Consider the following 142661-nt stretch of genomic DNA (forward strand, 5'->3'; position numbering starts at 1 on the left):
CTGTAGTAAGTAATGAAGAATGGTTGGGCTAAAACAAGAATACTTTGGTTTTTAATACTTCTTCAACACTTATAATATTCAAACATTTGCTTTCAGCAAGGAAATTAAAATACTTATTTTTTTTAATTAAAATAAAGAGTGTTCCACTTTTTAGGTTTTGTTATTTCTGAAATACTGAACAAAAATGTGTTTGAGCAGATCCAAGCTAAGCACTGCGCATGGTGCAGTTCGACGAAGGGAGAGCCGCTAGGTGTGGAGCTCAGGCGAGGTCAGTAAAGTGTTATGGCCAGATGGTATAGTCACTGCTGTGCACGTGTAAATTAGGAAGGGTACTTCAAAACCAACAAATCCATAGTAAGAAGCTTGGTCTTTATTATTTTGAGTCTTTATTATTATTACCCTCTTTTTCTGTTTACTCAGAATATGCTACAAAAAGGGAAAGAGGGATCCCTGCTTGGCATGTGAAACTGAGTTTTATTATGACTTTGTACTGGCCAGCGGTTTCCTTGGTTGATGGATAGATCTGCTGTATCCAAGATCTGCTGGCTGAGGAAGGTTACATTTCATACAGAAACGTTAGAACTTTTAGTGATGAACATACAGCAACGGCCAAAGTAACTGGTTCAACAGAGAAAGGATCCAAGGCCGATTAAACATAGGTCTCCTGTGACATTTTAGGTGCCTGAATCACTCTCCTTATTTAATCACTGCACTTTTAGCCTTGGTAATGTAACTCATGTGACTGACAAGGATGTTTAATTACTAAAGGTAGTTTACTTTAGAGAACTTGGTACACCCCATCTGTACAGTGCTTTAGACCTTCTAGGACTATTAGGTTCTTCTCGGCTGCATTTTGAATTCTGCACGCTAATGCAAGCTGTACATTGCATAAAGCCTGCGGATACCCTGGGACACCCCTTTTGCAAGGGAAAAGGTGTTGGTGGTACTAGGAATTGTGCAGGGCTCAGTAGGTACTTGCTGGTGAATCAGGAGCTGGGGAAGCCATGAGCTGGACCTCGAAAAATACAGCCTGGGTATGTGAATAGCAGCAGAGCAGAAATGTGTCCATGCATCTCCTTGTGCACTTGAAGAGCAGGAGGGAGATGAGAAATACAGGTGTTGTGATGCTCTCTTGGAGAACCAGGTTAAAGCCAGAAATTCTTAGTCTGGCTGAAGTTTCTATGCAGCATCTGGCTAATGTGGGTACTTTTTGCTTATTTTTCATAGCAAAACTATTTTTGTTGTTGTTTTTCAAGAAAATCACTTAGTCTGTGTATCCTTCCTCTTCATTTTCCAGCCTCACTACCTCCAGAATGGAGAAGCTGAGGGAAGACGCTTCCAGCTAGTCTATTCCGTGCTTTAGCACTTGCTCAAGTTTTTGTATAAAAATGAATGTGGTGATATGAAACATATGGCAGTTGTACACTGTGCCTCTGAACCCAGCTGTGCCACATGGACTTTCATTTTCTGTGCTCAAAAAAAAAAAAAGAGAGAGAGATGTGCAATTGTAAGCGTGCTTTCTCAGGCACGCACACGCATGCGCGTGCACGCACACAAACCCACAGCTCGCTGAAGTTTGGCAAAGTCATCAAGGAGCTGAAGGTCCTCATTCGAAAGCACTGGGAATCTTGCAGCTCTGTGCCGTGTCTGCGCTATGTGAGAGCGCGTTCAGTGGTCAGGTTAGTTATAGAGCTAACCTGTATATAAAACAGGGGGACGCAATGCCAAATGCTCTGGGTTTCACACGGCCCGATTTGAAAGATGTGTGGTTGCTGACATTTCCCACTTCTGGGGTCATGGGAGGAAACAGAGTAAGCTTCCCCTCGGCTTTTATCACTTCCTCCTGCCAGCTACGGGGAGATTATTTTCATTCATTTGCTGCTTCTCTTGTCAGCAAGCAAAGCTGGTATTTAGCCAAATAATAAATAATGCTTTTCCTGGGGACGGAGTTCTTCGATGTGGTTGTAATAACACTGTATTTTTTTTTCCCACTCACTCCTTTTCTCTTTTTAGCCTAGTCCTGCAAATTTTTGCTCAGAGATGTGGTTTGTGTATGTGCAGTGTGCAAAGCTTGTTTGCTTTCGTTTACAGTCTGTTTCTGAAGCCTTTAGAAGAAGGTTTTGATGCTGGATGCTTATCTACTGAAATGCCAACGTATTCCATTCATCCTTTTTCATAAGGCTGTTGAAAACCCTGCAGACCAGGCTTGCAGTGGGAGTATATATTTGTGCAAATTGCATTGGCATTACTTAATCTTATTTATAGCCTTTTAATTTGCAAAGGTAGGCTTTGCCAGCGTGCTAAGCTGTGCTCTCTTCGTCGGAGTCCGGGAGGGGGCTCTATACCTGCAGGCATTCACTTGAAAAATACGGATCCTTCTGTAACTGGTGGCAGAGAGGTGTAAATGGGGAATGTGGAGTGATGACTCCCTCCATCTCAGTGGGTTGTATCTGACTGTAAATAGAGGTGGGTCAGCCACGGGTTGGTTTAAGAGCAAAGCCCACCGCTGTTGCTGGTGAAGAGAATGGTGGGTTTCTTGTTGTTAGTCCCGTTTCTCTTGTTTTACACGGTATTCGGGATACTGGAGCTTTAGGCTTTGGCCAGGGCTCTTCAGCGTTGCCACAATATAATGAGTGGTTTGAAGTCAAACTTCAGAACCAGATCAGGCTAAATTCCCCGCTAGCAGGGTTTACACTTCCACGAATGCTGGGTTTGCTTCTCCTAGGCGCTTACTGAGCAAAGGGTGCTGCTTCGTGAACGGGGTGGGAGGTGGAATGAACACCCCGAACCGCTTTCCTGAGAGCGAGGAGGTACGGTTCCTAGTGGGAGTTCAGCTTTGGTCACGTCGTGCTCCTTCAAATACGGTACGACCGGACTAGTGCCCTCAAGGCTCTGCACAGTATGCTGGTTTTTCCCTTGTGTCTGTGCTATTTATTAATAAGTTTTCTCTGTTGCTTTTGCTCCGAGGAGCTTTGCTCGTGGTTATTGGTACACCACAAATGCAAAATCAGAAAAGTTACTTAGCGCAGCCCAATAGTGAGAAACCCTGGTTTAAACGCATGGTTCTCAGAGTAAGAAAAAAGTGCGTAGAAACCCTAGAAGCGAGACAGGATCAATGACCAGATTAAGCAAATGTGACCTCTCATTGCCGCAGTTCTCTTCTCCTATCAAAATTATTGCTTTTGAGGCTTTTTGTTGTTGTTCTTTCTCCTCCCTTGGAAGTCCCCCCTGAAATTTCAGGCGTATAAGGCAGTTTTTTCTAGTGACTTCGATTCTTATATCTGTATGAAAAAAGTTAATGTTGATTTACCAGGGGAGAAAACAGAAAAGGTGAGTGAGCAGGCGACTAATAGCCTGGAATGACAGGACTGTATCAATTTTCAGTTCTCTCAGAGAAATAATATGCTTGTTTCCAGCAAATGGAAAAGTAGACTATGACTAAAACTGTCACTGACCTCCCACAGAATTTAATGGATTCTGGAGCGCGGAGAAGAAAAGGCAGTCATAACTAACTCACTGATTTTAATGCACTTTCCTTGAAAGTCAGCAGTTTTATGAAATGCCGTATGCAGGGAGATAAAAAGTATATATATCTTATATAGCTGTAAAAAATTTATATTCGCTGGCTTACTCTTTGACTATGGATGAATGCATTTCTCAATAAGCTTAAACGATAACGTATTACAGGTTCTAGCTGATTTATATCCTTAACATATGTTGCCAGCATATAAAATGAGCCTTTTAAAAATGATGGACGAAAACCGTAAAGCAAGCTCATTCTTGGCCCAGTCAAGCGGCTTTTCTGTGCAAGCAGTTGCTGAGCGGGTGGGGTATAAAACTGGTCCCTTTTGCAGGCCAAAGGGAGCGTTGTGTCCGTGCTCGCTGATCGGCAGCAGCTAAGGTACGTACCCCTTTTGCTGCAGTGGTAGACAGTGGAAGAAAGGACGCTTTGTTTTGTGGTAAATCCACTTCTATTGAAAATAAATAAATGAATAAGCCAGCTCCTTTAATTTAAGTGTCTCTTTGTTTTTGCCTGAGCCCAGCAAGCGGCTGGTGCCTCGCACAGAGCCGTCTCCTTTGTTCGGCGCTGTAAACGGTCCCGCGGTCGTGCCGAGCCTTCCCTTTGCGCCGGCAGGGCCCCGCACGGGCAGCAAGAGCGTTCTGCGCAAAAACTGATAGCGGTGTTTTCGGTGGGAACCAGAATCCTTGCCTGTTCCCCACCGTAATTGGTAATGCAATGCCATCTAGTGTGCAAAGGTAGGAAGGAGTGTCCCGTACTCTGGAAATTCATGACAGCAATTGATCTTCTCCTTGCATCCAATTATAGACTACTCCGAGCTGTTGCATCTTTTGGAGGAGATGGCTGTAATGCAGATTTAGCGTAGTGAACTTTTAATTTTCCAAAAATTTCATCTTTACAATTTAGAGGAGGATTGTTTGGGGTTTTGGGGGAGTGAGGAGGGGCTAGAGAGCAGAAAGGGGCAAAAGAAACAGTGATCATTCGTCCAGCTGAAGTTAGTTCTTTCTCTGACGTGAGCTGATTTTGTATCGTTTATATGTTTCTTAAACGATGTTAGTGTTGGATAACATTTGATGAAGAAGGTGATATTGAATCTTACTGAGATGTTTGAAAAATGCTGAGAGGTGCCTTTTTATAGAAGTTATGAGGAGATATGCCCAGTACATGTTCTTCCAGCAAGAAGGCCAGTGAATATACTCAGTGGCTGAATACATATTAAAGCTAGCCTAGGATCCAAAAATCATTTCTGGGGTTTAGAGCATGTGCAGTAGGTCTTTGTATCTCGTTTGCTGTTACTGCGCTTCCATGCAGGTAAGAGACTGACTCATGCAGTACAATTGTGAATCCTTGCTGGAGTTCGAATCCCAAACTGTACCAAGTTGGAAGCCATAAGATGTGATTTTGCTGGGTTTTGGACCTGTTGTTGAGTAGATGTGGAGTAGAAGAAGCGTTACTTCATCCCTCATGCTGTCTTTCTTAGTTGGATCTTCTAACTTCTGCACATGGAAAGATGCGTTTTTTCTCACCAGGAAAATAGAGGAGTTGTTACCTCTTTTGTTCCAAAAGTGCTTCGCAGAAGTGTTTTGCTTGTAGGCTCGCTTCCTTACCAACAGCCTTTTTGGTACTGTGGTGTGAATTCCACAGTGTTTAATTCTTAATATTGCCAGGGGGGTGTTTTGCACCAGGAGGTGCTGGTTCTTTTTAGAGTCCCGCAAGAAAGGCAGAAGCACTCGCAAGAAAGGTACTCCCAAGAAGTTACCTGTTTTATTAACATTCCAGAAAAGGTCATAGCGGGTTAAAAACTCCATGTCTCCCCAAGCAATGCATAAACCTCTACATGGGAAAGCGTGTCAGAGAGGATTAACTTCTGAATAATCAAATTTTGGTTTCTATTAATTGCAAAATCAGACACGAATAGGGTGTGAAATGGAAATGGAGAGAGGTAACAGCAAATGCCTTTATTTACCTGTGTTAATCAATACAGACCCTACCCCCCCCAAAAAAAATCAACAGAATCCATTCATACTCTTTGAAATGCTTTGCATTTGGCTATGAAAAATGTACTGCTTTGCAGATAGGTGGAAGGTCAATAGCATTAAAAAAAGAAAGAAAAAAAAAGTACCAAACATGCCAGAATCCTATCAGAACCCTGAAGTTACTGTATTTTAGAAATGCCAAGTGAGGCTGTGGAAACCTATCATTACACTGAATTAGTATTGCTTTGAACAGTAACGTGGAAAATATTTACTTTCCCCTTTTTGAGCATTGCCTGTGGTGTAACGAATAACACACAAGAGTGGGCATGTGTCCTTTGTGTATCAAAGTGCCTATTTCCAAATGGCTGGTATTATATTCACCAGGGTCAATTAACTAGTGACTAAAGGTGGTTTCCTTTGGAGGCAGACTGGGTTTTTCTTCTTGGCTGCAAGTTCATAGATGGTAGACATCACAATTTTATTGGAATTTGTGTCGGAAGCAGAGTTAGGTTTGCAGCCAAGAAGATTTTTTAGTTAACTGTTTAATTCAGTTGCGGGGGGTTGGGAGAAGGAAAAGAAACTACACCTGATTTCCACTGCACTGTAGATAGGAGTGAGAGAGGATTTCTTGTGGAACAGCTTGTGTCGTTTCCGGCTAAGCCGTTGCGTTGTCCAACAGAGTGATTTGATACGTGTTCCCGGGAAGCCCGCGGATTCTGGTGGTGTTTGGGGATTGGCTTTGTTGGAATGAGGAAGGTGATTTCCCTAGGAAAGAGCTGAGGCAGGTTCAAGGGAATTTCTGTACTGTTCCTCCAGAGAACTTTGTAGTGGGGAGGTGAACGTGGTGGATGCTGCTGCTCCCTGAGGCCCTAGGGGACATAGCTCAGGGTGTGAGGTGTGCGGTACGGGGGAAAAGCGCCATTCCCGCCTGCCGTAACGCCTGCTGACCCGTCTTTGAAGCACTGCTTGTGAAAACAGGCACACGGTGCGCACTGCTCGCAGGCGTGGGAGCAGGAGATCTACCCGTTCGCTCCATGAGTGGTTTCCCACATCTCCCAGGCTGATCTAGCTGTGGCCCCTGCTTATCTCTCATTAACTGTATTCCAGTAAAATCCACATTCCAAAGGGATGGAAGGGAACAGAGTGCACTTAATACCTGCACTTGATGCTATCTGAAGTTAGGGTCTTTTTTCTTTTCATTTGCTTGTTTTTGTTTTTAACCTGGTGATATGGACGGGGAGTGGGGGGGAAGCTGCTCCGTGCCGGGGCTGCCGTAGGGGTGGGCCTGTGCTCTTGATTGCACATTTTGTCTGGAGTTCGTTGACGGGCCTGCCTGGGTAGTTGGAGTTTTTTTAAGGTTCAACAAACTCTTCATTCATTTCAGTGTTGCTTTCTTTTGTACTAGAGTCTTCCTTTGCTGATAAATGTAATTTAATGAAGTGCTAATAATAACCTGTTTTCTTTGCAGCATGGTTTGTTTGGTTTTAATTTTTCATGCTGTGCATTAGTAGGGAGTGTGTGTCCTGGGCGCTTTCTCAGCGTTGCTGCTCCTTGGGCTCTGGTCTGTCATGTCGCGGTGCAGGACGTTTCACGCAGCAGAGCTCCCGGGCTCCGGCATACTGATCTGTTCAGAGCAGGACGAGGAGAGGTCTGGCTGTGTAGCGTGGGGCTCTGTGCGTGCTGTTGGGTGCACGTGGCTCCATGCACCAGCGTGTGAAGAATGGATTTTCAGAGCCCCTCTAGAGATGTGCTTAAACCTAAGATACAGTTGGGTTTGTTTCAGTTCAGTATTCTCCATCAAAAACAGAGATTTGCTACAGTATGCAAAATCCTGATGTTGTATCTTAAAGCAGAAAATTACTTTAGGTTTTGAGATACAGCCAGGCTTTCTCTTATCTCCATATATTGCTTGCAGAAATGAGAACTGGATGTTGTTGTTTGTAAGGATGTGAGCAATGATTTTATTAAATCAAGTCAATTTAATTTAGGGGATAGTCAAAGTTGTAGCTGATTATAACAAGCTTTGTCAGTTGAGGAGGAAAAGATTTTTTTGGGGGGGGGGGAGGGGACTATTTGCTGGTTTTCCTTTTTCTAATTCTCCAGTAGGAGTAATGGGAGCAATTTGCATACTAGTTTAAAAAGGGAGCAAAATTTATAATCAGGCTGGTACTGTGTAATAGTAAGATCCTTCTCAGCTCCATGTAGCTCTGAATAATATATGCTATTAATTAGAGAAATACTGGGAAATCAGCGATATGGTCCAGCGTTTTGATGTTTCTCTCGCATTTTACAGGTCATTTCAGGACACTGTGTGCCTTAGCAAAGACGTTTCCACCCTCAGAAGAGATTTTCTTCTTTGTCACTTTCTATAATCTCTCTGTGCCAGTAACAGGCCAGTCTGTGCATCATCAGATGCACCAGTTCTGTGTGAGGAGCTGCTTTCTAATTTTATCCGAGAAGCCCAGGTGCAATACAGAATTGAGAATCGCGTTCAGATGGGCGAAGGGGCGGCAGAGAGAGAGCAGGAGCTGGCAGGCCACCACTTACTGATTACAACTGGTTTCCTTGCACAAAGTAAGACTGCCAGTGAAGCGACCTGGGCGTATAGTTTAAAGGCACCAACTTCCATCATTCCCCAGGTTGTATTTCCTTGATGCCACGATACCAGCCCGTAGTCTCTTTTACCCAGGTAGCTGAGAAGCAAGCTTATAAATTCTGCCGATTCGTCATGCTTGAAAACATGCTAACTAGTAGCATCTTCTGGTAGGTTTTCCACTGTACTGGTTTAGAAGAAACTTATAATGGAAAGGGATTTTCCAAGGTTTGGCAGAAGGTAGTGTATTGGGGAAGGAGGGAGGGAGCCTGGAAAGAAACAGCATTTCTTTCTCACAGTGCTAATTTTCACTTCTGCTACGGCTTGTGTTGAGCATTACAGCGATAGGAATTCTCTGGGGTATTTTGATGGCCAATAAAACACAGAGAAACTTTTAAGGGAGAAAATCAGCTAATAGAGAAGGTTTTCTAAATTTATTTTTTTATACTGTAATACAGTGTACATGCTTGCGAAACGAAAACTGATGAGTTTTCTTCACAGTCGTGTTACGTTCTTGTTTCCCACCCAAGAGTTAGTGTTAGTGGTAACTGCTTGGGTATTTGAGAGGACATGGAACAAAACCAGCTTCAGAGTAGGTTGTAAATACGCAGAGCTACTGCTCCTCCTTTGGTCATGGAGAATAACAGGACATTTGAGATTACAAAGTCAGATTTAACGTATCACATCTGATTTGTTGCATTAATAAGAGTAGGAGGAACAATGCTGAAGGGGAATCCAGTGTTCTTAAAACAACAGGATTTTGATGGTAGATGTGATTAAACAGTTGTCAGATGGGAGAAAAGATGTGCCACTGAGTTCTGTCTTAATTTTGAGGTAATTTGTGTGACTGAGGTTACGAAGGAGGGAAAAAAGAGCCCCAAACAGTGATAAACGTAAGTAAAGGCCTAAGGTCATAGTAGCTGGGCCTTTTTAAAGCGACTGAAGTTTGTTGCAGTGCAGGCTAGATGCAGGGGAAATTGCCCCTAGAGGACCAGGTGTCAGGACCAGGTGTAGCTCTAGAGCATCTTCCTGCATCACAGACTCCACTTACTAAAGAACTGGGTTTGTTTAAAGCCTGTACTCTGCAGAGTTAGCCTTAAAATGTGAACTTATGGGAAATTCCTAGTGAGTGATGTTAGTGGAACAAGCCACTGTGTTAATGCTGCTAGATGCTTATGTGACAGTTTGCTGTCACTTTTTTGTGCCAGTCAGCCTGTCTCTGGCATTGCAAGCAATGCAGGAACTTCAAACAGGGCACCATCAAGAGTAAAATACATTTCATTACCTCTTTATTTATTTATTTAAGACAGTCTTCTGACATATTCAGGGTAAGCTCTTCATGCTCCTGAAGGTTCATGGAGGCACATGCAGCAACCTGGCAACTTCAGAGAACTGATTAACCCTTCCTCGGTGTTGTACAGCCTCACTGAATTAGGCTGCAAAGCTAAAGCAGAGTTTGGCCGGGCTCTTTGGCCAAGCTTCGTAATAGAGGAATGAGGTTGTGCCAAGAAACCCGCAGGTGTTATGATTTCCCTTTTGATCTGCGTGTTCAAAAGCATAGACGTGGGCAGAGTGACTGCTCGGGTTCCCTGCCTTGCGTGAAGAAATAGTGCCAGGCAGGGACAGACTGGCTAAGGTGAGCACCACTTACACGGGCAAGAGTTTGCCGAACGCCCCTTCCCGAAGGGAAGCAGCCGGACCGTGGCAGTCCCGGCCGGCAGCGGCGCGGCGCGGTGGTCAGCAGAGCTGCTCGGAGTGCCGGCATGGCCACGCCGGCTTAAAATCGCGGCCAGACTGCTGGGCTAGGAGGAGGAGATCTCCTTGGTAGTGGGTGTCTGTGCTCAGGTGCTGAATGATAAAATCCTGTCAGTGAATAGCGATCTGCAATAATTGGATTTTGCAAATGCTGCAGTCATGGTACAGACCTCTTGGACAAGCTAACGGGTTTAGGCTGTTAACTGAACAGGGAAGAGTTTGACAGCAAACTTTTCATCATCGGAATACTTGTTTTCTTTAGGGAATATGTTCAGTGAACAGAGGACTGTTGTACTGTAGGCATATGGGGACACATCCTGCACTGATTTGCAGTTGCACAGCACCAGGGACCTGAGTGGAATTTCACAGAGCTTTAGCTTGGAGCAGTTTGATACCAGCGGAAAAGCAGGAGCGATGAGGAATCGGCTTGCCTTAAACTGTGCTGTGTTTCAGGCATGTGATGGCAGTTTGCTGTCACTTTTTTTTTTTTTTTTTTTTTTTCCTTTGAGCTGTAGCAGCAGCCTTCTGTGCCGAGCCCGAACACGAGCCCTGCATGCATTCCCTCGCGCTCTGTTTCTTTTGGCTCTTGTTAAACTCCACGGCTTGTCTTGTGGGACCTTTCCAATGCGAGAGCGAGCGGGAGAGAAAGGAACACCACTGATTTCTCTGCAGTGCAAATTGAGCATGAAATGGGCAGTGTGGAGACGGCGAGCAGGGCTATGGAGGCAGGTCTTAAACGCTATTCCTAGGCACGTTCGTGTGAAGAAGCAGCAGCACCGGGAGGAAAGGCGAGTGAGCGAACTGACTGTGGGGAATTTAATTTGATTTTGCTAGTCCGGAGTTCTGGCATTTTGGAGCTGATGCCTGGAAGGTTTTTTCAGCTAGCTGCTGGGAAACGGAGGAGAGACCTGGAGCTGCTAGGCCTTGGCTAGGCATCCCACTCATGGGAAGAAGAGATCGGTGCAGCAGGGGTGAGTAGTACACAGCCTTTCCGAGAGCCGCGCCGCTGGATCTAGGCTCCTTCCCCCCCCCCCCTTCCCTACTGGCACAATATTATACACATTCTGAAGTAAAACAGCTGGAAGGATGCCTTAAGGGTGACACCGAAGTAAATGAATCAGGTAACAATTTATCAGGCGCTGTTTCCTTCACAGGCTTCTCAGAGGTGTTTTAATTTAAAGGGGGGGGGGGGGATTTCCTGTATTTTTGTGCAGACGCTCTTAGCTCGCAGCTTCTAACACTGCAGTATAATGTGATCAGCGGTGCCCTTCCAGGGAGAAACCTGTGGCCTTCGGGAAGGTCTTTGCGAGGAGGAAGCGGGCCCGGAAGCCGCGCTGCCGCTGGGCAGGGAGGTGTCGGCGAGGGGCCGGGGCGCACCGGCGGCGGTCCCCGCCTCGGCGGCGCTGCGCGGCTGCTTGGGATTTTCGCTTTGCAACTTTTTGTGAATCTCTCACTCGTTACAGAGGGGAGATGCTGCTGACAAAATTTGCTGCGTGTTTTTTTTTTCTTTTAACTAGTAAATACGTTCCAAACTGTTGCTAATAATACCTAGAACATTACCTTTGTTATGAGACTAGGTTTACCAGCAATCTTTTTTTTAAGATAAAATATTATAATTCATTTCCTTTTCATTAATCTTGTCTGTATATGTCTTCAAAAATAGCCCCTGGAATATAAAGCAATATTTATTACTAAAGAAGCTATATAGTAAATTTTATCTGCATAAAGAATTTTATAAACCTTTATTTATGTTTTCCTTTTCAATGCAGATATTTATATAAACCATAGAGTCAGCCGTATCCTTAATTGAGCACAGGGACATCTGATTCGTGTCTTAGATGCCATGCCATGCTGTAGAAAAGTCTATGATAGACAGCTAAGCTGTTTCTAGATTACATGGCATTTTTTCATTCATAGCCAGTAAATAATTAACTTGACATAACTGACCTTTCCTTTCTGGACTTTCTAGGAGTGACTTTGTCCATGTGCCAGCTTCTGAAATTCCTATTACATAGCTCCAGGCTATTTTAGGCTCTAAATAGGGGGCGCAAATAGGTACAGAGTATAGACAAGACCCCTGCGATATAATTATGAGAATTTCCCTTGCAGCTTTTTTGGACCTAGGACCTCACTGTGAGCTTTTAGGATACGTAGTAACCTCTCTCTTGCGCTGGCTCAGCTCTCCTGCCTTTTGTGAAGGAGAGTTGGACTTAAATCAGTTCCTATTTCCTGCCTGTCTTTGCTCATTGCCTTTCCCGTGGCCCGGTACGCCTTTTATCGCTTGCACCCGGATCTGCGTGGGTGAGCAAGGGGGGGGCCCTCTGCCTGCCTGCGTCAGGCTGAGCGACACCCGTCATTTGAGTTGCTGGTTAGAGTGTGACAGGAGGCGTAAGAGCTGCTGATATAACGCCTGCAGTGCTACGGGATCGGAGCTTAGTATGTGCCAGAAGTCCAGGAAACTCAGAAAGGTTTCTTCGGGTTTTGTTTACGTGTTTCTGTTTGGCTGAGCGGTGAGAGCGGAACAGCCAGGCTGGTTTGGACTAGCTGCTCTCAAAATACTGTGTTGCACGGCAGGGTTTCTCAAACCCCAAACTTGGTGACTGAGAGATTTAAATTAATAATTTGGAGACTTTTTATTTGACTTCTGTTTTTATCTCGTGTCGATTCCTTACAGTGCACTTCAGTGAGTAAGTGGGTTTGGTTCTGCCATTTTTATCTTGCGGATTTTAAAAGCTATGAATTCGTAGATAACAGCTTGATAGGACAACCCCCTAACAAGTACTCTGCTACTAACACTGAAATCCGAGGAGTTAGAAACACAGAATGAGGAATTTTAAATCCTGCTCCTGCCCCATGTATGCTGTCCAAAAGGCACTTTCCATAAAGACACTCAAAGATGCCTTCATGCTTCATACACCAAAATCAACCCAACCCGCTGTGCTCGGGGCCTGGTTTATTGTCCCTGCAGGTATCTGTGCCAGGAGTTGCTGCAATGTTTGTGATTATCTTTTGTCAGCAGTGTAATATTAATGAGAGTCTATACCTGTGAGCACGTAACACCTCCTTGCAAATGCTTCTGTTAAGGAAATGTGTCATTTATGTGATGCGCTGTTTTATGGAAAACGAACTTGAAAGAGATGGCTTGTGTACCTCAAGATTGTTTTCATTTCCTTTTGGCTGCTCTGCACTTAGTGCTTTCCGTGCTTTCTGTGCGAGCCCTGAGGTCTGTACAGCAGGCCACGTGGGAGCTCTGGGCCCCGTGCTGATCCCTGCTTTCCTCTAGGAAGCTTGGCTGGGTGCGCCTGGACGGGGTGGCAGAGCTTCACGGCGTTCAGTGAAAATCCCGGGGCTGTGGAGTAAGACATCCGTGCTCCTCGGTGCTGTAGGGGGGGGACTGCTCTGGTTTTGCTGAACAGCAGAACAGTCGTTCAGTCCGCAGCTTGCCTTTGTACTCAGTGGAACCAGATGCCTCTGCTCTCGTGCCTCTGAGGCTGCGTTTACCCTGTAAGCTTTCTTTGCAATAGCTGTGTTTATGATCTGCATCATAAGTGCCCTAGCAAAACTGTTTTTTTTCCCATGGATTTTATTCCACAGTGTGTGTATTGGTGGTCAGAAGGAGCAGGTGGAATCAGTAACAGATTCTTCTCGTTTACCTTCTAGTGCTTAATCCTTGGAGCACCTGCCTAAGCAGAAGAGCCCCTGTGTGTTTGCTCCCGTGCTTCAGGGCTGCGGTAGCCCTGGAGTCGGGCTAGCAGGGTACTGAGCATGGCCTGATAAACTCTCTTGAGGATGAGTTTGCAGGAGTAACACGTGGCTGCCTGCGCCTGTCCATGCAACAAACTCTCAGAGAGGCTCCTGCAACGATTCCCCAAGTGGGGCCGCAAATGCGGAGTGCGGGGCCTGTGCGTGTGCTACCACGGGTAACTTTATACCCCGTTGCGTGTCTGGCTAAGGTGCAGCCGCCCTGTGTCCGTGGCCAGCATCTGACTGCGAGCCGCTGCTTAGCGTCGTGTTTCCTTGTTCTCTTCTGAAACCCCAGAGACTGGAAATAGTTCCCACCACGAGAAGAGGAGAAAATGAGGTAATCCTGGAAGCAAAAAACCAAGTATACACGGAGAGAAAGAAATCTGTCAGGCAAATCTGGTAGTAGTTCTGTATTTCTTCCACGTTTTCCCCCAATTTCTTTACAGGTGTGAGAGATTTTACTTCATACTAAGGAGTCAGAAAATCCACGTTTCAGCTAAGGTGAAAAGCAGGTTTTAGCCTAGTGACCTTAATATGGAAAGTTCTTGTCTCTGTCGTAAGGAGAATGTTTTGGCCATTATTTCTATAGCCTGGTATGCGTGGAGTGAGGAAGTTTCTTAACAATCAGATCACATAGGGCTTTAAAGATGAAAAACAAAAGCAATAAATTCCAACCAGAAAACCCATAGGTGGCAAATTCAGCTTATGGAGCATTCCTGGATGTTATGTACTCTTCATCAATCACCGAATGCTGGAGGCACTGCTCTGCATGCAACCGCATGGAGGGGGTTATTCGTTAGTTTGTTTTTATTAACATCAGATATTTTAACTTCATGAAAACATTCTGCTTCCAAACCTTAAGAAGTTGTTTTTGCCTAATGGAGTCCCTAACGGCTGCATCTCAGAAGTTTTTATGAATGTTTCATTGCTTATGAAGAATGACCTTCTTACACCTTTAGACAAAATGAATCGTAGAATCATAGAATCGGTAAGGTTGGAAGGGGTATCAGAAAACACTTGCAACTTAATACAGGAAAATCTGGAAAATTTGTCTCTGATACAACTCTGTGAGATTTTATGTCTCCACAAGCTTAAGGATCAAATATATTTGGCTGGAGAATAAAACAAACAAACTCCAGCAGTATGTACATAGGCTGCCTGCGTTGTCAGCTCATCCTGGGATAAGGGCTTGGAAGTGAGCTTTTCCCAAGTCAGGAGTTGCTGCCTGCAGTAAAGAACCAAGTTCTGTCCTAGGTCACTCCTTATTTCTTCTTCAGGCTAGATCCTGCTGTGCTTTGTGGTTTTGTGCTTTTGAGCAACATTGCAACAGCAATCTAGCCTTGCCGAAAAACCTGAATTCCCATCCTCAGCCGGAGCAATGTAATGGAAATCGCCGCTCGTCAGACTGACTCCGGTAATTGTGGTCAGAGCTGACAGCAGTAGTTCAATTTCAGTCCTAAGCTGCTACCCTTGCACGTAGGTGCCATGTATTTTTCTGTGCACCGTCTGTTTGGGATATTCCCCCACGCTTCTCTGCTGCAGTTTACCAGCCACCTGTGAGGGAGTTCGGGTTGGTAGGTGTGAGTCGAAACAGCTAATTCCCCCTGCAGGAACTCTGTTTTTCATATGCTCTAGTCAGCGTGGATCCCCAGCATACTGCCTTTCTCTGTCTTTAAAGTTATCTGCTGCGATAGTTTTGATTTGGGGAGGAACTCGAGGAGAGTCCCAGCTGTTCTAGTCTCTCTCAAAAGTACAGATGCACAGTGTGCATGCATGATCTCATTGGAAACTTATATTAAAGACAAAAAAACAAGTTAACACCAGAAGAGACCTGATCTTGTGCATATGAGGCATGCATGGAACTATTATGGCATCCAGCATGATTAAAGCCCTTCAAGGACCCTGCTGTGGGGTATCTGCTCTAGCTGTGCATATTTATAAGCAATGGTAGGTGAAGCTTAGCTGAAAAGATGCTGACTATTGAATAATTGTGCTTCCATAGGAAAACTTTTCTCATTTAATTTGCAAGCTTAAAATAGTTCTGAAAGTAACTACAGGCCAAATGCACTTCCCACAAACGTTTAAATTTACTTAGTTCTTGTCCTTGCATTAATTTAGGCTTTCCGAGTACAGTTCCCGTTCCAGTCTTGTTTCCTATAGTACTACACCCAAGCCGTGAACGCTTTGCCTTTTCACTGCAGAGCAGCATTTCAGTTGAATTTCAGCGTGCAAATAAAAAGTTAAGTTACTCAGTCCACCTCAATTCTGGTATCAGCAAACTTACGTGGCCAGAGTTAATCTCTGATGCTTGAGTGGGGCAGCCCCCGCTGTTGCACTGATCCTGTGGAGGTAGCGTGTTTCGTGCACTGTGCTCTGTGCTGTTCAGACGAGCACGGCTGCCAGCTTGGAGCAATCTCTGCACAGCTACGGGAAATTGGATCTTTTCTTTGTCTTTATTTAATTTTTGTTTTTCTTGAGTGCCTCTTTTGAGGTTTCAAGGGGATGTTTTCAAATCGCAGTAAATAAATGGAGTTCCAGGCATAAAAATATTCTTTAAACATTTCTTTTCTGCCTTTACTTTCATCATTACCTCAAAATAGTTGTGCTTGAGTGAAGAAGCCGCTGTGTCACAAAATGTTCTTTCCCTGCTCTGACGCCTCAGGTTCATCACGAAGAGGAGAAGGCAGGAGAGGATGGGGAGCAGCGTGGGAGTAAAATCAGTATATTTGCAAGATAAATTCTGGAGCTGGTGGGGGGAAAGGACAGACAAATACATTTATGTTGTCAGCGTAATTAGTTGGAAAATGCTTCCCTGTACAAAAAAGATTTGCCCGTCTAAAACTTTGAATATAATAAAATAATCATTTCAAAAGTATCCCAAAACAGGTTTTGAAGGTGGCCCGTTACAAGAAAGACTGATACAGGTAATGGATTGAACTGAATGAAGGTAAATGGTGTTTGAATCACGAGGCTAATTTAGGAGATAGTAGAAGTATTGCCTGTTACTTGAGAAGCTAGAGCTGAGAGAGGTAAACTTTTTTTCTTCCAGTGAGTCTACATGTCTGAGTTTGATCAATGTTAAGGCTTTTAACTTCTTCAGGATCTGTCCCAAGGATATTTGGGCCCTAGAATTTTTTTTTATATATATATAAAGCAGGAAAATATTTAACAGGGAAAATTAGCCTCATATTTCTTGCTCTTAGCCATCAGACATACTTTTCACCCAATACATACATTCCAAAGTGATGCATAAAGGTGGCATTTTGTCCTGTGGTTTTTCACTCGTCTGATTTGCTAAATTGGACAAACATTGTAAATTAATGAGAGGACAGACATCAAGGAGGCATTAAAAATGTGGTGGTTTAGAAAGAAAAAAGTATTTCTAATATTGTCAGAAAAATTATCAGATGTAATAGTGGTTTGGAAACTTAATGAGCTTTTGCTATGGCTGAGCTTGAGCAGCAGCAAGCTCGGTTGCATGTGTCTGGCTGCTTTTGCCAGGGAGTAAACCTTAAATTCCATCTTGGAAAAATGTAAAAAGATTACCAGGTTTCCCTGGAACAATGACACAGTCTCTGCCAGGAAAAACATCAGCCTTTCCACAGACTTGTAACTCCTGGCAAAGGACAGTTCTTCAGCGTTCTTGCCATCTCTTTTCTCCTTGACATTTCTGCAGGCGAGCCCTGCGCTCGAGATGAAACCTGCTGAGGTCTGTGCTTGCCTGCGAGGCTGATTCGCTGCTGCCCACAGCATCGCGCGGGGCGTGGGGGCTGGCGCCGCTCACGGGGCTTCGCTCATCGCAGCCCGAGAGGCGAGGGGCGTCCTCGACTGTGCGGCTGCGAATGCGGCTCCCTGTGAGTGAGGTTATCCCTTTAGAAAGGCAGCTTTACGGTAGGGCGTAGCCGTGCCTTAATATCGCCGCTTCCTTCGGGTCTGCGTGCTCGGGTCTCCGCGCGTGCTTCCACGGCATACGCCTTTTGCCCCGAAGAGTCTCGCCTCGCTTATGCTTTACGGCAAACCTCTAATAAATATGTGTGGGTGTTACAACGATTTTCATTTACAAAGCCTTGCTGTTTCTTTTACTTTGCAGAGAACAATTCTGTTCATTTGACATTCCTGTCCGTTTTCACGGGCCGTGGAGCACGTGTTTGGCGTGAGGAGATCGTGGCTTTTCGTTGTGTTCTCCGAGGGTAGGGATCGCTTGGGCGTTGCTGGCGATGCTCGCAGCGGCTTTTATGGCACGGGCCGCACTGCGTCCGCGCGGCTCCGGACACGTCGGAGGCCGGACCGTGCGTTCAGGGATGTGCCGGGGGTGCACATGCTGCTCAGGGGCAGGGACCGGGTGCGTTTCGGTCAGCCCCGTGGTCGGAGGTGCCAGAAACGTGCCTGTCGGCTCGTGCGTGGTAGCGCACGCATGGGCTTGTGCTTAACGTTTTGCTGAAAAAGCTGCTATGACTGCGCCCTGCGGCCTAAAACCGCGTCGATTAGGTGTCGATAGCGTCGCTAAAACTTCTCGCAGGAGCCAGTCGCCAGGACGCGAGCGCGGTAACGCGTGCGCTGTCGGCTCTGCGGCTTCCCGCGGGCTCGTGCTCGGCGCGTGGCGCCGGCGGGTGTTTGGAGGAGAGCTCGAGGGCTCTCCCGTGGCATCCTGACACCGGTCCCGGGAGCTGTGCCGCGGGGTTGTGCTGTTGCCTAGCGTTGTCTTTCCATTCGGGGTCAGAATCGCGGCTCTGCTGTGAGGAGGTTCCCAAGGGGCCTGGTTTTCGGAGGGGCAGACCGGCTGCAGCTCGGGCGAGTGATTCGGAAACGGATAGGGAGACGATTGGGGGGAATCAAGCGTATTTTCCTAGCCCACAATTTTTCATTCCCAAATTATTCTTACTGCTAACAAATTATTTAATGTCAACAGCATGCTTTTTTCCCCATCCTGTTTCTAGCCATAACCCTGTGTCTGTGTGATTTTATTTTGTTTTGTGTTTTTCAGTTTCAAGTAAAAATCTGAGCTTTAGATAGCAACAGTACATAGAAAGATTTATGGTATTGGAAGCAAGGCAAGCTCATGGTCTTAGTTATCAAACGCATAGGCTAGTTCTGCCAAAGCTCTTTGTAACCTTCTCTTTAAGTGTGCGCCGTTCCGCGCGCCGGCTGTCTGCCAGCGGCTCTGCGTTATTCACTTGCTAAGACACATGTGTGTGTGCGAGATCAAGAGCAAGCGTTCATGGCTTTATGAAGTAAAAGTTGAAATAAGTTTCACAGACGGATCCAGTCTTTAGCTTTCCAAGCTGTGCACAGAGTATTTCATGAGGAACTGGGTGGTAGTCAACATCATTTGGCAAACTGGGAAACGAGGAAAGTGAGGCCAAAGCTATCTGCGCGAGATGGCTTTGACGTCTGGGGGTCCGCGGCACAGCTAGGAGGAGCAGGCACAGCCCCGTTCACCCTGGAAAGGAAAGCCGTGTCTCACCTGGCGAGGGTCTGGCTCTTTAGTTCAGTAGCCAACAGTTCTAGTCAGCAGATTTTTGCAGTAGTTTTTCTTTGAAATGATTTTAGAAGTGTTTTGTAGTTTGAGAGGAGCACGCAAGAATGTGACTGTGTGTAAAGCATGGAAAGGAGTGTGTTGCATGCTTCTCAGAAGTTGTATTTTTGTTCCATTTCTGTCTGTGGTCGCCTTGACAAGGGACATGTGCTCGTGAAACAGCCACTTAGACGCCTCTGTTCTCACTGAAGTCCTCCCTGGAGTAGCCAGCCCTTGCTTTTGGGTAGCTGAGTGTGGGATGTGGCAGGTCCCCCATGCTGTCCAGACAGCAAGCTTCGCAGTAGGTCTGTAATTGCGAAGCTCCAGACAAACAAATGAGACTCTAAAACGCCTGCTGTTTTGCTCCAAACGCAGATCTGCCAGGGTATGATGTGAGGATTATTCTTGGAGCGATAGCAGAAGGGAGCTTCCAAAGCCACTTTGGAGAGGGCGCATGAGAGCGTTTGTGTTTTGTTCTGGTTAACCCCTGTTCTAGAAGATCAACAAAATAGGCACATGGAGAGCTGTACACTCTAGAACTATGAGCTTTTCCATCAGACTTTTGAATGTGCTGTATCTTAATGTAGTCTCCTATTTGTTGTTTATCTCTGCAAGAGGAGTAACAAATAAAATCCCCTCTGCAGGAGACCCTGATAATCACTATTTATCTGCTAGCTTACCATTGATGAGCTGCTTTTTCTCAGACGGAGAGGAGACCAAGTGAACTTGAAGTATTTGTAAGCTAGTCCTGTCTTTATATACGATTAATAAAATCTTGGCTAGCCACCATTGCTCTTTTAGAATATACATGTGTATATATAAATGAGATATATAGTTTAGTTTTGTCTTTCAAGTGACCAGGATGAAACTTGCTGTTAAAGTGGATTGATACAGTGAGATCACGATCATTTCTTTGGCCAGGCTCCTGCTCTTGGAAATCTTTGCTGCTATTTGGTCTATCTCAGTGAGAGGTTATTCGGCAACTCACTGCATTAGAACTACAGCCGCACAAGGTGATGTAGTGTGAATTTGCAGGTAGAAGAGAAAGGACGTGCCCACTCCGGCATTCAACGCAGTCCCCAGTTCTTTGTTGGTACGTGCAGAAAGGCAGCGTGGAGATTCACAAGCTTGACTTTAGCTGTGGAAAGGCCAAGCCCTTTTTTCCTAGCTCAGCTGTAGTATCTGAAGTTCAGTACGTGCCAACTGTGTTCTGCATTCGATCTGCAAAAGCTTTGGTTGCTGTTGCTGTACTAGTGTAAACGTTTTTCCTGCTGTTTACCTGCAACTCTACCCTTGCTCTTTTGCGACCTCATAATCTCAGCATGTTGTTGTGAAGTGCTGCCGTTGAAAAGATTAGGATGCTGCAAACTTGATTTATGAAATCAGCTGTATCTACCAATGTTAGCTAAGCATACATATTCCAATAATCAATGAATCTAGCATAAACCTAGTGCTTCGTAACTGTTTATCTTGTTCAGGAAGTTTGACAACCACTCTGAAGGCGAAAAATGAACATTCCAAATAAAATATCAAGCCGTATATGTTGAGTATGTTGCTTAACACTTTGGTTGACTACCCCAAATGCTATTTACAGCTTATTTCAGCTATCTCAGATTATACAGATTGAGGCTCTTAGAAGCGGTATCCTTGAGACCCAGCTGTCTTTGGTCTCTCCTGTAAGGAGATGAAAACAAGTTTCCCAATTTGGAGTCAACCAGATTCTGCCTACTGAGCCATGTTTGAAGCCTGCCAAGGTCAAGAGAGGCCTTTGCTTTGTGTTCCCTGGATTTTGCGTCAGGCGTGGACACACCTTGCCTTTCTAGGATGTTTTGTTCATGACAGACACTGCAGGAGGAAAAGCTTTTAAACAGGGTGACATGAATGATTTTTGTAACAACATTTCTCTGTTAATAGAGCAAAACAAAATTACAGCATGTGAGAAAGGGAGCACAAATACCTTCTGGGGTATTTTGCTGCAGGGATAGTTACATTACTTCGGTTAAAAGATAAAAATAGTAAGTTTTCCTGCGTATGCAGTTTTACCTTCTCCTTCTATCAAGGGGCATGAGATTAGCTGAAGGAAGAGGGACAGTCATTCAGTCTGCTTTTACAACTTTACTCTAAAATAGAGTTGCATGTATTTTGGGCAATACAATGGATTTAGAGCAGCATGTCTTACTACAGACACACATTAGAGACAGGAGTTGCTAAGGAATGACCCACCAAGTCACACCAACGTTTAGGAACAAAAATACCATCCTGGTTGCTAATACTACACAGCTTACAGTTTTACAAGATATGTAAAAACGCTCAGGAGTTTGTTTTGAGACACATGTCCTGGGATGTCATTTAAATGGCTCCAGGGAGTGACTTGCTCTCCTTGGAATTCCAGTAGCTACAGTCATCGGAGCAGCCGCACAGCGGTTGGGCCTGTTGGAGCAGCTTTCCGCCCTGACAGAGCTGTCTGCAGGATCAAGGTCACATAGGACAGAAGCCCCCGGTGCCCGGGAGGGCTTCGTTGCAGGAGGGCCCCGAGGAAGCTGCAGACTAGTGGGGAACCCTTCTTGTTGGCACGATGGATCACTGCAGCACGCCACTGCTCTTGGATCATCCCCTGGTTATTTACTGCTAGATGCTGCAGCACCCTCAAAACGGACGAGAAGAGGGTTTCAGAAAACAGCTACCGTGCTGATGGGGCCTCTAAAAGATGAACCATAGTCTCATTTAGCACATGTAACACGGGGTGCTTGTCTGAATGGAGACATTTGGAAGCATTAAAGTGAAAACTGCGTACGTGGGTGTAAAGTCAATGAGTGCAGGTGAGCAGGTTATTCCCCGGTTAGGTATGCTCTTTCAAATGAAAAGTGGCCTTACGCCCACGGACCCCGGGCTTTCACATTATTCACCTCCTATTTTCGGAGAGTTCATGGATAGATGTGGCTTGACGCAAGTCCAACCAGGTGTAAATTAAAACATCAGTAAGAGGAAGGTGATGCAATTCAACCTTTGCTGAAAACTTAGGTAATAAAGACTTTTGTCTGTCCCATTTTTTCCCCATCACATTCAAATATTTTTGTGTAATTCTGTTAGCCTATCTGATGTTAGCCTATCTTGGGAGCAGAAGTTCAGGTAGTCAAATTGTCACATTGTAATCCTAATTCGTACTGAGCTGTGAAATGTTGGTTTTTTTGTGTGTGTGTGTATATATATATAAGGTTCATAAAAATATTTAACCTTGCAAATCCTGTTTAGGTGTGCAGAAACTGAATGATACCAAGGCAAACAGGGGATTTTATGCTCTGTTGGCACATGAATCCATATATTTCATGAGGTTAAAGTCCAAACTTTTATCCCAAAGTTTAAAGTTAAAACAATACAGAAACAGCAACAAGCACACACACAATGTTTTGCTGACAGGGCTGTGCTGGTTAGAGGTATGATGGCCTCTTGGCCTGGTTATTTTGACAAAAGCCCAGATCTTTTTGCTAATACACCTCTTTCATTTGAGCGGTAAGGTTGTCTTTCCCTCTCCCTTCTTTCTTCCCACAAATATAAACTGTTTGGGAGGCAGGAGGTTTTTCTAATGAGTTTTTAGTACAGAGAAGGCCTGAGATTAGGTCTTCCCTGGCACTCATTACATGCACAGGAATGATACGGTTAAATCTCTCCTCACTGCTCTGAAAAAAGCACATCTTGATGTTGTGTTTAGTGGCTCTTTGTATTGGATGAATGGTGCCATAAAGCGCTCTGTTGTGGTAAATTGCTTGACAACATTGAAATTGGGAGATGCATTTTATTATCTAATGTCTGCCTCAACATATAAATTAACGAAACAAATAAAATTGGGAGGAAAAATCACTATTATCTGATACATGAGTATATATGGCAATATTTTCAGCGAACAGTTAATTTTACAGACTTCTAAAGTGCATGTTTAATCCCTGGCTTGAGCAGTGTGCCTTGCTATGATTGTTGGATTTCTGAAACATATTTTTATTTTCAAACTCTCAGGTGAGATGCCAAAATCCAGCAGGATTTTAGGTCTCTGTAAACACTGAACGCTGACTATTTTCTGTTTGACAACTCCAGACAGACAAGCACTTTGCTCGTTCCCTGATACTCAGCATGTCTTGGAGCAAGTTGATGTGAATGTTCATGCGTTATTCCATGCCTGGCTTAGCCCTGCTCACTGACCTGCTCTTTCTCTCTCCCTCTTCCCACCCTCCTCCCCGCTCCCTTGGTGTAGCTTTCGCTCCCGGAGGAACAGAATGAAGTAACAAGGAACGGCTGTGAATCCAAGGAGCTGGTCTACCTTGTGCAGATCTCTTGTCAGGTAAATACCACGGGGCCCCTCTCCTCTAGTGTGGCAGACCATACTGCGGTGTGTTTAGTAACACAGCCTCATCGTATTTTGATGTGTCCCTTTATTTTGGTGCGTGCGGTTTTTTCCTGCTTCTTTCCTAGTTCCATCAGAAGGAGCCAGCTAATTTTTAAGGAAAAAAAAGGAGCCTTAAGGGGAGAAAAGTGCATTTGCTCCGTTCGTAATGCTGGCTAGAGGATTATACGTGCAGAGCTGCGCGCGATCAGCCTGGAGCCGCGCGCGTGCGTGCTGAGGCTCCGAGCGTGCGCGCCTGTGCGCTGGGGGCCCGCGCTGCCGCGCAGGCTGCGTGGCCAGGGAAGGGGCGCGCGAGAGTGCCGGCCAGCGGGCTTCTCTCCGTGCTGGCGTGCTGCTCGCAGCCCGCGCGTGGGGAGTCCGGATCTGCTCCCAGTTACGGCCCTGGAGACCCTTCCCCTGCCTCCGCTACTGCGGTCTCAAAATGCTTCGGGCAAGGAAATTTGCCACTTCGCACCACAGATTCCCGTCTGTTACTATGGGAAAAGTGACTTTGTGAAATGCTTTCCTTACATACGAGGTTATCTTATTTTAACATGTTGAATGAAATTGCTTTTTGTGGGAGACCTATTGCACTGACAAATTCCAATGAAAGATTATGCCTGCGTTTGGTCATTTTGGGGCTCTTAGCAAAGGAGTATTTTTCTCTCATGATTCATCTCAGCACTCCTTGAGCACCCATCTTACCAAATTACGTAGAGCATTAATAAGATTCACTGTGGTGTCTACCTCTCTGTTTAAAGCTCTGTATATGGTTCTGCGGACAGTTTTTCCGAGACTGAAAGGAGGTGCGTGGAGCAGGCGTGCCCACGCCGCCCGCGGTTTGTCCGATTAGCCCGTGGGAGGGCCGTGCGAGCGTGGCGGCGTCAGCGCGCGCGGAGGCAGGCTGTGAATTTGCAGTGACCGCGCTCCTCCTCGCCGGCGTGGCAGACCGGCGCCCGCGAGGTGCTCAGGGGAGGCGAGGAGCAAGGCGTCTTGCTCTGTTTTGAAAGCGGAGCTTGGCCCAAGCTGAGCCACAGCGCTGTAGTTAGTGAGGGAAACCTCCAGAATAATTCTTTCTTTCTTTTTTTTAATTATGTCTTTCGATGGAAGCATACATGTGCATGTATATGTGTGTACATGTCTATACACATAGTGCTGTTGGGAGTGGGAAGAGAAGCTGAAAATCAACAAGAACCTCCTAAAATTGCCTGGGTTTGGGCATTTTGCTGAGACTGTGATGACCCCATCGTAGCCAGTTCCAAGCTGAATGATGATTTTTCAGAAAAGCAATCCAAGGTGACAAGCAGTGCTACAAAACTCAACGGCAGGCACAGCAGCACTGCAATGATTTAGAGGGTGATTCTCCAAAGGATTCAAGGAAATTGGAATTACGGTATGGTTTAGGTCCTCGTGTGTTCAGAGCGGCATTCAGAGTGCCTCATAGAGAGGTAAACCTTACATCTTTTCCTGACTGACTCTTTCAGATAGGCTTCTAGAAGAGTTTTCCTCTAATCCTGAAGCATACAGCTTCCAGTCTTTCTAATCACAGTACCCTCCAGTATAACTGGGTTTTTCAGCCCTGCCTGATACCTAAGTGCAGGCAAGTCCCGGCAGTGGCAAATAGCCAGCGAAGAGCACACAGGTCCCAATGACGTCGTGATCAAAGCAAGGCCAGTTTGTCCAGCAGGTCGTATAGCGCTTCCATCAGACTCTCGGATGCTTCCCGAGGGTGTTTCCAAGGTCTGGACAACGTGGGGAATTCTGCGCCACGGCTTTTCGGCTGGGCTTAATCGAGCCGCGGTCTAATGGATCCAGAGGCTGTGAATGGCGCCCAGCTGCTGCGAGGAGCTCTTACCGTCCTCTGTTCAGTGTGTTACTAACCTAAAATTAAGGCACTGGGACTTGGCCTCATCGCATTAAAGGCTGGGCATAGAAATAGTTGCCCCCTCTTTTTCTTTTTCTTTTTTTTTTTTTTTCCAGTAAGCCTCTTGACTAGCCAGAATTTCTCCCTGCCCCACGTTTGTAGTTCACCTCTCGTGTTAGTCTGCGTCCGTCTCTCAGATACTTGCAAAGCGGAGCAGCTTGTGGCATCTGGATTCAATGAAAGGCATGGAGGGAGCTGCACAGCTGAGTATCATTTCTACCGTGGAGATACTTCACCCTTGACATCTCCAGGCCTCTCCTAATGTCCGGGGAAAGATTCCATTCTGTCACGCATCGGATACCAGAGGTGTCTGGATGGATTTGGCTCCACATGAGAATTAAATGGGAGGTGTGAAATAGCTCATGGAATGATAGTGCAGTGGGGAGAGATTTTGGCAGGACACATCTGTATCAGGCCAAAAATATTGAAAGAAGGAGAAAAAAAAAACTTTTTAAAACAAATTTCACTTTGATTGCTGTTTGGATATGCCACTAGCGCTGGTGTTCAGCCTATTACAGCAGGGTGCAAAAATCTTAATTTCTCAGATCAGCTCAAAGAAAACGAATTCTGTTGGTTAAGAGTGAATCTATATAAATTGAAAAGCTTGAAGATTCTGTGACTTGTTGCAAAAACAAGTAGTATGGTGAAAAGCAAGGGTGGCCATCCTGGCAATTTCAGATTACAGCTCAGTGCAAAAAGCTAGCTCTGGGGTTGAATGCTCTATACTGTTGTGCCTTGCCCAGTTTGGACTATGTGCAGATACAATCTGTGTGTTGTGTGGTCCATAAAAAGACATTTCTTTTGTCATCTCACTGTGTAGCAGACAATGAAACCAAAGCTTTTGAACATTAGACTTTTAAAATATACAGCTCAGTCAGCTGTGTTTGGCAGACTACAATTAAGCCTTTACGGTAAGGAAATTCTATCTCATTCTTTCCCATCTGTAAGTATAATTTTAGCGGTGTAAAGAGAATTATTGTTTGGTGACTGTTTTGCAAAACCTTCCCAGATAAGGCTTGAAAAAAATTTTTTTTGAGCTGTGTTTGTGACACATTTCTGCAGCAAGTCAGCTTGTGAAATACAAGCTTTGTGTGAGGTTCAGAGGTTTGTTTAAGCCTCTATTCAACTTTTTTTTTTTTAATTTAGAAGTCTCAAAAAATTAATCCACCTTAGTAACCTTGAAGAAGAAATGAGAGTAGATATAGAGCTGTTCCAAGCGTTTTTGAAAAGTGGAAAGATAGAATTCTTTTGATTTCTTGAAGTAAACTTAAACATGACCTATGTAGCAAATGACAAAATGAGGGTTTATTTTGTTTTAAAGATCTGTTGATAGGGTTATTTTTTAGAGCAAGGAAGGTGGATTTTCCTTTTTTCAAGCAAGGTTGCACCGTTTAACTTTCACTCATTTCTAAACCATTGCTTTCAGGACATCCATAGTTATTGCTGAAGGAAGATTGCTATTATTAAAATACATATAAACAAAAGCTCTATAATAAAAGAAGGGTTGGATGGATGGATGGAAAGAAGACTTTTAAACAATCCACAAATGCTCAAAATCTGAGGAAAGATTTCTGGGAAAAGAAATGCTGTTTTGGGTTTGCTGCTTTCCCAAAATGCAAACAGTATGCCACATGCATTTTTGCTGGGGAGCAAAATACCTCTGAAGAATGTTAACAGAGATTGTTTCTTGTGCAAGAAACAGAGATGCATAAAATCCTGGGCTGGGTGGTGTGAGGGGTGTACCTGCGAACCTCCTCAGCTCCGCAGACCGTAATTGCAAGCGTTAATAATAACAGCAGTCGTTAAAGGAGCACGGGGAATGTCTGAGGCCTTTATGGGTTTGTGCTGTACCTGTCGGCTGTGCAGGGCCATTGACAGCGTTTGCAATCCTTCCCGAGTTCCACCGGGATAAGCAAAGAATTTACAAGGTCTGCAGCACATTTAAATGGGGTTTCTGTGTGTGTTAAGAATAAAGCAACAAAAGAAAGAGCCCCCAAAAAGGTTGAAATAGGCTCGTCCATCCATCGTGTTTTGTTGAGTTGTAAAGCAGGCTGGAAAACTATCTTTTCAATGTTTTTGGATTTGTTTGTATGATATTACAGCAACTTCTAAATTACTAGCATACGTATTTAAGTATTGTATCATAAGAATGGCTAATCTAAGCTTTATTCTGAAAAGTTAAAGGAAAAAAAATGTTCTACTAATTAGAGATCAGAAAAAGGGTTGGATTTGCAATATTCCAACAGTATAAATGTCATTTTTGTGACATTTCGGGTGGCAAGCAGAGAACAAAGTTTTCAGTTGTGAAAATGTTGCAAGATCTTAGGGAGAACTTAAACTCTGGATCTGTCTTGCATTTTTTTATTGTCCGTTTCCATTATCGCAGATGGATTGTTGAAATGGCAATGGCAGGCACTAGGAACCAGAAATGACACGTCCTGCAAACCTAGGTGATGCCTTAAAAAAAAAACAAACCTAGGTGATGCCTAAAAAAAAAAAAAAAAAAAAAAGTCTTAGGGCTGGATCTTGCGTTAATCCCTTGCACACAGGTTTACTGTTGTGATCTCAGAACAACGCTGCACAGCACTCTCCATTTCCAGCATTGCTGCAGGGCGCTTTTCATGGGATAAGGCCAGCTTCCCACAAAAGAAGCGGAACGTTTTCATGGTGCAGGCAAGGGTTTTCTCCGTTTGTCTGCTCACATTTGCAGACCTCACACTGGCAGTAAGTTGAGCACGTGGCTTTGTTGTGTTCGATCCACAGTACTTTGCCCTGTTCCTGTGGTTTGTTCGAGGCAGCCATTGCTCTCTGTGCTGGGTTCGTTTTGATTGATAGAATAAGGTCTCTGATGTACTAGATGAAGGCATTTCTGCAAAAGCATGCCACTCGTGCCTCCCAGCTCTACCTTGCAGGAGACTCAAGCTCAGTATCTTCTGTTTGAAGAACAGCATCTGCAAAACTCTGGAGGGAACCCTATCCGGCACTTCATGGCTGGAAGGTGGTTGCAGTAATAAGTGCTTCAAGGGTAGTGTAGAGAATGCCAGGAAAAAATGGGATCCAAGTGGGAAGGACAGACAGGACTCCCCATCCTGGGTGGTTTGTGGGGTAGAAGAGTGGAATGTATTTTCACAGAAGCAAATGTTTTGGACTACTAATGTCAAAAGCATTGTTTTGTTGGTTCTGTTTGCCTGTGATAGTCCATACGAAAACCCACAAATTGCTTTCAGGAGGATTTTTGAGTTAAACACTTGAAATCTTTTGCACAATTGTTTTTGCCTTAAAGGCCTGTTCTTTAATGTATTAATAGCTTGTGTGATTGACCTTCAAACACCCAGAGAACAGTTACTGAGTAAATACTACATAGGCTCCTGTGAAAGGCTACAAATCTTTAAGCAGATGGACTCTAGGAACCAAATTCTAAAGCGCACACATATAAATATATGTGTCTATATATGAAAATTGATCTCATCTGCATTAATGACATGTATCTATGTGATGCCTCTGAGCTTGGATATGTTACTTGTGAAATCCCTACCCACTGCAAAATCTGTTCTTCAGAGTATGTAATCTGCTTCTCCTTTCTCAATACAGAATTTTCTGCCTTTAATTTTTGAAGAAGATTTTACTACACAAAGCCAGTTACTGTGTCCTTTTATTGCATGGTAAATTCAGATAAAATTTCACATTATTCCTACTGCAATGTGGCTGTGCTGTGTTGCTGATAGGAATTTCTTTCCATCTCTGCCCTACTCAAGCATACTCTCCCTCTCTTCCACATGAGATCTAGTGACCATGTAGCTGCTGGATGAGTCCTGCCAAAGACCAAAACCAAACCTACCCCAGACTTGAGAAGGAGTACTTCCAGTGGTGATGCAACTGGACTGAGGAAGGTGTAAAATGAACCTGCACTGAAATACAAGGGTAATGCTCTGATTCCATAGGACGTTAGCTGCTTTGTACAAACTGTGTATAGGGACCCTCAGTATGTGCTAATGCTTTTCCTGTTGAGGGAGGCTCTTGGAAGTTACTCTAGTTTAAGGTAGATTAAAGAAACCCTCAGTCAGAAATAAAATTTCACTGTGCTGGTCATCCTCAGGGCCTTTTCACGTGGCTTTGCTTTTTGTGCATCTTTTCAGACAGTTGGTACCACTTGTCCCAAGATGACAGCAGCAAAATACCTGGAGAAATCTAACCTCCACTGAGAAGTTTGCCTGTGAGAGTTAGGTACCTGACTTGGCTTGCACACGTTTGAAAATCCCTCTTGTGATCCTGACTCTGGGCATTTATTTGCCTATAATAAATAAAAAAACTCCCAGAACTGTTTAAAACCTGACCATGGGCATTTTTGGATCAAATATTTCTAACCTGTCCTTTTAGATGCTCTCAAATGTTGAAATGTCTGTCCTAACCATTTCTGCAGTGAGATGTGCTATTCTACATTAGTCAAAACAAAGCAACCAAGATCTTTGCTTGGTTGCAAATCCACAGTGCTAATCCATCGCTTGGTGTTCTGTGCCTGAATGGTTGATCTTAGGCCGTATTCTGCATGCCTTCTGCTCTCAACAGCAATAAATAAAAATGAAGTGACAATAGTAATTTGGATTAATAAAGAATTTATGAAGCTGGCAAGCAGCCTGAAAAGGGCTGTTTGGCTATGTTCGGAGTTCAGATGATGCCAAACACCAGCAAGGTAGCATCTCTGAAAAATTTGGGTTTGTTCCAGGCTTTTTAAAAGTAAAATACCATTTGTAGGGAGGAGAGTAAATGGTATTGAATTGTATTACAGCTTGTATAGAAACCTTTAAGAGCTGCATAATTAACATCTATTACTCTGTAACTTTTAGTAATGCTGAAGAAAATTAACATCTATTGCTCTGTAACTGCTTTAGTAATGCTGAAGAATTCATTAATTAGGATAATGTTCATTAAGGACCAGGATATAACTGACTGTTCTTTGGAGTTTTGCTGTGGCACACTGATTGGAGTAAGGCAGCACTTGCAGCAAACAGGATTAACACTGTGGTATGCTGAGTCTTTTTGCCCGTTTTCCCCCATACAAAGACACGTAGTGCACCTTACCCTCTCTGCAGTCACGGGATCTGGACATAGCTCTGCCCTGGATAATTTACCATAGCAATCTAGACACGTATAGCAACGCAAGCAGCAGTTTGGAGGCAAAGAGGACTTTTCTCCCATTGCCCTGTGCTGCCTTTAAAGTCCCCAGTCGGGCGGTCAGCAGGATGGCTGCAGGGTGAGCCAGGAGGTGCCGTTTGCCTGCTTTTGCCATGTCCAGTACTTGTGGGCTCCTAGGGTCAACGGAGCAGAAATGCCGGTTAGCGGTTGCCTTTTGCGGTCGCCGTGGGGAATACGGACTCCAGCGGCAGCGTTGCGCTGACCTGCAGCAGGATCTCTGTCACCGAGCGCGGGGTTTCACTGTCCGGCTGCGGGCGCTCGGGCCTTCGCTCCGTTCCCAGCCGCAGAGCAGGTTCACTACTCTTGTATGTAAATTTATCCACTGATAACAAGAGGTGAAAAACTGTTCTGATTCTTAAACTTGAGTATTTCCCTTTTGCACTCATGACTTTCTTTGATTGTTTCTCCATTTAAATACAGATTATGAGGGAAGTGGAGTCAGCGTGGTGCTTTTCTGTTCTTGACTCTGCAAGCTTCAGATATAATCATGAGGTTTTAGCTGTGCATGGATTTTGAGTTGAGTGATTTATTTACTGAGTGACATTGGAGAGAAAAATACTGCCATGGCACTCTACGTGTGCTGAGACAAATTCTTTCATCAAGTGCAAATTCAGGTGCATTTCTTAAGTTGTCCCTTCAGTTTACCAAAGGTATGGGCTTGCTGTGCTCTGTGTTTGTGGTTTCAGCTCCAAGCTCCAGTAGAGAAACTGCCTGGTGTATTTATTTGTTGGTAATTGTTTACTGGGGAAGAGGTTATCAGAAACCAGCAGATAACAACCTCCCAGTTCATCAGTTGTTTGTGAAAGGGAAGTGGTGAGCAATACATGGCAACAACTGCTTTAACGTGTACTTCACATGCTGTTCTGTGATGGAAACCTACCAGCTGAGGAGGATGTTCAGTGCGACCCTGGTCTCGAAGGGGAGGATGAGCAAGAGGAAAAATTATTTCTCAGCATAAAATGCAAAATCACATGGATATTCTGCCATGAAAGGTTTTTTTTTTTTTTTTTTTTTTTTTTTTTTTTTTTGAAGCAGTCAAGGCTTTTAAAATTATGTGGTAGTTTGTTCGTGTCGTGTCCTTTGGGCATTTTGCCTTCAGAAAGCAAGCTCTGAATTAGAGAGATCAGTCTTCCTGTATCCAAGTGTATTCTATTTAGCTCTGAAGCAAAAGTGAAGATCACTGTTGAAATCTAAGAGGACAGCCTAGCAATTATGGTTTCTTTTTGTGAGTGATGCATTTTGGCAGGGCTTCTGATAGTCATGTGGTGCTTTGTAGACAAGGCTGGGCCTAGCCACAAATTGAAGAGAACAGTTGGCTTCAAGTTTTCTAAAGAGACATTGATTTCTGCCCCATAACTAAGCAAGTGTAAATGCATTGAAGAGGAGCGGTTTATCTACAATTTTACTTGTTTTACAACTTCTCCAAGAGCTGGGTTTGGTGCAAGTCCAAAATAAGGGGAGGATTGTGATAGATCTGCCTGTTTTGCTGAGCTGCCTTAATGTTTATTCTTTAGAGAGAATTTCAACATGCATGCATTTATAATAGCAATATTGCAGTGCCTGTTCCCTTGCAAGAGTTGATAGCCGTTCAGGACAGATAGTCCAAAGCACATCCATCCAGGATCATCCTCTGCAGGCTGCAAAGTTACTTTGACCAGTAAGTAATGCAATGAAGTGGATTGAAATGTGGTCAGTTCACCCCCACGTTCCCTTTGACTTTGCAAAGGAGTTTTTTGACTCATTGCGTTCAAAAATCAAGAAGGACTGTTTGCCTTAGCAGCTGCCCCAACCAAGAAGCATTTCAGCATTTTAAAGAGGAGATGGTATACTTGGCAGCTTGCTCTTTCCTTTTTTTTCCCCTGGCTGTCAGGTCAGCAGGAGCCTTTAACAGCGTAACCAGTTTTCTCTTAAGGAAATGTCAATATTTGTACTTCAAGGAGAAGTTTTTCAGCTAGCCTTGAAGCACAATTACTGTAATGACTGTGTATACAGTGTAATGAAGAAATTCCCTTTGGATGCCACAGTTCAAATTTGAGACCTTGCAATGAAATTATTATGGATTTAGCAGCTTTACAAATGTCATCAGTCAGGAGAGAAGCCCTTGAGAAAGGAAAGGGAAGGCAACAACTGTTGTTGCTGTTAGGAATGACCCCTTTTAAGAAAGGCACAGAGAGACTGAGGACATTTGCACATCCTCGTGATACAGCTGCCCTGCAGTAAATGAGCTGGAAGAGGGACGGTAGAGGCGGGACTGAATCTGGTGTTGGCGCAGGAGCATCTCTTGATCTTTCTCACCATAAATCATCTCAAGCCTAAAACATTTGTGTTGCAGATAAACTTCCTAGCCTCATTACACTTCCAAACAGCAGATTCATTAGATGTAAAATGTGAGACAAGCAGGAGAGTAAAAAATAAAGGGAAAAATCACCCTCAAGTCACAGAGAAAATAAAGCCACATCAAAATCAATTGTATGTGTGTAAAGATGCTTTATGGTAAATCAGAGGTGCATTACTTTCATCATTTGTAACAAGTATTTAGCATCACTGAACAAAAGGGCAAAAACTCTCAGTCTGGAAGGTTTTTGAAAGCTCTGTCCAACCTTCAGCAGTTGCACTGAGGGCACCTTCACTGACATTGCGAAGGAAGTTTGCGACTCGCCTGTTACGGCAGTAAGGACCATTCAATAACTAGAGATGCTCTGCCCAACTTCATTTATTTTTGATTGACTCTCTATTACTTAAAATAAATTTAGTTTAAAACAATTGGTTTTCCCTTTGAATAACATAAAGCCTTTTTGATTGCATCTGTTTCATTCTAGCTTGGTCAAATGTGACAAAATTGATAAAAAGCAAATTTACAAAGAAGACAGTTAAGAAAGTGTTTATTTTTTGATTGTGATGAGTACTGTGCTGTCACATAACATATGTGGGTCCTTGTGGATTAAACTTTTGTCTTTACCATAAGATAGTAAGTTGTCATGGATGCTAAATGACCTTTGAGGCAGGACTTCTGCGCTGCTTATTACATCTTCCAAAGTTCTGTACCAAAAAATAAATAGATTTTTATAGTGAGGAAGATATTTAAAATTACTTCAGTCCTGTGTAGGGAAGTCAGTGACAGAATTCTCAGAGGAAACGTGATTGAGCTCCTTCCTTAAATCTGTGTATTTGTTAGGGGTTTCTCATCGTTACAGTGAGGGTTTGTGCCCCAACTTTGTTAAAACCATGTAGCAGGTATTGCATGTCCCTGTGTTGTGTAACCCATAATAAACTGACCTAGTTCAGCAAGCACCGAGAGTTCCCAGCTCACTGAGCAAGGTTTACACGTGGAAGTGCAAAACAAGGAAGACTCAGTTCATCTTGGAGGGGCTGTGAGTTCCCGAGCTCTCCCCCTCCCTGGCAGGAGCTGAGAGCTTTCCGAGCTTTAAAAGCTGCGAACGTGCAGACAGGCTGTGGGGTGCCGGAATTAAGCAGGATTGCAAACTAATATACTAAGATACTGTGGAGCGAGTTTGCAATGAAGGGCCTAGGCTTTGACAAATAAGAAAGAAGGAACTGATTTTTAATGATGCATTTTTTTACCTGATTTGTGGTTTTGGAAATACTGTATTTATTTTAAATTTTGATTTACATTTGTAAAAGACCTCATTAAGGGTATTCGGTATTAAAGATCACCTGCCTTGAACGTTTCATCTCTTAGATCTTGGCACCACTCTTCAATGTTCCTTTTTAAAACTTGTGCATGCAGCTGCCAAAAAAGCAGCTATTTTTCCATTTTGGCTACAGCTCCAGTTCTGTTACAAAACTCCTCTAAAGTTTCCTGTGTTTTTTGTGCTTTCTAAATAATGTTCCACACTTCTGCCCTCCTTCTTTGAGTTGAGGTTATCTACATCCTCAAAACACCTGCCTGCTAGTGAGGCTCTCTGACCTATTTAATAACCTCCACCCTGAGTTTTACAGCACCTTCTCAGAAGCAGCTGGGTGCTTTGCTGCACCCGTATTTCTGTTTGTTATGCCTTCGAAATGTGTTAGGCACAATACAGAATACCAGGAATAACCAGGTTTCGTCCTGAGGAGCCTACCTACCGATCCCAGAGTAGCTGCACCTACGCTGCGCTCTGCAGAAGAGGAGCCGCTGCTCCTGGAGGAGCCGCTGCTCTCCCGTGGGACGGCTCCTGCAGCGGTTCGCGGCGGGGGGACCCTGTGCCGCCCCCAGTGACAGAGCCGACTGCGGGAAAGGGCCTGCAGGAGAGCTCGCGCGCCGTGCTCCCTCCCAAGGGAGCATCCGCTGCCGCCGCTGTCCGGGGCAGCGCCGGGCCACCGGCCTGGCCCAGCCGGGCAGCGCTTAGGACGTCAGTGGTATTTTTCAAATATTTTTTTTTTTCTGCTTTTTTTCTGTGGTGCCAAAATAAATGGGTTTCTAATGGAAGCAGTGTTAGATACACCATGTTTTCAATTATTTCCGGGCTTCTAAGTTTTTGTTTTTGTAAATGATGTGGTAGACATGTATGCTGTTAGTGCTTAGCAGCCATAATTGCCTTTTTTTTTTTGTTTCCTCCCCCCTGCCAAGTTTCTTGGGTTTGAAGCTACAAAATCTTTTCTCCAAGGCAATTAGTTTCAGCAAAAACATGCTTCTGTGCTTTGATCACTTAAAAAAATACCCCAAAATCTATAAAAAAAATCCTGCTGAAAAAAAAACTCAAGAAAATTGAATTCTATATCTGTCTAAGCTACTGTCTCTATAGCTGACCTCAGGCAAGTCATTTTCAAAGGTTTTTTTGTTTGTTTTGCTTTGTTTTAAAGGATAGCCCTGCTTGCTTACTTTCATGAAACATTGTTTTTCCTCTGTGGTTAAATGCTGAGTAGATTATAGCACATTTGGGGCGCAGACTGGGAAAAGCCATTACTGCATTTAAATCAGTGCAATGATAGTATCCGTGCGCAATGATAGTGTCCATATGATGTTCTGGAAAATACACAGGAATTTAGTCATTGTCTTGCTGCCTGTCGGGTGGCAGAAGTCGAGTTCCCGTTCCTTCGCAGTGGGTCTCGGTAGCGGCTTTGAAGTATTTCCTTTGCGGCTCTAAGCTCGTGTTGGGTTATGACTTCGATTTAGTGAAGTGTAGAGAAGCGGCCCCCACCTCTCCCGGCGACCCGCCGCTCTGACTCCGTAATTTTACTGAAGAGATGATTGATACGGAATTGTTTAAATCACGACGTGCAGAGGGAGAAGGGAATTTCAATCAGATGTTGAGAGATGAAACTCCAAGAGCCCTGCTCAGAAACAGGCTTGCTTGGGCTGGGAGCACCGGTTGGTACGATTTTCGATGCTGTATGCGTAGTGTGTTTGTGTTAGGTCCTCTTAGCGTGCTCTTATTTCTCTGTACCTGTACAAAAAGAATTGCCACCACCAAAGCCTGAGCCAAATTTTTGGCTGCCGTCTGGATGTTTGTGGCAAAGCTTCTCGTTTGGGGTGATGGAGAAGCCACCAGAAAGTCGTGGCTCAGTTCGGCTTAGCACCCAGAAATCCGCATCTCTCTGGTCGTGGTGCGTTCGCAGAAGCGGCTGGGAGTGACGCTGGTGTCGTGGTGGCCGAGGCTGGGGCTGCCTTGGGTGGGGTCGGGGAGAGCGAGGAGGTCCGATTTTTAGGGCAGAAAAGAGAAACTGCAGTGATTTCCATCGAAATCTTTCTTTTCCTGCTGATTGCAATTAATTGATAATAAACTGCTACTTAATATGAAAAGAGCTGTTTCTCCTATGGAAAAAGGCTGTTGAGGATTCACCTCAGAAATACTCCAACTTTCTCCGGTGCCTTCTGCCTCTCGCAGCCTGGCCCGGTGCACGTTCCCTCACGAGGCCGTTTCCTGTGACTCCAGGTGGAGGCCTGAAGTTTTAGTGCTGCCATCATTCTCACCTTATTTAAAGCTCCCTCCTCCCCGTGTGTATTTTTCTTCCTCCTCAACATAAGTATGTGCAGCTGCCTGACAGCGGAATGGGAATCGAGCTACAGGCTGCTCACAGTATCTTCGAAGCCAAGTCAGCTCCAGAAGCGAACACGCATCATCTTCTCGATCTAGCTGGGCTGGCTCTGGCTGTTACTGCCCCCGGCGCTCAGCGCTGCCCAGCTCTGCCCGTGACCCCCACCTGCCTTCAGCAGTGCAGTTAAGCTAAGGTGGTTGTCTTCTAGCTTCAGGAAGAGCCCTACTGCAAGCGTCGCCTTCCTGTGGCGGGGGGAAGGAGGCAGCGAACTCCTGTCCAGGGGTGGTGCTGGGAGCGATGAAAGTGAGTCCATGCCCTCAGGGTGTGAGCTGGAAGCGTGCTAGCCAAAACGCCTTAAACTGCTGAGTGAATACTTTCATTCAGAGGTAAAGTAGCCTTATTTTGCTTTAATGCAAACTCCCTTCAAGTTTCAGAGTTTTATAATTTCCCTAAAGTCGTAATAATACACTAGAAGGCGTGAAATCATCCGAGACATTTTGGTAAACAGACTTAAGCCTAGATAAATCCACCTACAGCACCAGCTAAAAACACTTCCTGGGTAAGCTGTAAGTGGTGGATTTTATCAAGCCTGTTCTCTGTTTTGACTAAATTTCTAAGCCATTTTCCAGTGTGATTTGTAATAAAAAAGGGCTGAAGGGTCAGGCTAGAATAACATACAGAACCTAAGACCCAGACAGCTGTAAAAGTCACCCACATGGCAGAGTTAAACTCTCCTGGTGGATGCTGGCGTTTTTCCAGCTATTTAATACTCAGTGTTTTCTTACTATCGGGTCAAACTGAAGTGACTTTTGCTATATACTTTCATCTCATTTTCTGGTCTCGATCTCCATGTGGACTGGTAAGGTTCATGAGAGCATCCATCTGATTTCTCTCAGGCACTGAGCTTTTGAACCAGAAAAGAAAGGTCTATCCCTGTCTTAAAATAAATAAATCATAGATGCTACAGAGAAAACAAGCTCAGACCGTGGGACAGGAAAGTTGTGCGTGATGGAACTCAGTAGCACCCTGACAGCCTTGAAGATGCATTGACGGACAGCAGAGGAGTCCTCTCTGGACAGCTTTCGACACATTTAGCTGGAAACTTAATATTTGACTTTTCCTTACATAATAGGGAGAGGAGATTTGTAAATCTATTTATACGACTTGAGCGTATCTGTTTTCTTAATTGATCATATTGCAGTTAGCGATAACAGCCAAACCTGCGCTAGCTGGGCGCCTGAGCAGGCCGGTGGCTGCTCGCGCCGGGGAAGCGCTGCCGCTTGCCAGATCCCAAGCGAGGACGATTAAGTCCGTGCAAAACTATTCCCGTACGTAATTGGCCTTGAGCTTATAGGAGCCCCGCTTGGAAATGAGTAAGCTTTTTGTAGTGGTCAGTTGCGTGGTTTGAGAAATGATGGAGCAGAGGTGCTTTTTTTAACTATGGGAATGAAAACGGAGAGGATGTTTGCAGAAGCCTTCCTCTTCAATTTGCTTTTCCCAGTGCGACAGTAACCAAACAGTACTGCAATAAGTAACGTCGTTCCGTCAGCAGTGAAACAAGCCGTCGCTAAGCTGCAGCTCTCGTGCTGTGTGTTCGGGGCTTGGGAAGAAGGGGAAGGGGGCGAGAAGCTGCCGCGCAGCGGAAGCACCGCGGGGCGGGCTGGCGGTAAGGGGATGTGTCAGCTTCTCCTGGCTGCGGCTCCGTGTCGTCCTCCCCAGGCCTTTGGAGCAGCCGAGCTCAAAATATTGGCCGCGGAGCTGCGGTTCTGAGTCTGTCTCCTGTGATGTGCAGCTTTTTTATGATCTGTGATCGCAGTGTGGTGGTTTTACTAATGGAAGGTTCGAATCTCGGGCTCGGTGGAAATTAAATCATCAGTTCAGTAATTGCTAATCATTTTTTTAGCATGACATTTCTTCTTGCTTTGATAGTGCAATGTGCTGAAATCTCACCCATCTTTCCTGCAATGTTCAGGCCCACGCAGCTTGCTAAAGTGAGGGAAAATGGAAGATGAGATTGTAATAAGAGTGGGAACAAATCTAGTTTTCCTGTTTTTTGAGAAATTCCATAACTGTCATGATGCTTGTCATTCAGAACACTTCTGATAAATGAAATTCCAAAACATATTTTGACTTTTGTTCGAGAGGTTTTGGTGGTTTTTTTCTTTATTTATTTTTTTAAAGATGATTTAACTCTATATTGTGACATAATTGAAATCTTCATGTGAGACTTAAGTTTTTTTTATCTATATGAAATTTGTCATTCTTGAGTTTGTAATTGAAGGTCTGAATTCAGGAAATCATTTGATCATGTGCTTAACTTTACCTGTATCCGTATGTGCCGTTGAAACTGATGGGACTTTAGCGTGTGCTTGTTTAAATCGGGAGCATCAATTATTAAAGCAAGGAAATGCGATAGTGAGATCTGGCAACGGGAATGCTGGAGGCTGATCACAAACTGATATTGAGCAGCAGTTCGTAGAATTTGTTAAAAACGCGAAGATGATGTTTTTGCTTTATGGATATTACGTGTGTGAGGCACTCATAATGTTTAGCTTTGCTGTAAAACACACAGTTGCAAACATGAACTTGACAAAATGATGTTGACTTAGTTGCAACTTTCTTGCTTTTGCTACTTTATTAACTCTCTAAAAAAAATTAAAAGCTTTTGCAAAACCCTTCTGGCACTTTAGAATTCTACAGGAAACGGGAATAAAATGTCTGATTTTTATATTGCTATAGTGAAACAGTGTAATAGGTTTGATATTGTATGAGGTCGTTGTTGCTTACACTACTTTTGCCACACAACTCTGGAAAACTGGCTGAGAGAAGTTAGAATTTACTTTGTTGTGATTTGGAGTGGAGATTTGACTGGAGGCACTAAGTGTCATCCGATTCCTTCCTCGACAGCTGCAATAATTCCTTCTAGTGAAGGTAATTGCATGCTGTGTAAATGTGGCTGTCTTACCTTTTGCTTAAAACTTTATCACCTAAGCTCCAGTTCTGCAAAAACTTAGCTTAACACTGTTAAAACAACCAAAAGTTTGCATGCTTCCTTTTTGTTATTTATTCCACCCTTAAAACGGGAGAGTACGAGGAAATATTTGCATTTAGGCTATCGGTAAAATCTGTGTTACCGTGCTTTGAGACTGCGTTTGGTGTTCGCACGTGCCGTTTGCACGGCACGCAGCCCCATTTGCACAAGCGGGTCCCCGGTGACGGCGGGCCGGGGGCGCCTCTGGCCCAAGCGGCACCCCAGCACGCGAGGCCGCCGCTTCCGCCGCGGCGGCTCAGCAGCTGCAGAACCGCGGCCGTTCCGGTGGCTCGGGGACGGCTCGGGTTGACGCGCGGCGCAGCGAGGGCCTCCGCGAGGAGCAGGGGCTGCTCTCGCCGGGTAGGCTGGCCCTGCTCCTCAGTCGAGTTCCCTCGCGACTCCCGGTAGCCGAGTTGCTGTGTTCGTGTAGGAACAATTTCAGCGAAAGCAAGTAAAACGCTGTTTAAATAACCTGGGCTTTCCACGGCTCTTCGTGCCATGCGGAGCAGGGGTTCGCCGACCCCAACTCTGGCTGTCTTGTGAACGTCTCCCTTACTGTCTTGATTTATACTGGAGAGAGGCCGCATATCTGTAACTATCCAGCGTTTAAGGTCAGGACAGCGTGGAAGAATTGACATTAATGACAGGGTTGTGATGATTTCACAGAGATTTGTTCTTCGCTGGGTAGCGTACGAGACTCTGTTGCAATGGCCCGTTAAATGCAGCAGGTAGAAGCAAATAAAACAGTGCAGTGATTTCTCAGTCCGCTGTTTCTTATGGTGTTGACTGAATCTTACTCAGCTGAAGGTCACGGTAGCAACTTAACAAGACAGCAAGAGCAGCTTGATTGCAAAAGATCATGAAACAGGAAAAGCTTTTCTCTTTTAGAAGGTAAATAGATTGGTACTCCTCCTCTTGTTCTTCTCCTGCAAAAATAAGATGGCATAACTGGTGGATATTGCAGAGCATGTGTGTCCTAAGTGAAGCTAATAGGAAATCTCTTTAGGCTCGTGAAGTATAGATGGTTTCTTGTGATATGAAGGCAGAGTCTATGGACACAGTGCACAGCCTGGAGTTGTCTTAAATTAATTTGACAGAATATAGCTAGTACTAGTTTGTAGCTAAGTAGCTCAATACCTAGTAGCTTATGGGATTTGCTTTTACAATTGTCGTGGAAGCTTTAGATATTCATATAAAAGTGGTACTTAAAACCTTTCTGGTAAATAAAGCAGAGCAGACCGTGGCAGAAGGTGCCTGGGAAGCCGGGGCTGGCGGCACGTTCGTGCACCCGGCGGGGAGGGCGTCAAGGCCAGCGCTCCCCGAGCCGCGCGTGGCGGATCCCAAACGCGTCCTGCAGATAATCAGTTTTTGCAGGGAAAGCTGAAGTCGGGCCGTGCTGCCCCTTGCACCGCGTGCCTCGCTGGTGCCTGCGCCGGCTGCCCGCCGCCCTCGCTTGCCGGTTCTAGCCCTTGGCCCAGCTTTGAGTCGCTGCGTAAGCCGGGGCAGTTCGGCGCCCGCCCCGGCCTCCTGCGGCCCCGCTCGCGCCTCTCGCGTGCTCTGCTGCCGTTCTCAGCAGATCCCTTGGGAGAGAGCCGCGTGGGGAGCGCGAAGCAGAGCGTGTACTGCCGATAGCGGCACGCTTTTTTCTTTAACGCAGCCGTGCCGCTGTTTTGAGGAGAGAAAGATTGGAGAAGCGCTTTGCACTTGAAGCAGAGGATGAGGAAGCTTTGCGGAGGTCCGTGGTCACTGCTAAGTATCATCGTAGGGACTGCGTGAGAGCGTTGAGAAGATGAATAACTGTTCATCCAGTGCTTTGACTGGGAGCTGCTGCATGTTACGGCGGTTTTTATTGATTGTAATAGGCCATGAAGCATTTAGAAGAAGTCATTAGATATTAAAGGCTTCGCAGTGTAAATGATGCTGGGCTGCCATGGTCTCTTCCCGTCCCCCGAAGCAGTATGTGTCTTGTCAATATTTTTAATCGGGCAAGTGATAAGCACTCTGGAGTAAATTTTCAGCCAGTGTTATTCATCATAGGGTTTTGTGCTTCCCCCCTCCCCTTCAGCTGAAGATTTGCCTGGAGTGCATGATAGGAATATTGCAAGCTCCAATCCTGCCTGCAGATCCCTTGTTGGTGTATTGTTGTATCTATGTAGAAGCTAACTTCAAGCTATTTATACAACCATTTTATGATTTATATTTGTGCACAGACATGTTGTGAATGAAAATGCTACCAGATCTTTGTTAGGCAGGTGGAAGTTTGGGACAGTTCTCCTCTTCAGCTGCCGGGCCTCATCTAGACCTGGTGTTACATGATTGAAGCAAGAGCATAACAGCTGGGTGGAACATGAATAGCTGTCTACAAATTAAAACATGAAAATATTATTGAGGCATTTTCATCACTCTTACGTGTTTTGCCAGATCTCTATGTTACTTCTGCAAGAATTGTCATTTTCCTCAGCTAAACAGAATTGGTGAAAAGTGTGATAAAAATGTGATGGTGTTTTCTGTTTATGCAGGGGAGGAGCTGGATTGTGAAGCGGAGTTATGAAGATTTCAGAGTACTTGATAAACATCTTCACCTATGTATTTATGACCGACGTTTCTCCCAGCTGTCAGAGCTACCCCGCTCCGATGCCCTGAAGGACAGTCCAGAGGTAAATTATTAGCTCAATAAGCAGTTAAAGCACAGAGTCACCAGCAAGTGAATGGGAGATATTTTCTGAGGATGTACAAAGTAGTTTTACTGTGTCCTGGGTTAGATTTGGAAAGGGATTAGAAATAATAAAATCAGTAAGTGTTTTCTACTCTTAATTTCAGTGGTTTAAACAGAAATGCCCTGCCAGGTCATATCAATTGATGTGTTACTGAATTTGAGATGATTAGAGAGAGTATCAAGAAATAAGCTCTGTTGTCAATACCTTAAATAAGAATTTTGTTAACGTCATTGGAAACTTTTTTGATGGTGTGGATATTTGCTGAGTTGTTTTTAGCAACTTAACATTCCTAGGAAATCGATGTGTTCAGGGACTGCAGCACTGCAAGAGGAAAAACCATTTGGAATATTTATAAACCAAAAGTTCCTGAAGCTTGTTTCAGAAAGCATTTGCATTAGTGTGATCTTTAAAAGGTCTTTAAAAGAATTAAAGAGTCTTTTTCCTCAATGTGTGCAAGGTCCCAGTCATTTCTTGACAAACCGTCTTCACTGGGAGTGTGGTAAGGTAGACTTCTTGAAGCTTCTTTGCTGTTGATGATTTGGAGGATGTCCAAAATGATCTTCAGGGAAGTAGCAGGTGCATCTTCACTGCATCATTTTGGAAGACAGGGAGAGGGAAGCGGTGTAACGAGAGGCTGCGGAAGGTTATTTGAGCCGGTAGGGCATAACAAAACAGCCTCTGTTAGACCTCGGTCTGTCAGTGAGAAGAGCATGTGTCACAGTGATGGACAGTGCCCGTTGCTTCGTTTCACAGGTCACTTATCTCTGGGCCCTGTAGTTGCGTATTTGCCCCCTACTATCAGGCACAAACATAGAAAAATCTTCACCTGCTGTGATGAAAGGCCAATGTTGCCAGCCCACGAGATGTGTAGTTGAAAAGGGGAATCTGAAAATTGAGGCCATTCGAGGCACTCAAAGCAGAATCCATCCAGGATCTATAAATTAGGATCTGTGCTCAGTGCCAGCTGGGTGAGGATTGATTCCTTGGAACAGCACACAGAGGCTGAAATCGGTGCCCCACTGAAGTCTGCAGAGCTTTTGCCATTGGACAGAGTCGATACTGCTGTCTCATAGCTCATCAGAGAATCTGATTTATTAGTTGCTTTGTGTCAGTGCAGGTTATTTCTGAAGGGAATTTAAAGTTGTTAGTTGCTTAAGTTAGACAAAATCCAGGATAATTAGTTCCTCAGATTTTTTTTGTTGTTGTTATTTGCTTTATTTTAGGCATTTCTGCCTCTTAAATCTGCATTTGCACAGCTGATCAAATACATTTAGTATGTATTTTATTGCATAAGGCTGAATACTTGTATTATATCTGAAAACAGAGAAGATGCAGAGATCTTAAACATATCTACTGCTCTGTGGAATCTAATTCTGCAGCTGTGTGGTGTCTCATATGCTATAATTTCTTGTTTTGAATTGGCCAAATTTGAACAAATGTTTGAGGAAAACAGTGTTTCAAACAGTCCTGCAGAGTCTGGGCTGCAATATTGCTTTGTAATGTTGTCGGTAAGGCTTTGGAAAGACCTCAATAGGTTCCCTTCTGTTAAAGCAAGCTTGCTCTTGTAGAAGGAACGTTGCTATTCTTCTGTTATTTGAAAGATTGCTCTTTTGCCTAGGGGCCAGTCTGAGTTGCCACATTCTGAAGTGTTTACAAGTGGATGAAATTGGCAGCCTGTGTTTTGTTTCAGTAAATGGTTCTCAGATGTTTTTGATGGTCATAATATGAATGATTTGTTTGTATGGGAAATTCATGATGAGAGGAAGGCTTCAGATTTAAGGTCCCTTGACAAGGAAAATTACTAAAAATCTACATATCTTATAAGAATGACATTATTACCTTCACAGGGAACTGCTTCTTTACACATTCTTTTGCATAATTATTGCAATACTGTATGTGGTTCGCCCTCCTCCATATTCTGTGCAAAAGGAAATATATTTCTGTAACTATACCAACAGATAATCTGTGGTAGTTTTGAAGAAGCATCTCCAAACTACGACATGTCATCTGAAAAATGCTTTGTCTGCTCTCTTTTCTGTTCCAGCTTGTCACCCAGATGCTGATGGCTTACCTGTCACGCCTCTCAGCCATCGCGGGCAACAAGATAAACTGTGGGCCAGCCCTCACATGGATGGAGGTACAGTTTGGAGCTCAGATTGTTCTGTTTCCTGACCCTTGCCAGCAGAGCAAGGTGCACATGTGCTCCTTCTTCTGCCTTTGCAGAGAGAGGTCTAATCCTTCTAGATGTATTGTTGCCACTGAAATCCTGCCCTGAAAGCTTTATTTCCCTGTTGCAGACATGTAGATGGGCACAAAAGGTACAGAATAAACAGACTCAGATCCCATGTTCACAATATGGGAGCTTTTTTTTTCCTCGTGTTTGGATTTTGTCACTGCAAAATGCCGTTTTTCTGATGTTCATGAAGAAGAAAAAGATGGCAAGTCTAGTGAAGCAGTGATTGGCTTGATGGACACCTGGACAAACCTAGTCCATGGCGAAGGTCTCTAAGTAAGAGGTTGAAGGAAATGCACACATTTATATGCCCTTTTTTGGCAGGGGAATATTGCAAGCGTGGCAAGATTCTAAAACCGGTGGAGCTGACTCCCTTATGGTGTTAGTCTGTCCTGGTTTTTTTTATTTTTTCTTGTAATTGCTGCATAGAAACAAGAAATATTATCTGCTCCCATTTGCCATCGCTGTCAAACTGTTCAACAGAGCTCGTGCTGTGCTTGCAGTGGTACTATTTGTATATTGTGAATTGCAGCTGTAGCTTTGGTTACTCTGTTAATGGTCTCGAACCATCTTAAACATTAGACCTTGTTGGGAAAAGAGTGGAGGAAGAATGGGGCTAAGTGATGAAGGCCACCTGTGCAGCTACTGGTCGGTCTGGGTATAAATGTGTGCATCTTCCCAATGCCTGATGACATTGGTGCATTACACCAGGAATAGACCAAACTGTTACTAGACTGTTGCAAAGCTTCTTTAAATGCTCTTGATAAGGATTGAGTGCCTTTTCCTGCCATTTTCACCACTCGTGCTCCCCACCCTAAAATCCTTTGGACTGAGACATATCTTGGAAACCTTCTCAGCAAAAAGGTGGAAAGGAATTTTATAGAGGCAAATGAAAATGCAGAATTTACAGCAGCACAGTGGAAGTACAGCAGAGCAATTGCACATGCCAGTGAAATTGCTGCAGTACAATTTGAATTCTCCAGATTAACATTTTTACATTAAGTGAGTATCTTACAAAATTTCATGTGAACGCAAAAATCCGGGATTTTTGAAAGCAGGCTGATGACTGCAGCAAATGGTGAAAAAAGTGTTCTCTTAAAAAAAAAAAAAAAAAAAAAAGTGGGAGAAAGGTGAAAGTGATGTGATGCTCGTTTTCAGTTTGACATCATCATCTTGTTACCTCAGTACTTCAGTGAGCCTCTTTGAATGTTAATTCCTCTGTGTAGAGAGGTTTTTTATAGTTATTTTTATATTGTCATTTTAAGTGAAAGAAAGAAGAAAAACAATACAGCTTTAAAGGGAGGTGTAAACGTTCACTGTCGCGTTACTGTTTGTACACAAAGATGCACAAATACAGCATTTTTCTTATCAGTTAAGTGGATGGGGACATATGACCTTCTGAAATACGCCTTGAGATGTCCTTCTCTTCATTTCTATGTATGCTGTGCTATACAGTGTTTCTGCATGCTGTTCTCTTCAGGGCGCCCCCAGGCTGTGCTGTCTCTGTGAATCAGCTTGAAATCTCTGCTGTGTATGAGCACCAATAAAGTGCATCCTCAGAGCCACTTGTCCTCAGCTGCCTCACCATCTCCCATGTTCTTTGTTTCAGATTGATAACAAGGGGAATCACCTGCTAGTCCATGAGGAATCATCCATTAATGTCCCTGCTATCGCTGCTGCCCACGTTATTAAGAGATATATTGCTCAGGCAGCAGATGAACTGTCTTTTGAGGTAAATAATCAAACATTTCTTGTTGTCATATGTAGAGGAGTGTAGTATGTGTGTGTGCATCAGAAATATATTCAGGCACTTTCAGAATGCTTTGCGTGATTAAGCTTAGAAGAGTCAAATAAATACACTTGCACTGGGTTGGATAGAGGAGTTCAGTCATCTTTAAAATACAGCTTTACTTGGCATTAGTATCTTCTGATTAAACCGATACTGCCAAGTATTCTAGCCTGGTCTCTGAGCAGCAGCAAATGCTGCATAGCTCATATTGTACAGTGTACTAAATGTGTGTTAAATCTGTTCAGGAAGACATTCTACATATGTGGGTATGTGGACATGCCAATTTAATTATTCATTGGTCAGTTTTACACAACCTGTGCTCCTGTAAGCAGGTGCATGTCTAAAACCAATTTGAAGCTCTTCTGCTCCCAGAAAGAGTAAAGAACCAGATTATCAAAGAATGTAGTGCTGAAAGGGTAGGTGATGATTCAAAGCTGTTGTGAATATCTTACTTGATGCAGAATTGGAGCTGCTGTGAAGCAAAGTCACTGAAGATCAGGCGCTGGAATCTCTTGAGTATCTGACTCTCTTGTCTGTCCTACACAGAAAGCAATGTTTTATGCTCTGATTGTTTGCTTACGTGCAATGTTAGCATAAAAATGTTAGCATAAATAGAGTATTGATAGTATTATACAAAAAAAGTATAAATGAAAACAGTCAGTGCCCCAAGGAGTGTTCGTGATCCTAGTCTTAGCATGCAGAATGGGAAGTAAAAAGTGAGTCTAATGCTACCAATTCAAAGTTGAGACGATTATTAGTGTACACAAAAGAAGGGAGCTAATCAGAAAGATATGTGGATACGTCATCTTCCAAATTAAAAAGCCCACAGTACAGGATACAGGCTGTTAGTCAGTATCTTAATATTAATAAAAGCACTAAGATGGCACTCCCCATTTATAAATCTCACAAGTCTGTGCCAGCAGGCTGACTTGGCCTTGCAACACTCAGGTAGTCAGGCAAGTTGCTATTAGGCATAGCATGCAAGTGGGGAAACAAGGGCACGTGCTGCCTTCCAAGTTTGTGTGCTGAGAAACCTCAGCAGAGCAGAAGTGGAATACGATCAGTTATTTCATAGTATTGTGTTCTATTCCCTAATCCACACTGTCTTTTTATATTTTAGCTATTGTTATTTTCTAGTAAACAGTTGTGAAAGTAGCTGACCGTAGTGTTTGCTTCTCAGTGCTCAGGAGAAGCACGCTGCTCTGTGCAGTGTGGTGACAGCATGGTTTCATAGATGGAAATTTTCTCCACCACTGGTTTGTTACTGTTCCCTTGAGCAAATCATTTCACACACCTGGGTCTCAGTTATCCCTGTCTACAAGATGGGGGTGTATTATCTTCTTTATGAAGCACTTTGAGATCCATTAGGGCAAAACATCAGGTAAAAATAAGGCGTCACTGTTAATAATTTTCACCGTACGTAGCTGCACTCTTAGGTTAGGTTCTGCCCGTTTGTTCTGGCCTATCTCATTTTCCTTTGTACAGTCCACACAGACCTTGATTCCCATCAAACCAATTTTAGTATTGAATATGCTGATGTCCTTTTGAACTATTTCAGTATTATGTTTTGATTGGAATGAGTAAAGCTTCAGAAAACCTGCTTTGTCTTCCTTAATACTGATCTTTTTCCTTCCTGCTGCTGTAACATCACACCGCCTCTCCACTGTTCGTTTTCTAATAAAGAGGAGTCTTTGTCAGCTTGTGAACGTTAAAGAGAGCTCTTAACTTTTTGCCATGAAAGGCAACAAGCAGACATATGTAGGAGCATACATACAGATACATATATATATATATACACATATATATATTTATGGCACGAAGTAAAAATGACTTCAGCTACTTGAAAATATCTTCCAAAGTGTTTTGTGCTATCGCTGCAGTTTAGTCAGAACACTTCCATAGCCTTTGGCAGAGAGCCTGCTGCTTTTGAGAATCATTTCCCTATGAATAGATACAACAGCTGTATCCTGTAGGTTGTGTAATACAGTAAGTCTTCTACCTCGCAGTTTGATTCTGCAAGGGCAGATGTCTCAAGCATCTGCATTGGTGCTGTTGCTCACAAGCTTTGTGATTTCATGCAGCACAGAAGAATGCTTTCATTTGAGTTATGCTTTCTTTCTACCCACATTGCAAGCTGTAACTGATGTTGCTATTCTTTTTCAGGTGGGAGACATTGTATCTGTTATTGATATGCCTCCAAAGGAACTGACCACATGGTGGAGAGGCAAACATGGATTTCAGGTAGGCACAAGCATCTGATTTGATAGTGCAGCTTGAATAAGGGCATGTAAGCTCAGGAATACTGTTTATAGAACTGCTGTGCCTGCCCATGATTACTCGCGAATATAAACAGTGTCCCTACATTGGAGTAAGAGGACTTTCACTTTCTCTCTGAACTTGAGCTGGAGAGGGTGTTCATAGGAAGCTATCTCCTTACCTACTCAAGGCAGGAGGGAGTAGTCATAATCCTTCGACCCTGATCGACAGCTGGCGTGATGTTAGGAGAAGCTTATGTTGCACTCCCTTCAAGACAACTGACACTGCTATCCAAATCATCCTGTTCCTTCCACTATCTAAAAATTAGATCAAGCAGAACAAAGAGGATTCAGAGAAAACCAGTTGATAAGGCTCTGCAGTTGACTTGGACAAGCCACCCAGCCAAGCTATGCTTTCACGTTGACATTTATTAGAGGGTGTTAATATTACTGGTCTCTGTAAAAACTGTAGCAGAGGCTTGGACTGAATTTTCAAAAGATCCTTAACACGCCTGAGAACTAGACACAAAATCTTTTGAGTGGAAATGGCCTTTTCCTTGTCTTTGGCTTATTCTCCAGCTTGGATTTGCTCTTTAGGAAATAAAAAAGGAGGTCTTTATTTACAAAAGCAAAAAAGCCAAAAGCTACTGAAAGATGGGGGAACTGACTTTCTAACTCTTTGCACTGTGGTGTCTCGCTGTTGCAGTTCGTTTCACATAGAGGGATTTTCATGTGGCGATCTCTCTGTGAGTAGGTGGAATTTTGAGTTTGCTCTGGAGCAAACTCAGAAGTGACCTGACATATGTATATTTTTGCCTGGGAAGTCTTCTCAAAGTACCGCAGATTTTCCCTGACAGACCTTTCTGTGCCAGACCCAGGTGGGGTTCTGCTCTCGCTAATACCAGATCTGTGTGCTGCCAGATCTCTGAACAGGACAAATCCCATCTGGATTGAGTGTTAGTTATATGATTACATTTCTGTCTGATTAGCCAGAGCACATGCAATAGTTTTTGTTGGCTTTATAGCAGATGTGGGAGTTCAGATAATGTCTCATTTGATGTAAAATTAGAGTAGCGTGAACACATGATGCCTGATATGAAATTAAGTTTGTTTGTAGAGTTAACACATTGTTATTTCTTGAACAAACTTGACTGTTTTTAGGCTTGTTTTGAACAGTGTTTTATCTTTGCAGGATTTTTGTTCTGATTTAGAAGCTCTAAAGCTGTATTAGTTGTACTGTCAAAAAATAGCAAAACGTTTTAGTGTGATCGGGCTATGTCAGGTTTAACTTTTGAGGGGATCACCGAAACAAAGCAGAACTGCCTTGTGGCCTGTGCATGGGGTGCAGGCACTTTGCACAGAGCTGGTTCTCTGTAAGCATGCTGTATGTAGGGTGTGTGTTACGTTACATTACGTTACGTTATTCTCCGAAAGCTCCTGCTTGCTGTTAGACTGGTTGAAGTAGTGACTAGATGTGAAGAGAGTCACTGGTGATTAAAGACACCAAGAAGTGAAGGAACTCTTTTACAGTTGTCACTGCCTTCTGTCCCTCTAGTCTAATCGGAGTAATCTTACTTTGTTTTCCCTGTACAAAGACACAGTGATGAGCAAACCACTTGAAAAGGGTTTTGTCTGTATCCTTGCAGTCAGTCTACTGACACAACAGATCCCAACAGCTGCAGAAATAGAGGGCTTTATTTTTGCTTAACAGAAAATTAGGGTTGTAATACTCTTACATCTTAATTTATAAGCCAGAGCCCTTCACAAAGCGACAAAAAAAATATAGCACTGATGATATATGTTTCAGTAGCTCTCCCGATGTTTTTGCACAACTGCAGAAAATGAAGTTAGTGTGTTTTAAAAGTTTCTGCTTGTCAGCTGAGATATGGTAACAGGCCATCTGTAGGCTTTCTGCTGGTGCTGACTGCGGCATAAAGCCAGTTAGAACGGAGGTGGGTTCAGCAGCTGTATCTCAGTTGACAGGCAGTAATTTCATAAGCTGTGCTAACTCCGTTATTACTCCATAAACATCTCTCTTCACATAAGCGTGCATCTGATTTGCAGGGGTGCATTTTTCCTTTGGGCTGACAGTTTTTGTCACTTCTGTGAAGTGTACGCATCAGAGCTTTCCATTGCCTGAAACACCATTGGCCAGCAGGAGATGCAAATTTCAGTTGGTGCAAAGACGGGGGAGGGTTTTGTAGCTTGTGCTTCAAGTTTAAGGACCATTGCTGTGAGTGTACAGAGAAGACCCATTTCTAGATTTAATGCACATTTTTGACAGTACTAGCTACTGCATTTGAAAAGAGATTTGGAGAAAGGGGGTTTATGTCTGCTGTTGATACACCAGACGTACAGATCTGGTACAGTTCAGTAAAGAAGCGTGGTTGCTGAATACTTGAAAAGACAATATAGGTGAAGAACATAGTGATAGTAATATCTATGGGAACTGATAAAGCTGTGCAACGTTTAGGGCATTTATTGCAGGCAAATGCTTCTGTTTCTGTTCAAGACCAATCAGTTTTAGAACTGATGGCAATCTGTTGACCTCATCGTTGAAACTAGCACAGTAAATTAACGAAAGACCGTCTTGCCAGGTTGCTGTGATTCTGAGATCAACTGTCAACATGTCCTTCGCTGAGTCACGATCCATCGTACAGCATCTCTCCAGTTCTCCAGTTCTACCCCCAGAAGGGTCGTAGATCCTTCCTGTGATTTTTCTTTTCTGTATTAGGTTGTGTATAAGGTTATGTTCTTGTTCAGTTTCCTCTGCCTTCCCTGAACTGTTCAAGTGGTCTGTTTCCAGTGACAGTTCTGTCCTTCCCTATAGAACAGCAGGCTATGTACATACTGTAATTATAATGCCATTCTTCCTACTACTACCGATTATTCGTCTTAGCACAAAATGAGGTGTTTAAGCAAATGTGTTGAAGTGTGTTCGAGGGTTTCCAGGAGAAAGAAAGATTTGTATTAAGAAGGTCAAGAGCATTCAGGAACTATGGGACTGTCAGAATCACTTAAGTTGGGAAGGGAATCCAGAAGAACTGCAAAATAAGTAGCTAGAGGGAAAAGAACTCAAATCAGGTGATAGATAGAGAGCGATGTTGAGGAAAGGAAGTAGAGTAACAGGAAGTTTTGGAAGAAATCTAGGAAATTGAAAGAAAAAAAATCTTTTTGCAAAGCTTGAGCGTTCATTCCTCCCAGCTGCCTCTCTCAGGCCTAGGAATGTGACAGAAAGCAGCTTGACTTTCATGTGCAAGATACCCTGCATCCTGTGATTAGCAGTCATCTTTGGAAGTCCTAATGGAAAATCCACATCTACAGTACGTGAATCTGTGTACAGATAATGTCTGTAGAGTTACCTCATACCTAGGAGAAGCACCTACAGTCACAGGGTGAAGATACCATGAATAAAATCACAGCTAATAGGAAGTAATTTCAGGAGCACTGGAGCTGATTTCAAAGGCTTCCCCTCACCCAGCATATTATTAGGCCAGTGTCAAGGTTTTATTGCTTCACTTGAGGGGGTTAATCCCTCCCTGCTGCTTAGTCCTCATCTAGAAAGTTTAAACGATAGATGAATTTTCGTGTTTGACAGGAAATGTCTTGTTCCATTAGTGCCAGATCTTTCCCCAGAGTGATGGATTGGTGGCAACAGAGAACATCACGCAACTTGCAGAAGGTCCAAAGACTAAATGTTTGGATTATTTGTTTGGTTCGTGCTTGGAATGGAGCACAGTTTTACTGAATGGACCATAATTTATTTTGCATGTGGTGTTGTGATAGCACACAGAACAAGGCTTCACCAAATGAGAGAAAAAATGACTTCTTGACTTATAAGAGTATATCTGCATTCATGCATGGAGTGTAAATAGATTTTTTTAAAAATATATATATATTTCTTCTGACCGAGGGAGATTTGTAAGTTAAAGGTATTGCTTTCATATATGTGTTTATTATTTATTTAAATAGCCTTTGCTCTGAATTTTCTGCTGTCCTATTACCAGGAAGTGACTGTGTATTTACGTGAAGGTACAGCCTTCAAGCAGAAGTGCATTCATTCCACCCAAACACCCCTGTCTATTAGGATAAATAAAGGGTTTCTCCGTGTTGTGCGAGTGAACATGAAGCAGTTCTACAAGTGTCCAGAGAAAAGCAAATCCGATAGGTTTCAAGTATGTTGGGTTTGAACTAACGGCAGCTTGGATTCAGTAAGGAAATGAATTTGTTCTTTGCCAGCCAGAGCTTTCCTTCAGGAACGCGTCACCCTTTTTGTTAATCCTTCGAATGTCTCTGTCTGGCTGCAGCTGCCTTTCTCCCAGTAGCTGATCCAGTGCCTGTACTGCAAGACTCTTAATCCTGTGCAGAACAAAACAACCAGGCTTCTTATCGTTCTTTATCAAAGTGAAATGATTTTAGAGACATTTTTGCTTGATTTGAATGTTCTTAGTAACTCACTGCTATTACTGTAAGATTGTTACCTAAATTACAGCCACCTCCACATTAGCAACCTTCCAGCTCTCTTTGTTCCTGTCTTCTTTTTCTTCATCCTTTATCTTTTCAATATTTAACTGTTTCAGACAACTGAATCACCAAGGACAGGTATTCTCTTTGCCCCCTTTTCAGTGCACTTCTCCCTTCTGATGCTCTTAGTAATTCTTGTAAGGGCTCTTTAGGAATTTAGGACCTCCAGTTTTGGGGTGCAGTTTCATTTGTTGCACTAGTGCGCAACAAGAAGTTAGACAACTGCTAGAGGTGACACAAAACAACACACAGGCGTGTGTAACTGGGGGTGGAGGGTGGGACTGGACTTTCTGGCATCAGCCAGTGCTTTTGTCAGCACCAGCAGTTTGTGAAGGTGCAAGCCCATCCTTTCAAATCATATCCCGTGCTGGACCTGAATGTGGGATTTATGACTGAATATAGATTTCTTCAAATAGACACACACTGTCTTGGCTATTAGGAGTGAAATAGGCTGTGAGTGGAGAGCCTTTGTTTGTTGGTATTCCTCTTGTGCATGATTTCATAATACAGAAATTTTGTAACAAATAAAGTATGTGTGACATGGACATAGGGTACCAATTAGTAAAAGTGGCCTGGGAAGGCCGAGCACATTTATGTGGCTAATACCACTTTGGAAACACCGGCTCCTAAAATAAGACATGTAAAGCCAAAGTTTGAATTCTGGTTCATGTGCCTTGGGAACTCAGTGCCTCAGGCAGTGCTCTGTCTGGAGAGTGATACCACCTGCAAAACAGGCAGTGTGAGAGAGCCCAGTGGACGTGTCAGCAGGGCGTCCTTTCTCAGCCAGACGGCCGCTTGCATCTGTAGGATGGTGCCAAATGCAGTAACAGATTGGGCCAAATGAGGCCTGACTGCGTTTGCCATGAGAAAGTGTTTCCTGGCCTGCACACGTGCACCCTGCTGGAGGGAGCTGGGGGTGCCCATTTCAGGGAGGAACGCAGCAGAAGTCGGCGTGGCGTAGGCACTTGTGCACGTGGGCTGGCATCTCCCGTGTCCTCCCAAGCCACTGAGCACGGCAGCAGGGAATGCTTTTCTCCAGCTGAGCAGCAGAGGCTCCTCTCGCCCCGCTGCAGGAGCACGTGCGACCTTTGCCGTGCAGGTGCCTGGCAGCTCAGGCGCTCTGGGAGGTGCGAATGTTAAGGGAAGACTGCCTTTGACCAGCCTCACCTCGTCTCCCAAGCTACAGCGTACCAGGCAAGTTCCTCACCCGTTCTAGAGGGGCACCGGGTAGAAGAGGAACAGGACTGTTAGTATCCTCCTCCTCCTCCCTTGCGTGTTTGTGTTCACGCAAGGCTGAGCACTGTCTTGCCCAAAGAACACACTGCATTGATGAGGCACATTTTAGGCTGCATCTCTGAGTTTCTCTGCCCCTATCTGAGTTTTCTGCATGGTCAGGTAATGAAAAGAGCAAGTGCTCAGGCTGGTGTGTGTAATTCAGATTAAGAACTCTAGCCATTTTATCAGACTTGAGGCAGAAAGTGGAATGTTTGTGTACTTACAAAGTTGTGTTTTCAAAAGATTCTTGAAATTCTGTCTAAGCTTAGGAAATCCTAAACTCTGGTAAAGGAGAGCTGAATATCTTGGACACAAAACTCTGCTATTTCCTCTTATTCACAAAGAGACTGTCCACGTGGGATTGTGCATGTAAAATAGCTGTTCTGAAAGAAGAGAAGCAGGTCCTGAACGAAACACGGACTTTTGATATATTGCTCTTGAGATGCAACCAAAGCCCTGCAGTAGTCCGTTAGTTCATGGATTTAGCCTGGCATTGTTTCTTTCACAAAAATTTGTGCCTGGAATATCATGTTACATAGGAAGGCTTTTCCGGAATTCTACTCTAATTCTCCTCTGTATCCAAGGCCGGAGTGCTGGAGACTGCTTTTCACTTGCAGTCGTTACCTGCATCATCAGCATCCTCGTCTGTACAAGCGTGAAGGGCTCAGTATTGTGGCTGGGTGCTGGACACGTAGCTGATGGAAGGCAACTGCATTCAGTGAATGCTTAAAGTGCTTTTGACGCTGCCAGGAAGCAGGGGGCAGAATTTGGTAGGTTGTCAGGCCCTGAAATCTCTGGCACAATGTGAAGGATCATCTGTCCCTTTCATTCAGGTTCCTGGAAGGAGGGCTCACGTGGATTTATCTGTGGCATAAATGGGTGAAAAGAATAATAAAATAAAAAACGGTGAGGGGAAACTGTGCTGAAGAACAGAAGGAGGTTGAGAGAGATGGACAGAACTTGTACTTTCTTATTTAGGATTGAGAAATGAATAAAATGCTCGTGTGTGCGGCTCGGAGCCTTCCTTGCCTGCACAAGCGTCTCTGTTTTTGCTGCCCTGGTCACTAATACAGTTGCCTGGCAAGTGGCGCTTGTGAAAATCCTGCTCGTGAAAGCCAAAACGGCAATGAAAATTTGATTTCTCAGTCTTGGGATTTGCTAGCCTATCATGGTTTTAAACTAAAAGAGATGGAATCTTTTGCATGAAATGTAACCCGTACTCTAGCTTATGTTAAAACCAAAAAGCAGCCAAATATCTCAAACAAATGATATTTCCTGTGTCATTTATGTGGCGGCTGCTTTCTCATTTGCTTGGATTCCCTCCTTGTACACTAAAAATGATTGCTGTTCTTTTGACTCTTCCCTGTAACGCCTTGTATATCTTTCACTTCTAGCAGAGTCTAACATAAAATCAAACAAAGATACAATCATAGCTGTTGTAGAAATGTTTGTCTACAGCAGCCTGTGCTTTCCTCTTTGGTTAAGGTGTGTAGTGATTTTTTAGCCTTCAGATGACCTTGTATTTATCTAAATATATATTACCTCGCTATTAATTTCAATATGTTGCCAAATCCTTTAATCCTGGATCAAGCTCTAAGAGTGCCTTGCTACATCTGTTGAGATTAACTCTGGGACCAAAATCATTTATTTATGCAAAATCGTAGAAAACTTTCCATGGAAGGAAAAGCAGCAGCTTTTAAGTGGGTGGGAATGAGGCACAAGTTAGGGGCTATACCCTGAAGATGATCTCTTGAGGATCTTGGAAGAAAAGCTAAATCATTCAGAAAATGTAAACCATCAGAACAATTACCAGCAAGTTAATATCAGAGAGCTTGTCAAGACCAGCACAAGGGAAAAATGTTTTTCCCATAAAAGTCCACTCTGATTATTGATTGTGAACATGGCAAAAAGTGTTTTTTCAGAGCAGATACCACGTTTTATTCGGGAAACCTTCTGAGATATTGAGAAGCAGTGACAGAATTGTCGTGGGGCTTGTTTCGTTTTTAAATTCGCAGTTAGTATTATGGATTGCATCTGGTAATAGAAGAAATATGTTAACAATCAAAGGCAAATGAGCTTTTGATTGCTGTGTAGGCTTTTTGGTTGAATTTAGCTCCACCATTTTTCGTTATGATTAATAGAAGATTCATATCCAAGTATTTCAGATTTCTTTACAAATCTCATGCATAGACTTTGTAAGTTTTTATCATGCTGTTGGAACCAAAAAAAAGTTCTTAGAGCATTGAGAATGAAAGGAATTAATTTGTTTCAACTGTGGAGTGTTCCAGATGTATCACTTGTGCAATGGTGCTGAGACTTTAGCTGGATGTGTACATTTTTCCTAAGGTAAAAATTGCCTCCTACATCTTCTGCACAGGGAATGTCCAAGAGAGACTCTTAGCTATAGTAGAGTATTTAAAAATCGCATAATGTGTCTGTTTAAATGCCAGTACTTTTTGTATATATGCTAGTTGGACTGTTTCTCAACATCTCCTGGCAAAGCAGCAGCTTTGTGCTGTGAGCCATATGATGAAGGGCTTTGTATGTCATGCTCGGATTCATGCTGTTTTCCTTGTGCTAATCAGTGTATTTCTATCTATGAACAGCACAAAAATCACCACTGCATTATATAAGTATAATGAGTATTATCAGTATGTATAAGGCATCTGCCTTGACTTTCATACTGGACAAGCGTAGGGAGGAGGACACCGGGCAGTGGACCTCATTATCCGAGAGCAGATTGGGATGCCATGAAATCTAAACCGCCTATCTGTGGAAGGACTTAGCCTAAGAATGATGCATTGGTCGGATCTTAGGCTGAGTCCTCAGATAGAGAAAGGCGGATAATTTAGATTCTTCCCAGATAGGGGCACTTTTGAGTGGCATGTGAATTTCTGAACGTATGTCCTATCTAAAGAGCAGATCAAGATCTAGCACATGATCTAGTTTTTAACCATTACGCTGATTTAGCTAGTCTTTTCAGCTTTTCTGACCTAAAGAGGGTGCAGGAGAAAAATACAGTGTTAAAAGGTCAGTCCGGGAATGCTACGAATTAGCATTTGAAAGTAAGCACTTGCACGACTTTGCTATAAGTAGATGTCTCCATTGCCGATGATGCTGACAGCAGAGAAGTTGCAATCTGTGCTTGTCAGAACTTTTTGCATAGCACTGCTATATGGTAGCCCAGGGAGGATCATTGCTTTTGAAGGATCTGTAAATATTGGCTAAGGAGTTGTTTGCCTCTGAGATTTGTTTCTGGAGTATTGTTACTGTTTTGGCATGATTAGCCAGTACAAAGATAAATAGTAATACGACAGTTAAACAACTTGTGCAGTATGTTTGTCAGCTGCTCTTTCAAATGATTTTTCAGTAATGAGGATGGTGCTATGCGCCCTTATCCTTTGCTGATAGGGGAGGTAGGTTGCAATGGTTGCTTTGGGTTGTCCATGTTCAGAAACGGATGTAAGAGTATGCGCCGGGAGTCCTGGCTCTCATTAGAGATTTTTTCGCTACATCTTGCTCTTTCTTCTGAAAATATTTGTGTTTATTTCTAGTCAAATTACTGGGTTCTTGGTTATAAATTAAGGTCTCGTTTTACACTGTGTATTTTATTAAAGCTATTCTCAGTTCTAAGACTGAGTTGAATTCACTTTAACCAAAAACACATAGAACTTTTTTAGCAAGATCCTTGAGCATGTTTAATTTGAATGCTACAGGAGTGTCCCTGATTTCCCATGTTCAACAGGTGAGGCACATAGTGCGGCTAGCACACAGTACAGAGCTTCGCGCGTTCAGTGTCTCCTCTTAGCGATCATGGGAGAACATGTGTTTTTCTGTAATGAGACCGTACAGATACGCACATATATTGATCCATATTTAATGCAGGAAATCTGTCTTTCTGTCTCTTCAGTTTCACATGCAGTTTAAGAGTGTCTAGCATACTTGTCCTTTCCCCTCTCAATACACACAGTTGCAAGTTGCTATCTCTAGCCTTAGAAAACAGACCTATAATATAGTATTTTACAGAACTAATAACTTGGTATATAGGCATTTTTTGACTGCATCATTTTGAAAAATTATTATTGTTAAGCCAGGTCATTTTAGGTTGGATAATGTTATGGAGTGTCAGGCAAAGCAGAGTTAGAGGAAAAGGCTACACGTAGCTTCTTAACAGGTGTAGTTATACCCAAGTGTAACAAATCTGATCTAAAAACACAGCATTCAATGTTCTTTGTCTCTTTCTCTTTTTATTACAGGTTGGATTTTTTCCCAGTGAATGTGTTGAACTGATTAATGACAAAGTTCCTCAATCTGTGACCAACTCTGTGCCAAAACCAGGTATGCGTATTTAGTTTTAAGGTGCAGTGAAATAAAATGGAGCCGTCTTTTCAGTGTTCCATACTTAATATCTGCTTTATACATATCATGTTATCCCTCTGTGTGTGTTATCACCCTTTATACGTAGCATGTTATCCTCTGTGTGTGTTGATCATCCACATTACCTGTCTCTGAATAGTTGCCATTACTGAGTGTCTTTCGTGTGCAGTGTTATGTAAGCTAATATCAATGTTTGTCTCCTGCATGTTTTGAAGGATTTTAGGCTTATAAGAATTTGAGATTCCTTCAGCAATCAGTAACTAATGATTCTATGCAACATCCCAGATCTTGATGTTTTGAGAGCATTGTACGTAAGTTCTTTCTCATGCAGACCATGCAAGTGATCCAAAAAATGTTTATGCTGACTTAGATGGAACAGGTAAATTAGGTGCTAGAAGCTACTTTATGTTTGGGGATTGATGGAGGAAGTTAGGTATAACAGAACTTGGAATCCTAATTGCTTCCGTTCTGGGTATGTAACTCCATCCACTTCCTGCTGTCCTTCTGGACAGTTATGTATTTTGTGAAGTACAGGCCAATTAATATCAGGCTCTGCTGATCAAAGGAAAATTAAATAGAAGGTAAGATCTTGGATCTGATTGTAATGGCATCTTTACTAGCATACACTGGAAGTGATTGCTGGTGTATGTACTGGCAAAGCTGAGGCCTCTGTAAAATTTACTGATGCTGAAGCTTTCAGTTTATTCTTAAAAAAGAAAACACACACACACACACACTTTAAGATCACCCTAACAGCAGTTTGTGTATCAAGAGAAACATTTTGAAGTTCCTGATCTTTTTCGAAAGGTTATGCAGCAGGCATAAGCTGATAGTTGGTTAACTGGTGAACTAGTTTACATCTACTTTCTCTATTTTAATGCTGTTTCTTATCTTAGAAGAGTGGTTTGATATGTTGAGCATATTCCAAAGCTTGATATTTTACCAAGGGAAATGCATTTCATTAGATACTATGTTAGGGCTCAGGGCTTTTGGCTCAGTAGTTAAAAAGTCATGAGCAGCCAAAGCAGTCAGTGCAGTGCAACAATCTGCAAGCTTCACAGAGCTGGCAGTTTAGGAAAATACACCATTAGTATCTCCAGTCTTTGTTATTCCTGGGAAAGTTCAAATATATTTCTTAGAATCGGTGTCTCACAGATCACTGGCAATTCAAGGCACTGTAGCAGGTGATCATTCCTAAATGCTCTGTCTGCCTCTTGTTGTTTGAAGCTGATCTCTAAATGCTGTGATCAGTCACTACCCTGTAATCTATCAGCTAAGGCTTGCAGACAAGGGCAGCTTTAAACCTGAATACAGGCTAGGCTGATAGAGACGATCATAAGCAAGTGCTTATCATTAAACACGACTCAGGCAATTAAATGTCGTGCATTGATGATGAATGGTTTCCTTGCTATGCTTTAATGAGAGATAATGAAGCAGCATAGATTAGCAGATTCTGTTTGATTTTTAACACACTAGGGGGTGGATTTCCTCTTCCAGTCATGGGAAATGCTTGATATAATTGATGTAAAAAACCCAAGTCCTCTTAAAAGTAGTATGTTGAAAGATATTGCCATGTCACGAGACCATCACTGATGACCTCCCCTGATAGTTGTTCCATACATGCAGTAAAAGGCAAAAAAAAAAAAAAAAACTACTCCAGAAGAACCCCGATAAAGTTTCAAATTCCTGTATCACTAGAGCTAATGTTGCAGCTGCTTCTGTAATCCTTCCCTGCCCTCCTTTTGCACGCAGAATTTATGATACCATTTCACTGTAGCATTATGCTTTCTGTTTTTTCCACCTTGGGATGTTACTGTACTTGTATAGTGGAGGCAGATGTCTGTAAGGCTCTTCCTCAGCTACAGAAGTTGTGGCATGGAGGAAGCAGGAAGGACTTGGGGAGGAGGTTCAGGCATGTTGACTGTTATGCTGGAGAACTCAAACTCATCTGTCTGGAGAAAACTAGAATGTGCAAAATACAGGAGGGGTGAGAAGATGAGGGGGAAGGCAGCAGCTTCAGTTTCCTGCCCGGGGTTACCCGAGCTGGCTTGCATTGACAGCACGGCACGAGAGCGTGGCACCGGCGCGGAAGTGAGCCGCTGCAGCAGAGCGGCTTGAGTCGTGCTGCTCTGAAATGTGGGACTGGATCCTTCCAAGCGGTTCCTCCAGAGCCTGGCTGAGAGTTACGTTGGTGGGCTAATGCAGAAGAGTTCGCATTTTCCTTACCCGTGTTCTGTGCTTTTAGTTTGTTCTCATCTACAGCTCAGGCTTCTAGGATGTTTCCCATAAACTTTAAAATCCCCATGACATAAATCCCCCCCCCCTTTACCTAAATTTTAAATGTTAGATAGGCTTTTTGTAAGGAATAGAAATAGACTTTTCTAAACAGAACCACTTGGAGATTTTGTCCTTACTTGACATTAGCAGGGTATTTCATCCAGAACGAATGTGGAGTTTTAGATTTGGGCTTGATAAGGCATATTTATCAACATGCAACCTTTTTAATCAAAACATTGTAGAGCATCTAGGACATTTTACAGCAGAAAGAAAGCTCTTTGCCACAAAGGAATTTACAGACATAGAACCGCTTGTGTTGTTTAATTATTAGATTTGGCGGAATTGAGTAATATAATGAAAAGCAGATGGAAAGAAAAGAACTTCCTGCCCTGCATTTTTATTATTATTTATAATTAGAGGTTTTGATTTGCAGAAGTGATGAGGACAACATTTTAATAGAACCATAAAATATTGTATTGATTTTAAATGCAGTACAAATAATGACTGAAGTTCAAATGTAAATGAACTGCAGGCAGTCAGAAAGGAAGGGTGGGTTTAAATGCAAACTCTGCTTTTACAAACAATATTTTCTTTGACTGTGGAAGCTCATGCTCATACCAGTGATATTGCAGCCAGTATCTGAGATGAACAGAAGGAAAACTAACCTTGCAGGAAAACTGTGTCCATTTTATTCAATTCTGAAAATTCAAAGTAGTAAGAAAGAAGGTTTTTGTTTGTTTGTTTGTTTTTGCCTTTAATCATCACTGAAATATATTTGACAAAGAAGTTTGGGTTGAAAAAACTATCCCAAAGTACTGCTAGTGATCTTAGCAACATGGTAATGGAGACTGATAACTCACTTTCAATATGAAGTAGATACAGTTGCAGATATTTGTGTGCGCATGTGTGTGCACATACACGCACACACTATGATCTGATACTAAAGCAGGTTCCACTATTGCTTAGTGAAATTGCTTAGAGTTTTCCTTTTTCAAACTTTGATGTCATTGACAAGTGTTAAATTTAGAGAAGCCACACTTAATTTCCAGTACATTTCAGAATTTATTCTATGAGCAAGCTACCTCGGTACTTGTAGACTCGATTTGTACGCATGAGAAAAGCATACCAGGAAAACTGTAAGGTGCTTAGGAGTTCCTGGAAGTTACTTGCTGAGTAGCATTGTCCCTTCATTTTCCTGCTAAGCTGGTGCCCCAAATTTTCTCGTGTTCAGTGCTATAAGAAGATCTTTTTTCCAGGCAAAATGCAAACTGATGTCCTGTTTCTATCTGCTTAAAAAAACACTGCACAGATCCACGAGAGTAGTGTGGGCTCAACAAATCCCAGTTTGCTGAGTGCTTGTTGTTTTTTCATTTCTAAATTCTTCCTGACTTCTCACTCAGATACAGTATTCTCATGTTTACTTCTTGATCTAAGTTATTATATTGAATAGGTATCCAATATTTTATAGCTAATACTATAAAACTGAGAATTTAACTGAATTTTAGTATTACTGCAGATGGAATCAGGTCTTATGTAGAAAGGTTTTTGAAGAGATAGGGGATGAAAGATTGCATTTGAAGTGCAGATAGTCGTCTTGGTGAGAAGTAAATCCTTCAAATATTCGTTGTGCTGCTTAGGAGAAATAAAGAATAGCTGCTTTGGTTTTTCCCTCTAAGCGAACATTTGGGAAGAGCTTGTAGATTGAGGCTGTGTTTACTCTTCTCGTTCAGTTGTGTCCACCTGTGGTCGGTCTTTTCCGGGAACAGGGCGAGTGTGTGTGTGCATTTGTTCCCGTTGTCCCTCCTCACCGGTGTTGCCTAGCTCACCGCCGCAGGCAGCATCTCTCGGGTAGCTGTTTCATTCCATTCTGCCTCGTATTTGTTGCAGTAGCTTAACTGTATTTCAAGTCTCCTATCATGTCTCAGCTCATACGTGCAATTTGTTTCATGTCTTTTGCTAACAAGTAGTGTGTTGCTGTGTCCCCCCCGCTGCCCACGTGTGCTTACCGAACCTGTGCTCCGGTGTGCCTCAGCATGCCGACTTACTTGAAGGTTTCTGAACGCTGCTGCTTTTCGGGGGGCTTTTAGTCGCAATGGGGAAACAAAAAGTTGCAGTTTGCAGTGTGAGAGCTTGACTTTAGTGAAGAAATGGGGGAGAAGGTAACGTTTCCCTTTCCTTTTTTCAAAACTCTGAACGTTTTAAAAATTCAGGGGTCATTCTCATCAGTTCCTCAGTCTTGTTTAAGACAAAAGATTGAATAACCCAAGAAGCTCTAGCCAACTTTATAGAAGATTTTTCAAATTACTGTCTCACTATTCATTTAATTTAGACTTATCAGGTAAATATATAACTTTATTATAAACAATTAATGAAGTTTTAAAATATGCTTGCTAGTATTGCAAGCTGTTGTCAATGAATAAACTTTTTAAATGTAAATAAAAGGTTAATTGGAGTCAGTACTCCCAATGCAAATAATCCACTGAACTTCAAGATATTTGAAATTTAAGCATGGATTAGTCAACAGACTGCTGGGGGACTTGTACAGCTATCTGTTCTGACTTCCAGAAGACCCTGGTACAGCCCTGAAATAATTTTAACTGCAAATCAAGTTACATTCATTGTTCAAGAGCTGTTGCAATCATGACAGACTCTTGAGATGTAATGCCTGCTTTGAAACAGGCTAGCTACTGATCCCTAGACAAAAAAAAATGGTGATTTATTTAAAAGATCAGGAAGAATAAGGTGCAAACAGAATTTACGTGTAGTTCTGCAGAAGCCCTGGTTGAACAGCCGTTTTAACACTGCTGAGTGTACACTGTCTTAATTAGTGTTTCTATAAGCAAAATATGGAAAGGTAAAATATTTGTAATTAGTACCATTCTTGCTAATCATACATAAACAAAGCAATTGTTCTGTTTAACATGAAACTGCCTCATTAAATCTAAATTAAATGAAAATTTTATTGTACCAGGCAGGTAGGTATTTTCAGTGTGGAAGTAGACAGGGAATAAACATACTAACACACCCAGGGTTGCCAGATCCAGTTCTTGATGCAGTGAAGTGAAAATTTGCTCTCAGCATTGACAGACCTAAGGACCAATCCTTCAAGAAATCATGTTCTCTCGGCTCCCATGCTGCTCAGATGGAGCTGAGAGTGGAGAAAGATTTCAGGCTGAAAGATCAGCAATGCGAGCGTAAAAACATTTTATTTAGGTAATTTACACACAACTCCACCATTCTGAAGGCCATCACGAGGCAGTCTGGTAGCCTGTGTGCTTAAAAGATTTTAGCAGGACAATGTCTACTTGCTCAAACCCTAGATTTGATCTGGTCTAATCTGTGGAGAAGTTATTTCTGGATTTCTGCTGGCTTTAGATTTTTTTTTTAATTTAATTCCTTTTGAACAAATAAAAGGCCAACAGTTGAGGCTGAGGCGTCAACAGCAAAGCCTCTGCCCTCTCTGCAATGAGTTAATGGAGGAACCCTGTTGTCAAGATGAAAATGTTGATCTGACAGCTTTGCTTTCCTTCTTACACACAATGAAAAGTAGGTTAAAGCTGCCCGCTTTAGCGCTAGAAATGGAGTAAAGCTAGATTCATAATAAACCCAATTATGCAAAATGTCAGTGTTTTCTTTTCTAAGTGGTTGGCATTGTCCATGTATATAGAGAAATGTTACATCTTCCAGTCCTGGGTCTGACTCAACAAAGTACTTAAATGTATGCTTAACCATAAACACACGCTTAGCAGACATTGCGAGTAGTGCAAACAAATCGTACGTTCCACTGTGGTGTTCAGCAGGGGTGGGCCTTGGGCTAAAAGTTCAAACATGATAAATGCTTTTTCAGAACAAGGACATACTGGGTGGGAAGTTCCAAGATCCTAATGAATTTCCAGCTTGAAGGATTGGGTCTGTGGTGGTATACTGCACTGTGTATAACTGAGCTTTACATGAATTTAACCCATTTTGAATGGGTGCATGTTTTAACCAACTTTTTTGTTTGTTTTTTCTTTTTTTTTTAATTATACCTTCCCAGTCTCCCCTGCCCATGGAGCCCGTCCAGCATCTTGGAGCTACTTCCCCCCTTGTACGTTTCCACTGATTCCTTTTTTCTTCTTTCTCTTTGTCTCTGTCTCTCTTCTTTTGTTTTTAATTCTATACGTGCAAGTCAGTAGCACTGATGCTTTGGAGGATATTCAGGGAAACCAAAGCAAAGCTTTAGTCTAATATGTGCCTTTTTAAAGCTCTTTGGACATAAAACAAATATAGCAGGGAAAATAAAAAAAAACAGGAATTCTAACACTTCTCTGCTAGAACTGATATGATCATTTTGTATCAATGAAACCATAAATGTAAGAAATTGCCCTCTTAAGTGCTGAGCAAACCAAATAAGAATGCCAATTTGAAAGAAAGAGAAATTAAAAATTGGGTGATGGAAAGGAAGTAAATATGGGTCTGACAATTTTTTATTACTTGAGTGTCTTCAGAAGCAAAGATGCTTTTTTAATCAAAAAATGGTATTCATATTTAGCATTCCACAAATCCCAAAATGAAACTTGTCAGGTTATGTGGTAGCTTGCTTAGAGTCCTACTTCTTCCTGCCATGATCTTGTTCAGGTCCTGTTAGAGCTAATCTAAACCTCCTAACAATAACCTGTTGGTAAAATGGGAGACTCTGCCCTGGGATACTGTTTGGATTTCATAAATCAAACTTAAAGGATGTGCAAATATAGATAAATGTGCATGTATATATATATATATGGTTTGCACACACATATGCTTCAAGCCTGTTGGCATGGAGACTGTGCTCTGATATGCTTGCAGTGGGGGAAAGAGGCACGTGGTTCCTCCTCGTGGTACTTTCTCCAGCAGAAGTGTCAGTTCACAGCACGCTTGTGCAAAGACTTAACTTACTGACCACCGTGCTGAGTACATGCCAGGATTATCAAACATCTCCTAGCCAGAGAGGTGGAGACTGCAAAGAGGAAGGCCCAGCTGTGGAGAACGGGGTTTGTGTTTCCAGTGTGATCGTGCAGCGTGGCTGTGTGGTGGGGGTGCTCCTACTGCATACGTCCAAACCAACAAGAAGAGCCAGGGGATATTTAAACTGCGGTAGATTTTGAGGGCAAAATTAATTGCTGTGTCTGAGTGCACCCAATTGTATATAACATGCCAGAAAGTTTGGGGGGGATCAGAATAGTGGATGCTGGTAAGATCTCAGGAGTTTCCTTTGGACATAGAGTTAGGCAGAAAAGATTTTTCTTAATCTCTTCCTCTTTTATACTCGAGTGCTTTGAACCTATGAGCCCTTCCAAAATGCCATTTCAGCTAAGGTTCAATAGCAGTTAACTTGGGATATTAAGGGCAGGGTTGGGGTTTTTTGCCCTTTCTAACATGAAAACAAAGGATGGCTACGTTCTCCCTTGTTACCTAGCGTAACCTGATAGGTGAGCATTCAGAATCGCTCTCCTTCCTAGCCGGTTGTGTAGAGGGAAGAGTTCAACACTAGAGCAGCTATAATATTGCTGCTCGAAGGTATAAGGCTAATTAGTGGTTTTCCTTGTTTTTCATGTGAAATTAATTTCTTTTGGCAGCCACATCCCTTTGTAAATCATGTAATTGCAACAGAGATTAGAAACTTGGCTATCACTCCCCGCAGAACACCACTAGAGAGATCATGCGTCCCTTCCCTCCCGTGCCTGGGTGCTCCTCTGTGGTCTGCGTTGGTGGTTCCTGTTTGTAATAGTTCTGTGCATCAAAGATCATGGTTGCGTTATCTTTTGTTTCTAATAATATAGGAAGATATTTTATGTATTTTTTAGGTACAGAAGTTTTTAGGTCCTTTTCAGAGTTTGCTGGAGTTAGGGGGAGGTTACTGTCTGTGCTCATGAAACAGTTTGTAGATGCTAAAGTTCCTTTTAGGCTCCTAACTTCCCCAGCTAAAGCAATGGGAAGCTGAGACCTAAATAGGGAAGCAAGAGCTGAAATATGTTTTTGAAATTGGGACACTGTTCCTCTGAAAATGAGCTCTAAATCTTGCACTCTTTTTTTTGCACAAAGACATTACTAGTTAAGAATACAAGAGGTCTAGAACATGTCAGAGAAGCAAAATCCTAGAATGCATAACACCGAAATCTAGGTTTCTGTAGTGCTGTTTCTTGAATTACTGTCTCTGCAAATTGTGAGTCTCCTGCAGTCTGCTCCAGCAGATATGTTAATTTGTTTGTCCTTTCTCTTGCCTTCTGTCTGTCCCTCTGCCCTCTTCCCGCCTGACCTTGATTACGTGCAGATTTGGAGATGGATAGTGTAAAGCCAGGTTCTGCATATGTTACAGAGGCTCTGAACCAGTCCCAGCTGAGCTCAGGTAGAGCCCGTTACGTACAATTAGTCTCTCAGTGTCCTAACCAAGTCTAACACTGTATGTTGTGATAGCAATAACTATTTACTAACACCCTAGGTTTGATTACAGCAGCTAGACATAGTTGAAGTAGATTATATTAATCTCCTTTTTAAATATCTGATGGCTAAAAAAGTCAATGCTAGATTTTACAAATCCTCCTTCTTGCAAGCAGATTTTACACAAGTGATTTAACTCAAGTCGGTGGGTTAAATCTTAAGAGTGTGGGTTTACAAGGCTGAGTCTTGCAGTGTAAATGCTCTGTTTTATCAGTGGCTAAGTGACTATTAGTCTGTATCATAAATTAGGGTGTTTTATTTCTTGTGGCTGCAAAATTTCTAAATATAAAGTGCTTCCTTCCTTAGTGCTTTCAATTTGTACCTCTGAAAGATATATCCAAAGAGTGTGCCAAACCCTCTTTGACCATGTTCTGGAGGAAAGAACTTGCTTGAATAAGAAAGAAAAGAAATATGGTTAAATACCATAGTTTTATGGCAGCATAAATGACCCCAATGTGTACCCAGTTGCACAGTGATAGCAGAAAACAACGGTGTTGTGTTGTTGTTGTCATGACAACGTTGCTATAGCTTTTCAGAGCTAATATTAGGTAAAATTAGAGTGTTCCCGTGAAACTAAGGAGCTGAGATTTGTCTCCGGTAGATTTTATATATATAATTAAATAATCACCAGTTATTGAGAGATACTTGGTAACAGATTTCTTTTTGTTTGTTTGTTTTGATAAATTGTATCTGAGATTATTTTCTCCTGGATCTGCTAAGTGCATTGGAGAAAAGCATGAATGGAGTTTCAGTAAAGACTGAGCAAGCGTGTAACTTTTGGTTTCCAGCAGGCTGGAAAGATCAACAGCTTTACAGTAAGGGTGGGTAACGGGTCATACTGCTTGCAAAGTACCGCGGCGTTCAAACGACACGTTGTCCCCTCGTGTCTCTCCGTTTCATCTAGTTCCTTTGTACCGAGGTTGAAATGAGTCTGCATCGCAACTGTACGTTTCATAGAGAGTGTCCCAATGTATTCTTTGGGCATAATACATAGGTTAATGGCTATTTGATACTGCAGTGATGAATGAACATAGCCAGGCAGAGCTCACTTGGGTCCTGCTCTCCACAACTCTGGTACTATGTTTCTTTCCTTCCAGCAGATGACAGCTTATTAAGGAGGCTAATGTTTGTGCAATTCAGTGATTTTAAGTGCTTGGCATTATTTCTGATTGTGTTTCAACTGACTGCAAATCTTCTTTGTTGCTGCTTATGTGTAAAGGTGCCTCAGCTTTCCCTCTGCTGAAATCCTTGTCTGTGCTTCCACTGTGACGCTTTAAAGTCACCAAAGGAAGATTTAGTTTTTAACGATGTTTTAATTCTTCTTTTTTCTTTTCTTTTTTCTTTTCTTTTTTCTTTTCTTTTTTCTTTTCTTTTTTCTTTTCTTTTTTCTTTTCTTTTTTCTTTTCTTTTTTCTTTTTTCTTTTCTTTTTTCTTTTCTTTTTTCTTTTCTTTTTTCTTTTCTTTTTTCTTTTCTTTTTTCTTTTCTGTTCTTTTCTAATAAGTAGGTCTTTTCATGCTTGCTTTAAAAAGCCTTTTTTTAGCAGTATTATTTTGCTGGTAGCTTGCATCTTGGAAATGTTAGGTATATCAGACTTAGTCTTCCATAATTATGTTGAATTGCTTGCTTTCAGTGCAGTGAATTCTGATATAGTACTTAGTACTCTGAATTGTTCTAGTGATTACCTATCTTTAGGAAATGGGGATTTATTGCCATCACCGCTCAGGACTGTACACAGCTGTGACACAGGCGACAGCAGTGGTTTGTCTTTCTAGCTCTTCAGATTCATGTGCAGAATTGAAGTACAAACCAGAGCTGCAGCAGATTTTTCAGGAGTCTTCCTTTCTCTTTGCTCTCCCTCCTGTATTCAAAGTGATTCTTTCTCCTTCTTCTTTCCTTCCCTTTTTTTTTGGCAGAAATAGAAAGGGACCAGAGCTGTAGGCTGATCTGTGGAAATGTTGCTATATTCAGGATTCATCTGCTCTCCTATGAAGGTTGCACCGTAAAAATCCGTGATTTCACTGGAAAATATGAGTTTGAGAGGACAGCTTCCTAGAACTTGTATTTCAGGCACAGATATTAAAAGAAAGCAAACTTTAAATTGCAGATTCTCTGTCTATTGGAAAAATAAGCAGCATTATATAGTCTGAGTTTGATTTTGGCCTCGAATAAAAAGCGCTCTGATTCAGGACTAGATACAGCTTTTCAAGCTGTTGTTATAAAGTGCATATTTTGTCACGTTTTCCTTTAGAAGACTACTGCAAAGGAGTTAAGTATTTAATTACCATTAAATATAGGGTGACTCCTGTGAAAGTCCTGTGCAGGCTGCTAGCCCATGAGGTCAATATACGATCCAGTAACTTCCTCTGGAGGCTTGGCATTAGGCGTGGGTTGAGCAGACACTCGCCAAATGTGGCAAAGAGCCACAGAAACGATCCTCTGTGGGCATCATCCCAGGGGTTCCCGGCCCCAAGTTGCCTTTCCGTCTTCCCCCAGCTGGTACAGAAGCCGGGAGCATCCCGATAGCAGCAACATGCTGTCGTGCACTGGATACCAAAGACTCTCCTCAGCCCTGGCCGGAGCGGGGTGAGTTTTGCTTACGTGGGCCGAGAAGCATCAAGCTGTGCATTTCTTTTGCTTCCTCGGCGTTAGTTCAGAGAGGGACCGGGCGGCCCTCTGCAGCCGAGGCCCCTGCTCCGGTGCTCTGGAGCCTCTTGTCTTTTCCCCAGATCGCTCCCCAGGGCAAAGGCGGGAGCGCAGGAACCCCCGTGGCTTTGCCGAGGGGCAGCCGCCGACGCGCGGAGCTTCCCGTGCAGCTCGTGTAGCTGGGGCGGTCTCCTAAACGCCCCATTTTCCTTTGCAAGAGGGCAAGTTTTTAATACCTTTTCCTTTCTAGCTGCATGAAAAGCCACCTGGGGATTACCAAGGTTGCTCCGTAATTTATCTTTTTAGGAAGCTGCAGGGATCAAGAGAGCTGGAGGTACGCATGCGTTCAGGTGTCTGTGAATGCCAGTTTAGACAGCCTGTTACCAAACTGAGGCAAGCGGTGGATTTTCTTGGGGCTTAAAAGACTTTCAAAGTTATAAAGTATCAAATGTACTTTGTGCATGCAGCTATGAACCTGTGGCTATGAGAGCATATTTTTAGATGTAACTTGATTTTGAATTCAGTGTATACTGGCAGATCTGAAATATTTTTTCTGTCCATGTTAATAAAATCTGTAAATGCTGGCTAGTTCATTGAGTGAGGGACGAGCAGAAATTTCAAGTGTTTCAGATAAATTCCCAAGACTACACAGCATTAGGAGGTCAGTGTATTTTTTTTCTTCTTTCCTAATCCCTTAATCCTTTAATAGGGCAGATGTTTTCTGGCAGTAGTACTAAGAAGAAAGCATACATTTTGGCAGTGGTTTTTATGCACCTATGGTTGTTTTTCTTGCTCGGAGACTCCATGGAGTCTTAGGTGATGTTTGTGATTGATGCAATATTTGTAACTTGAACAAATTGATACTTTCATAGCACTGCCTAGGTGCTGTGGAAACATGTTTAGGAGGTTATCAGATATTTGTGTGTAAACTGGTTACAGCTTGCTTTAGAAAAGTAAACATTTTTGTTTACCCAGTATTAACCAGATCCAGTAACGAATGTCCTGGAAGTGGAAATCTGCTAGTTGTCTTCTGGCCTGTACAAGACTACAAAACCATTTTCAAATGTTCCTGTAGCAAAGTAGTTATGGAGGATTCATCTCCTGTTTCTGCTCTTCAACGTTCATACACGTGCACACTTGGAGATCTTCTTACCCACTTCAGAGTTGCCTGCTTTGGTTTAGCCTGAAACCGTTTGCAAATGGCATGAAGGAATTTGATAAGGATATGTTTGTGCCTAAATAAAAAGGTCAACAGAAAGAGTTACACTGGTATAGCTACCTAAGTTTAAATCTGCTCTGGAACATTTTGGGGGATCTCAGTGTGTGCAGTGTAGGATACGTCCTTATGTCTCCTCGCAAACTGCTACTGTATCAGGCCAGGTTTTGCCTTTCTTCGGAGAGGGCTCGATTTGAACGAATGGGTTTTCCCTGCAGCGGACCAGAGATTTGGGTGTTACCACTGTGCCTGATCGATCAGGAGAAGTCGGGCCAAAGGCAGGAACCTTGGCTGGGCAGGAGACTTCGCGGTTTGGGGGAAGAGCTGTGAGGAGAGGAGGAGAAGTCTGAACTAAACCCCAAAAGACGTCTGAAAGTTCTGGGGACCTGGGATGAAGAGATGGAGGACGGTGTGTTTTGTTGTCTCATTTAGATCTTCTTTTCTTGTTCTAGCTGAAGTAAAAAGAGGGGTTTCTAACCAGTTGTAAAGCCCGCCCATCTTTTCCCTCCTTACCCCAAGCTTTTCTGACTGCGGAAGCAGAGGCTGCGTGGGCCAAGCAGCAGCGTACAGGGATGAGTTATCTCACGCGAGCGCTGCCTTGTACCCTGCGTAATCATTCGCGCCAGGGCGAAGCGAGTGGAGAAGGTGACTGCTGTGCTGCCCGTCTGCCGCTTCGTGCAGGAGCGGTCACAGCGCAGGTGCAGGGCGTCTACAAACGAGGCCTCTGTCTCCAGCCCGCAGCCAGGTTTGCACTGATACCATTCCTGGCACAGCTGAGTCCTCTGTGAGTATGAAAAAGGTCATATCCCGAGCTGACAGAGCTGATCTGGCAGCAAAACATAAAATAAAATTATAACCCGCCCCAAATGGCCAGCTCGAGCGTAGGCACAGGTGTCGTGGCAGAGGAGCCCTCCTGCCTCGCTGAGGTTAGGTCAAGGAAGTGGCAGTGCTCGGTCAGTTGGAAAGGTCTGCTATGGGCATGTGCTGCAGCCTCCACCGGGAGGCACTACCGGTGCAGTTACCGCGCTGGAAGGAAGCGCCGAGTCTCCTGAAGTCGCGAGGAAACGCTCGTAACAGGTAGAGAGAAGAGCGAGGTCCGTTGCGGCGTTCCCTTCCTTGTGGGGGTCACTCGGAGCCTCTCTGAAGAAGTTGAACCCACGGACGGTAGCTTCAGGCTTTCCCAAGTTTGACGGAGGATTTTGTGGCAAGCCTTGGCCACATTCCCTGGGGAATTGTGATTGGAGAAGACGACAAGTGTGGTGTCTTAGTCTGTGCCCAGTCCGTACGCTCCAGTGTGGAAACGATTATGTAGAGCCGTGCGTTCCGCAGGTAAGAATGAGGCGCGTTGGTGCTCCTGACGTTGAAATATCCGTGCACGTGGGGATGGCATGCTTAAAATTTTTTGAGGGGTTGAATCTACCAAAATAGGATGACTACTTGGGAAGTAAAGCGGTAAAACTCATCTGAATGCAGGAGTGTTGGAGGCACCAGTGTGCTATTAATAAGGCCAGCTTGCTTTTCACACGTTCTGTGCTTGTTTCTCACTCTGCCTGCTCTCCACTTATTCAGGTTGGGGGGTTGTTATTTTTAAACTGGATTTCTTTTTTTCCTTCGCTCACAAGCTCTGTCAAAGTGGGACTTAACTCTAACAATAGTGGGCTTGAGCAAAACTCCATGGTTATTTGAAACAGCTCTGAAAGCACTCCGGCAAAAAGGTATTTTGCTCCGTGCTTTTCCTGTTCTTTTTTTCTGAGTAACTCTGTGCCTCTGTAAATTAGTGTGGGAGCCAAGCTGTTAATCAGAAATACTTTCAGGGAGCTTTGACCTTAGGTGATAGCAGGTAGCTCTGATCTCTTCTTGCGTTGGCATATGGATTTATGAGGGGTCGTGCTGGTGCATGCCTCCCATCTCCAGTGAGAGCTGTGGCTGAGCAGCTGCGCTGGTGCCTCCTGTCTGACTGATGCTTGGGCTCTGGCTGCATCTGGCTCTTAGATATCAGTGATGTTGCTCCATCTACAAGAAGATGCATGTTTGAAACTATATAAATTAATGCTAAAAGTGAGTGGAGCTGGAAAATACACACTGGCAAATCCATACTCTGTCTGTCTGTCTTAGGAAGAGGGTAACCATTTGGGCATGGCTGTTGGGTGTGTTTGGGAAGAATCCTTAAGCGAGCGCGTAGAAAGGCGCATCTCCTGCTGCTTGTACGAGATCTGTGAGATGTCTGATTATTTCCACCAGAAATCTTAGACCAGCAACCGAGGCAAGACTGCTACTCTCTCTGTCCCTGTCCCCCATCTCTCACTCTTCTCCCTGCTCCTCTTCTCTTCCCTGGTAAATTGAAACTGCTGCAAAGATCATAACATTACTGTGGCCTTTAGGACTTGCTTCACTAGCTCATGAATCAGCTTGCCTGTGACTAATTCAGAAAGACTTTGCTGTTTTGAAGTTTCATTTGCAGGATTTCATTTAAGAACCAGTTTCAGTGGTGTGCTCATTCTTCTTTAGCATTTAATCTTATAACTGCAATGTGAAGCTTGTATCTAATTTTTGACTTGTTCTCATGGGAATTACCTTTTGCTGAAGAAACGGCAAATGGAAGTCTTCTGCTGTCCACATGGCTATGTGTCATTCCTGTCTGCTTTTTACCTTTGTGATTGAAATATTTGGAGCATTTATTTATTGCAAACCTGGGCATCCACAGCAGACCATGCCTCCGTCCGCAAAGTATATATATAAAAAAAAAAGTCACCATATTAGTGTCCAGATGGGACAGGAGACATCTGTGTGGCAAAAGGAGTTTCTGAGAGCTCAGTGAATCGAAGTTTTGAGGTTATCCCATGCCAGTCTATTACATGGTGTGCTGCTTTATTAGGCGTTTTTTTTTAACCCCGCTCAGCCTGCCTTCAACCCTTCAACTATATTAACTTAGTTTCTCCCCAAATCCTGTAAACAGGGCGGGGGAGGAAGGTGTTGTTGGAGGAGGTGTTCATTTTAGGAGCACTTAACTGCAGGATAAGTGTAGCTGAGTAAGAAACGGCACTGAAAAATGTTGGCTACCTAACTTCTAATAACGGCTGAAAAACGCCTTTCAGTGGTTGAATCTGCAAAACCAGAAAATGGAAAAAGCTGCAGAGTATATTAATAACATTTCCTAGGTTTCACTGCCTCCCCAGTACTTCTATATGAAGCAATTTTCAGAGGATAGGTTAAGCTTTTTCAGAAAACTGCAAGGCTTGAATTTGTGAAGAGCGTGGAGATGGAGCTTTTTTGTCTATGTTTTCAAATCCTTGTTTTCGTTAACCATGTTGAAAAGGCATAGCTGCATATACATTTATTATCTACCTCTCCTGCTCATTACAAGTTGATGAACATGTAAGTAGTGGAGAATGCATCTCGCTCACTTGTTTTTGTTCCTTAAAATTATCCAGCCTAATAAATTAGGAACAGAAAATGAGATCCATATGTGAAGAGTATTTTGTTATTATCAATCAAGAGAAAGAGGGTATCCCAGTCCTGTTCGTACAGGTGAAGGCAAAGATTCCCAGTGCAGGGCAGAGCCAGTAAGCTCCAGAACCAGAGGAAGAAAAGTCCTGCCTGTGTGCTGTTGTGAACAAGACGTTTAGCCGCGGTGCCGTGTTGTACAAAGAGTAGTCTTGCTGCTTCCAGGTACAGAAGAGCCATACCCCTAGTTGCTCAGCTTGCATTCCTGCAAGAAAGGCATTTTGTAACGTGTATTAGGCTTTTTTTTTTTTTTTTTTAATGCAACGAACTGCAGCTGGGGGAAGAAGTGTACCATCTGGAAGACATGAGGGGAAAATTAAAACTGTGCATCATCATGGGGATGTTTAAATATTATTATAAAAATATGAAGTGTTACAGTGGCTAAGTCAGACTTGTAGAAATTAGTCTCTCTGCCAGTATAAACTCTGTTGTAAGATTCCTTTCAGCATTGTGCGCAGAACGTATACAAATGCTTACCAGTTGATAATGTTTCCTCAAAGCAGATGGATCTCACTTTAAAATGCGTTTTAAGTCATGTAGTGAAGTATCTCCTGCAGCACTGCTGATGGCCTAAACACACATTTGCAGCTGAGAATAGTAGAGGGAACCCTTCATTATTTGCAGTGCAGGTGTTAAATTCCTGCTCTGATTAGCAGGAACAGAGTAGTGGGACCTGTAGTCTTAGTCCGAAGGCGCTCTGCGCACCAGCAAACTGTGCAAACTGGGACAGTTTGTCCCCACGTGGTTAATCAGCCTTGTAGGATTCTGCCTGCCCAAGCCCTGCACACAGTAAAAAGCAAAGGAACAAGCAGATTTACAGACCGTACAACACATTTTCCTGACAGTTCTGAGTAGTGGATATTATTTCTGTTCTGCAGTTCTGTATACTCTTTTCTGCTGTTTTGAATGTTGTATATGCATTTTACATGTGAATTTTTAATAGCGTTGTTTCTGTGGTATTCGTTCCTCATTTATGCTGGGATTTTACTAATTGTTGTCAAACTGACCTGGTGGGGAGAACATTCCTGGAATGGCCAGTTGGTACCAGGAAGAACATTTTGGATTTGAAATTGTAACTATGCATATGTAGAACTGTATTTTAGGAGTTGTGCTTGGCTGCTAAGAGGAAAAGTTATCTGATATTATGATCGTTGTCTAAGCAAAACAATTCCAATGATAAATACCAAATATAGTAAGTAGCTGGAGAAGAAGCACTATTTGGAGATACAACTCAGCAAATAATTTTGAAAAAAAAATCTCGATGAGAAACTGTGAACACCGAAAGAAATGAGTTTTGTGGGCCTGATGAACAGGATGTCTGCATAAGTAGAAGCAGATTCCTCTTTAATCCTTCTGACCCTGAGGTTGCCCAATTTATCTAGTGATGCTGCGTTTTAGAAGTGTGTGACAGCAGCTCCTGAGACTGATAAACTCCATTGCAGCCTTGGCTGAGCTGGAGGAGCTTGGGGTCAGCGTGGCTGGAGAGCAGTCCTGGCGTTTATTCCTCCCGCGCGCGGTAAACGCGGGTAAACCGTCCCTGCTGCTGGGTGCTAGCCCTGGCGCCGTGGAGAAGGGTGCCGTGTCCGGAGGTAAAGCCGAGGTTCGGTGGGTGCCTCCTGCTCTGCACTGCGGTGTGCTGATGCGGTTGTTGGTGGAGCTGGGCTCTAGTCCAGGTCACTGTGAAATGACCCACATCTCTTTGTTTTTAAATAACAAAGCTGGGGAATTTTTAATTTAGATTATTTCAGTGATCTGATCAATGTGGCCACAAGCGGTGCCGGTTACCTCCCTCTCAGAGGTGGGCACAACTCCTTCAGCGTTGTAACGGGATTAACAGAGCGTGCGCCCCAGGTGCAAAGTGTCCGTGCTGTCCGGAGGGTGCTGGGCCCAGCCCCGTCCAGCCGGCAGGTTTGGGCGCGCTTGGGAGCTCCATGGCTCGGGCGCGCTCGGGAGCTCCGTGGTTCGGGCCCGCTGAGGAGCTCGTGGCTCGGGCGCTCTCCTTTCCCTGCGGTCGTGCCGAGACGGCCGTGCCGTTCGGCGTGGGGGCGAGGATTTGCAGCGACTGCGGCCTGCACGGCAGCGACGGCGCGGGGCCTGCAGGTGCGTCTCGGCTCGGCTCCGTGGACGGATCTGACCCGCGCTTTCACCGTGGTTTGCTTTCCCGGAGGTCCTCGGAAGCCGGGACGGCAGAGCTAGCCCGGGGCCAGTCTGCTAACAGGGGGTCGGGGCTGGGTTAAGAGAAACCGGGAGCCGCTGCTGCCCGGGTGCCGCTCCGCCTCCCTCCCTCCCTCTCCCCCTCCCGCACTCCTCGTCCCCCGAGGCGCCGCGCCGGGAGCCCCCGGGCCGGAGCAGAGGCAGCTCGGGCCCGGCGCCGAGCTGCGGCGGGCGGCGGCACCTGCGGGAGGTGGAGCCCGGCCGGCGGGGCCGGTGCTCCGGGGAGGGGCCTGGCGGCGCCGCGCAGCGAGCCGCGCACCGCGCAGCGAGCCGCGCACCGCGCCGCCTGCAGCCCCGCGGGCCTCGGGCCGCCGCCGCCCCGGGGCTCGGCCGGACCGTGCGGCGGGAGCGATCCTCGGGCCTGCGGCGAGCGGCCAAGGTGAGAGCGGGCTCGGCTGCCCCCCGCGGCGCTCGCGCTACCCTTACGTAAGGCTTGCAGAGTGTTTTTAGGCTTCTGCGCCCACTTGTTGCTTGGTAACTTGCCGGCTGTTTAATTTGCTGCCTGGGGAGGAAGATTTTTCTCTTCTTGCAGTGTAGCATCAGGGCAGAGGCCGCTTGGCACGTATGCAGGGTGACCCTCTCTCCCCTGGTCGGGCACAGTGGCCCCGTCGGTGCCAGGCGGTGCTGTAGGGTCTCCTGGGCATGGGACACCGTGCCAGGAGCAGGAATCGGTCTCGGAAAGGGGTAACAGGCTCTCTAATGACTTCTGCCGTTGCGCTGCGCTCGCACTTTTAGCCCGACGAGTGTACCTGCTGCTCGGGGCGCTCGTCCGGCACCGTGGCGTGTGGGTGCTGCCGTGGGAGCGGATCCCCCGGGGTCCGTGCCCTTGGGCAGGTTGCTGCCTTTTGTGCCTGCCTAAGGCTGTTGGAGCACGCCTGCCTCTTTCCTCCCCCTGCCCCCAAATAATTGTTTTTCTCCTGTCCCCCTTTCCCTAATCTCTATCTTCAGATTTCTGCTGAGCCTTTCTACTTAATAGGTCCGAAGTCATAAAGTGTTTTATTGTGCATAAACCAGGATTTCAGAGCTGTAGCAAACCAGAGGTGTTTGAGGGAGTCCGTTTCATGTGCGTGTTAGTTTGTATTGTGTTTTGGCTCCCACCAAAATCACAGGGGAGAAGGAATTTGAGAAATTGGAGCTCCCAGGCCCCCCTCTCGCATGTCCAACTATGCTGCACCCATCCTTTGGGTTGCAGAGATCTGAGGGAGATCTGTGCTTCCTACTCAGGTTTCTACCTAGCTCCAGAAGAGGCAGCTGATGGATAGGAATGCCTAGGATCTGAATTTCAATAGATTTTTGCATATTGCTTTGTCCTTTTGTTTTCCCTCCCTCCCTCCCTCCCTAAGCTGGAACTCCAGCCCGTCGGATGCATTCCTAAGCATTAGTATCACTGGTGCTGTTGCTCAGAAGAAGGGGGCTTCCCGTTTAAAAATGCCAGTCCGTCATCCGCTGGAGCCCCGGGGCAGCGCGTCTGTGCTCTGCAAGGGAAGTTCCCATGGAGGCTAGTTACTGTGATCAGAGTAGGTGCCTTACAAATAGCCATAGTTTGTCTGTTCGTATTTGTTCAGAATACCTCCTAGAAGCTATCGTCCATTTTAAGGACTAAATTCCCTGCAGGCTCTTATTATTTATGACGGAGGAGACAGCAGGCCCTCCTCTTTCCTCCCTTCCCCAGACTTCTTTTGTTTGGGACACCCACAGGCATGATAAAGAATCTCATTTAAAATCAAAGCTCTGCACTGGTAAGATGAAGGAGAAGAGTAAAACCTGCATAACAATTCCGTATCTGCATTCCTAAGTCTTAAAAAATAGATTTAGCTTGCTGCAAAACCTGAATGTATTGGTCCCAATTTTCATTTTCAGTAAAGCCTTTTTGCACTTTGAGGACTGTGTGAGGTGTGCAAAGATGTAATTTTCAGCCTCTTTGGAGCTGTTGTATTCTGCCAGTGATTGTAATGCAAATGAGGCTCAGGGCTGTTATATTCAATATTGTTCCCACTCTAGGTGAGTGGGAATTTTGCTTCCAGAGCCAGAATCATCTGCAGGCTTAATCGAGGGGCTAATGGTTAAAGTAGATACAGTTGAGAAAGTCAGAGCTGTAAATAGAAGAAGAACAACGGTATCAGTATTGAAACAGAAGGACACGGTAATTTGGATGTAGCTAGTCGGGATGGTAAACAACTGCCCTCCAGCTAATTAAAATAGAGATGTGAATCTTTTGTGAAGGGATTGGGAGCGTAGCAATACTGTTACTTGTCCTACTGGGAGTAACGCATACTTCAGAAGAGTTTCTAAGATGAGGATCGAATTAATGCCTGTGCCATGTGGTTTAAGAGAAGGGAGGTATTGCGCTTTGACCTCCGCCGCCTCCTTTCTCCAGATGGATTGCTCATATCCCTTCCTGATGGAATTACAGGGTTCTTTTCTCAGTGTCTTCCCAAGGCCTCTGATAAGAGCAAACACCCTTTCAAATCCATCACGGGGCTCCTTTGTACAGCTGCCAAACTCCTAATTAATCATCTTTTGTTGTGTGCTGGTTTGTGTCGGATCTTTTTTCATCACTTGTCTCCTCCCATCACCAAAGCCAAGCGTGCTGTTGCCCTGCAAAACTGGAGTAACTTGACTGCAGTCACTCCGGTTATCCTGGTTTAACTGATGTCAGGATTGGGTTGGACTATGTTTGAATGGGCAGTGGAAGCTCTGAGCTGCCTGTTACTCCGGATCGATTGTGGGTACTGTCAAATTTTTGGAATCTTCTGCAGCATTACCATCTTTATTGGAAGTAGAAATAGTGTGGATGAGGCTCAAGAAGTCACACTGTAACTTCATTTAGACCTATTTTGAAGCCTTTTCATCGAGGAAGGATCCTGCATGGAATATGACTGGTGTTTTACAGGCAGTAAGAATAAGGGAGAGCAAAGGCAGTTTATGATGAGTCTTCCAGTAAGTATGAGATTGAGAACAGCTGATTCTCTCCTGCTCTGAAGCAATGTGTGCTATAGATGGGGTTTGGTTTAGGTTGTATTAAAGGGAGGTTGAGGTCAGCCATAAGCATACTCTGTCTGCAAGGACAAGTTAACTGCTAAAGTGATGACCTCCAGGAATGTGATGGTTTCATCACTGCAGACTGCTGAGTTGGATAAACTTCTGGCAGAGTTGGCTGAGGTAGAGTTGAAACTGCATTGGTGTAGAGAGATGACTTAGGTGACATCCTGGCTCTCGACTATCCCTTCTGACATACTTATTTGCAAGTATCTGAAGAGTATTTAATATACAATTGTCTGGTTGGTGCTGGTGCTCTCTGTAATGCTACTGCACCACTTGAGATTCAAGGTAAGAAGCTGCCAACCTTAGGGGTTGTTCTAAAATGGGATGTCTTCTCAAACTGTATGAGCTGTGCAAGTATTAAAGAATGTGAACTGTAATTTCTCTTTAGAGCAAATTTAGTGTTTCACTAAGGCTTCAGCACCTTTTAATTTCAAGGACTCACATGTATATGAGTTTAGTGTGTGCTTGGGCATGCCCAGTCAAATGACCGTGATAACTGAACACAGGTGAAAGACCAACACTGTCTCCCTGCTGGACAGATCAGATGCTTAGCTGTGCTAGTAATACAGTTGCCTGAGTCAGAACTTAATTTTCAAAAGGATCATTAATCCCCAAGGTGAGAGAGATAAGCAAAAGAACTGCATTAATCTCTACTGCAATGTGCAGAGGTTTAGCAAAGCATGCTATGAATGAGAAGGGCAGAAACAAGATATTGCAGGTATCTCTTTGCTTTTTTTCTCCAAGCTCTGCATTTTCTAGTTTTCTCCACTTGTCTCCTATTCCTGCTATTGGCCTTGTAACCTCTTTCATGTCACCCCAGCTGCTGATGCTACTGCCTTGTGCACTGAATACCCTCATCTCTATCACTTTGCTTGCAGCTCCCCCTCTTTTTCCAGTTTTGGCCTCTGGTAACTCTTTGTCCTTTGAACTGCAGCCGCATCTATTACTATTTCCTTGCTCCAGTCGCAAGCCCTTGAGGATCTTGTGTTACCTCGTTGAAGCCCCTCCCCGCTGCGTTGTCAACAGTCTGTATCAATCAGCACTGTTTTTTTTTCAAATACAATCCAAACCTGTTAATAGAATTAATAGACTGACCTTGTCAACCCTGGTACCTCTGAAGTCTCTCACCTTTCTCAGTTAGCCCTCAGCTGTGATTTAGAAGTCCTTCCCATGCACTGTTTCCCTCGGGGTAGGTATGCTCTACTTCAGAGAATTAATTCAGAGATGTCCTATGGTCTGTTTGATCAGAAGGTCAGGTCATTAATTTAATGCTCCCTCCTGGCCTTAGAGTCTATGAAAAGATCAGATGTCTTTTTAGCGTGGAAGATAATACAGATTTCCTGGTACCAAACTTGCCTATCTGTGTAGGTGACTGACTTCTACAGCTAGCCAGCCTTGCAGATAAGAGTCTCATCCCGCTATACATAGTCAGTTTGGCAGCATTGTTATAAATGGAGTGCGTAGGGAGAGTTTGTGTTGTTGTTAATAGCAGTGATCATGGCTCTTCTACATGTTTTCTCATTGAGATAATAGAAGCTTTCTCCAAACAGTTCAAGCTGTAGATGATCCTCATGCATATCATCACAGATATGTATATTCATATCAAATAAATCATGTTGAAAGCAGTCAGTGCTGCTGATCAGATACAACATTTGCTTTTGAATTTGCTATCTCCTCTCTCTGGTAAAGGACTGATTAGACACAAATGCAGCAGAAACTGGCAGAGATGGTTGTAAAATCTGGGACTGAAAATGCACCAAGTTAGTTGCCAAGCTGCAGTCGGTCGCTGATGCCAGATGTTCCTGTGCTAACCAAGGTAACAGTCAGTACTCAAACTCCAGCCAAAGGCTGGTGTCAGCAGGCACAAAGAAGAGCTGCTCTAGTTTTGTTGTAGCTTAGAGATACTGCCCAAAGGATGGCTACAGCACCTTGGGCAGAAGCAGGAATGGGTGCCCCTTCCCTCTTACTAGATATGGTAAATAAGAGCAGCAACATCGCATACCAGTTTTAACGACCTACTTTATCACTGCTATTACGGTGCGCTCACAAGAGCAGGAAATAATGTGCTTATTCCAGGCTGGGTCTTGTGATAATAGGTTTTTTTAATCTAATGATACAGAAGTTAATCACTTTTAACATACTTTGTGACTTACTGTAACCTGGACTCCCCCCCCCCCCTTTTTTTTTAAGGACATTCCCACACCTTTTTCCGTCTTTGATTTTGTGACCGGCTATTGCAGCTTGTTTGTATATTTTAACCTCTGCAGCTGCACATGTTCTTGCTTTGGACCTTAGCACCGCGGTGCCTCCTCGGCGGGGGCCGGCTGTGTTCCGTGGTGGGTAAAGTCTCCGCTAATAGCGGGAGAAAGGAACACGCTGGCCGTGCGCTGAGAACGCGGGTCAGTACACGTGCGCTAAGATTTGCTCGCAGACACAAAGTTTGCTAATCCTGTGCTAGAAGAGATAAGCATCAACAGTCCTGCGAGGAGGATTTTGCCTAGGCCTGAGTTCCAACCCCAAATATCGGCGATAGCAACAAGAAATAAGACAGGGGCGCTTCTTGCTTTGGTTTGGGTGGGTTTCCCCTGGCGTGGGTGCAGTGAGTCGCCAGGGCACGGGCGGTGGGTTGGAGGGGATGTCCTTCGGCGTGGGTCCCCGCTTCGAAGCGTGGTGGTGGGGCCCGGGTGGCCGCGAGCCAGCGCCTGCCTCCTTCGCACGCGTAAAGAAGTGTGCACGGGTTGAGTTCAAATCTGCTGGATGTTTCTTTTTCCTTGGTCGCAAGAGCCATGGGGCTGCTGTTCTTCTCCCTTCTTTTACCTTTGTGACCAACAGCTTGGGCAACTGTTAGAATTAAATACTACGTTTTAGAAATTTAGCTGCCACGAAACTGCTTGGAATCAGCTCGTGGCGGCCACGTTTCTCCAGTAACTAACTGCACAGAGCAGATGCTGAAGTGCCTCTTCAGTCTGCTGCGTTAGGCTCAACGAGCACTGCTTTTAATGAAGTAATCGTTGTTTAATAGTTTTTATCAACGTGAGGGGAAATTGAGGCCTCGGTTACACGGCAAAGCTTGGTGGTATGGCAACAGTGGCATAGATTGATCGATAAACCTTCCCTGGGGAGTTACAATGTGTGGCAGTTTCCCAAAAACACAATAAACTGCTTGGCAGAAGGTTTTTTTTTTTTTCCTTTTCTTCCCTCCCTTCCCACCACATGAAGGCTTTGGCCAGCACAGCTATGTCAACTAAGGGTGTGATATTTTTTCACACTCCTAATTGACAGATTCATGCCAGCAAAACTTCTAAAAGTAGTCCAGCCTCAGGTTGTGGGTGTTTTGGGCTTTTTTTGTTGTTTTCTTTTCCCCAGCCAGATGGAGAATTTGCCTTTGCTTGTGCGGGCCAGGATCCTTGGCCAAACCTGCCGTCTGAGGAAGATCGATTCCCGCTCCTTCTAGGAAACCCTCAGTTTCTTAGTAAACGATTTGTTTTGTAGTGATTGAATGTGAGGTTGAGAGTAATATGCATAAATATTAGGGGTTTTGTGTAATCTTGTTTAGCTTTCCTTTTCCCAGTTGTTAATTGAGCACCATCTCTCTGACTGTAGCAGTCCTGTAAAATTGGGGGAATTGTCTCCTAGTAATAATACTTTATTGGCTGGATTTATTTCTGTGATGCCTGTCATAGTGTTTTAGAGCAGAAGACATTTATTCTGCAGGATTCTTGGTAGCAACCTTGGCATTAGTGTTTAAACAGAAACTGGGGCTGCTGTAGTAACTTAGTATAAGCACAAATGACACAGAAAATGAAATCTCTTAGGATGCATTGCTGATTTGAGGGTCAAATGATGCCAGAGGACTTGGAAGCAGGATTGAAATATTTCCCTTTATTGCTTTTGGCACAAAAAGGCATACCTGACGGCCTCCTGTACTCTTGTACATAATCATTATCGAACACCTCCTGGTTTTTTATAACCTGTCAGCAGAGATGGCTGCTTGGGTTTTCTTACTGTTTTGTTTATTCTTCCACCTAGAGGAAGTCTAACTTGGCTTATCAGGGAATCGTTCTCGCGTATGCATAAATCTCTGAAGCTGATTTAGCCTGCGAATTGCTCGCAGAGAGTAGGCAGGGATTCAGAGGGGACCGGTAAGGGAAAGTGGTGATCCGAGGAACCATGCAGGTGTTTGTGCAGGCTGCTCGGGCATTGCCCCGATGGGGCCGTGGATAGTCAACACCGTTACAGGACGGGAGTGTGTTTGTAGGAGGCTACTTAAGGATGCAGAAAACAGAGCTATTACTTTAACCTGCACTCTGTGGCTTAAAAGCAGAAGACGCTTACTCTGATTTGAAAACTCAGCTCTCCTTTCTGGTAACTGAATTAAACATATAAATACAAGACAGTACATCCTTGCACCACGGAACTGTATCCCTTGGACCTTTTCTTTTTTTTTATTGCCTAAGGTGAAACCCAGAAGTCACTTGCTGACCTGGTTGCCAGCTGTGGCAGGATTTCTGCTTGGATTGGATGCATTTTCTCCATGTTTAAATCCATTACCTGATGGGTTTGTTTTTCATTAAGCTTGTCAGGCAAGGCACTTTGTGAAGAATCATACGCAGTCTCTGTGAAATGATTCAGACAAATACATATGTATTAGAAATTGCTTTATTTGGCAGAGTATTGTACGAGTGTCTGTCAGCTGTCCTAGAGATACCGAAGGAGCCTAGGGGTGTTAACCCTTTGAAATTCCAGGCAGGTCAGGATTCGGCTGTGCCTCCGTTTATTTTTGAGCAGTGCTGATAGGAGATGATAAATGAGCCCTGTTATTTTACTATTATGATGGATACCATTGAAATCTACCCTGACTTTGCTCAGTGTATCAGCAGTATCTGTTCATTTATTGTATGTAACTAAAAAAAAAAAAGCCCCTATGAAACCAAAAGCTTTCTTTTAATTAACTTCCCCCCCCCCCAGTTGCAGCTTGTCATGCTCAGTGCGTCTGCATTTTGTTCAATGGTTTGGTTTTGACTGTTGAGAACGAAGACGTGGGGTTTGCTGGAGCTTTGGGAAGTGAGGTATTCGGTGCGTTTGCCTGCTGCCGGTCGGCATGGAGCCGTGCTGCTAAGAGCTTGCGCCACAGTAAGTTGCACGGCGCCTTCTGTTGTTTCTCCTGCCCTGCTACGGATCAGAGGTGACCCAGCCCGAAGGCAAAATCGGCAGTAAGTGAACCAGGAAGCAATATGCTGTTGCAAGCTTTCTTGGCTCTCGCCAGGAGCAGCTTCAATGTACTCTAGGAAGCAAGACCAGCTAGAAGTGAGAGTCAGTATGAGACCATACTACAGACTGTGTTTAAATAGGTGCTTCCCCATGCACCAAACTTGAACTCCAGTTGAAAAAGGCAGTGAAATAGTTTATTTGTAGTCTCCAATTGTCGTGGTTTCCCAATATCATTTTCCTTACTGATTATTTTCTATGGTTGCTGGACGTGTTTGTGTTAGGGGGGGCAGGAAGAGAGTAGTTGAGACGGGCCCGCGGTCTGCTCTGTAACCCCAAGGAGATTCCTGCATCTACACTCAGTGCCGATTGCTTTGCCGGCCGAACAGCGGAGCAGGCGATTCAGATTATCAAATGCGCCAGCAGAGCGGATTCGCCGTACGACTGAACTGGCCTCGAGGGTAGCTGACAGCAGGCACCGTCCCACAGCCTTCCCTGAGGTTATGCCGGCACTTACTGGAGCTCGCGTCTCAGAGGCCACCACGGCAGAGGCAGAGACGTGCCGCCAGGGCCGGGTGAGGGAAGAGGTCTTCTCCGCTTAGCTTGCACTTAGATCGTCTTAACAACACTGAAACCTCTGTCCTCTAAATAACCAACCTGGGGGAAAAGTAGAAAGAGCTGCGTGTGGATGAGAGGGGTGTTACGTGTTTTCCTCCGGTTTATGTCAAATATCCGCAGTCATACGTGGTGTCAGATAGGGAAAGACTTAAAAATATCAGGCAGATATATGATTTTTTTTCATTGGTGACACATGGTGATGCCTAAGGAATGCAAAATGAGAAGAAAGAGGGACATTATCCAAAAGTAGAACTCTACCCTCTTCCTATAAATGGAAATATTTTAAGGGCTTTTGGATTAGGCTTATTATAAATAGAAAGACTACATCAATACCTGGTGAAATAGAGGGATTAAAATAGCATGAAGTATAGCGTGATACAACCTTGTTCTTGGGACAAGGTTTTTCATGTCGTTTGGCTGAAAAACGTCCTGCCTGCCTGTACGAAGCGTTGCTGCACGGGTCTCTTCTGCCGAGTGCCGAGTTCCAAAGCTGCTCGCAGAACTTCCAGGTAGCTCCTACGACCGAGCGGTAGCGACACTGGCGAAACGCGCCGCTGTCCCCAGGGTCCGTCAGTGCTTTGTCCTTTGTTTGGAATAGTGTTGCTCTGCCGGAATTTGATTACAGGACTTGGCGTTTTAATGCCGGTGAAATACACAGTTGTCTTTCCTCTCTGGTAGCTGGGCAGGAGCGCGGGCAGGCTGACTGCTCACATAGCCTTGCAGAGCTTCCTGGAGCTGTAAAAGCCTCCTCACAAAGCAGGTCCTTTTATACCTGGCGATTTGTTCTTTTTAATAGAGCTCTTCTGTTGAAGCTAAATTGCCTTTAAATCATGTATACAATGGCACTTTTGTTGGGGGAAGCCAGAGCCCTTTTGTGTCACCCTGCTGCTTTCAGAGGGAGCCTCCTGAAGAAAAGTTGACATTCAAGGGCGGTTTTGCTTCTGATTCAAGCCTCTGCCCGGCTTATCCGCCCGTTTGCCTGCGATTTATCTGTGGTGCTCCCTTCCCTCCCACAGAAGGGCACTTGCCTGTGCTGGTCCCCATTTGGCTTGAGTATGGATTATGCTCCTTAATGGGACTGGATGGTTTTAACACAGTGACTTTACTAGTGTAACGCAGAGATCAAGCAGCATCATTTAGAGAAACAGGGAAGAAGGTTTGGAGAGAAGACTCCTGATTGACTTTGCCCTCTCTTTGTAGACTGTTCGTAGGTTTTCTGCAAGGGGTAAATTGCATCTCTTCCAATCAGCAGTGCTTTACTACATAAAAGACAGCAGTTATTTCATCTTGCAGTATCTTGAAAAGACTCTGGGAGTTAGTAATGCTCTGGAGTTGACTGTACCGCCACGGTTACCGTGAGGCTCGTTACAGTTGCCGTTGTGTTGGAAGGCCAATCTGTAGCTCCTAGAGCTCGACATCCTCTTAAGTTTTATCAGTTCACTAGAGCTGGTAACAAAACATTTAGTTCTTCTTATAGGCTGTGCACCGTGTTTGCCACTATATGAGAGATTAAGATTTTTGTTAGCTTAGCCTTTTTCCTTTTGCCAGAGATGACAGTTTGTAGCTTTGAGGTGCTGCCCATCAGCCAGCGTACTGTGGCAATGCTCTCCATGTACTCCCACCTGAAACTGCTTTGCAGATAAACGGATCTGTGTGTTAAATTCTTCCGTTACAGCTGTCTTCTGTTATTTCTGCACTAACCAAAAATTAGAAGAGCCAAGTCTCTGCTTAGTATTGGACCTGGGGAAAACTACTAAGGACTGTAGTAACAGTAAATATTGCTATGGCCCTTACATTTTCTGTAGAATGTGTTATGCTTGGCCTTGCCCAACTGAGCCAAATCTAAAATGAAGCGGTTGCTTTATTTTGTTTTGCAGTGTCAAAAAAACACGGCAAGCTTATCACCTTCCTTCGTACATTCATGAAGTCGCGCCCAACGAAACAGAAGCTGAAGCAGCGGGGGATCCTGAAGGAAAGGGTGTTCGGGTGTGATTTGGGAGAGCATCTTCTCAACTCCGGCCACGATGGTAAGAAACAACCTGTGCTTGAGCTCTTCCTCTTGGGGGATTTTATTTCAGGCTGATGCTGTCTAGTGAGGTGCTTGTTGGTACTAGTAGAGAAATACGTAACAAGAATTGATGGCTGAAAGATAAACTGAGGGTAACCCTAATAAGAAGCAAGCATCGTGTTTTGAAGTCAGCGCACTGAGGATGGACAGAACTACCAAAGATGGGTTCTCAACCTCTTGAAGCCTTCAAGTAAGTAAAAAATATTTTTTGGAATGGAAATAAACTTGGTATGTGATCTGTGTCAATGAAGAAGTAGTAACTGGTATGTTAAGTCTGTACATCTGTGTCTCAGTCACTTAACTTTGTATGATTGTAGTACAGTCTGCAGCATAGGTCCTCCATCTGCCTCACGCTCAGCTTCCCAATATTTACAGGAATTAACTGGGTATTTTGTTTCATCAGAATATTTTCTCTCAGTCTGTAACACTGACTTTTCTGTTCTGTTTTCTGTTCTCTGTCCCTTTCACCTCCCCATCAGCAATTTGGGGAAGCAGTGGAGAAGGTGTCCATTCCAAGAAAAAAAATGTTATTACTTTTCCTTGGATGAACTTTGTTTCATGTGGAATCAGGGAGGTACCTGCATTGCTGAGTAGCAAACAGAGGACTCAAAATTCTTTCACAGTTCACTAGCTGTCAGAGGTCATTCGCACAAATGGCCCATGCTGAGGGTTATTTAGGAAGGCAGCATGGAGCAGTGCTGGGCTGTAGCCAGCTTACCCAGAGTTAAAGCCATCAGAAAATGAGAGATGAGTACAGCATTACTGTCGGGCTATGTCATTTTGTTGTTCTGTTTTGTATTTTTGCTCTTTGCCTAATGCACCAGATTTTGGGGGTGTTTTGTTGGTAACAGCAGTGTGTACACCCTTGTCTGATATGAAGTAATTTACCACCAGCTGGTGAATAATATGAGCTTGTTCTTACGGAATCAGGACTGTGGCAAGGCTCATAGGTTTGTTAATTGGAACCAGTAGAGATAATTATTGCTGGGGCTTGAAAGGCATCAGAGAGCCAGAAACTGGATAGTTTGGAGACAGAAGCTGAGACTGTAACCCCCATAAGAACAAGATCAGGAATAGGTAATTACACCACCAGGTAGCTATAGAGCTGGTTTTATATTCATTCTGGTGGAGCAGTCTTAGGGGGCAGGAGACATACCTGCAGAGTGAGCTCATTAATGGGAAGGAGGATTCTTTTCCCTTGTCCTGTCCATTTTAGTTGGATGTAATAATTAAAACTCCTCCCTGCTCTGTGTGCTGACTTCTTCCTCTAGCTTTAGGAAGTGAACATTTTACTTAGCAATACAGGACGAATCCTGAGCTGACTAAAATATTCTAACTCTCCTGGTGGCTCCTGTATGACAGTGTCTAGTTAGTAGCTCACTTCTTGTCCTGGTCACTCCCCATCCCATCACATGTATCTGGGTGACTATGACTGAGCTGTATTAAAGAGGTCTCTTCATCTAAGGAGTTACCAGTTGCTTTCAACCTTGATTTAATAACTCTTTCCTAACTCCCTGGAGTGCAGCAGATCCAATTTGAATGTTGCTAACAGGGGCATGTCTCCGTTTCGCACAGCAGGATTGTTTTTTTCTGTATGATTCAGCTCTCTGACCTGTATTCCAAGTGATGTAATCCCCGAGATTGGTTTTGTGGAGACGTTCCTGAGTGCCAGTGAATCAAGTTCTGTGCATGCACAGCATTTTAAGATTCCCTAATTCTCTAGTGTTGAGGTTCCTCAGCCTTGGAGCCAACTGTAATGCTGATCTGTTGAAAGAGGATTGAGATGTCACAGGAGAACCTAAGCTGAATTACACACAGAGCAAAGTTAATTGACTGTTCCTTCACCTCATAACCAGAATATAAACAAAGTTTTTTATAGGAGCACAGAATACTTCAGCTCAAGTCTATGCATGATCTCTTCTGGCAATGCTTTGGGATTACACCCATAAAACATCTCAGTTCAGGAAAAACAAAGAGGATCCAGTTGGATTACATTCATAGATTATTTAGATCAGTGTTGATTCTGGTGTGCTGCTGCTCAATATGCAAAAGATGCAGCCACACTGAAGGCGAAAATAACACCATGAAACAAGAGCAGTTTCAGTCTTGCAATCTGAACATCTGCAAACTGCCTTTTATATGTTATGTGACAAGAATTGTGCTAGATAGCTGAGGTTAGGTTTTATTGTTTCTGCAATAATTTGATTGTGAATGAGTTAGCTGTCTAAGCAGTTCCACTGTATTAAGTGAGCTGGTTTAATATCACAGAACTGTTGAGGTTGGAAGGTCCCACTGGAGGTCTCTAGTCCAAATCCCCTGCTCAAGGCCCCTACTCAAGGCCTTGTCCATGAATTTGAGTATCTCCAAAGACGGAGACTCCACAACCTCTCTGGGCAACCCGTTCCAGTGTCTGATCACCCTCACAGTAAAAAGGTGTTTTCTTCTGTTAAGTTGTATTTCCTGAGGAAGCAAGAATAACTTTGCAAGAACTGGGCTTTTGTTTTTGATACAAAATGGTGAGAGATAGGAACAGACCAAGAGAATAAAAGGAATAAGGGAGGGCAAAAGATGAAGCAAAATTAACATTTATTTTAATGAACACTGGCTGAAGCAGCTGGCTCAGATTGCTTAGCTAGGAGAAGAGCATGGAATTCGTAGCATGTCTCTATACTCGCTGGGGAGCTTACAAACAGTCAATGTTTTACCTACTGCAGTATGCATGCGCTTTTTCTTCTCCTGCTGTCTTTCTCCAGGCTAAGGAAGTATCACTGGCGTTCTGCTTCAGTTGTGCCTCTTTTAGAAAGAGATGTAAATTGGCATGAGATGTACAGGCGGGAGGTGACACAGAAGTGTGACCTGTCTTACTGCTGTGGAACAAGAGTCCAGGTGATACTGTCCTGCAAAGCTCCGTATGCGTGCTTCACCTCCCATACGCGCTGCTTTCCAGTCCAGCAAAGCATTTATCTTCGTTTACCTCACATATTGAGATGAGTGAAGATGCTTCTGCTGATAGTCTTACACCGAGGCAGAGTGTTCTCTTTTCTGAAGGATTCTTCTTGGCTTGGCATGACAGAACTTGCATCTGCTAACCTTCAGGGCATAGCAGGTCTGTTTACTTGAGTTCCTCCTTAGGGGAGGGTGTCTAGGTATGATAGGATGAGTGGAGCAAACAGTCTTGTTGCTACTGCCTTTTCATTTTTGATGAGGATGCAGTTTGTCATTTTTTTAATTGTCATGTTTGAACCTGAGATACAAGACTGTAAACAAGCCACATGGAGGGAGGGAGGTCTAGATTTTAACAAATGTTTACAGTAACAGCAGTAGGGATGAGTACTGCACCTTAAATTTTTATGTGTGACTGTGATGATTCATGCTGGGGATTGCAATGATTATTGGGCTGACAACTGTGGCAGCTAGTGTCTGGGGTGGGAGGGGTTGTTCTTTCTTTCTGGTTTCTAATAAACGAATGCCTTGAGCCCTCAAAACAGTGATGGGGCCCTTTCGTAGAAGGAGTTATACCTCCCTGAGCTGTGAAACAGTCCTTCCCCAAAGGCCCCTGTAGACAAGAGAGCAGAATGAGAGGAAGGAAGCATCAGTGCAGTGTTTTTTAAAGATGAGGATCTGTCTCACAGGAAGATGTGAGGATAATATTTTCAAAATTATGTGTTTTCTAAGCTACTTTTGAAAATGGACATTAGGAACCACAATACATTATGCTGAAAGGTGACAGGATTTAGGTCCTAATTACTTTACCAAGAGTCAACCAGGAAGGCTGTGCAAGATCTGAGATTAGGACTCCATCCGTCATCTTGACAGGTTGGGGTGTGATTATCCAGGACAGTCTGGAAATGGCCGGTGCAGCTCAGGTACTAGTAGCTGTGTAAACGGAGTTCAGAACCGAGCTCTCCAGCCTGAGCCCACTCTTCTGGTTGCTGGAGCTTAGGCAACCTTGGCCTTTTCTGAGTCAGGGAGTTAAGCAATTTGTCTGAGGTTATACAGAGAGTGGACAAAGGATTCAGAGCTGGAATCCAGCCCTGACTGCTGCACCAGGCCGTCAGACACTGGCATGTTGCTTCCAGAGAAAGTAACAGCAGTCTGTCCTTCGTGTTTCTCTTTCATGTCACCTGCAAATAGTGAATTCTGGGCCAGCACTTGCAGGAGTAAAATCAATTTTGAGATGATGGCTTTCTGAGTTATTTTTACTCTAAATCTAGTAAAGGCTGTGATGATATTGCCTTTGAGTATGTTGGTTTATACAGTGCCCGTCCAGTCAGCCGCAGTCACGCAGTGGAGCCGATGGAGCCTGTCCTAAGAGGCCTGTCTCCATTTAATTTTGGTGTGTTATTCATTTGTTGGCTCCTTCTAGGTTTTGAATACTTTCCCTGCCAATGAAGCGTCATTTGGAAGCAGACCAAGCTTGGTAGGGAGTAGCTGTTTCTTCATCGCCTTGAGAGATGTTCCCGGTTGGTTCAGCCTTGCTGACACCTGCCATGCCAGTGTGCTTTAAGGAGCTGCAAGATGCAGCAAATTCAGGGTAATTCCTGAGTAGTGAAAAGCCTTCGTTCCCTTTGTAGGTAGAGATGGATAAGCTTTTCTTCCTCTAAATTCTTCTCTAAAAGGAAACCAATTTGAACTTAAATTTAGCTTGACCCCAATTAGAGAGAAGGTTGTGTTTGCTTAGTGTGGGAGTTGGTAAATGCTGCACTGCTGCCTCTGTACCACAGCCTCCTTTGTACCTCAGAGTACTTCAGAATGGAGCTCTCCACAGCTTGCGAGTTAGTGCCAATCGCAGGAATCTGCAGTGATGTGGTTAGTATAAACTTTGCGCGTGGATGCGCAGAGAGGCCGGCCGATTAGACAACTGGGTTAGCTCTTGACTGTGACTGAAAGAGCTTGTGACCAAGGTTATGACATTTAACTCTTGTTTTTCCTCACTTTTCCCTGTTTTGAAATGTATGGGTAGGAAGTTTATGTGTAAATGGATGATAAAAATCAAGTCCAACCATCTCTTTTTACATGACTGTATTGTAGAGTAGCTGCAGTCCGAAAGCAGAGCGGTTCATCTGGAATCTTCTGTTCATCGTTCTCTCTCTGGTGCTGCAACCTCTCACGTGGACTAATGGTGATGGGAAATTTGGGTTGAGGCTCCCAAGGTACAACCGATACATCCACCGTCCTGTGCCGGTGCTCTGCCAGCCTCGTACGTCCGTTCAAGTGATGGATGCACGGGACTGAGGGGGGCTGGGTTCAGCTGCCCAGCTCCTCCGCTCCCCAGCGGACGGGATGGGAGTGGGTGAGCGCGCCGCTCCGCTGGGTCTGGCACAGGGTCGGCGAGCCAGAGAAAAGCCACGTTGTTCTTCTGGGAGCAGGAGAGGTGCGAGCGGCACAAGAGGGGTTTCTTCACAACGTCCTTTATGTACAGAGGCGCAAAGGCTGCTGGGGAAAATGTGCTGGAATTGTCTGGCCTACAGGGGAACGAGGTAGAAAATACTGGTAGTTCTTCTATGCTGAAGCTATTCTTGTTGCATTTAAGACACCTGGATAAATGATCATCTCTCTCGTGGTGATTAGAGGGGAGTACATGCTAACCCTAGCATACTCTAAAATAGAGCGATCAGGTGCTTCGTCTCATGATGTAATCTGTGCAGTGAAATCAGCTGTATTCAGAGTGGATTTAGTGGACTAAAAGCAACTGGCTTTGTTGTTGTTTTTAAACCTCTTTATGCATTTGTTGTGAGCAACTTCCATAACTGGAGAAATGGATTTAGAAATGGCACTAGGCTTTAATCCAGAAGTTTCCCCTATCTCAAAGGCTTGACAGCTCCTTTTCAAATCTGTGAGAATGCCTTTGGAAGACACCAGCAATGTGCAATCGGCAGGAAGAGGAATTGGCTTTTGGTTGAAAAATCAAATGCTTGGAAAGACAAAACTTCCTAACACACCTGATTCTCCCTCTCTGCCCTTCCTCTTCATCCCCAGCTCCCCGAATTCATTGCCAGGTATTTTGGACAAGTTGGGTAAGATTAAAGAAAAAGTCCAAGGAAGGCAGAGTTTCTTCAGAACTGCCTAAGAGATCAAATTACAGCAGATACATGATCTTGCAGCAGGACCCCGCAACAGTCATTCACAGGGGATGGTTTTATTCTCTCATGCTGTTAATTGTGCTCTTCAGATAAGCTTCTTAAAAGCACCTTGGGAATCCAGGTGACACCACAGCATGTTCTGGGCTCTCTGGAGTTATCTTTCCCTTCCAGTGATCCCCTGGCTAGGTGATTTTGGTTGCTTTTGATGATAACTTACTACAGATTTGAGTATAAGAAGAATATTGTTACCAGAACAGAGTAGCACAAGGAATGAGATCTTGGGCAACGTCTTGGCAGGGTGCTATCTGTAAAAATCTGGTTCCCCTTAGCTCAAGGATAAGCTTTGTAATCTATATGTCGTCTCTTTCGTTCCCAAATTTGAGGAGTCCCTTTAATTAGCTAATTATTTTAATATCTAAATGGCTGGCTTTGGATCTTTGCCATCTTTGAAGACAGCCCTGATTTGGAATTCAGGAAAACTATTATTTTTTTTTATTTCAGTTTTTCTTGATGTTTCGGCTCTTAGAGGGTGAATTAGCACAGTTTCCACTCCTCCTCCTCCTTGTCTGAGAATGAAGTTGCAAAGAAGAAGTAAAACAAACTTCACTGAGAAGTTAGTAGAAAACTATAAATGTTTATAAATAATTGTTACTTTTTTCCTTCCTCTCTTTAAATTCCTTCTTTCTTTTAAATGTAAACACTGACAGCCCCAGAAATCCAAGAACTTCCAATTCATGCGAGTTGTGATGGCCATGGTGGACTCCCTGCTCAGGCTGACCTTAATAGCCAGCTGCTTTGATCCAAGATTTTTGCTTCAGAGAAATTTTTTACATTTACGGACCTTCTGTCAGAAATGGATCCTCAAACTTGACTTGGGCCCACTGTAATTCAAATAACAAATAATCATCACATTGAAGTGTAGTAATCCTGGAGTTTAGTTCCCAAAGTATTTGTGGAACTGTTACGACTTGAATGCTGGCAACACATCAGTAGATTTGTTTAAGCAATAACTTCTTGTTCTTATACAAAGGTTTATTGAATTGCTACACAGCAAAGGTAGATGGTGTGTGCGTGTTAAGGATTTCACTTGGATCAGAACTATGAAATTGGCCATGGCCATTACAACGGCTGAGATGAAGGCGGGCTGTGGATGAGGCTAAAGCTCTGTGTTAGATACTTAGGACCTTTGGGTGTTGTCATACTTTAATAGGTATTTTCTATGTATCCTAGCTGAAAAGTTTGAATGTGAACTGAAAAGTTTCAAACCTCCAAATAGGTTCAAATCTGGTATCCTGTTTTTAGTTTTGTCTCTCTCTTAAGGCACGTATATACCGAAAGGAGCTGACGAGTAGGAGGTATTTCTGAAATGATCTGTTTCCGTTTCCCTTTTCTGTTAAGATGCTTCTTGTGGGACTTTGGGTAAGTCCCTTGCAGTGGGATTCATCTTCTTTAATCTTTAATAGTTAGTTGTGTAAGTCTAAAGTCAATTAACTTCGCTCCGTAGTCCATTAAAGGACATTGGTGTGTCTGAAGGGCGATTCACCCTGTCTCCCCTAAATTGGATGTAAAAACCAGCGGATCCTAACTTCCCCATTGGCACAGCAGGAAAAATAGTGCATGCTTACTTATCCCATAAATTTTATTTTATTTCCCCAGATATTTGGGGAAAGAGAACTGCAAATAAAACATATGGCAGTTGCAGGATTTCTGTACAGAGCTACAGCTTGCAAATTGCAGGTTTATTTTGTATTTCCTGATAACCCTATTTAATGCAGCTATTGGTGATCTAGGAAGTCGTCTTGTTCTGCCTCCTTTAAGAGTGTTTTTCCCTGTGGTATGGTCCTGTTGAGAAATACAGAACTAATTTGTAGTAAACGGCACTTACTGTAAAAGGGCACTGGAACATTTTGTTTACTTAATGTGAAGTTGTAACTGGACTCGGTTATAACCGAGTTCTCAAAGCAGCAGTTTTATAGCTAGGGAGGATATGGTTTAACATCAGTACATTTTTTTCCACTACCTGAAACTTTTTAAGTTCATTATATGCTTCATGCCAGAGAGATATATTTCTCTTTTCTTCTCCTCCTGAGGTGATTTGTTTTGTGCTTGAAAAATCATTAGTAAAAGTAAGGATCTGACACATACTGGTGATTCACCTTGTGCATTCCAGCCATACTTAATCATATCTGTTTCTTAGGATTCCTTATCATTTCTTGCTGGTTTTACTGTAAGCAGTGAAGAAATACTGTCCTATCTCAACACTTTTACTTTGTTGAGCAATTTACAATTTATTACGATTTACATGTTGCAGCCAGTTTGCTGGGAGCTGGGCAGTCTTGAGCTCAAACCCCATCTCTCACGCAACTTTTGTGGCCTCAAGGAACTGGCTTGACACCTCTGCATCCATCTCCACATTTGTAAATTTGGATTAATAGTCCATATTTGCCTCCAGGGTGGTATGAGAGTGTATTTCTAACGTTGGCAGAGTTCTTGGAGGGTTAAGAACATAATATAAAACATTGGCTAGTAGTTATTCAAGTATTAATACAGGTTGGCATGCTAGATCCGAGTAGCCTTGTAAATAGTTGTCCTTATGAAAACTGTAAATCTGTGTGCATCTCCTACATTTATTTTGTTCCTTAGCTGTGTTTGCATAATTTCACAAACCTAAGTATGCCAGACGTTTGGAAACTAAAAGGTGCTTTAATTCACTCGCGAAGTTCTGTAAATCATGAAGTCTGTGGGATTTGGGTGCCTTTAACATCAAAGATGAACCCGGCAACAGTTTAAACACGAAACAGCAATGTCTAGAGCTGACGCGAAATTCGGATAACTAGAGAATATTCTGCCTTCTGCAGATGAGTTCACTGGTACGCAAACTCGTGGAAAACGTGAGTCAATGCTTGAAAAGGCCAACAGTTTTGAGCTGTTTGGGGCAAATTTCCAAACTTAACAGGCACTTTTATTGCTTCACCATCTGCCCTCTGGATTGCTGGAACCCGAGATTATTGGGTATGGGTTAGCATTACAAAGAGGTACGTGGCATCCCAGGGGAGAATTACTTGTCTGGGGGGAAGCAGTTGCAGAACGGGAGAACTGAAAAGGCAACACAAGCTCTTACAGTAAAGAAAGAGATTTCTCTCTCCCCTCCTTTTTACGCTGTCTACAGCTGGGAGAAGAGAAATTCCTTATGCCTGAGTGACCTGGAAAACGGCAGGGAGTTGATCATTAATTTGCATTTCGAAACACTGCAGCTGTAGGAAGAGCAAACATGAGAAGAAACATTGCAGGCTGCACAGGAATTGCTTGCGCTCTTGCCCCTGACCCCACTCTTAATGTGGGTATTTTTTTTCTCCCCTCTCATTTTATTGTAGTGAATTTAATGCTCTGAACAGATAACACCGATATACACTCTACACGTGGAGGGAATTACTAGTATATTTTTTTCCAGTCATGGATATATTTATTTGTTTTTCCTTAAAAGCGAAAAAGCAGACTCCAGAAAGTGAGGTGGATACAGTATCGCAGATGGACGCCCTGTAAAGGCTGCAAACTTTGTTTGAACTGCAGTAAAAATGAGCACGGTACACACAGCGCTCGCATGCCTCGAGTGCTCTAGCGTCCTAGGATAGACGTATCAGCAGCATCGAGAATGTTGCTGATGTTACGGAGGCTCAAGACACGTGGTTAACTACCTTTCTAGCTTGATGCAATGCAGTGGGATTTATGTTTCTGAAACGTGGACCCTGCCCTTTGGTTTTACCCCGTTTCTGGCTAAGCTACCGTAAATAGAAAACACACTCCAGTCTTGAAAAGCAGAGTCCAGCGCCGGAGGCGGATTCCATAAATGGGCACCGCATGGTATCTGTGTTTGTAGTTGACTCATGTTTTATGACCTCCTTTCCCATTATCTTGAATTTTACGGTACAAAAGTCACACTTTGAAATAAAAATGTTGCATGGTGCCAGGAAATAGTGCAGCTAGATTGGACTTCAGCTCCTCAACAACATAAGTAATTTTAATGTGGGTCACTTCTTGAAAACTGGGAAGAGAGCATCTTGAAGGAAGGTCAGTTTTGCTTGGTGTTGTATATCTCTCTTACTCGCGGTGGTTCAAACTTTAGGACATAGATTTAGGAGTGAATCTGAGGCAAGAGTTTCCTTAAGTCATTTTTTTCTGAATATGCAGGGACAGTGGGGGCTGTGTGCTTATAAAATGTCATGTGCAGGCTACTTCCTGCGTGGCGCGGAGGGTGCCCCTTACAGGATGGGGCAATAAAAAGGAAGTCATTAACCTCCTAGTCTCGTGCTGATTTACAAGAACTTCTTGTCTGTCTTGTGCTGTAAGGTGGAGGGAGGAGCCTCAGAGATCGGTAGTTTGAAGTAAGGGAGGCCCAACCCAACCAGCTGAGAAGCAAAGATGAATTAAAAAGAAAAAAAAAGCCGTGGTAATGTGAGATTTGGGCTTGTGTTTTCTAATTTCAAGGTTTGTAGAAAAATCTATAGTGTAAAATATTACTACAGTTTTTTATGGTTTTTAGCAAAAAAAATTGTACATTTCTTTGCAAAACTGAGCTAAAAGTAGGAGGCAGAATGACTGGGTTTGAAGAACAGCAGCATCGCTTCTGGTGAAGATACTCGTCGTTCAGTTTTTACATAATCATTTGTTAATACAGAGCAGGAGATGGGATTTATTTGGCCAACTTTAGATGTCTAAAACTTGGTTGTCGAAGCCTCAGCTAGCCAGGGAGCACCTCCGCGGGGCAGATCGTACCGTTTTGCTGGCGTGTTGTCAGGGCACCTTGTGCTCTGCACGCGCCTGTCTGCCCTTGCTCTGTATCAAGGCAGCCTGGGCAAATCGGAGTGAGCTGCCTCTTCTCGTGGCTTACTGTTTGGATTTGTACTCCTGTGGCTCAAAACATATAAACAGATCCACTAACCTCTGTTAAGTTAGAGTGCTTCATGCAGGGGGTTGCTGGATGTTTTTTTTTTTTTTTTTTTTTTTTTTTCCATATTCCTCCTAAGTGGCATTAGACCAGCCCGGGTTGCTACCTTGGCTTAGGTCGTTCAGGGTAGCGCACAGGGCACTTTATTTCACATTCCTTGTTCCTGTTGGGCTGGTGCTTTAGCTTTCTGCGTTTGTTTGCTATGTTTGGAATTCAGCTGAGCAGCTGCATTTCAATGTGATATGGCCCATTAACCAGCCAAAAGGCCTGGCTTGCCTGGCGGGTCACCTTACTGCTGTAATACTGTGGAAACGAACCGCTGGAGGGGAGCTTGATGGGAGGCCTCATTCCCCAGGCTGAACAAATAACTCTGATTCCAATAATGTGCTAAAAAAATAAAAACAAAAATCTTCCCCAAACCCAGGGTGGGAATGTTACAGAAGATTAAAAAAGGGGGGGAAAAAAATAAAGGCATGGTTATAGGAGAGGAAAAGTGCCTGATTTAAAGATGAGTCTAAATGTTATTAAGAATGAAAACCATAAAACTTCTGCTTCCCATTAATGGGAAAGAATTAACCAGTTCATTCAGTGAGCTAAAGTCTACAGATGAGCCCTAGGAGATGCAATAAACCTTTCAACCTAGCTGAGAGATGCTCAGGAATGAACTGAAGAAACTCATTTTGCTACAACGGTGATCAGAGATGCGAGTTTTCCTTGGTAGTGCAACCACATTTCCAGCTTTTGCACTTTGATTCCCACAGCTACCGGTTATTAGATGCAGAGAAGGTAGAGAACGAGGGATGGAAGAAGGTGACTGATTTTGGAACAGAAGATGTGCACAGCACTCAGATCTCATTGAGAGGGAGGTGATTAAATGTAGCAGCTGTCAGTGGATTTTAGCAGCCTGCAGCTGACTCAGCAACTTCACTGCAGAGAGATTATCTGGAGCCAGTGGTTCGATACAAGATTGTTCAGAAAAAGAATAAAAGCAGCTCGTATTAATTACGTTATTTGCCTGGGAACATGGAACTGGAAAGGGCTGCGTATAGGGTTAATTATACACGGAGCCACCACTTCTGGGCAAAGGAAGCTTCCTGAGCAGGGGGTCGCGGGGGTGGAAGAGTGTTCTGCGCAGGTGTCGCTGTATCCTCGTCCTCTTCTCGTGTCTCTTCCGAAGCAGCCTGCTCACGGCCGCTGTCAGCAACAGGAGTCTGATCTAGATGCATCTTTGGTCTGAGCCTTTCTGGCTGTTATTTCAAACCGCATAGGTCACCAGGTCTGGTCCTTACCATTGCAGCAAACCGTAATAACTGACTAATATTAATAGGACTTTTAGTGTAAATGGTGAAGTATACGAGAAGAAATCGCCAGCAGTTTCCCTCTGTGATGCAGCAACCTGGGAATCTAGAGGCCACAGAAAAGATACCTTTCTGTTTCAAATCTGGTAACTGGTTTTGGATCCAGTATTCAGAGCCTGAACACTGAGAAGTTCACCTATAGGGCAGGAGACAGGTTTATGTAATAGACATAGGTTCTAATAGACATAGGTTCCTCAAAAAGTCACGAGATGATGTCTTGGCACACCTCACATGAGCAAAATTCAGTTTTAGTCTGTATTGTCATCCTCCCATTTCATTTAGATGGTAATAGATACTGCTCCTACACACACACACACACACACACATACACGTACATGTACGCATGCACGGGCACCTATATGGGTGGAGGGTTTGGGATTCAAAGAGAAGAGGGGAATTAAATGCACATGTAATCATTAAGTTTCATGTTTGTTCAAAAATCGGAAAAATCAAATGATCCTTCCAGGCCACAAGTATGATTGTGGCTCTTCTTGCAACTTAGTCACTTCTCCAGCCATGCAGAATTCCTCCAAAACATCTGTACTGCTGGAATAATGTACAGAAGATTCCATTATTAATGGAATAAGCTTAAAGAGGAGATATCCTAGTAAGCAGATTAGAAAACAAAACATGTAGAATAAGCGTGCTAAAGTTGTTTCAGTGCATGTTAATTCTTTGAGCTATGCCTGGGATCGTCAATGGCAAATAAGCCAGTTTGGGAAGCGTGCCGTTGTTGCTACATCCCATCCCTTCTCCCTTGACCTGATTCACATTTGCACAACAGGTTGCTCTTCAGATGAACGTGACATAAATGCGACTGTTCTTACCACGCTGTTTGTTTGCACAGCCAGATAAACCCCAGACGCGTAACGCCTTGCAAAGGCGCGGAGTTTGTTCCCTGCGGCATGGTCCCTCCGTTAGGAAGCGGAGGCAGGTGTCTAGCTGCATCCATGGTACGCAGAGAAAGAGGAGAGCTGGCTCTGTAGGCTGCCACCGTCCTCAGATGCCGTCAGCCTCCCCTAGAGGAGCACGGTAAGAACTAGGCAGGCAGGGAATGAGCTGTTACTTGTTTGCTTTCTTTCAATGGGCGCTACTGATTTCAGCGTGTCAGCGTTAAAACCTTGTCGTTTGTCTTCGCTGCGATAGATGGTGCCGTTCGCCCCTCTCCAGGCTCTGTTTGCCCAGCAGTCTGCACCTTGCTACGGAAAACGTAAATGCTAGTAGCACGCGACTGGTGTCTAGCTGACTATGTTTTGACCCTCCCTCGGTTTCTTGGGGCATCCTGTATCTCAGGTCCAAGGCCTAATCTAATACTGCTGGACCTACGTGATCGATATGCCACACACATTTACAGGTTTGGTTCTGTGCAGTTCTCTAGTGCAGAGCAGATGCACCCTTAACCCAAGATGCATCCGCTGATTCCCAAGGAGCCATTTAAAATGAGTCTTTTCTCTAGCTCTAGCTAGTGTATTTGACTGTTTGCTGTAAGCCAGGCGGGGAGGGGTGGAAGCAAAGCAGTGAAGTTCCTGGGGAAGGGAAAGCGTAGAGCATCTCAGCTCAGGGGCGCTTAGAGGGGCAGACTGGCAGATGGCATTTGCTGCTTGATAGAAGAGGATTTGCCACATGACCTATTCAGCATCTATGTTGCGTGGCAAAGGGATAAGATCTGGCATCTAATGTAGTAATAAATCTAGATCATCACAGGAGCTGTGGCAAAAAGGTGGTTTCCAGAGGAATCCACAAAGATGTGAGCATTTCCATGGAGATTTGGTGATGCACAGAAGAGCTCAATCCTGATCTTCTCTCTGCATTCACAGCAGTTTTATCTCCCTCTTACAAATAAAGTGATTTGCTCCTCCTTAGACCTGTGAGGATGGACAGATAGCTCAGGCGGTGGATGTGCCATGAGCCTGAAAAGTCAACTGTAAGGAATTAGTTGGTGAAGTGGCTTGAATATTAACTTGACACCTAAATATATTCTCTGGGCTTATTTTTTTCCTTTCTGTCATACCCGGGTATTCCTGCAGTTTCTGAGAGTGTGGTATGTTGTGTAGCTATCTAAATCCAGTCATGCTCTAATAGACACTGGGGATCAAATTAGCAGTTACAAAAACTCAGCTGACCCTGGGGCAGAAAGTAGCATCTCTTTAACACTTACATTCACTTAAACCAAGCAGCGTAGGTGAAGGAAGTCTTTTGGCCAACGAGAACGTATTTACTCAGTTTTTTAGCTCTCCTGGATACTGGATTCAGCGGCACAGCTCTTGTGGGAGTAGCGATGGCTGTACGCTGTCTCTGCCTGATCAGAACAGAGTTTTTCCAGAGTGATCCGCTCTTCTCCATTGCACCCTATCTTGGCATTTCTTTAAGGCAGAGAGCACCTCCGACCGGTTTTCACCACCAGCTCCTGCAGTTCTATCATCTCCTACGCACTTTCTCCTCTAAGGGGGAACTAAAACAGTGACACAGTTGGGCTTAGTTTATGGGACCTGACAAGACTACAGCCTGGGCGAGGACTTAGCAACACGCTGAACTAACTAATGACTCTTTTTCTTTAGTCCCCCAGGTCCTCAAGAGCTGCACTGAATTCATCGAGAAGCATGGCATTGTGGATGGAATATATCGTCTGTCCGGGATCGCATCCAACATCCAGAAACTACGGTAAGGGCGCTGCCTTTGACGAACGCGCTTGTACGGGCCGAAGGAGGCGCGTGCGAGGTCTTGACGCCGTGCTTTCAGCAGCTCACACTGCGGCAGCTGGGAGGCAGCCGTTCCAGCGTGCGTGCCGTATGTACCTACAGGAAGGGTCTGTTGGGACTGTTACTGTTGTGGAGGCGTCTTTTAGAGGAACACAGAGCTGTTCACTAGACTTCATTTGGCAGGAAGTTTTCCTTCAGGATAGAGTAGCAGAAGGTTCTAGGATCTTTGCTGTGAAATTTCATCCCTGTTTTCACTTGCTCTTGGAGCTTTTAGCAGCTGGTACTTCTTGTTGCTTTGGACTCCTGGCGTATTAAGAATTAACTCGTAACGCGTGGAGAAGCGCTTGCGTAGTTCTTGGTGGGCGGCGTTGGCAGGCTGCACGACTGTGCAGAGGCAGGCCAGGTGCGCGAGGAGCCAGTCTCATCAAAGTAAAGAGTCTCCATCCTTCTGTGAAGCTGTTTTTCCTCCCCTCATTTAGTGTGCATTTTTCTGTCGTGAAGAGACCCAGCAGGATGTTCCCCCCCCCAGTCTCTCGGAGTCAGCAAAGGGGCAGTTTCCATACAAAGCGTAGCCGCCTTCTACCAGGTATTCCCAAGTTAAACTGACCGCCCTGAACTGGGACGGTCACTCTAGGAACCCGCGTGCGGATGTGCTTACTAGCTTTCCTAGCACAGCAAGTAACATCTTGAATCTGCTCCTCAGGCTGTGAGGTGCAGACCCTGGAGACTAACTGTAGCCGTCCCAGAGGCCGTTGGCCACAGCCGAGTCTGCAGAATAAAACATTAGTCCATACTCCAGTTACATGACTTTACTTCTCCATTTTGACTTTTGCTGGACTATCCTTTCTAATCTCTCCTCTAGTCCTTTTTTTGCCTGGGTGTTGCCAAGACCATTTTTCTCTTTTGATGTTCTCCCAAGGTGCTTTAAAAATGGTTTTCTAAAACTTTCATTGCATAATGCCCTGGTATAGTACAGAGAATGGAGTGACAGCCTATTTTTAATTTTCCGAGATGTTACAGAGACGAAAGGAACGGTACACAGTGTAAGTTGTAGTCACTGTTCCTGTTGTTCATTTAAACTGCTATAGATTTTCCTAAGTGTTTGGTTAACAGATCTTTAAGCCCATTTCAAAGCTAGATCTGCAGTAGCCTTATAAATCAGCAACTGTTCTGAATTTTCAAATTGGAGAAGAACCGAATCTCCTGGATTTAGAGGGTTTTTGTAGGACACCAAGTTAGGTATTCCACGTGGGAGAACTACTCCAAGGCAAAGGTTGGCTCTTCAGTAGTGCAGTAGCTGCCTTTATTTGGCTGTCGGGCGAGTGAGTGAGTGTTGAATTTGGTCTGTTTAATCCTGTATTCTAGATCTGGCTTTTCTAGAGATACTGTGAACTTGAATTCTGCTACTAACAAAGTCTTCTTCTGGGGATCAGAAGAAATAACATACAGTTCTTGACAATCCGCATAGATGCACAGAGAAAAGACCGGACATAGGGCACCCTTTCTCCCCCCTTCGCCTCCTGCTACAAGGCTAGATCTAGCTAATATGGCTTGGGATTTGTTCCCAGGAAAAAAAAATGTACTGGAGCAAGGCAGGATATGGCCAGAAAATTTCAGTCAAGGCTTAGTTTATTTGCGTGGGGAGGATAATGTCAAAAGTGGGGTTTGGTGCCTTTCCCTGATCTCCCTTCTGCATTCCCTCTTCTTCTGTGGAGCCAAGTGCAGGAAATTAAGTAAATTTCTCTTCCAAATACGAGTGAGTGAGTAAGTGATGAGTCAGAAGATGCCTGTGGGAGCAGTATATACTGAGCACTGAGGTCTGTGGCTGCAGGGAATCCATCCGTTTGGGAAAACAAAAACCTTTATTTCCTCCTTATGTGCTGCCTTTGGGACGAGGAACTGGGACTGTTCACTTGTCTGCCTCCGTGCAGAGGTTCTTAGGAGACCTCTTCTGCCTCCTCCTGTCTGCAGTAGTACAAACAGCTTGCCCAGGAAAGACAGCCGCCTTGCCCAGGGCAGGAAGGGAGCCCCTCTCGGCCCTTGTAAGAAGGGATGCGCGCTTGGCTGCAGAGGTTGCAAAGCACGGTTTATCTTCAGCGTCACAAACTGGGGGCGTGCTTGGGGCACCGTCCCTGCGCTCTTCCCGTGTCCCAGCCAGGCAGTGTTGTGGGTGTAGTGGAGACAGGGTGAGTCCCTGCAACGACAGTCAGCAGCTTGGTTTACAGCTCAAAGACGGTTGTAGGGAAACCGAGCTTCGGCTAGAGCAGCCGTGTTCGCGCAGCTCCCTGCGGCCTGACTCACCACGCTAGCCCCTCCAAGCTTTCCTGTTAATTTGGAACAGCAATTTCCATGCGCCTGTTCCAGCAGTGAGCCAGCTTTGGCTTTCTGAGCTCAGCTTTTATTTCTTAAATGTGATTTTGGTTTTTCTCGCTCTTTCTGAAAACCACGGGAATGCTCAGGGACTTTCTTCATGTGGTTCCTGGCTCTCTCCGTCCTGGGGAAGAGGCCTGCCCAGCTCCCCAGCTTGTACCCAAGCAATATCCTGCACACAGTCGTGTCCACGTGCAGCAGCTGGTCGCGGGCGCTGGTGTTCAGCGCTGCTTTAGCATTTCTGTTTCCAGGCCTTCGATGTGCAAAGGGGCAGCAGCTTTCATTCCGACCGGTGGGGACTCTTCCTGCAGGCAGCTCCCAGTCAGCACTCTGGGGAGCTGAATGTTCAGATTGCCTCTGCAGTCTTAGAAAACAATCTCTGAAGACTTTGTGAAGTGTCTGCCCTGTTCCAGGAACAGTGATGTGCAGACTAGCCAATCAATCAGATGTAAAAACTAACTGAAAAAATGCCTCCCCCCCCCAAAAAAAAAATGAATAGCAGCTCTGCAAACATGACTCGTGTGGCTTTGGCTACTAAATATTTTTTTTCCTGTAAACCAGGCACTTGCTTTTTCTGACTGTAATTTGTTGTGGTGGGTTTATTTTTTTCTTCCTTCCTTTCAAACCCCCCACCGCCCATCTTTCTGTTCTCATCTGCAGCCACGAGTTTGATTCTGAGCAGATTCCCGACTTAACGAAGGATATTTACATCCAAGATATCCACTGCGTGGGCTCCCTCTGCAAGCTGTACTTCCGGGAACTGCCAAACCCTCTGCTTACGTATCAGCTCTATGAAAAGTTCTCGGTAAGTACGAGGCAATGATGCCTTTTGCTTGCTACTTCCTGGGGGCTCTCGGCATGGCCTGTGCGTCATCTACGCGTGCCACGTGGAGATAGACCGAGCAGGATCCAGCAGCCCGCCAGACCCGTCTTCCGTACACCTTTCTTTGGCTACGTTTTGTTTAAGTAAGTAAGTAAGTTGGGGTTTTTATAGAAACCCAAAACGCACCTCTCCAGGATTACCAGTTTAACACCAGTCCAGCTCGGGCTGCGCGCATGCCAGGTTCCCGATCATTGTTAGCATCCTGCCATTTCGAAACGGGGAGTTCGGTGCCGCGGTGCAGTCTCCGAAGAAAGACGTTTCTTGGACGGTAGAGAGGTCAACGAACCATCTCAGTATGGCAGAGCTGTACACTGTCCATACAGTTCAATATGCTGTGGTGGGTTTCCAGCCTTATTTGCTTCTAAAGCATTTACTGCATTGTTCCAGGATGCTGTTTCTGCTGCTACGGATGAAGAGCGTTTGGTTAAAATTCACGATGTCATTCAGCAGCTGCCCCCTCCTCACTACAGGTTAGTACAGGCTTTATTCTGTTAATTGTTAATTAATTAAATGTTAATTGTATGGCATTGTATGCCCATAACTGCAAGGCTGAACTGATGCCGTTCCAGTTTTTCAGATAGCTGGATTTTGAGACTGCATGATTCCTGTGTATTTTAGAATGGTTTATAGCTGTATGAAGTTGATTTATATTTTAATTAGATCATACCAAGACACAAATACCATAAACCTCATATACATCTTATTTGACTTCCTCTAGAAAGTATGCTGTAAAGAGGCAAGTACAAGCTCGTTATGTCAATAGGGTCTGATATCACTAAGTAAATATTTTTATTCGGGAGGAGGAGGGGGACAGAACAATATCCTCTGCAGGGTGTAATAGCATTACAGAAAAACATATCCAAAAAATGTATTTCAGGACTTTGGCTTAAGTTGTTTAACTGCATCTTGGCAATAACCCCCTTTGCTTTGTTTCACTCTGCATGACAGAACTGAGTGTGTCGATGCACAAATAGCAGCAGCGGCTTGAAAGCCCTTCTCTTGCCTTGGGTACGTTAAGTACAGGCAGGACAGTGTAGATGCTTCACTGGATCGTGCTGTATCCTGGACTTGGTGCTTGCAGGACGGAGGAGGCAGCCCTTAATAAAGTTGTAGCTATTAACTTTCTTCATAATGGCGATAATAGTAATACCACTAAATAGCCAGTGGTAACAATTATCTATTAACTGCTCACTAATTACCTATAATTGTTAATTAATAGCAACTGTGTATTAATTAGCAATTATCTATTAAGGACTAATTGTAATGGTCTACTGCTGTTAATGAAGGGGGAAAGGGACTTGAGAAGCGCCTTTTCAGAAATAAACTATCTCCTGCGTCCGATTTTCTCTGGTGCAGTCCATGCTTTTTTCCAAAAGGGCACTAGGCTGGGACTTGGGGAGCACCGTACATCTGGAAAGGTGCTCCCCAAGTCCCAGCCAAGAGTTATTCCGGGAAAAGCATGGACTGCACTAGAGAAAATCGGACGCAGGAGATAGTTTATTTCTGAAAAGGCGCTTCTCAAGTCCCTTTCCATCTCCTGCGTCCGATTTTCTCTAGTGCAGTCCATGCTTTTTCCAAAAGGGCACTAGGCTGGGGAGCACCGTATATCTGGAAAGGTGCTCCCCAGCCTAGTGCCCTTTTGGAAAAAGCATGGACTGCACCAGAGAAAATCGGACGCAGGAGATAGTTTATTTCTGAAAAGGCGCTCCTGCGTCCGATTTTCTCTGGTGCAGTCCATGCTTTTCCTGGAATAACTCTTATCCTCATGAGGGCTTCCAACCTGGCCTAACTTGTTTAACTTAAGCAAAAGCATCTTGCTTTTCTGGCTCTATCTTAGACCAGTGAGGGGGGGCTTGAAAACTGATGCTGGTGTCTCACTTTGGAGTGGGTTTGTTTTGAAAAGAAACTTTATTGTTCTGGTACTCCTCCCTGAGAGTTTCTGTGCTTGGCTGGGTGGTGGTGCTGGTTGCGGGGGCAGCTGTCCATTTTGCTCCCAAGCAGAAGTGCAGAAATCTCCCAGCCTCTGCTCCCTTCCCCGCCGGGTGCCCACAGAGGCACAAGGCAGCGCTGCTGCTGCTAAGCAACACACCGGAGGAGGGTGCATCAGCATTTTCATTACTGTCTTGCGCTGTGCGGCTGGAACGAAGAGCGCTGGTCCCCTTTGCCTGCCTCCTGGTGCTTGTCCTCACTGTTGTTTAACATAAAAAGAAAAGCTTTATTTAATGTGAACACAAGCCTGTGACGTTTAACCTTCTATCAGTCTGTAATATAGCTGCCTACAGCTATTTCATAAGCTAGAATTCACAGAGGAAGCCTGACCTGATCTTAGTGCTTTCTGAGAGGATTTGCTGGTTTTCTAAGTCCTGGGGGGTGGTTGCGTATGTAAAAATATCCTCCACTTCACAATAGCGTAACGTTCGAAGTCCTTCCCTCCAGCCCTGTGACAAGCATTGCAGCCATCACCTTCAGCACAGCGATGTACTTCTCTTGCACAGCGATGTACTTCTCTTGCACAACAGCAGAGCAAAGCAGCCAAATAATGAATTTTCAGCATTCACTGTTTCTAAATCCTGCTGCTCATTTATGATATTCCTGTCCACCTCATGGTTATTGGATCCTGTCATTTGATTAAGAGCAGGTGTTCTAGCAGTCATCTTTAGCCTGGAGGAATCAGGAGAAACTTCCCTCACCCCACCCCCCATTTAATTATTTGCTAAAGGCAACTTCATCATTGTTCTTAGGAGAAAAAAAAATGCTGAACTATGTACTCTCTGATCTCTCAAACCAAATAAATAAATAAGTAAAGAACTGTGGGTTTGTTTTGCAAACTGCAGCATGGCATGCTAACTGGTGCTGAACGTTTGCCTCTCTCTCCTTTTCCAGGACACTAGAGTTCCTAATGAGACACTTAGCTCGTCTAGCTGATTACTGCTCCATCACAAATATGCACACCAAGAATTTAGCAATTGTCTGGGCTCCAAACCTCCTGAGGTATTCCTTTTTGTTTCTTTTTTTTTTTTTTCTTCCACATTTGGTTAAAAGGCTTAACTAAAACTGGGGTTTACACATATAGAACTAGCCAGACATGCTCTCCAGAAAAAGCAGCCACCCATCAAAAGAATCTTTTTCCATCCACTGTGCTCATCTGTAAAATTTCTAAGAGAATGTTATTCTGAGCAAGGGTTTGAGACAGACTGGTAAGCTCCTGCCCTGACGATGCAGGTACCCGGCTGTTGTCGCTGGAACCGCATTAATACAACCCCAGAGAGTGCTTTAGCGTTGTGCCTTCTCACCACAGTGCAGTTCCATAGACAGCAGTTCAGTGGTGCCAAGGAGGAAGCCTGGTCGATTTTCCTTCCCTGTGTAAATGATAATTAACCAGGAGAAAGAAAAAGTAAGACTAGAAGTGTCCTTGGTCATCTAGGAAAACCTGTTCTGCAACATGGCCCTTTTCCCAATGCCTCAGTCTTTAGAGTCTCACATGACAGCTTCTGACTGCACAATTTGACTCTTACAGGAATGAGCTCAGATAAATTTGTCCCCTAAAATTTCTGCTTGGGCTATGTCTAATAAGATGGTCCAAAATTCATGCTGTAATTTAAAATTTTTGCTTAAGAATAACAATCACTCTAGCCTCTATTGCATTGATTTCTGGACTCCTTCGTTGCCAACCTGAGAAATCTGAGTTAGTTTTCCCTGTGTGCAGTTAATGAGCTATTTTCTCCACCCACAAGCAATAAAATGATCTCATTTGAGTCTCATTTGAATCTGCTTTTGTGAGTACTGGGGTACTTGCTGAGCAGAACCAGGTGGAGATGTTCCTCCCTGGAGAGAGAAAACCACGTATAAAGCTCACCATGGCATTGTACAAAACCACTGCTTTAAACTGCTGGCTTTCAGTGCATCTGGAAAGAAGCTAAACTAAACTTTGTGCGTGCAGTGCACTTACCTCAGTCTGGACCTGCCACATGCGCTGCTTTTCCTTCTAGAGCCTTGTGCTCCTCTTTCTTATTTCAGTAGGAATCCAGTCTGAAACCAAAACTTGGATATAGTTCACCACAGCCCGTATGATCATTTGTATAATGCTTTGATGAGATTTAATCCCTTAACTCCTCCTAAAGTCTTGTCTGCCTGAGCAGCCAGGCACAATAGCTCCACAGATGCCGAATGCTTACCCAAAGCGAGCTCATCTTTCCACCTTCTCCTAGCTGTTTGCATTTTATTTAATCTGCCTTTTCTTTAGATCAAAGCAGATAGAGTCAGCCTGCTTCAGCGGAACAGCTGCCTTCATGGAAGTGAGAATCCAGTCGGTAGTTGTGGAATTCATCTTGAATCATGTAGACGTCCTCTTCAGTTCCAAACTCAGCTCAGTCATACGAGATGGAGCAGGTGCGTGTCTTCCTCAGTCAGCTTTACCTTGAACCAAAACAGTAGCAGATGCTTAACGGAAACTTGAGCCTTCCCTGGGACATTTGAGAATGTTTATAGGAAGAACAAGAGGAGCAATTTCCAGGGAATTCCATTACAACCAGGCAAACACAGCCTGGTTTTTGAAACTGCTCTCACTGTCTTTGTTAGAAGCCAAGGATGCAGTGCAGAAGTGAACACCTAAATATCTGGCTGCTGCTTTTATCTCCTAGCATTGAGAAATGGTAATGAATCGCTTAAGTAAGGACAAGGGAGCAAGGGGAACAAATTTTTTAAAACCAGTATCAACTGACTCTCCTTCATTCTCATCCAGTCGAGCTCATCTGCAGTGCAGTACCACACATGACCCATCTTTCATTCCCAGCAGCTTAGAACATAAACAGAAAGCTCTTAGTACTCAGCAATGTTGACAATGAAAGATTTAGTCTTGCTCTTAACAGGAAATATTTTGACATCAGCTATGCCAGTGTTACGCAGCTCAGTCCGCGTGGGTCTTACAGCGATTGCCCAGCTCCCTCCTTGTGTTTGCTGATTTGTGGCTTTAGGATATAAGAAATGAACTGTGACATGTTCATACCAGGCCCTCCAGCACTTGAAGCATCACTCAGCCCTCAGGCCCGGGACCTATAAATCCCTTTGAGTAACTGCTAACAGGCTGTACACACGCATGTTCCATTGAAAACAAATGGAGCTGCACCAGGGAGAAAGTTTACTCCAGGTGTTAGATCAATAAATGCGCAGTCTGCAAGCAGCATTAAGCGTGCGCCATCTGCTTCGATACTCTGCCCTTCCAAGGAGAGATGCCCAATCAGTGCAGCTACCTGTGGCACCCAGACAGCTGTTTTCCAGTATATTTACTGCTTCCCACTTCTCTATCCCTGCCTCTGCTCAGGGCAGCAGAGTCGCTATCAGTCTAGCTTTTGTTCCTATAAGGAGGCAATCTGAAGTCAGAGGAGCCGAGGTTAGCTTCGCTGAACAGCAGCGGTTCTCCGCAGACCTGCTCCCCAAGCAGCGCAGGCTGCTCCGCACTGCTCACTGCCCGCACCAGGCTGAGCCCTGCCAGGGGAAGATAAACATGCCAAGAGGCTGAGCCAGGTCGTTATCCAGGCTTAGACTGCTGCTCGTTTAGTGACCAGGTCCTTCGCGTTCAGCACGCTTTAGCACAGAACCGGCGGGGAGAGGGGTCAGGCTATTTCACAGCACGTGGGCTAAGCTCAAGGGTATCACGCTAGAGCAAGGCAGCAGCATCTTCAGTGCTTACGGGGGCCTCTCTGAGCACAGCACCTAACCTGTGCCAACCTGTAAGAGGTGGAAATAGTATTCCCAAGCCTACCTTCAGGCACTGCAGGACAGTTAGTTGGAGTACCGTGTACATGATTCAGCCCAACTTCTCCCCAGCAGCATTTACAGCTGATGAACACACAGGAGACCGCACGTTTTATGTGAAACTGCAGTGCGAAAGAAATAGCAGTAGGACCGGATTCAACCAGGATGTCCACGTGGAAGGATTAAATACTCCCCTGCCCCCTTACTCACATGACCATAACCGTATAAATACTTGTAAAGTAAGAGACAGCTCTTGTAACAGACTCCCTGTGCACTTCTGCAACCTTATGCTCCTCCACAACACAGACTGACTTACAGATCCTAGCAGCAGGAGGCAGCATCAACTGCTTTCACAAAACTTCAATGTTTGCTCCCCAAAAAAACAAAAGCAAGCTGTAAAAAAGGCCAGGGGTATGACACACGTCCAGATTCAGTTTACTGTGTCCTGTAATCTGCAAGATTACTTTGAAGCAACTCAAGTCACCCATGGTATTGCCTGTTGCACCATGAGCTAGAACGTGGGAAAGGCTAACACCAAGGTTAGGAGGAAGACAGGTCACTTCCTTCACCAAGGTTTGCACGCAAATGAAGTACATCAGTCCAGGTTTCTGATTGACCTGGTTCACCCCATACACTTTTTTTTTTTTTTTTTTTTTTTTAAATACGCTGAGCCACTGTCAATTTTGACCATTTTCTTTGTCATAAACATAACCTCTGGCAAAAGTAATGGTTAAATTCATCATATCCTTGTTTTGCTGAGTTATCAAAATCTTAGGGGAAGGGGGGAAACAGCATCTCTCCCCCCTAAACCTGCAGACTAAGCTTTGATTTCTGTGCTGCTGTTCTCTGATCTCCCTCTTGTCTCTGGATTTCCTTTACAGGGCACAGTTCTTTGTCACGGCCCAAGTCTCTGCTGGTATCCTCTCCGTCCACAAAGCTGCTCACCCTGGAGGAGGCACAGGCACGGACGCAAGCCCAGATCAACTCTCCCATCGTGGCAGACAGTAAATACATTGAAGTGGGAGAAGGCCCTGCAGCTTTACAGGGGAAATTCCACACAGTCATAGACTTTCCATCTGAAAGGTAGAGAGGAGTTTCCTTTCCAGCACATGTTAAAATTGTTTTTTTCAACTACAGCAATTTAGTCCCCAGGGGACTTGCTTGCGTTGACTGTAAGCGCACATGTGATACTGTATCCAGTTTTCCTCTCCCTTTGAACTCTGAGGATTCAGCTTGCTTACTTGTCTGGTGGGCTTAGTTTAGCTACGTAGCTTCTGTGCCATTCCCCCCTTTCTAAAGGGGTCACCATTAAACATATAAAGCCATGCGGTACGCGATGTTACTGATGCCTGTACTAGCCATGCGCAGAGAAACACAAACAAGGTAAAATAATCAGAAACATTAGGGTCTTTCAGATTCCAGGACCAAACACCTCTAGCTGGTTCTGCTCAAACAAGTTGGACGGACTCAATGACCCTCAGAACGAAACACAGCGATCGGAGGAGGCTATGTGACTTTACGGAATAAGCAACAGATGATGCTTTGGAATACTTTTTATGGCAGTGCCCTGTTCCTGAGGGAACTGGTACGTCTGCCACCTAAATAATAGCCACCCCTTAGATGCAGTACTGTACAGATCCGGAGTCTTCCCTCATCCGCATTGCATCTGCTTGTTCCGCAGGATTTACCCACAAGACTCTAGGGCTGAGTTATGAGAATGAAAGCGTCCTCAACTATTTGAATGGACTGAATTTCTAAGCTTGCTTTCAGCAGAAATCAGGTAGTGCTAACAAGCAGCAGGAGCCAAACGCAGCTTCCCCTCACAATTTGCTCTATTTTCTCATTCCAGAAAAAGACCGCCCAATAAGATGAAGAAATCGCCAGTTGGCAGCTGGCGTTCCTTCTTCAACCTAGGAAAGTCATCCTCTGTGTCCAAACGCAAACTACAGCGCAACCCCAGCGAACCCTCAGAAATGAAAGCCATAGCCCTGGCAGGTAAAGATGCAATTCCAGCTCTCAAAAAAAGTCAGGTTTTTCAGGAACGTAGAATTCATGTTTGCAGTGTGCTTTTATCTCCTTCTAGCGTTCAGGCCACGTATAACATCTTCACTTAACTGCTGCCTTTCCTAAACAGATCCCCAGTTAGTTCAAGCATTAGAGGTTTGTGCTCTAGCAGGTCCAGCTCTTGTCTCAGGGTAGCTTTTGAAAGACAAATATATAGGCACCACTACAGTAAGCCTCAGAATAATTCCTTCTGACCCTCTTAGGAAATAGGAGCACATTTCTGCTCCATTTGCTGCTCTCAAAAGACACACATTTAAACTCGATAAAGGCACTTACTCCACAAACTTAGTCACACAGAAAGTTTTACCAGTACAACTAAAGAGGGAATTGGAAAACTTTTTATAGCTGCATCTGATGCATTAGACTTTTCAGCTCCTTGCATATATAATTTGCTGTCTCCTTCCAGATCTAAAACAAACAGCAACAGTTTGTTTTTGCAGTAAAACACACCACAAATCCCTGACATGGTCCAGTGGGGGCTTTTATCCCAGCTTCTCTCTGGTGCCATTTTCAAATTACAACCGTCATAGTCTTCAGTACAATAAACACATCATATGCCTATACTTTCAGGCCGTCTCCTTGGAGCATTGAAGTTGTAGTTGTTCAGTGCTCATAAAAATCAACTGTGTAAGTGTTTTTCTTCCCCATTTTTAAGCGGTTTTATTTGCCATTACAAACTATCTCAGTCATATCCAGAGTCTGTAGCGAGACGGGGCGGGTAGTTAGTTTCCCAACCTGTCATCTGCACAAGTTACCATTTTGATAAATTACTTTGCCCCAATCTGTAAAATGAGTATCCAAAACAAAAAAAACACCCCAAAACAAACCATTCATTCATGTGTAATTGCCTCTAGCCTGGTAGCGCAGAATCGCTGGTTGGAAGTACCTCTGTAGGCCATCTCGCCCCGCCTCCCACGCTTAACAGGACTGCATCTATCGATACACAGACAGTAAAGCCTATTAACCGTGGCACGAGATAAAGGATTGTGGTTTTGGTTTTTTTTTTTTTTGTTTTTTTTTTGTTTTTTTTAAGGGCAAAAGGTTTTGCAAAGTCAAAAACCCCCCAGCTATTCTCAAGACAGTAGCACTATTGCCAGAAATCTGTTAGTTTCTTCTTGCTACCATTACATAGCCAAACGTACGTCACTTCTGTAGTTCAGCTTTTCATTTTCCCCGTTGCATTTCCTTAGGTGGAAGAGGAGACAGCGGGACTCTTCGCTCAGCTAAAAGTGAAGAATCCCTTACCTCTCTGCATGCTGTCGACGGTAAGACAAAATTGCACCTGTGCTCTCAATGCACATGAATTAGAAAGGCAGTATGACACTACTGACTGCAAATACTCGAGAGCACAGTCCTGCCTACACACACACACAGTTTAAACATCACAACATCAGGGAGGAAAACATCTTCTGAGACTTAAGGCTGGTGCACACTTAAACTAGTTTTCCTTTATGAGCAGCTTCATTTCAGACTAAATCAGACCAGAATACTGCTTAAAAAGAGCTGGAATAAACTCAGTTAACAGTTACCGCTAGCTACGGTACTTTAGAGTTCCCCAGGTGAGCATCTTGCACGTTCCCTTTAAACTAACATCGAGCCGTTGCGTCCTAGACAGTAATATTTGACAGTAACCCTTACTTACCTGCTTGTTCCTAGGAGAATCTAAATTGTTTCGACCCCGGAGACCCAGATCCAGCAGCGACGCATTGTCCGCTTCCTTCAACGGAGAGCTTCTAGGAAACATGAATCGCTGCAATTCTTACGACAACCTTCCCCACGATGACAGTGATGGGGACGAAGGGCTAATCCACGTTCCTGCCCTTATTTCTCCTCGATCTGCTGAAGACGTTGACCTGAGCCCACCGGATATCGGAGTCGCTAGCTTGGATTTCGACCCGATGTCTTTTCAGTGCAGCCCGCCCCAAGCCGAGTCGGAGTGCCTGGATAGCAGTACCTCCCTACTGGAGTCAGTTGGCATCAATAAGGAGAAGCCGAGCCTAATTAAGAGGGATTTAGAATCAGGCAGCCAGTCTCAGACACCAGGCAGTGCCACGAGCTCTGAGCCAGTATCCCCATTCCAAGAGAAGGTGAGTCCCTTCTTCACTCTGGACCTGAGCCCCACTGAAGAGAAGGCCTCCAAACCCCACGCTTTCTCACCTAAGATGGGGCGAAAGCCCATCAGATCTCCACCGCTGACTGCTTCAGAACCCATCTCCTTTGCGCTGCCCAGCCGCATGTCAGAAGCCCTTGGAGGAGCGCCCATCACATCCAGAAACTCCTCTGCTTCCAACTGGAGCAAAGGGATTGGCATCAGTGAGATCACTAACAGGTCCCCAACCCAGATGTCCTTGCCCCTGAAAAGCAGTGAAACGGGAGCAGGGGAAGGAGCCCACCAAGAGCTACAGCATGCCCAGCTAGTGGCTGCTGGCAAACCAGAGTTGCAAGAAGAAGGGGAGAGACCAATGTCAAGCAGTCAGAATAAGACTGTACCCACTGGACACACACAGCCAGGTACAGTGCATTTTCCTCCATTCTTTCTTTAAGTTCCAAAGGGGACCTGCTCTCAGAAAGAGTCCTTCTCTGCGTGCCTTTTAGGAGAGGGGATTGCCCATCAGTTCTGATCACAAGTGTCTTGCAGGGCTGTGCAGATCAGTAAGGTCTTAATAGAAACCTCTGCCTTCTCCCTACATCACACAAATCTCGGCTATTTGCCATAGCACTTTGTATACCACTTTTTTTTTTCCTCTCATCCTGTCATACATGAAAAATCTATAGCATGTCCTTCTAAATCATTTCAGCCAAAAGACCATCTTAAGACTTTTTTTTTTTTAATTAAAAATCTGCCAACACTTGAAGAAGGGACCTTTTTGCCCAAAACCTTATGATCAAAATTGTATAAGGGTATCTCATTCTCTTCTACTTACTTCCTACCTCTCTAGGAATGCAAGAGGAACCTTTAGACAATCTCTTGTGTTTTTTTCTTTTTTGTGATGAACTGCTGTGCTATTGAGCAGCGTTTGCATGTGGGACAGAAGATACAGTATTTCGCATCAGAAGGAATTGCCACTGTGAAAGTGTGGAAAGCATCTATTTTTCTATAATAGTCATTAAGGTTAGGTCACTCTCCTTCTTGGGTAACATAAAATCACTCTCTCTCTCAATTTTCCCCCCATTAGGAGCAGTTGCCCTCGACTCCCCCCAGGATCCTGTTCCCGTCAGTTCTGTGTCTCTTATCCCTCCTCCTCCTCCGAAAAACGCAGCGCGCATGCTAGCCCTAGCGTTAGCCGAGTCCGCACAGCAAGCGTCCGCTCAGTCTCAGAAAAGGCCAGGAGATGCTCATTCTGAAAGCACAAATTACGGAGAGGCTGAAGCTGGTACAGCTCTAGAAAAGCTCCATCTCAGTGCTGGTGCACCAGACAAGCTCCACCTGTATTCTGGTCTGCCTGAGAACCGACTTCACTTCCAGACTGGTGCACCAGTAGAGCAGGATTTTCAAGGTAGCAGCACACCAGGGGAGCAGAACCACCTGCCAGGTGCACCTGGAAGCCGGGACCCCCCACCTCTCCACACTGGCATGCCTGGGGACATGCCTGCTAGCAGAGATGCAGAGCAGGAGCAATCCAACTTCCATCCTGGTAAAGTGGGGGACAAAGATCACTTCCCCTCCCACGCCGGGGACTGGGACCACACACACCACCACCCAGGTGCACTGCCTGACTGGGAACCACCCACAGCAGACTTGTCTGTAGATAAGCCCCATCTCCGCACATGCATGTCTGTGGACAAGCACCATGTTCCTGTCTGCACAGCTGAGGACAAACTTCAGTCTCCTCCTGTTGTAACTGCTGGGGAGAAAACCGCCCTGGCCTCAATGCTGTATCTAACAACCATCCAGACGACAGCGACCGAGCCTAGCCATGGGGCAGCGGGTCCACACCCCGCTGCTCCATCCACAACTGTGGCAGATGTCACTGTTACAGCTGCTCCACGCACACTCACGGCCAGCCAGCCCGCCCCATCGCAGAGGCAAGATCAGTCTGCAACGGGACAAGTGCCAGCTGCCGCTGCAAAAGCATCGAGTAGTTGCAGTCAGGTAAGCACGTGCGCCCTCCCGCCTTGCATGTATTTGCACACGCAGTATCTGCATACAGCTGATTTGTAATTCTAGAACGTTGAGCCCAAGGAGAGCTGGGCTCAAATCCAAACAGGAAGAGGCAGGGAATCCCCTGGTTACTGGAAGCTGCATGTATACAGCAGAGGCACAGCCTTACAGGGAAGCATCACACAATTTCCTAAGTGAAGACATAGGAACATCCTGATCTACTTGCTTGCATTGGTTTTAAGGAGAAGGGGGGGGAAATATATAATATATATATATATATGTATATATATACACACACACACACACATGCTGGGTTGACTGACACAGGGAATGCTAACTTAGAAGTGCTTGAAAACAGTAAGAATTTTTGCATCCTCTTTTCACCACCTGTTCCAATGCTCTTTAATAAAGCGGGTCAGGTTGATGGTGTGCGAGTTGGACATGGAGATGTTCAGTCAGCATCCAGCCACCTGCTGCCAAAGAGACTGGCACAACTGCCTTAGACACTGTTGCCACCTTCAAGGAAGCAGTTTCTGCAGTATTTCGCTCCTTATCTCTGCTCAGCGGGGCAGGCAGCGTTCTGAATCCACGCGCATTTTCACAGAGACAAGTATAAGCCAAGCAAGCAAAACACTCGGGCCACTGCGTAAGAGTTTTTGACCTGTTCACAGAGAGAGAGGACCACCTCCTCCCCTCTCTGCAGCTTGACACTTGCAGAAGGGACTCTCGGGCTCCTTGGCCGCAGCGGGTGACAGGTCCTGAAAACTCACTCGTGATCTCCCAGAGGCAGCATCTTGCCCTTGCTGTCAAAGGGCGCACACACACACATCCTTTCTTCTACAGCGAGCAGAGCTGGGTCTCTGCAGCAAACAGAAAGCAGGTGTAGGAGAGTCTACACTCGAGTTAGCTGTACAAGCATCTCCGAGGTTGTTGTACAGAGTGGGAGGAAGGTGCTCACCTCTAACTTGCACTGCTTTCTTCCCTGTAGGTACGAGGTGCAACAGCACCTGAAAAGCCACCTGAGCCTGCTCCTGTTTTCATCTCAGAAAGCAATTCTACTATCTGCAGCTCCTCATCCGTGCCCGCAGGCCACCAGAGCCATTTGGAAAAGCCTCGGGAGACTACGAGGGCTCCTCCGTTGCACCTGCGGTCTGAGTCAGTCCCCTCTCACTCCTCCTACAGCTTTACACCCCCCATCCCGCCTGTGAGAACGCTGGAGAGCAAAATTGCTGCTGCCATGCACTCGAACAACGCGGACGCCATCAATAACTCCAATTATCACGCCTTCCTGGCTTCCTCCATGCTGGCCTCCTCAGTGGAGGAAGCTTTGATGCCGCCTCCACCACCTCCCCCACCCAAGCACGCTTCCCTGCAGTCCGTGTACGTGCCACATCCCAAGCCAGAGAGTGTTCCCGAGTCCTCCGGGCCAGACAGCTACCTGCACCACAAGCCAGCTTCCACCCACCAGTACAGGCCGGAGAGCGTTCCTCCTCACATCTCCTACCACAGCAAGCCCGACCAGCACCAAGCCTACCCTCCCAGGTCAGAGACACCCACGTCTATGGGCGCTCGCTACAGCACCTACACGACCCAGGGGAAGAGCACTGCAACGCTCCACTCCAAACCTCGCAGCCGGACGGAGTTCGTGTCCTCCGTGAGCCCGACCGGCCTGCGTAACGCCGGCTACGCGGAGGATGCTCCGCCCTACCCCACCATCCGAAGGGTTCAGTCGCTGCACGTGCCCACACCCGCTGCCTCCGCTATCCGCTCCGTCCCCATTTCACGGACTGAGGTGCCTCCGGACGACGAGCCAGTGTACTGCCCGCGGCCCCTCTATCAGTACAAGCCATATCAGCCCCATTCCGACTACCACGTAACTCAGCTGCAGCCTTACTTTGAGAACGGGCGGGTACATTACCGCTACAGTCCTTACTCCAGCTCTTCCAGTTCCTCCTACTACACCGCTGCTGACGGGAGCTTTTACGACCTGGACCCCTACAGCACCGTGCGGGCCAGGCCGTTCCACCCGCTGCCCAGCCGAGACTTTGCATCCTACGCCTCGCGGCTTCAGAGCAAAAGCCTGTACCGCTATCCTGGCTCGTCCGCCTACCCGCGGGGCGGCCTCATCAGCCACCTGACAGGCAAAGAGCACAGCTTTATCAGCAGAGACGTGCCTCCTGCCCCAGACATCAAACACACGTACATGTCGTGGGACCTGGAGGACATGGAGAAGTACCGCATGCAGTCTATTCGCCGGGAGAGCCGCACGCGCCAGAAGGTCAAAGGGCCCGTGATGTCCCAGTACGATAACGTGGCCCCTCTGCTGCAGGAGGAACTGGGAGGGCTGGATGTCATTCACTTGCGCAGCAAGTCAGATCCTGGGAAAACTGGCCTCCTCACTGTGGCAGAAGGGAAAGAGGGGAGGTACCCGGCGAAAGCAGCTACGCCCGAGGGGGACGAACGTTACTACGTGCAGCACGCCGAGCCAGAGCTAGACAGAGCCCACTACCACGGGGCCTACGGGAACGGGCAGTCAGAGAAGCCGTCCCTCCCCCAGAAGCAGAGCAGCATCCGCAACAGGAAGCTGCACGAGCCGGGCTGCAACCCAAACGAACACAGGACGCACTTGCAGCAGGAAGCGAGCCACAGGCAGCCTTCCGAACCCAAGAACGGGCCCCCTTATCCCGACTACAGGCCCAAAGGTGGTCCGGAGCCCTCCGAGCCCATCGGTTACCAGCACTCGGGCGGGAAGTACATCCCGGCAAACCAGGAAACCCTGAGACTGAATCACAAGGAGGTGAGGGTAGCGGAGGACAGGCCGGATTTGGAAAGGCCTCGAGCCAGGCCCACCGCTTCCATGGAGAAGCACTCCAGAGACTGCTACAAAGAAGAGGAGCACATCACGTCCCCCATGGCACCACCGCCCAAGCCCGAACGGAGCCACAGCCTCAGAATGCAGCACCCCGAACCGCTGGAGAGGGACTCGGCCCTCCTCTACCCATACCAAACCCTCGGGAAACGCCAAAGCACGATGACTGTGGTGTCCCAGTACGATAATTTGGAGGATTACCATACCATGCCTCAGCACCAAAGAGGGGGCTATGCTGGAGGAGGAGGGGGGTTTGTGCCCCCCGGGTTTTCCCACGTGCACAGTAGAACTTACGCCACGGCCCTGGGCCAGGGGGCCTTCCTCCCAGCGGAGCTGTGTTTGCAGAGGCCGGAAACGGAGGTCCACGTCGAGTGAGCTGGTGTGGGGGGGGAAGGAGGGATAGAGTCTAAGCAGCCTCTGCTGGACAGCGGACTGTTTTATTTTTTCAGCGACGGAAAAAAAAACCCTGCCCTGATGAGCAAAGCAAACCCACCTTCAACCCCACCCCTAGCAGCCCACCACTCACTGTTTTTATGTAGTAGAGATTTAGCTTTTTCATGTAGTTTGAGACAACTGGAACGATAGGGCAAGCTGTTGGCATGCAGAAAGATTAAAGGATAGTCACCAGAGAGGCAGGGCAGAGCTGAAAGATGCTGTTGGGGCAGGGGGGAAGGAAGAGAGGTTTTTCCTTCCCCACATTTGACGCGGGCGGTTATCACTGCTTCCTCTCAACGCCTCCATAGTCCTGTGCATGATGGACTGTGCATGCAGCTGTTCTCCTTGTAAATCCCACGTGTAGTTAGTTGCCCTTCCTCGGGAGGGTCTCAGTGACATACCTTGGAGGAACCACTGTTCTGCCCACCCCCTTTGAGGTTACGCAGCAAAAGCCGGCTAAAAGCTGGGGGGGGAAAGACTTTCCAAGTATTTTCTCCTAGATAAATGCCAAGGTCCTGCCTCTCCCTGGAAAGTTATTGCTTAGGCACAGTGGATCCACTTGAACTGCTCTGAAGGGTCAGAGCCTGTTCTGACTTCACCTGGTAGAACAGGCATTGAAGCAACTTTGAAATACAGCGCACTTTGTTTTTTTTTTTTTTTTTAATTGCTTGCTTAACAAGCTGCTTCCAACTACAAGAAATCAAATTACTTCAAATTTCTGTATTGTAAGTGGAGGGCAGCTATAGAAGCTAAGTAGGGCAGGTCTGCATTTCTCATACCCAAAGGAGGAAAAAAAAAAAAAAAAAAAAAAAAAACACAACACACACACACGCACTTGGGAACAGCACACCCATTTCATGCCAATTCCTCTTCCCTGCAAGGCTGTCTAACTAATACCACATTGTGGCTGGCCAGATGGCATCATTTCTGTACAAAAAATCGCTATAACATTATGTCCAGCTTGTAAATTGAAGCACAACTTACCAGCTGGGAACGACTGTGTAAGTGCCGAGTTACCTGCATGACCAGATACTTGCCCTAGGCCAGATCCTGCTGCTCTTAGATCAGGGAATGCTCCTATCGACCTTAAACCGAAGGCTCTGCAGGACCCGGCTTTCTGTAACCTTCTAGTTCTGTGCTGGCCAGGGAACCCCCGTGAAGTTGTGGCACATACAGAGTAGTGACATGCTGCCTGTGCGCTGTGGTATAGTATTGCCTCCCGTATTGCAAGCGTAGATCATACCAGTATTCAGTTCGCAGCAGGGACAAAAGGCCAGTGCACTCCTTATAATACACTACTAATGTTGTCCTAGGTATTTAAAAGCTTTCTGCATTGCAAAAGCAGCCAGGCAGCAGCTCATCCGCAGCCGCTCAGACTTCCCAGAAGTCACAACCCCCCCCTATAAAGCACACCCACACCAGACAGGGCTTGCAAGCAATACTTGAGATTTAGGAGTTTTTAAGTGCTCACTGAGAAATACACCAAGGCCATTCCTGTTCTGTTTGGTTGAAGAACTTCTCTACCTGTTTTGAATCTCTGATGTCTTACTAATCTGGAGGTCCTGCAGTTAGCACACAGCTGTGAAAGCTGAGGGGAACTTAGAGCAGATGCTTTTTTGAACAAATATTTCATGGCTGTTCTGGGGCTTTTAAATCATAAGGAAAAACTGCTTCTAGTAGCTAACCAGGCTTTACCTGTTTGCTGCTTTTAACCTTGTAGCCTTGTCTGGGGCTGTTCCAGTAGCAGTACCTCATGGTCCTGCTTTACTGTGCAATGCTGTTGTTTCAAGCATTTTGTTCAGAAGAGTTGTTCTCACACGTTACGGAAATAAACCTGGAAGTCAGAAAACACAAAGCACTGTGATCCAGGTTGCCACAAGCCCCTTGTGACTAGTTACCAGGTAGAGGGGTTTGTTTCTTGGTGGGGTTTTTGCAATGTTTTTAAGGAAAAAAAAAGATACATATTATATATTATATATATATAGAAAGGGGGCCATAGGTGAGCCACACTGTGGGCCACCCTGTCTCCACTGCTAGCTAATTCCTTCAAGGCTGAACGATCCACGTTCCTCGGTGCAAGCTAGCCAAGGGAGCCTGGTTTAAGTACACGCTCTCAACAGAGGCGTGGGGGGGTTGGGGTTTGGGATTTTTTTTCCTCCCTCTTTTTTAGAGCTACCACTAGTCCCCCACCATCGTTGCACAGTCTCCCCACCGCTGCTCATTACCTGCAAAGGTCTCCGGTCGAGGCAGGGACACGCGTTTGGTTCAGACTATTTGGGATTCAGGTAACGAGAGGTGTAGGTCAAACCTCTCTCTCCATGAAAGCCTTAACTCCCCACTCCTGCTCCCCAGCAACTCTCTTCCTCCTTAACCTCTGTTTTGGCCTTACGCTAACCAGGAGTATCCTCCTACGAGGGGGCTGAACTCAGCTCCCACTAACTGTAAATGCCTCTCTGGATTTTTCTGCTCAAAGCCACCGTCTCCCTCTAGGTATCAGGCGCCATCCCTGGACGATTTCTGTTCCCGAGTCGTTTGCTACCACCGCCCGAGCCTGGGCTCTTCGGCTCACTGCGTTGTACGAAGTGCCAGGTGCTAAGCACCCTCTCCCTCCCACCTCATGGGAGACAAAAGCTTTCAGCGCCTCTCAGAAGTAGCTCCCAGAGGTGCACATCTAGATGGCTGCTACAAACAGCCTTCCCTAGAGGACAAGAAGGTCTCCATTAAAAATAATGCTACTAAACAGTCCTTCTTTCTCCCACCCCTCTGGGCACAGTCACATCAGCACGTACTTTGAGGGCTGCAAGCTCTCCAGGAACACCCGAACTAACTTCTGTACACCAGCGTTGGGCCACAAGTACAAAACTCCCAAGGTCGAGGCATCAGCTTTTCCTAAGCAGGAACCCAGACGCGCACCCTTCCCTCAGCGTTGCCGCTGCCCACAGCTTGGGCACTAGTACGATTCGGCCTTCATCCCCACGTCCACCCCATGAAAGCCATATAGTGAACTATGCAGTTCCGCTCTTGCACTGTGGTCAATCTGATGCTCGCTAGCAAGACAGTTTTCCCATCCCCATTGATCGATTTTCAAGCTAAGGCAGAATCGCAGCCGAGGAGAAGGGGCACCGTGCGTCAGAGCAGGGAGGGGAGCTTACACCGGATGACTAAAGGTGCACGATACGGAGGAGAGTCAGGCGCTCAGTTCTTCACATCCTAGTGGAGAAACAGGAAAAAGCAGGGGGACAGCAAGGCAAATAATACTCAACTGCAAGTCCAGTTCCGCTCAGGTTAAGTAATCTATTGCCTAACCTCCCAGCAAGAGGACAAGCAGCTATACTTTCAAATAATTCCCTTTTACTTGCCAAAAGCTATCTGCATTTTAAATTGCTGCTTCCTAGGTTTCCACCTGAATTTCTTCCTAGCACATGTAAGAGTTAGGGTCCAATAACGTACTCCAGCTCTGGATTTCCACCTCCACCTTGGACCAGAACATGTATGACATTTGTTGGAGACGGGAGAGTGCAGATGTTAGGCGAGTAAGTAGGACCTAGCCCCTATAAAGTCTTAAAGCATTAATTTACAATTTTTAAAGAGTCTTATCAGGTGAAATCTATATGCACATTTGACCAACACCCACAACTTTGTGCCTACGTCTTTCCAGAGATCCTCACTTTACGTTCGTCACTTGGAGGGGGTCAGTAAGGATTGCACAGCGATAGTAAGTTGCTGCACGAAACCAAAACCAACTTGAAAACATGTTGTTCCTCTTTAAGCCAGAAGGGACAGAGCCTCGCGTGTCCTCTGCCATTCATCAGCACGTTGACGGGGCGCTGGCTGGAGCAACGTGTTCCGTCTTGGGAAGTCTGGATGAGATTGTTTTACTTTCTTTAGCTAGAGGCGGCTTAGGCACGCAGCTCTTCTCCAAAACCTCGTGCTACAGCAATCCAGCGCCGAAAGGCATGGTCTGGTTCAAACGCACACGCGGCGTACCTTTGTGTGCAGTCTGGCCTTGTCCAGTTTGGTGGGGGGTGGGGGGAAAAGGGTTGTTTTGCAGTTCATTTTCCTGCTGTAGAAGACTTGATTTTTCTTTCCCTGAGCCGCATGAGAGAAGTGTCCCAGAAAGTCTTGGGTTACCTCCAGAGTTCCCTTCACTTTAATTTATATAGTGTCTTTTTTTTTGTGAACTGGTGTAAAATGTATATGCCGACAAGCTCATGTATTTTTATGTAAATATTTTTTGTGGTTTCCCCACTGCCCTTCTCTGTAAATATTTAGAATTCTCATTCTTCTCACCTTGTATGATGCAGATGTGGTTTTGTTTCTGTTTTTTATTTGTACTGTAATGCAACAATCCAGACTGAGGTGTCTTGTGGTATTAAACAAAAGCAACGGTCCCACTGAGCCCACACTCAGATGTACAACTTGACAGCATTAATCAAGCCAGGTTAAAAACGATTCCTTTGTGTTCGTGTGCGTTTGTGCCTCTGCCGCATTAATCAACAGTATATTAAAAACTTGGGAGGGGGGTATGGGGGAGAGGGACAGTTTGGGGGGGGGGGGAATACCCACTGCTCGCAACCAAGGCAGAAGTTACTTGGCCTTCCTAGTCTCCCTTTCTCCTCGCCTAGAACGACAGCGCAAGGAGAAACACGGCGGCACCCGCGCCGAAGGCGGGGGGCAGATGAAGTTCGGACTAACAGATGGCACCGGCCGCCTCGGCCTTCAGAGCAGGCCAGGGAGGCATTTTGGCGCCACAGGAATATTGTTTGTACTTAATTAATAGCAGAAGATGATTAGAAGGAATTAATCTGATCTGCTGCTTTTAAACACTGTAAGAAGGTCTTTTAGTAAACTACTTACTGGTTGAAAGGGCCGCTACCAGCTGTATTCCCCAGCTCTAAAACCAGCCCAACAGCCCGGTCCTTGGACAACAAGTTAACTCCTTCACTCGCCACGCTGAGCCCGTACGGGGCTGTCCATCACCGCGTACCTCCCTCGAGCAGCGGGCCAGGAGAACCCTTCACGCGAGGGCAGAGGGGCTAAGCTTGGAGTTAGGGCTGTGAACATGGACGCAGCCTGCGGCGCGTATGCAGCATCCTCGCGCTGTCACTGGGCGCTGCCAGACGTGGTTTCTAACAGAGCTCTACGTCACCTTGGGAGTCCGGGCATTAACACTACCTACACCCATCTGACAAAAATACTAGGGAGAGGGAGGGTACTGCAAGACTGTAGACTGTTAACCTGAGAAACCGGGCCCTTAGGGGAAAGGGTGTTCCTGCCAACAGGCACGCTCTCCTTGCTTGTCTGTCCGGTTGTGTCCAAAGCCCTTGCGCTCTCCCCGTCCTCCACTCCCAGATCCTCGCTTCACGCTTCAGGTCCACTTACTAGCGCACACCGTGCTCTGCTTCGCTAGAAGAAGACTCCCTTCCAACCACCGGCCGCAGCAAGCCGAGCAACCCGACCGCCTCTGTTTGCTTTCCGCCAGGCACAGGGAGTCTCTGCTGCTCCAGGACAGCACAGAAGGGACGGGAGGACGTCAGGTTGCTGCACAAACCAAGTACCATGCTATGTTTCAAGACGAGCAAAACCTTGAGTTCCCCCTAGGGATTCATGTTTCTGGGTGTAGAGATCTCCACTCCCTCTTCTTCCTCCCCTCCTGCGCATTTGCTAACAGACACCCTGTCTGATAAGGTGTTTTGTGGCAGCACAGCCAACTTCCCGCAAGCTACGTTCACTGGCAACAGATCGGGCCCATGATTAAACAGATCAGAGCAGATTCAGAGACCTGAACCTGCTGCCTCAAGGAGCGTCCCAAGAACTCGCGTAGCATCTCCCACCCGCTTTGGCCTAAAGCGCTTCTGAACAGCGCCCTGCTTTCCCAGCCCCCGGGACACTGCCTTCGGTAGCACCCTCAACTTCGCATCGCCAGCGCGGAAGGCAGCAGCCGGGGGGTTTCACCGCGCGTCGCGGGAGGACTCGGCGGGCACGAGCAATGCTAAGGGCCGTATTCAGCCGCATAGCCTCGCTTCTCTTCACTTTCAGATTTAAAAAGAAAAAACACAGAACAAGCAAACAGAAAAATAAAATGAAGACACTAGTCTTCTTCCTGACAGCCCTTCTCAAGTCGTACACTCCTGGCAGAGATTAATTTACAGAATAGATTAAAATAATAAAAAAAACTCGCAAATTTATAATTAAGGTGTCTAAGGACCAGTAAAACCATACTCATTAATTTCCCTGAAGAACTGTCTCCACCAGGTAGCGCTGTTAAACCACATTTGCCCTTAAAAGCCAGCTTTTTAGACCTTTTAAAAGGACTATGTTCCATTCTAGTAGCTTCTGTGTTCAGGTCTCCTGTTCCCACTATCTACAGTAGATTTAAAAAATATATAAAGTAAAAAATCCAATCGAACAGTCAGTGCTCCAGCAGCCTCCACGTTAACCAGAGGCCGAGCACCTGCTCTGGGCAGATCCTCCCCCCAGGGTGGTGGCAGAGCAGCCGCCCTGCTGCCTCTGTCCCTGCGACCGGACCGGGACCGGCAGGCAGGCAGGCAGCGCTGCCGACGGGGGCTGCTGGAGCCCCTCGCGAGCAGGCCTCAGCCCAAGCCTGGCACAGCAGCACGAGGTGGCAGGAAGGACGGAACAGGTCATGTTTATCCCTTGGGATTTTGCCCTGTGGAGCTTCCAAGCTCCACCCCACCCAACCTCTCAATTCACCAGTTCTACAAATTACAGAGCACGAAAGTGAAGATGCTTCCTGCAAATGGCATCCATTAAGTAAGGCAGCTTTAATTTCACTCCGCATTGCATCAAGTCTTCCTCTACTTGTCTACGTGGTACAGGACAACCCATTCCTTAAGTCTGTCACGAGCATCTTGATCCCCAAGAAGGTTCAGATCTGCTAATCCCTCCTTGGCCCAGGGGGCCAAAGTAAGTCATCAGCCTCCACGCAGACACCCTTGACTTGAGACACCAAGTGTTTTGGGGCTTAACTAGCAGCCAAGACAGGCTTCTCATAAGGTTTCTGCCTCACCACCTGTCTGAGGGTCTCCTCCTGCCCAACACAGGCCTCCTCCAGGCTCATGGTTGAGCTGGTATCCAATCTGTCTCATCTGTACGTCCTGCCTGACTGAATTTGCCATGGCCAAGCACAGTCAGCAAGGCTGCCTTCTATTTGCACTAAGAAAAAGCAGCATCACACCTTTATAAATACCAAAGACAACAGGAAGGAGCAAGATGCCCCATACAAAAGGGCTGCTAACCTTAGCAGCAGTTGCATATTCAGAAAGATGCAACGTTCGCAAGAAGCATGTGACATCTCCAAAAGGGGAGCAGGTTGCAGAAGGGGCAAGGGAAGGTTTTCAAGTAAAAGTGACTTCATCCATTTTTCAAAGATCTAAGAAGCTAGAGAAGAATATTTGACTCTAGCAAGTGCTGGAACTTTATGCATTATTCAAACACCGTGAATGTTTGAAGACGGGAGACCTGGAAAGCTTCAATGAGAACAAGTCAGCTGGCAGGTTTCCAGAGAGGAAGCACGGGTGATCTATGTCATCTAAACCGAGGTGGCGGCTGGGATGGTTTTCGTAGCGTCTAACTAAGGTCTGTACCTCGGCACTGTGCAGCAGCCCCATTTTCCCTCTGCTCCTAGACTACGCAGAGAGCAAGCTCCATGCGTATCTAGGGAGAAACTATTCCTGACCCACAAGCGTTAAACGCAGCTGAAAAGCAAACTAACACACAGAAGCGCAGTAGTGAAGTGGTAATGCAGCAAATCCATGACAGCTACGCAGGTGAAACCCTAGTCTCCTCTTCCTCCAAATCAACATTTGCCCTCTAGGTTAGACAGTCAATAGGAATATTCTAGGAGAACTTTTATTCTGTAGCACTTCAAATTTAAATTCAAATATAGAAGTTTTAAAGAGTACCAGACAGGGCCAGGATTTCAGACAGGCAGGCAGCCAGCCAGCAGAAATACCTATACAGACCAGGACTTGCTCTAGAGGACTGAAAGACATCGGCCTTGCTCCCTCTCCTCTCCATCACGCTTGCCTTTCACAGGTTTTATTTTATTAGTAACTTTTATTTTTTTTTCAGGTCATTTTTATTTGCTTGTCTCATGGGGATTTTCATAACCACCTCACTTAGGTGCAAAACAAAAGGTGCTTTGGTTTCTTTTCTCTGAATCCACCAATTTCCACAAGCTTTTCTCCCCCTATCTAGCCCCAAAAGGATGGGGGCTAGAGCATGATCTCTCCTGCAGCAGAAGTGCTACCTCCAGGAGAGAAGCGTGCCCAAGAAAATGAGTATTTTCCCACTTGATCACAGAGACACTTTCATGCTAGCTATCAAGGTGTCCCCAGTACCAGCAAAGCGAAGGCTTCTTACTATCAACGCGCAGTGAAGTGACTTGCTAGCTGTGTTCCTCAGCAAAGGTTAGCAATTCAGAGTACTGAAGGTACGTTCACTTGCTACAGAGCAACCCATGGATTTTTGTAATAGAGCAAGAGAAATAACCTCATCTAACCTATTTCCCATTTTCTTTTCCAAAAGAGGCTCTTGCACAATGTTTACAAAGGTCCATTTTTAAAAAGGACAAAGTATTTTCTCGGTCCTCCATGTGGCTTCAAAGGCTAGAACAAAACATTTCAGCAGAACTCCTGAATCCACAAGCTTTTCCCTTCGCCCTTGGGGATTGTTTTAGGCTACTCCGTAGCACCCACCATCTCCACTCCGTAGGGAGGAGACCGAAGTCTGAGCCAGCTTCCACAGCAACGGGGCACCACCTCAAACCACTGCTGCTTTTGCGCAGCAGCGACTCTCCAGCATTTGTTCAGATGCACTTTCTGGGTGCCCGACAGGAGAAGACTGCAACTTTTCCCCAGGCCTTACCACAGCCTAAGTGCTCCCAGACAGCACAACCTGGACGTTCACAGCACAGACATATAGCTCGTAGGGGCTTCAAAAGAGACCAATCTGCTCCACAAGGGAAGGATTTATTGCTTGTGGTCTTGAACCGACTAAACCGATAGTCCCAAATTTCATTAATGTGCATTAAATCAGCGCTCTCGTACTCAACAGCTGCTTGATGTATTCTTATCCCATGCATCACCTGACAGCTGGGCCTCTCTCCTTGAGCTTGCTCCTCAGACTACTCCCCAATAAGGGAACACCTCAAGCCCAGCTGAACGTGCAGGCAGCCATGTCGCCAAAAAGGTGAACGGTTACACGCAGGTTTCTCAGCCCCTGCGGCACCCACCTCTTCCCCTGCCCACACTGCTACTGGTGAGTGCTGGCGTTCAGGTCCCTAACAGTAATTGGAAGTCGGATAAATCCCCACCAAGATTTAGCTACTAGTCAACAGTCATCTGGCCTAGAGCCACCAAGCCTGTATCCATGCTGGAAAATAACTCAGCAACACAGACTCAAGTCTTCTGCTCTACCCACTACACCAAGCTATAAATGATTTGCTGGTTCAATTACATTGTCTGCTCAGTTCTTTCAAGGATGAAGTCAGTGGCAAATGTTTTCCTGCGCAGGGAAATCCATTACGGATATTTCCCAGGATACAAGCTGCACAAGCCAGCTCAGTTTCCTCGTGGGAAGAAACAAGAGAGGAAAGGTGCAAGGAAACGTGATAGCCTATCCTTTTCAGTGCCTTTTAAACTTCCTTTTTCACCCTCATCTGCTCTAGCCATATCAAATCCCACCCAAACCCCCTGCCACAATTGCTGCTGAACATGAAACCTTGCCAGCTGCTAGGGCAGGCAGTGGCATAGCTGCTCTCTTTCTGCTGAGCTGCGAGCCCGACTGTGCTCCCGACTGTCTCATTGCAAATCACAAACAGCCTTCCAAACTGAGTTAAGAAGAAATAAGTGCAGTATACAGTAAAAGCACTGGGAATTATCAATCCACCAAGGAAACTTCAAGAATAAAGAATTACAAGAGAATGACACCTCTCCCAAGGCTTTTCTAGCAGCAATCCAAGGCTTTTCTAGCAGCAATAAGCCTTTCAACTGCACGAGACAAAGGGGCATAGATTAAACTTGCTTTGTACGTCAGATGGGGCAAACACCCCGTTGAATTCAGCCCTGTCAGTGCATTACAGGGGCTCACGGAGAACTGGAACATGCAGCCAGCACGCACTGAGGAACCTTTCCAAGGGCTTGCTCCACCCATGGGACAAGGGCAGCAGTGGCTTAACAGCATCAGCCTATGCACGAGTTCTGCTCTTTCCCCTATGGGTGACCAGAAATAGATGCAAAGTATAAACCTACACCAAATGCCAAAGAGAAAAGCTTCAGTGATGATAAAACAAGAGAGACCTGGTCACCACATTCACCTGAGATGGAGGAAAGCAGAAATAAGATCCAGGCTTCAGAAGCAGTTTGTAAATCCTAGTTTGGGGGTCCAAGCTAAGCTAAAAAAAGGCCAAACCCTGCCTTTCTTTCAAGCTAATTCTACACTGCCTTTACGTCCATGGACTGAGATGACCCATGACTTGATTCTAGGACAAGGTAGACTCAGGGATATGCTCATCAGTCAGACTGCTGAGAACCCAGCCTCAACTACCCAGATGACCAGATATATCCGCCCTGCGTTCCCGCTGCACACTGCAACGGGTCAGCTTTCGTCCCCCGAGCAGAGGGTAACAGCTCAGGCACCTTGCAGGGACACGGCACGGCTTCGCACCTCTGTCACTGTAGCTCGTGCTGCTCGGGGCTGACAGAGGCACTATGTGGAGGCTCAACACGATCGCAAACACGTTACGGGCAGCGTCTCACCCTCCCCTGGCGTTTCTCCAGCTGACGAGGCTGTCCGCAGGAGGAGGACAGCCCCTGCCAGCCAGGGTTGCCTAAGTAACCGAGCGCAGGCTCCAGCGTGGAGCGCTGGGAATGCAACAAGCACCTCATGGAGGACTTGAGCAAGGCTAAGCTCACGAGCGTAAGGAGACAGGCCGGACACCACCGCAGACCCGCTGCAGGTCCTTGCCACTGAGTTGCTGCTCTGTCATCTTCCCTTCTCCCTTTCCATAAAAAACACACACGCACACCACACCCCGATAGCAGCAGTGGATTATAATTTCTTACAGAAAATTGTTTTTGTTAGAATTCACATACACAAAGATACTCAAACTTTAAGACCCTCCACTGGCATTAAAGGAACAGAACTACTGCCTGGCCCAGCCAGGCTGGTACCCAAGTATGAGTATTTACATCAGCTAAACACGCCCCATGGAGAGCTTGGGACACGCACAGCGAGGAAGGTAACGTCACCAAAGGAGACAAATTCAGAGCAGGTTCTTCTTTATCCCAGTTGAGGTTTCCCAGTTGAGGTTTTCCAGAAAAAGTTGCATTATGGTGTGCCACTTTCCCAAACATCGTTTACCCCATGGGAACTCTTCTCCAGTCAAACAGGGCTCACGGCTCTCAGGGCTACCCAAAAGATAGGTTCAAGCACACGGCTTGCCATAATAGGATGGAAAAGCAATCTGCTCTCATATCAGCTGGTTAGCGGGCAGTTACCTTAGGCCGGTCTGAGCTGCAGTTGCTGCTTCCAGTGTCTATATAGACTGCCCAAGATAAGGGTACATTTATACAGCAGCAAGAATAACAAAGTCCTCCCCTAAGTACTATCATACCACACACTGATAAACCTAAATGTGTGCAGAGCCACTTCTTTCACTGCAAGCCCCATAAATGTCTTTTAGCAGGGAGTTCCACTGACTTCAGGATTAAATATATATATATTTTATATTAAAAAAAAACTTGGATCCATTTAAAATTACATTTTAAGTTCTGGGTCATTTCTGTTTTGCTTTTGTTTTCTACCATTCTTCCTGGCTCAGGGATGTGACATTTCAGTAACAGACCTGGTTCTGCTGACACGGAGATAGTTTCCACACTGTGGCCTTTTAAAAGGTAGGAGTCAGGACCAGCCTTCCTGCATCTCAATACACAAGCCCTCCAGTTTTCCCTAAGACAGCAGCAGAGCTGCAGCCAGTCCAAGGAGGAAAGGGCAGGAGCCCTGGCACGCACATGCCGCTACACTCTCATTATCACAGCCGCAACATGCTGCCAAATTGGAGGGGTATTTTTAGACTGGAGAAAGAACCCAGGGATTTATTAGAGGCTTATTAACAGGAAAGTAACACTAGTACTAGCAGCAACCCCATGTTTCTCCCCTCATTATACAAATGGGGTTTATTTTCTCTCCTGCTGTAGCTCTTCCAGAAATGGAAATTGGTGCTGCCCAGCCACTACTGCAAGGGCTCGGGCAGGGGGCACCGAACAGGGAACCGAGCCTCGGTGCAAGCGTGACGTTACGCACACCAGCGACGATCAGGGAAGACTCACAGACCGCCCGCCCTTCCCCGGAGTACCCTGCTCTCCAGAGACTTGTTTGCATGTGGATGCTCACGGCAGTTAATCTGAATAAGATTTGGATAGATAAACTGAATTAAACCCCCGTGTGGACACATTTACCCGGAATTAAAAGCAGGCTTCGTTTAATTTAGCTTTGAAGTAAACAATCAAATTAAGGCTGCTTTAATTCCAAATAAGAGCATCCATGCTACAGGCCAGTGCAGTTTAATCCACTTTAAATTCATGCTGTTAGTTAATTTGGATTAATTTTCACCCAAGTGTCCCTGTCTAAACAAGCTTGAAGCAAGACTACAGAACAGCCTCCTTGAGCTACTTCCACCAGATGATTTGAAGGCATCTGACACGGCTCCAGCTTCAACAACCAGCAGGATCAGGCAAGTTGGGGGAACAATTTTAGCTCCTTTTGTGATCAAAATTAGGACTTGTTTTGCCCCTTTCGGCTAATTTGTATTTGGTAAAAAAAACCACAAATACAAATGTACATAAATATGTGAGAGATTTTGCCCTTTCCATTAGAAAGGTGGGGAGGGAGATCAAGAAAAATAAAGCAAGAAAACCTGCACAGAAATATTAACAGCTCTTATGTTTTACGTCTCAGCGCATCTCATCCCAATCCCCCTTATAAGGAGTAACCTGAGTTTAGATAAGCAGCTAGACTGAAAATTTGGAGGGCACAGTTTTTAGGGGTCTGACCTCCAGCTGCATTAGTCCTGGGGTTCCCTACCCGCAACACGGCAGACCTGCACCTTAGCAGGGAAAAGTACTTTCCCTCAGCTGAACGGAAGCCCCAAAGATAAGTTCAGACCAATTTTAAGAAAATAAGCAACTGGGAAAAAGGAAGAAGCCCTAATAGCATCCCTGTTGCACAGGAGAGCAAATTTTAATCAGGCTTCAGAGAAGCAATATGGGAGCTCTGCTTTGAAGCAGAAAACCACAAGAAACCAGGCTTCACTGCTCCTGCTACTCACAGAGCAGCTTGTTCAGAAGCTACTGTCATATATCATGTGCAAATCCTAATTACACATAGAACTAGTTTATAAACAGTGATTAAGTTTGAGCCTACACTAGAAACTTATAGTTAATGAACTTGTCCAACTTTTCAACCAACGTAGCTAAATGATCACTTATTTCCTAGCATAAACAAGGCCATAGGTTAAGCACAACCATTCCATCAAGTACAAGCAGGGAAAAAAAGCCACACATGCCTGTTAGTATCTGAGCTAAGAGAATAATTAGCTTTACCTTCTTCTGTTCAGAAATGGTTTGGAGCAACTTAGAGTTTTCTTGAATTTATTTACGATGGAAAATTTGCACAATTACTCCTGCAAATAATTAGTTATTGATCTGGAAGTTTGCTCAGGGAAAAGCACTCATAAGTAAAACCAACCCATTATTCAAGCAAGATCTGTTGTTTGGGGATTTGTGTCACTGGAGCCACATTTTGGTCTACTACTCACTAAGCATAACTCTTCAAATTAGATTTCTGAATGGGGTGGGGAAGGAAAGTGTTTGAAGTTCCTTTTGCAAAGAGAGACAAACTTTTTCCTCCTCCCTTACAGTGAAGCTTTTTTTCCCGTATTTGCTTAAAAGGTTTCTTCCTGGCAAGAATTTAGCCATTTCAAGAATATTCATGGGAGCATTTTCCCAGCATTTGATTGTTTCTAACCAACATAACAGCAGTAAGAGAGACCTTCATTTCCTCCTGAACCTGCCGAGCACAGGGACAACTTCAGACACACATCCCCATTTTCAAAAGCATTTTAGTGCCCTCTGATTTTGAGTTCAGATTGTATTTAGCCACTCCCAGAAAAAACTACCAGACTTTCAGTCTGCAGTAATTATAAAGAAAAAAAAAAAAGAAAGAAAAAAGAAAGAAAAGCAACAACTAAACAAATTAGGTGTCAAACTTCAGAGGCTTTATGCTTCTCTGGGCTTTGTCCAAAATGAGCTGCCAGTATCTGCTCTAATAGCTTTTAGAGAAAAAAAAAAAAAAAAAAAAAAAAAAGTGTGTGGGGAGGGTGAAACAGCCTCTCTATAGACAGACGTGGTAGTGGTGCTCTACATCTGCACACACATCTGGGAGACCGACAGTGCTCACACACCAGCCAAGCCCACACAGGTGAACGGCTCTAAGGCAGTAGCCAAGGAAATCAGCTCAGACTGACATGATTGCTAATGCCAGAGCAGCCTAGAAACACGACGTCCTGCCCTCCGAGCACCTCGGCGCACCACGAGAGCAAGAGCGCGAGTGGCCCAGCACAAAGCCTACCACAAAGGCTTCTCCCCAAGTTACAAAAGGGAAGCAAAAATCAGAGGTCTCCAAAGATCCACATCGGACCCACGCTTCGGGACAAGGGAGGAAAACCACAGCTCCAGGCGATCACGTTTGCCCTAAGCATCCAGTAGGCTGAAGGCTTCCAGTCTGCAGAGGGAGTGGACTAATTCGCCAACTCACTAAGCTTTTCATCAAAAAGTCTAACAACAGGCAGACTGACCTCTCGCACGCCCTCGCGCCCCGATCTGTGGCGACGCAAGAAACACAGGCCAGCAGGAGACAAGCACTCTGCCCCGTGCCACATTTTAATAGCAATGAGCTCTGGATCTAGTGACCTGAAAGTCAGCCCACAGTCTGCTCCAGAGTCTCTCTCTGCATGGTCTATGTGATAATGATAGAGCACAGCTTTCCTTACTGCGTATCTAATGTTAAAAGTTGTCTGAGCACACATGCTACAGCAGCAGTGGACACACTAGTCCAGCTGCATTGACAGCCCTCCCACAATATTTAAGTGAATATTGCTTTTATAAAGCTACCAGGTACAGCTCTCTCCTGCCTGTCTGGGATCTCATGATTTTAAGTGCTACCTCATCTCCTTCATGTCCTATTTTCCTGCCTATCCCCCATCTATCTTGCAGCCTTTCTTCAAATACATGCAACAAAAACCTCTAGAAACTTTAGCTTGTCCTGCTCCAAGCCTGAGAAATATTAGCGTGAAGGGTATCTTTGGAAATTACTCAGCCCAAAACCAGAAAGCATTTGTGCTAACAAACGCTACTACAGCCCTTAAGGATTCAACTTCCCTCCCTTGCATGACTGCATCGCCATTCTTAGCATCAAAACCAGCATTAGTACTTACCCTGTGCAAGAATTCATACAAATCAGTATTACTGTGCCATGACTGGGTCAAAAGAAATCGAGACACGAGAATATCTATTTGGACAAGTATGTTGTCAGTGGGATGTGGACTTAGCTCAGCGTTGGGGTACTATGGGTCCCAAGTTGCACCTCTGCTGATCAGGAGTCACAGAACAGCCCTATCCTTCCCTGCCTGCTATTCACACTACCTGTTGGATGCTCTTGGTTGAGTCACCATATCTTTATGCCTCTGCTGACTATCAGGGATTAGACCATCACTGACGAGTGTGGCTGTACGTATGCCAATGCTAGATGATGCTCATCTCTGCTGTGCAGAAAAAGCAGCAACTCTAAACACAGATTTGGAGAGCAGATAGCATGAAACCAAAAATCTGTGTTTCACAAATCCAAACAGTGTTTCACAAGCAATTTATCCTCACATTAGAACGAGCCCAGAAACTGAACTTCAAAGAAATACAGAACTAGCATATTAATAGGTGCCTATTGAACTTCTGTATAATTAGTAACATCTTACAAGGTGCCTTTATATAAGTTAGGTAAGTACTATTAGTTCTGTTATACAGCTGGGGGAACTGGGACACAAACGTCCCCAAGGCCACAAGATGACCTGCAGCAGGGTAAGGCTACAGGGCCTTAATAGCACTCAGGGCTCAAGATTCCCTGTGCAATGCCCTAACACCAAGCAACCTCAGCTCTTACAGGATTAATGCTTTATTTCAATATCAATTCATCAAGGAAAAAAAATCCCACCCTGAACAGAGGAATATTGATTACTCAGTAATTCTCACCATAGCTGCTGCAAAAAAGCCCAGTAACTTTTTAAAAGTCATGATGCCCTAAGCACCCATCACAATCACCTGGTACAAGCTCTCACGCTGAGCAAGATAATCACAGTTCGTCACCAGCATCTAACAGGGCAGATCACAAGGCCAGACTTCCAGATCCAGAGTTCCCTGTGTGGTCAGCTAACAGCAAGAAGCAACTACCATAGCACTCTACTGCTACATTCTGCACTTCCCACAGCCCCAGAACTGACACCAAAGTTGAGTAATATCCCGGATGCTATATAGTGAGGTGATACTTCATAATCTTTAATACACTTCTAAAACATGCTCTACTGAATTCCCCACTAAATTAAATGGGCTCATTGCCTCACAATCAAAGTAGATAGCTGGAACTGCTACAAAATTACACTGCTGCTCTGCCCCAGATAAGCTCATCACCAGTGAATTCTTCCACCCTTTTTCATATTAACACCCTCCATCATAATAAGGATTCGTACCCACTGCCAAAACTCAATTTACACTATTTACTTTAATGACTTCATTTGTCATCTTAGCATGTGTATCTACCTCTGGGACTGTAGCCCCGTCAGTCTGCCAGAAGGTCTCATTTACAGTTTGCTCTTTCATTATTATTTTTAAAGATTAGAATTGCTTCCATTTCAAGGCAAACAGTCTGGGAACTCCCACAGCCCAGAGGACATCAAGAAACACTAATACATTTGATCAATACGCTTTAGCGTTACATACATCTCGACTCCAACTGACTCTCCCCCTCCACACCATTCCACTGCACCATCAATCTATTTCCATCACCTTCCACTTTGTTATTCCTTTTAATCTTTGGAAGAGATTCACCCTGGTTATGACATTTAAATATTACCATAACACTTCAAGTTGTGGGAGGAATTTTAACTCTGTATATATTTTTAAGAGGAAGAAAAGCACAGTAATTTCCTTCCCCAGTGCATCACTTCATTTGCCTGTTCTAAGTTACATTTTTTTAATCTCCCAGCTCGACTACTCCTGAGAGGTGTATTCCTTCCTATTAGATTATATTTTTCTCTTATGGTGTGCCTCCAATCCTGACATGCCCAGTAAAATTCGATGTTAATTAAGTCATTTAAATAGGTTAGGGAAGAGCATAATACTTCATGTTTCATTATGCTGCATGTTATGCGGAAACAGCATTACGCAAACTGCAAGAACTGGAGCTAGGGGAAAGCTCCAAAATGCACAGCCAGCCTCCAACCCAGAACACCACGATCTGCCACCCAAAGTAAGGAGAGAGGCGGCACCGGGTGTTTGAGAAGTTACTTGTGTCTGTCTATGGTGTCTCAACAACCCACCCCTCAGCCTGTGCGCAAGCTCCTTTAGAAGGAGATATTGTAAGCCATTTTCTTGCTCCTCAGTAACCGCTCCATCCATTTGCCTCCTCCTGCCTTAATCTCCATCGACTGACTGGGACAAAGCGCGGTTTACCAATGCACCCCGTGCAACCAGCAGTGGCCACTCCTCGCCATTTCCACTTATATATAAACATTACAAGGCATTTGCTAAACATCAGCTGCAAACCCCAGTACAAAAGGTAAACCAGAACAGACAAATTAATTGCTAGGAAAGGTGGGAGGAGACAGGCACCAAACTTTGAATCACAGCACGATCAAGTCCTTCAAATTTTGCCTTTTGGGGTTAAAAGAGGTTGCTGTCAGACTGAGAAAGAGGAGCTTTTTAAATATTGAACTCCAACAGTAAAAATACCTTAACATCAAAATTCTTTCAAAGTTGCTGTGCATCTATCTCACTTTTTGCAGCCAATATAAGAAAGAAGACAGGTTTTGTTTTCCTTGTACTGCAAGCATTCATCTCAAGTAAGCCCCAACAAACATTACAGCAAAAACCTTTATATATTCCTTTAGTGATTCCTAGTATACCCATGTTTTTTTCAGAAGCCCTTTCAGTGAATAAACTGGTCCCAAACTATAATCATTTTTATATACAGAGATATCTATGCTCAAGACATCTTCTAAATAGATTTAATCAGGAATTCAAGAAAAAACCAACTTCTCCAAACATATTTGGGTCTAATACAAATCTAGGTGTTCTCTACGTGAAAACACGCTTCAGAACTCTCATCAGCATTTATGTATACTGCTAAAACAATACTCTTAACCTGCTCCCAGATGATATATAGTGGTAACAATACAATTTTACAGGTCATGCATGAAAGAATGTTACTCACTGGTAGACAATCAAGTTCCTGATACGTAGGGAGAAAACTGAAGACGTTACAGGCAGGCGGGGCTCGATTCCTTCTAGCGCGGCCCTGGATGATCACAGGTGGACAGGAGTAGCAGGAGGGCTGGGGAAAAAACAAACAATTGACAACATTAGACCAACAAGAACGTGCAAAAGATCTGCGAGCCCTGTCCAAGATCATGTGCTAATACAGAAGCGATACAGTACTAGACCCATTGGGAACAACAGGAGATATTACCAAAAAGATGTAAATGTTTTAGAGGACGCGTGCAAACACACTAACGGGTAACTTTTGGACCCAGTGCTTCCCCCACTCCCCTATTTTTTGCGTCCTTTTTTCACATTGTCTATGGAGGACTAGCATTACCATGCTCTGTTTGCCAGAGCACAGACTGGCTGGTGGCTGTGTAGTTCACTCCAGCCTGAGAGTGAAAAGCATAGCACTAAAGAAACAGTAACAGAGCTAAATATAGCCAGGGGAGCACACACGTAAAAGGAAAAATTCTACATTTATTATAACACTCTTCTGTGCAAGCCAAGCTCCCAATTTTGAGATCTGCTCATAACCTATAGGTGTGGCTGCCTTCCCCTAACAGGGCTGTGTGTCTGTAGTAGCTGTTTTCTAAAGAAAGACAGGGAAATTTTTATTAAAACAGTAAATTCTAAAAGCCACAAAATTTGCCTGTGAAGCAGCGAAGAGCATCTACAGACTATTTTACTGGTGGGGAAACTGAGGCACAGACCAGCACAGTCATTCCAGCAAAGCTCTAAAAGAGCCTGGGGGCTTGGAAAGGACCCAAAGCTGTGGTTTTCAAGGGGCAAGCAGGAGGGAACCTCATATAACCTGAAGTCTTCCTATGATTTAAAAACCTAGGATGGAAGTTTTGTCTCAGCAGGTATATCAGCTCTCTGATATATCCGGTCTCTCAGCTCCCTGGTCTCTTTAACATGGGGGTAAAGCCTCTTTCTGATAGACACGAACCGCTTGTGCTCAGCGGATTCTGACACCTACTCTAACCGTCGAGAGGAATATTTGTAGTCACAGCAGGTAAACGAGCTGTGGACAGGGAACACAACTAATTTAATAGCATGAATTATTTACAGGTACATTCAGGAAAGCCATCTTGCTACACAGCAGTCCCAGCAGCAGGGATTATTAATTTATAACTCAACTACAGCTACATTAAACAGAACGATGCTTCCATAAAGCCTTAACTGTGGAGGCACACAGAAAATACTGCCCAGCCCATCCAGAGAGTACAGCCAGGTTCCCTAACGCCTCAGCCATTAGCCAAAGATCGATTACTTCTCTCGGGCAACAGAATAACATCCGTTAGCCTCCTCATCCTGCATCTAGATTTTCCCATTTGTCTGCTGCACCCACACCAAGCAATACATCCTAAAGCAGGATTCAGCTCTGCATTAGCTTCCAAAATAGCATCGGATTCCTTACTTACAGGACAGCAGTGTCAATAAAACTCTCCCCTGCCCCCAACAAGCAAAACTCTTAAAAAGATAACAGGGAACCTCCCTGCAAAGATCTGATAGGAGAGAGAGGAAGAGACACCCACCTAAGGGAACACAAGGAGAAGTATTTGGTGGTGGAGACAGACTAGGAGTACTTGAGATCTGATGAGGAGCAATGGAATATATGGAGGAAGGAAGGGAATTGCAAACAGCTGAGCAGAAAGTCAAGATAAAGAAACAGAGCACAGCCAGCAAAGGAGCCTACAAAAGGAGAGTCAGATAGGAAGTCACTGGTATGGAGAATTCAGGCAGAAGGAGCAAAGGAAACAAGGGAGAAAGACAGATCCAATTTCCCTCTGGAAGGGGAAATGTAGATGTTAAATCTGGAGGGAGAAACTTGGACAGCAACAAGGACTCTGAAGACTGGATCTGGATATAGCTCCGGAGCCAGAGGCAAGGTAGAGACAAGACCGAGCAGGGGGCAGCGAGAGGTGCTCTGTGCTTCACTGCACAACTTGGCAGCTTTAGACAGAGCCTTGTAAAAGTCATATGTACAACGACAGCGACCTGCGTCACATCGTACAACCCCAACACATGGCTTTAGAGACTCCGTTCCTTAGCTCAGCTCCTGGCCAGAGACTTTGTATTCATAAATCCTGCTCCTGTGTGTTCTACCATCTGCAAAGAAAGCCAAGTTGCCACTCTCTATGCAGGCAATTTCCCAGCATGCTATTTATCCTGATAAACATGCTGATGGCTGGAGTGCCTGCATCTTCACATGTCTTACTCACCCAATAAATGGCTGATGCAGCAAATTAATCTTCATACAGCAGGAACTCAATTCCCATTAATGACTAGAAACCTTTCATACTGCACTGTGATCAACTTGAAATAATTTCATAAAGCAAAAATCTCATGGCAGAGCTGGCTCTGCTGTTAACTCTTTCCTGAAGATCAGAGGACTGGAAAGGGCAGGTTGAACTGGAATTCTCTGACCTTCTCGGTAATTTCAAAGGCAGTTGTTTTCAG

At 44.9% G+C, this 142661-nt stretch overlaps 1 protein-coding gene and 1 long non-coding RNA gene across 2 annotated transcripts; one reads left to right on the forward strand and one right to left on the reverse strand.

Moving 5' to 3' along the window:
- Positions 1-23349: 23349 nt before the first annotated feature.
- ARHGAP32 (Rho GTPase activating protein 32) lies at positions 23350-121527 on the forward strand. Its single transcript, XM_062594522.1, has 18 exons — positions 23350-23436; positions 42125-42262; positions 44367-44459; positions 46165-46287; positions 48508-48585; positions 58655-58736; positions 87835-87984; positions 102970-103072; positions 106141-106285; positions 106751-106833; positions 109247-109354; positions 110607-110752; positions 112999-113200; positions 113967-114112; positions 115372-115446; positions 115838-116692; positions 117358-118274; positions 119272-121527. The coding sequence occupies exons 3-18, from the start codon at positions 44379-44381 to the stop codon at positions 121525-121527; spliced, it is 5550 nt and encodes a 1849-aa protein (XP_062450506.1). The 5' UTR covers positions 23350-23436; positions 42125-42262; positions 44367-44378.
- Positions 108793-110359, reverse strand: LOC134150522 (uncharacterized). The gene is made up of 3 exons (XR_009960667.1): positions 110313-110359; positions 109657-109722; positions 108793-108870 (listed from the first exon to the last, which is right to left on the reverse strand). It is a non-coding gene; the product is annotated as an uncharacterized LOC134150522 (long non-coding RNA).
- Positions 121528-142661: the final 21134 nt, after the last annotated feature.

This window comes from Rhea pennata, chromosome 24 (assembly GCF_028389875.1).
Source record: "Rhea pennata isolate bPtePen1 chromosome 24, bPtePen1.pri, whole genome shotgun sequence".
Taxonomy (NCBI): Eukaryota; Metazoa; Chordata; class Aves; order Rheiformes; family Rheidae; genus Rhea; species Rhea pennata.

Excerpts from the sequence above, each read along its gene's own strand:
- ARHGAP32 (XM_062594522.1), top strand. The coding sequence starts at position 44,379 with ATGCTGATGGCTTACCTGTCACGCCTCTCAGCCATCGCGGGCAACAAG. Across the intron at positions 58,737-87,834 it reads CAACTCTGTGCCAAAACCAG|TGTCAAAAAAACACGGCAAG; the intron begins GTATGCGTATTT and ends TTTGTTTTGCAG. Across the intron at positions 106,286-106,750 it reads AGCTCTATGAAAAGTTCTCG|GATGCTGTTTCTGCTGCTAC; the intron begins GTAAGTACGAGG and ends GCATTGTTCCAG.